Source organism: Homarus americanus, unplaced genomic scaffold (genome assembly GCF_018991925.1).
Source record: "Homarus americanus isolate GMGI-L3 unplaced genomic scaffold, GMGI_Hamer_2.0 scaffold1024, whole genome shotgun sequence".
Classification (NCBI taxonomy): domain Eukaryota; kingdom Metazoa; phylum Arthropoda; class Malacostraca; order Decapoda; family Nephropidae; genus Homarus; species Homarus americanus.
This window is the reverse complement of record NW_024715228.1, coordinates 3,311,062-3,455,240: the sequence shown is the minus strand read 5'-3', so window position 1 is coordinate 3,455,240 and position 144,179 is coordinate 3,311,062. Positions and strand designations below refer to the sequence as shown.

The 144,179-nt window shown below is 37.7% G+C and overlaps 6 protein-coding genes across 14 annotated transcripts in view; 2 read left to right on the top strand and 4 right to left on the bottom strand.

Annotated features, from left to right (window-relative positions):
• Positions 1-2,708, top strand: part of LOC121856094 — an 18,995-nt gene extending 16,287 nt beyond the window's left edge. For both annotated transcript variants that reach the window (XM_042351415.1, XM_042351407.1), the window contains exon 7: positions 1-2,708. This exon is cut by the window's left edge and continues 243 nt beyond it. The gene's annotated coding sequence lies outside the window, so the exon portion shown is untranslated.
• Positions 2,709-20,829: 18,121 nt separating this feature from the next.
• On the bottom strand, positions 20,830-43,686 carry LOC121856084 (GDP-mannose 4,6 dehydratase-like). 2 transcript variants are annotated; one of them, XM_042351391.1, is made up of 10 exons: positions 43,591-43,686; positions 34,968-35,070; positions 33,631-33,747; positions 31,432-31,557; positions 29,942-30,134; positions 28,724-28,956; positions 27,129-27,230; positions 24,248-24,361; positions 22,752-22,820; positions 20,830-22,504 (listed from the first exon to the last, which is right to left on the bottom strand). In XM_042351391.1, exons 2-10 carry the CDS (start codon positions 35,001-35,003, stop codon positions 22,442-22,444), a joined length of 1,053 nt encoding a protein of 350 aa, XP_042207325.1. In that variant the 5' UTR covers positions 35,004-35,070; positions 43,591-43,686; the 3' UTR covers positions 20,830-22,441. The 2 variants fall into 2 exon arrangements, with proteins under 2 accessions (XP_042207325.1, XP_042207318.1); XM_042351384.1 differs by lacking the exons at positions 34,968-35,070; positions 43,591-43,686 and adding an exon at positions 38,220-38,601 and having other exon boundaries at positions 20,831-22,504.
• A 4,620-nt stretch (positions 43,687-48,306) lies between these two features.
• On the top strand, positions 48,307-53,723 carry LOC121856076. The gene is made up of 5 exons (XM_042351372.1): positions 48,307-48,452; positions 50,627-50,756; positions 51,400-51,522; positions 52,636-52,697; positions 53,410-53,723. The coding sequence occupies exons 2-5, from the start codon at positions 50,642-50,644 to the stop codon at positions 53,455-53,457; spliced, it is 348 nt and encodes a 115-aa protein (XP_042207306.1). The 5' UTR covers positions 48,307-48,452; positions 50,627-50,641; the 3' UTR covers positions 53,458-53,723.
• Positions 53,724-60,695: 6,972 nt separating this feature from the next.
• LOC121856050 (gem-associated protein 6-like) lies at positions 60,696-67,311 on the bottom strand. 5 transcript variants are annotated; one of them, XM_042351337.1, is made up of 5 exons: positions 67,144-67,311; positions 62,949-63,111; positions 62,446-62,590; positions 61,309-61,413; positions 60,696-61,211 (listed from the first exon to the last, which is right to left on the bottom strand). In XM_042351337.1, the coding sequence occupies exons 2-5, from the start codon at positions 63,092-63,094 to the stop codon at positions 61,029-61,031; spliced, it is 579 nt and encodes a 192-aa protein (XP_042207271.1). In that variant the 5' UTR covers positions 63,095-63,111; positions 67,144-67,311; the 3' UTR covers positions 60,696-61,028. The 5 variants fall into 5 exon arrangements, with proteins under 5 accessions (XP_042207271.1, XP_042207295.1, XP_042207264.1 ...); XM_042351361.1 differs by lacking the exon at positions 67,144-67,311 and adding an exon at positions 66,928-67,092; XM_042351330.1 differs by lacking the exon at positions 67,144-67,311 and adding an exon at positions 66,877-67,091.
• Positions 67,312-77,276: 9,965 nt separating this feature from the next.
• On the bottom strand, positions 77,277-112,299 carry LOC121856045 (TBC domain-containing protein kinase-like protein). The gene is made up of 20 exons (XM_042351317.1): positions 112,249-112,299; positions 109,866-109,941; positions 108,589-108,830; positions 106,940-107,046; positions 106,316-106,473; positions 102,696-102,851; positions 101,750-101,855; positions 101,411-101,605; positions 98,950-99,059; positions 96,951-97,091; positions 93,605-93,754; positions 89,862-89,970; positions 88,260-88,421; positions 87,728-87,905; positions 87,331-87,537; positions 86,856-87,017; positions 84,920-85,068; positions 82,205-82,350; positions 79,925-80,090; positions 77,277-77,477 (listed from the first exon to the last, which is right to left on the bottom strand). Exons 3-20 carry the CDS (start codon positions 108,791-108,793, stop codon positions 77,376-77,378), a joined length of 2,709 nt encoding a protein of 902 aa, XP_042207251.1. The 5' UTR covers positions 108,794-108,830; positions 109,866-109,941; positions 112,249-112,299; the 3' UTR covers positions 77,277-77,375.
• A 2,931-nt stretch (positions 112,300-115,230) lies between these two features.
• Positions 115,231-142,781, bottom strand: LOC121856021 (vacuolar protein sorting-associated protein VTA1 homolog). Of its 3 annotated transcripts, none has more exons than XM_042351294.1 (8): positions 142,647-142,781; positions 136,741-136,844; positions 135,215-135,333; positions 133,192-133,364; positions 131,354-131,604; positions 128,581-128,650; positions 126,538-126,701; positions 115,231-115,519 (listed from the first exon to the last, which is right to left on the bottom strand). In XM_042351294.1, the coding sequence occupies exons 1-7, from the start codon at positions 142,759-142,761 to the stop codon at positions 126,550-126,552; spliced, it is 984 nt and encodes a 327-aa protein (XP_042207228.1). In that variant the 5' UTR covers positions 142,762-142,781; the 3' UTR covers positions 115,231-115,519; positions 126,538-126,549. The 3 variants fall into 3 exon arrangements, with proteins under 3 accessions (XP_042207228.1, XP_042207220.1, XP_042207210.1); XM_042351286.1 differs by having other exon boundaries at positions 126,542-126,701; XM_042351276.1 differs by lacking the exon at positions 115,231-115,519 and having other exon boundaries at positions 126,041-126,701.
• Between the last annotated feature and the right edge of the window lie 1,398 nt (positions 142,782-144,179).

The window sequence follows — 144,179 nt, the reverse complement described above, 5'->3', positions numbered from 1 at the left end:
TGTATGTGAGATGTGTGCGTGTTAACTGTAAGTCTGCATTTAGGTTTATCAGACATATTGCCAGATACTACACAGTATGTTGATGTTGACAGCTCTTGATTAATATTGGATAAAGAGACTTCCTGAAAATGAATCTCAGAGAAATTTTATGTTTGTCAGGTTATATGAAAAAAGGTAAGTAGCTTTATTTACACTTATTTACTGCACTACGTACATATATGCTCCATGACTGAGACAGCAATTAGTGTATAAAAAATCTAGTAGATACTGTACTGTGGTCTTCCTTCATCAGTTTTGGACAGCAATTGTTTATTTAACCCAACATCATTATTTTTTATACAACCTATATATCTCACAGAGTACAGTAGTGTTGTCAGTAGAAATATTAGTTTAGTAAGTGGACGAAAAAGTTATATCACATAAAGCCTTGTTTATATTCCACACCCGGGTATGGAAGATCACAACTCTATCACAAAATGCATAAATCAGTAGTTAGTGTATTTCACAACACAGTACTGTATACAGTACAATATATGTAAAAAAAAAATCCAGCATTAGTCATATGAGCATTTCTCTTTCGTACAATGGGTTTATCAATGAGTTGGAATGAGGAAACTTATATCCCCATTGAATAAAGTGCTTGGAGGCGACATTTGCTAGCTGTCACCTTCATATGACAACCAAGAGTGTAACAATGTAATGTGGACCCGTTAATGCATGAAGAACCTCATGGCTGGGTTCCGCAGTGTTGTACTATGTACCTATCTAGTCTTTTATTCACAGTATTGTATTGTGATGTACTGTATATCTTTCCTTTTATCTCTTCTCAGTTCTTATGTTGGAGAGGGATTCAATATTTACAAAATATTGTCATTTGTCTCATACATTCCTTCGTTTTTGTTCATCAGAGTGATAACCTGGCACACCTTTCATCGTCTGCCTTCCCTTATCTTACTCCGATGAAGAAAAATCATACTCGGTAAAAAATGTGGTACAGTATTGCTTCACTTTATCCGAACAGTAGAAATTTGTATACGTATAACACAGCTCCTGTTATGAACATTCCGTCACCTCACATATATAAACTATTTAGGCGGAAACTTGTTTGAGAATGTGAAAAGATTACATAGCTGCTCATAAACATGTACGTACTGTTACTACTGTATATGGGTTGTAGTACAGTAAAACCAGATGTATCGTGCTTTAATCTTGTTAAAGTTTATAGAGTACAGTACTGTCTTCTTCATTATTTCATAAAGAAAACAGGATTTATTGTTTAATCCCTTTTTATTGTTTATGTATGTATTTATTTACTGTTCTTATTTGAGTTCATTGGATTGACACACAAATTTTTTTTTCTTCGTGTACTATCTATGGATGCTGATGTTAGTTAAACTTACTGGCTATGGGAATAAGCAAATGATAAAGACAGGCCGAACAGAAATGGATGTATGATTGAGACGATTTCTAAGTGTTTAACCAATGACTGTGGTGTAGATTTTCACCTAGAAATCTAATAATTATTTACCATAGGAGGATATAAGGAAGAAATTATATGTGTGTAATAATCCTGTCCAGCTAAGAATCAATGACTCATTTCTCTGCTGTCATTGATAAATGTGGATTTTGTACAAAATGTTTGTAAATCGTGTAAATGTGTAATCCCTGCACAGTACAGTACAGTATTGCTTGTACAGATACTGTATTTAATACAAGCTTGAAGCATGTCATACCCCAGCATGGTACAGAAATGTGGTTGTGGGATGCTTGAATTAAAAGTTGAAGTGAGGCTATCAATCACTTTGGCTGTGTTTTTTGCATGATGCTCTTAGGAGCAACATATATGAATTACTGTATATGATTTTTGTTTATTTATTTATTTTTTAAGTTTTCATATTATTCTAAGGACCTTGACTTTGTAGCATATTGACCACTAGTGAATTCTTTGGAAGAACTGCCACTTTTGAGAAACAAATGACCATCTGTTATTATTATTGTTTTTATTATTATTATTATTATTATTATTATTATTATTATTATTATTATTATTATTATTATTATTATTATAATATTGGTACAGTATTTACTAAGAGTAAATAGAAAATGTACATTATTTGAATTGAACTTCTGTACCATGATACCATAAGTATTGTTCATATTTCTTGGTTAAAAAACTCAATACTATATGGTCTGTTGATCCCAAAAGGTATGATCATCATCACCAATGCCATATAAATGTTGTTTCTAGATCAGAGATGACTAGTCTCACATTATCATCACACCAGAGACAAGCATGTGTTTCTTTGGTGTCACTTTCTAATAAACTGGCTGGTGAGTCTTCAGCAAATTTCTTTTTTCTTTTTTCTTTTTTAATAAATGTTCATGGACTGGTGACCTACTGTATTTTGGATTCTGTGCCCATATTTTATAATGATGTGTATGGGTGAAATAATATTGGTAATGCATATGATCAATGGCAAGTCAGTTATCAAGAACAAAAATTGCTGAATGTTTAAGTACAGTGGTCCCTCGGTTAACGAACGCCTTGGCTAACGAAATTTCGGTTTACGAATAACCTTCCGTAAGAAACTTCATTTCGGTTAACGAACAAAAATTCGGTTAACAAAATTCTTACGAAAATGTTTCGACATGCTTTGGCTTGCTCACCAGCTGGAAGATTAGTCCGCCAATACAGAAATCGGTTATAAGGCTTACATTCGTTAAAATTGAGTAAATATCAAGAAGGTTGTACTATTCAATAATTTTCCAGGTTTTATATTAAATTTTTTAGTGATTTTAACACTTATTTAACCTAATTGCAGTACAGGGAACTAGTTTTTGGTGCGCCCATCAGCCACTTCACTCACTCACCAAGGCGTCAGTTTGTCTCTGTTCAGTGGAGGAAACATCTTGCTTGTGGGTCTCTTGAACACAGAGTATTTTCACATTTTTACAGTACAATTATTGGTCATTCTGAAATTTAGTTAACATATTGACAATATATAGTGCAGTGCAGTGTTGATTTAAAGAAAATAATCTTGAATTACACCTAGTGAACTTAAAATTTTATGGGTGAAATGACGGCATCAAGCATGGGGTTATTTCTCTTCCACCCCCACTTCCTTCTCTTCTCCCTTCTCCTCCACCCCCACTTCTAATTCCCATCATCATTATCATCAACCAGGAGCCTTCTACATACACACCTCAAAGTAAGTGTACTTTACTGCATTTTTTTTTACTTTGTATGTAATTTTCGGTGAGCTGGAACCAATTATCCAAAATCCCATTGAAACAATGGTTTGGTTTAACGAAATTTTCGGTTAACGAACGACCTTCTGGAACGAATTGTGTTAGTTAACTGAGGGACCACTGTACAGGTTGACAACCCTTTATCTGAAATTCCGAAAACCGAAAAGCTCTAAAAACCTAAAGTTTTTTGTGGGTCATTTTTGTTTTTTTGTTTTTTTTTTTTTTTCTTTTAACAGAGATTATTAGCCCACCCGGGCACAGATCACTGACCCACATCGGGGCCTGGGGGGCGAAAATGTAATGGTAATAATTATTATAATAATAATTATTCATAGTAAATAAAAATTTTAATAAAAATACACCAAAATAAAATAATAATGATTACAATAATAATAATAATAATAATAATAAAATATACTAATAAAATTAATAATAATAATAACAATAATACTGTAATAATAAAATAATAATACAGTAAAGAAATACAAGAATGAAAAAATGATCAAAAGTGAGAAACACGACCTAGACCTATGAATTATTATTATTATTATAATTTTTATTATATTTTAGACCCCAGGCCCCAATGTGGGTCAGTAATCTATGCCCGGGTGGGCTAATACACATAAAAAAAAAAATCATTCTGAAAACCGAAAAATTCCGAAAGCCGAAATGCCTCTGGCCCCAAGGATTTCGGATAAAGGAGTGTCAACCTGTATTATGAAACTAGATTCACCTTTTCTGCTCCATTATTTTGAAACAGTATGTGAGTTAGAAGTGTTACTTAGATAAATGTATTACGTAACAAACTCCATCACAGTCCATGTTACGTCATGCCCTTGAAAATATTGTACCATAGCTTGTGTGAACGGTTAAGTCTTTAATCCTCTGGAATTTTTTCCTGTAAGTGTTGCCTTAATCTATCACTGGTGATGATGAAAACTTTGCCTTCTCAACCGAACAACTTTTTCTCTCTAATAGAACTTGACGCACAGGCCATGAGCTTATGTCCATTTTACTGTATGTACTGTAAATATTACTGTATTGATCTAGCTATAATTATGTGTTCTATGATGTAGCCCACACTTGCTGCAATGAACAAGTGATGACTGTTAAGTATCTCATTTTTAGTTTATAAGAGCATTCCTTTTTACTTTTACAATACAGGACTGATAAAAGAACATTTGTTCAGACTTGTATACAAAATATGGTAATTAACCCCTACGTCCCGGTTGATGTTCCGGAACGCGCACCTTTTCGCGGCATTGTTTGAATGCCCAGAGCGGGTTATCAGGTTCCAGCGTGACTATTTGTGTGTCACACCACATGCAGGGTAGCGTGGGTAGGCTCGGCCACAGGGAAGCTTCTGGAATGAAAGTACAGGTGCCTACTTTTGTTTGTTTCATTTTTATTGTTTGTCCATTTTATGTTGTATCAAAGTAATACTGTACTGTATTGCTAAAAGTAGTGTAGTTGTATTGTAGTGTAGTATTACTGGAAAATAATGCAATTACTATGTGGAATTATTATTCCAATAATTATTTCTATGCATTACTTGCTCTCCCAAACACAAAGACAGCCAGACAACCTGACGACAGACTGTGTGTTTGTGTGTGTGTGGGTGGTCATAATAATAATGATAAACGGTTTATTGAAAAAGTTTGCAGCCCGAAGGCTGAAAGTATACATTGGACATAAATTACTTATTACATACATTGGTGGTTTAACAAAAGCCTTCATTAGAGAAAGGTGAAGGAACATACAGTGAACATTCAGATTACAGTAATGTTTACACACGTAGATAATGTGAGCTGAGGTGTTGAACAGCAGACACGTAGTGTAGTAACTCCCTCACAGATGGCGTTATGAGGGGCATCGCGTGGAGTACTAGTTCCCTCACAGGTGGTGTTATGAGGGGCTTGACGTGGTGTAGTAATTCCCTCACAGGTGGTGTTATGAGGGGCTTGATGTGGTGTAGTAATTCCCTCACAGGTGGTGTTATGAGGGGCTTGATGTGGTGTAGTAATTCCCTCACAGGTGGTGTTATGAGGGGCTTGACGTGGTGTAGTAATTCCCTCACAGGTGGTGTTATGAGGGGCTTGACGTGGTGTAGTAATTCCCTCACAGGTGGTGTTATGAGGGGCTTGACGTGGTGTAGTAATTCCCTCACAGGTGGTGTTATGAGGGGCTTGACGTGGTGTGTGTGTGTGTGTGTGTATGTGTGTATGTGTGTGTGTGTGTCTTGCCGAGCACTTTTTATGAAAAATAATGCAAATAAAATAATTCTAAATGAAATATTTATAGGAAATAAGTATTATGATCAGTAAATATATGCATAACTGGCCATCCCAGACACAAAGGGAAGAGGAAAATGGCCACGAAGTGCGTATGTGACCACGAGCGGACGCCGTCAAAACAACGGCGTCCCCTTATCTCCCTCGCTCCACGCTGCCATTTTTCCGCCACTGCGGCCCCAGGGAAGTTTCTAGAGCATTGTTCTTCAAACTTTTTTCATTGCCACCCAGTTTGATTTAATGCATTACCCTCACGACCCTACTGTAAGTCTCTTGTACAAATGTACAGTACTGTGTCTTCCTCCTTCCATCCAGCATGAACAAAAACACAAAATACAAGCCTTTTTGCCATTACATACATACATACATATATATCATGCATACAGTATGATTTCAAAATACTTGCATGTGGTGAAAGTCTGTGCTTGTGTAAATTTTGACTTGTAAAGTGATTACAAAGCATGTAAAACTGCTAAGCAAATTTTATCAAGTAAAACATGGAAATGTAATATGTAGTTACCTGTTCAGTGTGTCTGGTGGGCTTGCTTGTTGCTTGTTATCTTGGTCCAATCTGGCTTGCAGGAGGATAACGCCACACGAATATCAGCTGTAGGATTGAATCTGCTTCTTTCATTGTTTTTAGCTTTGTCAGGGTTGAGAAACCAGCTTTATACATGTAAGTAGTTGTAAAGGGTAGCAAAATCAAGACACTTTCCTTAAGTGCAGATATTCCTTGGAAACACTGATCCAGAATGATGACACAAGTGATTACTTGTGCTGATTCTTAATGAATTATCACGTGAGATGGAGAAGCTCTTTTTCCTGATCAGGTGTTAGGTTCAACCCTACAACAGACTCTGGCATCTCAAAGGCAAAGGGGTCTTTTACCCCGTGTTTTTCTCAAATCTTGTAACTTCTCTTCAGGAGAATACTGTTCAAAACTGGCTGACAAAGCATGTAAGTGTAGCTGTATATTGCATTTCATTTTCTTCAAGTTTTTTCACTGATGCTGTTTTCTTCAATGTGTTGCAACAGTGTTGGGAACATGTAATAAACAGGGTGATAAACTCCACGTCTGGCTTGCCACAACATTACTTCACTTCACTTTTTCTTACAACAAAACGATCTTAGGGTTGGGCATAACCATAATAATGATATGACTAAAGAAGGGACCATGTTCACGCTCCCGCAGTACAAATACAACTAAGGAAAAGTTTGTTTCTATGGCGTGTGAAGCTAGCTAGCTCTCTCTCTCTCTCTCTCTCTCTCTCTCTCTCTCTCTCTCTCTCTCTCTCTCTCTCTCTCTCTCTCTCTCTCTCTCTCTCCTCCTTTTTTATCACTATTTTTGTAAGTACAGAGCTACTATTATTGCTATAATAGGAATATAATAGTCCTAATAATTAATTGCTAATATGATAATGATAAGAATACTATAAATTAATATATTCTTCTTATTATATATGTACAGGTTGTTATCATTATTATTATCATCATTACAATATTGTATTTCAGTTATAATTTATTTATCTATTTATGAGAACCGGCGACCCAGTGAGCAGAACCTTGCGACCCAGTAATGGGTCGGGACCCGTACTTTGAAGAACCCTGTTCTAGAAGGTCAATATATAGTTTTCTTACTTCATTATTTTTGGAAAAGTTGATTTTTCTTGATTTACCCCGCGAGGGGGGTACGTCCACCGGCACCCTAACCTGGGGCGTAGGGGTTAAAGTGCTATCTCATGTAAATCAGTCCCATAGCTGAGAGTTCTGTGGGCAATTTATTTTGGATTTAGTATTTACAACTTCTGCATTGAAAGTTTTAAATTATTAATCTACAGATTTAATGAATACACTACTGTAACAGGGATCTTGTAAACATTCAGTTTTATATCACCTCTCAAATTTGTGAAAGCTCTTTCTAATAAAGGTCTCCTTGCAATTCAGTGCAAAGATGTATACTGCCCAGTTGATGCCATGTTGTTTTCATTTTCATATTGATCCATGATGGTTGTATATATCATCAATTCCCTGAGTTTAATCCTCTCTTTATCCATGTGGAGAATAATCACTTGTAAGTTACCTTTATCTGTCTGCTTCATGTATCCTACCAAATCCTACCTAAAAGGAAATACAGTTAGGTGTCTTCTCTCCCTACACCAACTACCTCATCACATGTTAACCTCAGTAGACTGTAGTCTACTGATTCATTTATATTTTATGAGGGCCACTTCAGTGTAACTTGCAATACTTAATAAAAAGCCTCACAATGGAAAACTTATTTTTTTCTGTTTCTAAACAAGTATTATATAGAAATACCCAGACCATTTGTTGATTAAATTTCAAAACATGTGGATGAAAAGTTTAATGTTATTAACGATTAATGATATATGGCATGGACATAGGATGATGACTTGCTCTCCTAACATTTTGTGATCAGGCTCTTCCTTGCCTGTGTGTTAGGTACTTCAGTAATTGGAAGAACCTCTTGTAAAATGTGGAAATGAGAAGGAGAAGCTCTTTTATGAGAGTAAAAGTAGAATACTGTAGCTGAGGTGAACATTTTATATGGAGCTTTTGGAGTAGCTGTAAGAGAAGGCACTGTAGATAAACATGTACAGTAGGGTCTCATCTTACGGTGGGTTATGTTCTTAAATGATATAATCTGTGTCGGGCAAACTTACCTAATGGGAAGAATACAGATGTGGAAGTAAGATAAAAGTCCTAACTTAACCTCAAGAGTGAATATGTATTGTACTGCCTGTATACACATGTACTGTACACAACTATGAACTAAACAAGCAATTGTGATTGTATATGTGAATGTAGATGCTGATATAGAACTACTGTACTGTATACAACTATACTATCACTCAAAATCAAATATAATATGGCAATTATCTGGTGATAACAAATTTATATAAGTTTTAATTATGTCACTTTCATTGATGATCCCTGAGGTGGCTTAAAAGGCTAATATGGGACCAGCATGGTCATCTGCAGGTGTTGTGTATGTGGAGGACTACACCCATTGTAGGAGGGGCAGCAGCATCATCTTTCCAGTGCTAATTCATAAGTATTAACACCTTCTCATGTAGTGCTTCAGCAAACATTACTGTGTGGAGTGATCATGTCCCAGGTGCAGGGACTGATTTGGCACTTTTCAAGTTTTGTCATAAGACTGTCCTTATACTTTACCTTTTCTGTTGCCTGCCAGCCTTACGTTGGACAAATTTTATCACCATTCAGAAAATCACTAATTATGTGTAAATTTATTTAACCATGTTTAATCAAATCAGTATCGGGTAAACCCATGTTGGACGAGACCTTACTGTGTTGTACTGTACATAGTTTATAGACAGAGGACAATTTATACTTAAATTTTTCTACATTTGTAAGTAATTTTAATGATGTGTACAGTGTAACACTAAATCTTGTGTGTTTTGTATTTGTTTTTCTAACTTTATTTTAAGACTGAAATAGAGAAGAATGTGTTTTGATAAAATAGAGTGTGTAAATTGTAAACTTTAAAGTATTTTATCAATTGTACTGTATACTGTATTTAGAATGCAGTACAGTACTTGAAACACCTTTGGACAAACAGACAGGAGTTTTATTTATTTTTCTTATTTTTTTTTTCTTTTTTGGGGGTAGGGGGGCTACCCTGTTATACAGTTTATTGTGTGCACATTTTGGTCAAATTTAGTGTAAGGATGTTGGTCTATCTGAATAACAGCTGCAGTGTTCTTGGTTTCATAATATGTTTAATAAATATACAGGCCAGTACAGTATCTCTAATTTCCATGTTTTTCATTTTCACTTTCAAAAGCTTGTTAGTCCAGTACAGTATTACTAAACCAATAATTATAATCATCTAGTTTTTATAAATCTCTGGCTACAAGAAGAAAAGCAGGTGCAATACTGTAGTCTCATGTGTGGACACAGAGAATAGATATTGAATACAGTACAGTACTTTTAATTAAAATATTTAAAATTTTTAGGGTTTTTTCATTACTCAAAATATGAATTAAGTTCATAGATTTGTAGCGGTCAACAGACAAAGAAGAAGTTCCTCTTTATGTTTGTTTTTTATAAAAGATCTATAAGGTCAAATAATCATAAAATTTTTGTTGGTCATTTTCAATAAAATTTAATGTATTCTCAAAAGACATTTACTACAGTATTTTATATTAACTCATAGGTTACTAGTTTTGTATTGTTGGTAAGTGTGTACCAGAGCACTGTGTGTACTGTACTGTACCATCTTATGAAATACTGTTATGTCTCTCATGTAGGCTCTTATACAGTAGTATACAGTATATTGGCAACACAACTTGGCTGGTCTAGGTCAGTACTGTACCTCTGTAGTAATATGCCATAAGTATCTGGTTCTCTAACATTTATTAGCCTCTAGTATACTGTATCTTTAAGTGTGAGTAATCCATGTTCTAGTGCTAAGCAAGATTAGACTTTCTCAAAGTAATGTTTGTCACAGATTTTCTAAGCTCAGTAATCCAGCAGACTTTAATATGAAATCTAAAAAAAAAATAAAAAAATACAATTTCAAAATAGAGTACAGTACTCCCATGAATTCTAATAACTGGGAAAACACTAAAAATCCACAACACCCAATATAAATTCTCGATGTCACTGCTCTGTTGTCTGACACTAAGGCTACAGGACCTTTGTAATAATACAGTATTTTCTCGATTTAACCAACTAATTTGAGCCACCCCTGTTCGTTTTCTATGATAAAATCTAACTGTTTCCTATGATGAAAAGTTATAATTTTATACGATGTAATTTTCCCATTTTCTATGATGAAATCTCATTTTATATGGCGAAATGTTCTTGTTTTCTTTGATGACATCATCCCATTTTCTTTTATGAAAGCTTCCCATGCCTATGATGAAATCATCTCATTTTCTATGATAATCTACCAGTTTTCTTTTATGAAAACCTCCCATTTTCTATGATCAAGGATTACATTTTTCTATGATGCAATCTTCCCATTTTCTATGATGAAATCTTCCTGCAGTGGCTACCCCAGGGGCGTGAACATCCCCAGGGGCCCTCCCAGATGCGGCGGTGGTGGCACCCCCAGGGGCCTGCATGGCTGTGGCATCCCAAGAAGCCCTCCCAGGGGCCCTCCTAGGAGCGGCGGCACCACCAGGGGTGGCGGCGCTCCCAGGGGATCACCCAAGAGCAGCAGCACCCCCAGGGGCTTTCTCAGTAGACACATATTGTGCCACGTTTTACAACCATTTCTGGAGCATTAATAGTATAAAAGTTGTAGAAAAATCATTAAAATACTCTATTGTGGCTTAAAAATAAAGATAATAAGAAATAACAAAAAATATGGGTGCGTGTGGGTGGGTGGAATGGGCGATGCACGTTTGTTTGTGTGGTGGTGGCAGCTGTGGCCCTCTCAGGGGCAGTGGCTCCCCCAGGGACGCTCCCAGGCGTGGTGGCGCCGCCAGGGGCCCTCTCAAGAGAGGCAGCATCCTCACGAGCCCTCCTAGTGGTGGCGGCGCCCCCAGAGGCCCACCCACAGGCGGCTGCGCAGTGGCCTTCCCAGGAGCAGTGGGGGTCCTCCAAGATGCGGTGGCGACCCCAGGGGCCCTCCCAATTGCAGTGGCGACCACAGGGGCCCTGTCAGGGTAGGTGACGCCCCAAGGGGCCCTCCCAGATGTGGCGGCGCCCCTAGAGGACTTCACAAGGGTGGTGCCATTCATGGGGGCCCTCCCAATGACGGATATGCCCCTATAGGGCCCTCCCAAAGATGGTAGTGACCCCAGAGGCCTTCCCAGGGGCAGCGGCGCTCTCAAGGGCCCTCCCAGGGGTGGCGTCTCCTCCAGGGGCCCTCTCAGGGATATCGGCACCCCTAGGGGCCCCCAGTGGCTGTGGCCCCACAAGAAGCCCTCCCAGGGGCCATGGCGCCCACAGGGGCCCTCCCAGGGGCAGTGGCGCCCCCAGGGGATCTCCTTAGGGACAGTGGCACCACCAAGGCCCCTCCCAGGGTCGTTGGCGCCACTAGGAGCCCTCCTAGATGCAGCTAGCGCCCCCAGGAGATATTCCAAGGGCGACAGTGCCCTCAGGGTCCCTCCCAGGGGCGGTGGCGCCCCTCGGTAACCTCTCAGGGGCGCCAGGGGTTGTTCCATGGGTGGCAGTGCTTCCAGGGGCTCTCGCAAGGCAGGTGGTGCCAGGGGCCATCCAAATACAGAAACGCCCCTAGAGGAGCTCACAGGGTAGGCGGTGGCGCCCCAAAGCCCCTCCTAAGGGTGGCGGCGCTCCCAGGAGCCCTCCCAGATTCGGCTGTGCCCCTAGGGGCCCTTACAGGGGTGGCAGTTCCTCCTAGGGGGCCCTCCCAAGGGCGTCGGCGCCCCCAGGGTCTTCCAACGGACGGTGGCACCCTCAGGGACCTACTCAGTGGTTGTGGCGCCCCCAGGGACCCTGCCGGGGGCGGTGGCAGACCCAAGGGCGGTGGCACCCCTAGGGGGCCCTCCCACAAGGGGGACGGTGCTTCCAGGGGCTGTGGCACTCTTAGGGTCCCTCTCAGGGGCGGCGGCTCCCTCAGGGGCTCTCCCAGGGGCTTATGCAGTAGACACACACATTGTGCCACATTTTACAACCATTTCTAGTTGTAGGGGGAGCGTTGAGCATTACTAGGGAATCAGCATTGCAGCTGGTCTTCGTTACTATGGGTTTTATTTACTGATTTGGCAATACCCTGTACAGTACTGTGCAATATTTTTTGTTGGTATTATTTTTATTTATTCCTCACATTTCCTGGTACTGTATGTTATTTTAAGAAGACTATGGTTGCAGGAGGAAAATACAAACAAAAGTTTTTTTCCTAATTGCTTCCTGCTAAAGTTGGGGGTGTATCTTATTTGGTACCTTTAATATCATTATTTATAGTTTTTATGCATTTAATACATTCGTTATATCAGATTCTGTTAAATCGAGAGTATACTGTGCATCCAGGACCTGTGATGAATGAAGGACAACAAGCTAAGTACTTGATTCACATTAGGAGTTAATAATTTGTGAACCTCAAGCTGCTTCTTCACTTGTTCCTACAATGAATGAATTGAATATTATCCTTAAGTCATCCCCCTCACACCCCTCTATTCATGTAATTGCCCTGCCAGACCAGAAACTGTATACTGTACTAGGGAGTTGCTGCCTATTCATCACCACTACCTATATCTACTAGATATATCACTAAATTAATCCCCCCCCCCCCACTGACTGATATAGTATATCATATTGATATCGTTTAGGGCATAGGAGTAGAGCAGGTAAAGTAATATCGCTACCCACTGAACTCTGATAAAAATTTCCCATCTGGTGTAGTGTGAAGGGAAGAGTCAACCTATCCTGGGTTATTTGTTAGATGCATGTGAGTTCTACAGATAAGAAATTGGAGTATTTGAGTTTAATTTGTGGCAGGAAAATAATAAATGTAAACCTATGTTATTGTAAATGAAGGATGGTTTGATGTATGTTGTTGTAAATGAAGGATGGTTTGATCTATGTTGTTGTAAATGAAGGATGGTTTGATCTATGTTGTTGTAAATGAAGGATGGTTTGATCTATGTTGTTGTAAATGAAGGATGGTTTGATCTGTTGTTGTAAATGAAGGATGGTTTGATCTATGTTGTTGTAAATGAAGGATGGTTTGATCTATGTTGTTGTAAATGAAGGATGGTTTGATCTATGTTGTTGTAAATGAAGGATGGTTTGATCTATGTTGTTGTATCTATGTTGTTGTAAATGAATGGATGGTTGTAAATGAAGGATGGTTTGATCTATGTTGTTGTAAATGAAGGATGGTTTGATCTAATGAAGGATGTAAATGAAGGATGGTTTGATCTATGTTGTTGTAAATGAAGGATGGTTGATCTATGTTGTTGTAAATGAAGGATGGTTTGATCTATGTTGTCTATGTTGTTGTAAATGAAGGATGGTTTGATCTATGTTGTTGTAAATGAAGGATGGTTTGATCTATGTTGTTGTAAATGAAGGATGGTTTGATCTATGTTGTTGTAAATGAAGGATGGTCTGATCTATGTTGTTGTAAATGAAGGATGGTTTGATCTATGTTGTTGTAAATGAAGGATGGTTTGATCTATGTTGTTGTAAATGAAGGATGGTCTGATCTATGTTGGCACTACTAAAGGGATGAATGATCCATGCTTCCTGATGGGAATTTCAAGAGTACCGGTAGCCTCACTGGGACATACAGTATGTATTTCACTGTTGCCTGTTAGAGCTTTGTTTCTTATATTGAAGAATGATTTTCCTTTATTCAAATTGTTTTTGTAAGTACAGCAGCTGAAATATACAGTGTAAATCTAGTCTAGCTGGCATCACATACACAACAAGTCATCTAGGTCAATACATATACTGTTAGTTTGATTGTAGGTGTTCCATTTTATGGCAGTTTGAAGTACGTAGATGACTCAATTACCCTCCCCTCCTCCCTAAGGATGTCATGAACTGAGTGAGTTGGTTCTGAAAGTCAACAAGCTAAGTACTGTGTAGATGACTACAGAGGACAGGTGATGTGCACACAGCTGATGTGATATCATAACTTTTTAACCATTAACTTTCAGTGGCAACATATGCTTTTACACCATAAATAAATGTAATTGCCTGTACAGTATAGTAGTTCTCTTTATGCAAAGTCTGGACTTTCTACGGGTACAGGAAATTGCCTTCAGGCTTTTGAAGTCCATTCTGGCACAAATGACTTTATTTGGTAACCTTTACATCGCCAATAGTATCATCCTAAATTGTCTATAGAAAATACTGTAGCCATTTCAATAATACTGATGTAGCTGACAAAGACACTAGTTTCTGTCTCCCTGCAATGGCTGGGATTTTTATCTGCTAATCTTTAAATTCAGTGTTTAACCAGCACTTTACAGCCTATCACAGCCAACTATTGTACAATGTCCAGGGAAACTCCATACTTATAGCAGCTTAGTTAGTGGGGATTGTGTCTCATCACAGTTAGCTGGAGAATTTTAGATCAGCCAACTTATTCTGTGACAAGTAGATTTTTTATCCGTAATAAAGCTATTGTAACAGTATTCATTCATTACTCCTATGACCTGAGAGTATACAGTAGAGTGAAGTGACACTGTACTTTGTCACCAGTGATGTGTTTTCTTGTTTCAGGGACCTTTGGATCACCAGGGAGACCTGTGAGAATCATGCCATGAAGTCATCTTTGGCCCAGGGAGTTTGATATCTTTAATGCCAGAGAAAAATGGCACACTGGATAACAGGGTTGCCAGGTTGATTTTATGGGACAATGCCAAACACCTCAAACTAAAAGGCCAAATCATAACTCGATACAATATTACCAATATGTATACTTTTCTTTCTTTTATATTTCAATAGAATACTTATAATACTTAATGGGAATTCCTCCAATGTATTTAGAAAAAATTATAACTCATAATCTGCTAAAAGGCATTCCGACTATATCATCAAAATCATCATTGTTGTCATCTTGCTGTGCATATGAAGTTGACGGCCTGTTTATTTCATCAGAACTTGCAGATGTTAAGTGTTGTCTTGTGACAACAAGCTCAGCATCTCCTGAGTAACTTTGAAATCCTTGCAACAGTTGTTATTGAAGTGTAATCGTTTTGATTTTTATGATAGCAGATAATAAACTGTATGACTGAGAGTTTACTTTGTACGTAGTTACTTTTCAAATTTGTAACATGAAAATATAAGTTCAACTACTGCATTTAATATATTTATTGCTAGTTCTTGAAATCAATTTTCATTAAAGTAACAAGTAATAATATATTGAACCATCATTGTACAGGTGCATCGGTGGCCAGTAATAAAGTCACAGTTTTGGCTAGGAAAAAAAGTCACAGGAAAAAAAGTCACAATTAATTTATGGTGGCCGTTAATAAAGGTAAGGTTGGGTTGGGTTGGGTTGGGTTGGGTTGACATATTAACCTTAAAAAATGTGAGAATTCGATAGTTAACTTTTCTTTTTTTCCTGTGACTTTTTTCTGTGACTTTTTTACCTGTGCCTTTTTTACCTGGATTCGGTGCATCAGGTGAACCTATATGCTAACACTCTATCCTGCCAATGATTCTTTACTTAAATATGTGAAATGCTGTAAGCAGTCTAGATATGATGTGACAGCTAATACCACCAGTAACTTCCTGAGCAAAATGAGACACTCTGGAAAGGACAGTTCTAGGAAACAGCTGACTCTGATCATAATAAACTCATGAAACCTTTAGAGTGATAAAGAGACAATGAGGGAGGCTCAGCAGTACTGACATCATTTGCAGCACAGCGGAGGTTGAAGAGGTTTGTGTTGTGTGAGACAGCAGTTACTTTTACTTTTATCCTCGTCACTGATCAGCTCGTTAGCCACATGGATGGTCAGTCACGTTTCTGCTACGCACTGTTGGCAAGTAGTAGCTCCAGAGTGTATCTGTACCTGCACCAGTGTTGGTCAAGTCTAGACTCTTTTTCTTTCTTTTTTTTCATTCTTGCCACTTATCAACTTACGAGCCGTTCGGGTGGTTGGTCTATCCAGTGTTAGTACAGGAGGAGACTGGGAAACCTGTGATGTTTGATAGTGTCACACTGTATAACACCCTTCTCAATGCTGTCACAACACTCTCTGGCAAATTGTTCCAAGAGTTTACAATTCTCACCCTAACAAAGTTTGTCCTCACAATTTTCTAGATCGGTGGCTTCAGGACAAGCCAACCCCCATTCCTTAGACAACCCTCCCAGGACTTCTTTCCCACCGTGCCTAGTCCTCACCACACGTAACCTAAACCCATACACTAACAACCCAACACCCATACCTATAAAACAGACAAACAACACAAGGAGTGATATTCGACTTCACCCTCACCATGAAGACAGCAAGAGCACAAAAGGCACACACAAGCATACACCCCTTTTGCTACTGCCTTCAACTCATTCAACCCAACGTAACCAGTTCATGAGGACGTAAGTTGGGATGAAGTTCTAATATTGGCCATAAAATATGCCCTACTCTTCATTGCATATAGCCTCAAAAAGTCCCTGAAATTGGTAAAATTTCAAAATTTTCCTAAACTGTATGGGTTTGCTTGGCTCACCTCCTGCTAACACCACTGGATGGAAATAAAATTATGTCTCTAGGTATCTTCAAGTCTTGCCCCACCCCCTTTCCAGAAACTTATATATGCCACTGGTGAAAGTATTTCGAATGGGGAAGCCCCTCACTCTTGAACAGGTTTACAACCTTATAAGACCTACTAACTTAGTTACTTGATTCACCTTCCTCTAACAATGGCCTGAGAACTTCAGTTCATTTTCAACATACACACCCAGTTGGGAAGCATCCCTGGCCTCTTACTCTCATACATGAAGCACTCATTCACCTTGCTGATGGAGCGTGAAAGGAGGTCATGAAAAAGAAAATCAGGAATGAAATTTAAAAAAAAAGACTCATTGGCCTATTGAAACCCTCTAGGAAAGAGCAGCATAGACCCACTCAGCCACTTGAAACTGAGAAGGCTGTTCGGGGATTTTTACCTAATTATGAGACAAGTCTCCCTATGTGTTACTATTAGTTATGTTCCACACACTATCATGCAGACATGCTGTATAATCGAGTTTATAACATTTACCATGCAGCATAAAGACAGACCTTTGAAATTGAGACTGTAATTTACTGTACCTGTGTTGAGGATGGTACAGACAGTCTTGGGTGGCAAAGTTCAAGTCTACCAATATTTGCTGGTCCATCACCACTCTTATTACACCTTATGACATCACATCAAGGTGCCCCTAACAGGAGGAACACAAGAGGAACACAAGAGGAACTATCACTGGGGTGTTAGACATGATTGCAGAACACAGGAAGTCGGAAATAATGAAAAAAATATGAAGTCGGAGACACACGGTACGTGTAAACAAGTGCAGTGGCGGAAATGAATTGTAGGCAGTGCACAGAGCCTTCTCATGGCAAGAATTTACACCACGCCACCGCCCACCAAATTAAAAACTTATGGGGTATTTCCCCTATATGTAATCGTCAGTGATGCGAATTGGGGGTAATGGGACATCGGTTTTTGGGATACAGTATACCAGTACTATGATAATTAAAAAAATAAATATACAGTACTTCATAATAGAACTTGGCCAACAGCACACATTATTTTGTCCTTTGCTTAAGTTAATCATTTGTATTGATATAAACTGATAAAAGCACTGCCACTTATGGAAGCTTTAAAGGTTATACAGGTATAGTATTTACAACGTAATGCAAATACTGTATAGTTCAGATTCATATATTTTTAAGTACTATAATGATAACGTTCATCTCTGATGTCCTTTGGCTTGGAACAAATGTTCTAATTTTTTTTTAAATCCATATTAGTTATGCACTTTTATTATTATTATGCTAGTTCAGAATACAAGAGAAATAATTAAAATTAAACTTTACTTTTAATATTGATTAGTCCAATGTAACTGTCAAAAATAATATGTAATAATATATGTATACAGTACTACCTATATATGCTTTCGGTGTTACAATTATTTCCTACAGTTTTATGAGGTTAAAAATTTAATCATCCTGATTTCAAATACGTATTCATTATTAAAAACTAAAAAGGCAATAGAAGTTGAATATGAGTTTCCATTGTGACTCTGTAAACATGAGAGTAGAATTGTTTCTTAATTCCTTCATGGATATTCCTGAGCCCTAGATGGTGTGACTGTGGCATACTTTTAATTTATCCTCTTTGCCAATGATCGGCTCATAAGCTGCTTGGGCGATTGGTCACGTTTCTGTTACGCACTGTTGGCAAGTACTGGAGTACTGGGCATGAACTGGCTCCTGAATGTAGCGGAAACTGCTCCAGTGTTGGTCAAGACTAGCCTTGAAAGAGCTCACACCCGGTGCCGTCAAAATATTCTCAGGCAGATTGTTCCAAGAGTTCACAATTCTCACTCCAAAAAAGTTTGCTGTATGGTGGCGTAACTGTGGCATGGCCTTACACAACTATGCATTCTACACTACTGTATTTTCCATAATTTCCAAGCACTCAACTATTTGAAAGTTAACTAAATACAGTACTGTAATGTATAATAAAACACAATTTTTATTTTATTTTCAGTTCTATTACAACCAATTGAATGTTGAATACAGGGTATTACATAGTTCTGTGCTCTTAATTATAACAGTTGCACCATAAAGCTTTACCTCCCACACACTAAAACCCTTGAGAGAAGAATGTTCCAGTTGCTAAACAGAGAAACAGGACCAAATTTCATCCAATACAACTAAGAACATTTTACAACAAATTAGGATTATCCGCTTTCATTAATGAATAATACTGTATATGCAAAAATTATCAAAATCTAAATCTTAAATTCATGAACTTTTTTCATCGTATTGTTCGTTTTATGTTTATTAATATTAATGTTTAACCCACAGCCCTCCCCTTAAAGTACACCCCCTGGTTAGCCAAAATTTATTTATAAAAAACCACCTCAATAGCTCCCAACAACCTTAAGAAAAAAGGAAATCACAAAGAAATTGCATTATCACATCATTTAAATGTCCTGTGGCATGACGAAATGTTTGCCCCAGCTGAGCCGAGCCCACCACGCTGTGCCACGTCTCCTATTGCCTCCTGTATGCTTGCTCTTTTATCTCCCTATCAGAATACATCCCCGCACCTTTTAATTTATTTTATAGTTTTGAATTATATTTTACTTATTTCTATATACATGTACAAGTATCTGTACTTTAGTTTTCCACAACTCTCTATTATTTTTTTAACAGAGACAACACACAGTCTTCTCCCTGCTGCCTGGTTCCCTTAGAGTTTGCCACTTGACATGCATGCACAAAATGCTTTCATTGTACTGTATCACTTTTATGGTTAATTTACTTGCTTTATTTGATTTGCTAGCAGTCTACTGCTCAGGTTATTACAGCCAAGTTGACAAAATGCTTACTGAGGGTGTGTATAGGAAGACGGAGGAGAGTGGGATAACGTGGAGAGATGCCAAACATATCAATATTAATAGCTAAATGGTTCTCCAACATCCCAGAACAAGTTTTGGGTGATTTATGGAGGGACAATCATACTCGTCTCAGCCCAAATAGGATGTTTCTTATTGGACAATAATAATCGTATAAGCCCTTCAGGGGTTAGGCCTGATTTAACAACCTATAGTTCCACATCACCAACCTAGATTAAAATTATTTGCACTACCTACTACACTATTAATAAAGGAACAAAATATTTCATTACATATTTCAAATTACTTCACAATTTCAGTAATCAACTACAATCACAGCTATAAAAATGCACAAAAAGAATCACTCATTATCAGACAAATCAGGTTACATTAGAGAACATGAAGAGAACCCAGCAGGCCTGACAGTTTGTTAAAAGCAGTGTGGATACAGCACATTGTACACTGAGCTGTGTTGGCAGTACTGTACTTGAATGTCTTTACTTCCCAAGTTTAAAATTAGGTGCCCATTTAGTTGGGGATGTCCAGGGTGAGTACCAATGACCCTAGGACAGGAGATAGGTGCTGTATCCACTTGGCTGAACCACCCCTAAGATTCCTAAATAGTACAAAATGAATACTGCACCTAACTCACAGTGAACATCATATGAGATTTACAGTAACTAGAAAGACAATAAAGAGTGTCTGATGAACTACAACACCTAATTTGTAAACCAATGAAAGATGTCATCACATTTCACAACAAATGTCAGGGAGAAATTATAGACTGCTTCCATCATGTGATCTCATGTATCTCATGTTTGCCAATTAGCTAATCAGGTAAAATAATAGATTAGCTAACTAGCCAATCAAATGCTATACTCTGTGAGATACTAAGTGTTATCTACCTTTAGGCATTAAGATGCAGCGCAGGCATCCCTCAATTATTTAGAAACAGAAAAAATAGCGTTTACGTTGAAGTCTCAAACAAGATGTTCCTTCCTCTGAACTGATAAACCAACTGACGCCAAGCTTGGTGTGTTGAGTGGCTGTTTGGCGCGCAAAAAACTAGTTTCCTGTACGTCAATTATGTTCAATAATTGTTAAAATGACTAAGAAATTTAATATAAAACTTTTAAAATGATTGAATATTGCAACCTTCTTGATATTTACTAAAATGGTAACGAATTTAAGCCCTAGAACCAATTACTGTATTGGCGGACTAATACTACAGCTGGTGAACAGCCAAATGCAAGCGAAAACATGTTGGGAAAAATTCGTAAGGAATTCGTTAACTGAAATTTTTTCGTTAACCGAAGTGAAGAATCTTATGGAAGGTAGTTTGTTAACCAAAATTTCGTTAACCGAGGCGTTCGTTAACCGAGGGATCAATGTATATTGTGAATCCTCACTAATTCAATTTGTCAGAGCTCTGGGTTGATTAAGCCAGCTCAAAATATCAATTTATCCCAACACATTGAAATTACTTCACAATTCTAGATCCTTGCCTTAACTCACCTCACTATTAGAGAGAAATTTGTGATTTTTACAGGACATGTGCTTTAATGTTCAATAATGGGAAGCCTAACATGACAAAACCTCACACTGTCTTAGGCATAATGCCAACACAAGATTCCATGGGGTGATGGGGTTCTTTGGGATTATTACAAGCAATGGTACTGCTACTGATGCCTCTGAGGGACACTGTATGAGCAATGTACCATTAATATAATAATGTTGCATTAATTTTTTTTATTATTATTACCTGTATAATAATGTATATTACTGTAATATAACAGATCTGTACTGTGTGTGTCCTACAATTTTCACATTGTTCTTCATACACTACAATATTCCACTTTGTTTACAAGCATACCTTGCTCCTTTTTAATCTCGTTTCATATGCATCGGTCAATTTTTCATTATAATTTTCACGTTTAAATCATTAAAGAACTGAATAGTACACAAGATGAGTGGAAGATTTTTTCTTTTTCAAAGGAACACATCTCCCATTACATAAAGAAAGTCACGTGAGTTATTTCAAGATTTCTGGACTAATTCAATATTTACTTCCAAAGTCACAAAATCTTTCGTAAATTCTACCTTGGGTGAAAATATAAAAGCATCCAAAAACATCAAATTCTGAATCTCAAATTAGTGAGGGTACTGCTACAGTACTGTAGCATTCAATAGTCAGCAAAACCTACACTAATAATCACATCCAGTACAAGCAAAAAGGTACAATATGTATCAAGAACATTGACTGGTGTAACTGTGGAATGAAAAACATGTGGTTAGGCCTCACACTGTGTAAGACGGACAGTGCCACAGCCTCTCAATAACTACTGAGCTATTCACTTACATTATATACTGTTTTAACATACCAGACATCAACCACAATATATTCTTGTTTGTATTGTATTCTTTTCAATTTCAGTAAATAAACTTGATATGTGTCCATATTATTATTACCAGTAGTTTATAATATAAATACTGTATTCCTTATCATTAAATAAGTCCTTAAAAATGTCTTATATGTCACCAAATGAAAAATTTGGGGCAATTCTTTTCATAGGAACATTTGATTAATGAAATTTCAATTCATGCTTTCTTTTCAGCAAGAGAATCCTTCATAAGTTGAGGAATTTTTGTACTGTACCTGTCTGCATGATGTAACACAGCAACAAATATAATACTTCACTCACAAAATACTGTAAAACTATTGACTTGCATTTACAACCTTTCACAAATAAAAACCCAAAACATAATCTTCACTCAAAAAGTGCATTTTGACAACACAACACAAGGTACATTACATAAACCTCTCGGTTGAAGCAGTGACAACACGCACATCCTGAGGAAGCAGCTGCACCATTGTACAACTTTAGGCACTAGGGTCTTTCTTCATAAGCTCTATATCTGCTTGTACCATGTCCTTGACAAGTGCCTGCATAGAAACCAGACATATTCTGTATCAGAGAGGATTACTTACATGATTATACATATTGGTATCATTGACAGTTTATAAAACAGAATGATGAAAGAAAGGCAATGAAGAAGGAGTGAATAAAAGAATGAAGACAAATAGGAAGAAATAAGGAGTAAAACGGACATGGTAAAGATACTTTTTTTATCTTATTTAATATTTATGACATGTTTGCCAACTTCTAAACACCATCATAAGATTTACTTACATCAAAGGTGAAGGTGGGTTTCCAACCAAACTTCTTGAAGGCTTTGGTGGGATCACCTTGTAGGAACTCCTGTGAAGGCAAGACACAATCAATATCTACCTCCCAATATAAATAATTAAGATAATAATCATGGATCATTCATTCACATGTGTAATACACAGAGATAGTAGAGAAATATAAGAGATGGAGGGATGGAATAGAATCAATGGGTATGGTAGAATGTGGCTAAAACAAAGGTACAGTAATGATTAGTGGTATGGATTAAGGACTCATGGCACAAAGTGGAAAATGCAAAAAAGTTGTCAATAAGAAGTGTTGGCAGATGTTCAATACCTGTTATGTGCAGTGAGTGTGGAAGGTGAACACACATGAGGTGCAGTGATATAAAGGGTAAATTGCAGGGGGTTGCCGGCTTTTAGTGTGCTGTACTGTGTATGCAGGTAATCATGTGACCTTAGCAAGGCTGAAGAAACTGAACATTGGGATATATTCGTGGACTGTATTAATATGTTCTGCTGCCTGGGTGACATGATCAGTGCTGGAGATGGTGTTGAAGCCTATTCAGGTGCAAGAATCAAGTGGCAGGAAGAAGTGCTGTTGCCTTTAATGATGGCAAGAGGGCCTTCCCTCTGAGTGAAAGGAAGAATGTATGCGGCGAGTGTGAGAAGTGTGATGTGGTATAGCAGTGAAACATAGGCAGTTAAAGAGGATGACATAAGTAGACTTGAGTGAGCTGTTATGAGAATGATGAGGTAGATATGTAAAGTGACACTAAAAGACAGGAGACCCTGTTCAGAGCTAAGAGGGCAGCTGAGTAATGAGAATATTGTACTGTATTGGCAAAGTCCTTTGTAGAGGATGGTTGAGACGGTTTGGGCATGTGGAGAGGATGAATGAGGCCAATTGGGTCAAGAGGTACATGAGCCTAAATGTGAAGGGGAGGAGAACCTGACAAGAGAGACTGCAAGAGACCATGCAGAAAGGAGAGCTGCCATCAGGTAACCACAGCTAATCCACGTAAGCGTGGAAAATGACGGTAAAACGATGATGATGAGGGTTGCATCCCTACTTTTACCATCAGACTCCAGTCTTATAGAACCAAATCTCATTCGCTATAACTTCCCAATCTATCTCATCATTCAACACATTTCTTAACTCAGATTTCTTATATTCCCTCCTAAAGGTGAATTTATTTCACTGAATTTATGTTCAGCATCTCCCCTCCCTTACAGTACTGTTTCCCTTTGACCCCTTTAGCTAAATCTTTACATTCTGTTCATCTTACTGCCAAGACAAAAGGATCACTTCAAGCATCATTAACCTCTTGCACATTTCATCCATTCAAGAACAAAGTCATTTAACTCTAGTAACGTACAGTATGTCCTAATAATGTGTGTCTGGTTACCTGGTAATCATGGTATGACTCCTTTCACTTATATTAGTAAACAATAAGGATTCATTCTGACATAACATGAGCAGAAAAAACTCCTACTTACCACTTCTGCTGGACGGTAATACTTGGGGTTGACAGTCACTCTGACAACATCGGTGCCCTTCTCCTTGCCTATCTCATCCACGCCCGAGCCTTCCCAGTAGATCTCTTGCCCTATCTGTAAAGAATCAATATACTGTACCTCTATATATGGTACATATTTTGTATTCCAATTAATTATAGTTACTTCAAGTCAGTCAAATAATACAACAAAGGAACTAAGATTCGGGTGTAAACAAACCTTCATTTTATTTACAAAATAAAAATTCAAACTTTTTACAGAAGTCATTCATTATATAACACAGTAGATGCACTCCAGAAAAGTACAGTACAGTACCTGTTAAGTGAACACTCACATACGGTGATAGTGAGGCATGCAGAAAAGGGTAAACAGAGGGAGAAAGACTAACATGTGACACTCCATTGTATTCAATTTAAAAAAAAAAACATTAATTAAACAAAACCAAAATACTTAGCTTTATATTCTGTACCCCTTGTAAACTGAACAGAACATTTTATTGTGTTTGGTGATCAATCCACATTCTCAATAACTTTACCAGTGATTCCACTAACTTATGATGGACTTGATGAAGTATATAACACTCACAGCTAGCTTTTATTTTATCTGCTATAACGTGTCTCTTGCTTGTTAACCCTTGTAGTTATCTAGAACTTCCGGTGTGCCTTCATAGCCCCTTGCTCGCCGCTTCCCACGCACGCCCCCAACGCCACACCGATGTACAGTACTGTATATAATAGTCTCTCACACTCCTCTGCCCCTCACTCCTTCCTAAATTGTCAACCTGTCAAGATCAACATCGTGGTGCAGTGAAACATCTATTTAATGGACTATCTGTAATATTGAGGAGCCAATAGTGAAACCTTCACATAACAGAACACTCTCTCTCTCTCTCTCTCTCTCTGCACTACTGTACTCACCTGCATCATTCTTGTGGACTTATTCTCTTAAGTCTAAAGGATGTGCCAGCCTTAGAGAAAACTTATGTGCAGACTGTGTCCTACTTGTGTACTTTTGCCATTGATCCTTGTTAACCCTCCGGTACTCTTGGCCATGATCAGAAATCTTACCTCCTCACAGTCTTTCGACACAGGTTGCGTCGGTAACAGGAACAGTTTTTCCATTTAGTAAACATTTGATAAAGCGGTCCAGGCCCAAATTACACCCTTAGAGATGCATCTGCCAGCCCACGAGGTTAGTGGGCATTTCTACTTACAGTAGAGGTGGTCTCAGTGTAAGATACAGATGAGCAGGAGGGGTTACACCAGCACAGGAGTGCTTAGCAACACAATTTGTGTTGAAAGACCATGAGAAGGTTAATTGAAACATGACACCTCAAGCAATACCTGGACTGTGATTCTAACTACCTTTATTACAAGTGCGACATACAAGAAGACCATCACAGCATCCGCTTATCACCCTCTATACATTTACTATTACCATTATAGTGAAACGTCTATATATTGAACTTCTCTCTCCATATGATCTATGAGATAGGGGTTTCTTATCAAACAGACCCTCGATATAATAGACTTTCATCTTTATTTAGTTCATTAGATGGAGATTTCACATCTAACGGACCCTCGATATAATGGACTTTCTTCTTCCAATAGGTTGCAGAGGCAGAATGTTCTTTGTACTCTGGGAAAAGTAAAAAATGTGCTGAGATAAACTATGTGTCAGTCAACGAAACAGTTTAGGTGTTTTGACATTGTAGATTTGTTTGCTAGCTGTAAAGCCCGAAGAATGTATTTTGAAAAAGTGGCTATACTCAAGTTCTATTTGTATAAAACAGTTTATTCGTCTATTGTTGCCATATTACTTTGTGATTTTTACATGTTACGAATTTCAAGTCTTCTGCAATTTATTTTTCTTTCATTAAAAAAATAAATTTTAAGGACATTGTTGGTGTCTTTGTATTAATTTATCTAAAGTCTTCACCTTATAAATGTGATAAACTTTTATTTATTTTTGGCAATGTGCCTAGTCCTGGCACCCGGGTTGGCTGGCTACACCCCTGCACTCATGTGCAAACCTAAAATTGCATTATTTTAATTTTTTACTTAATACGCAAACTTGTATATGAAAACCCTAAAGCGATAATTTAGATCATACACAATTTTGCGTATGAAAACCCCAAGAGTGTTAAACTGTTAACTGTTGGTTGTACCTCGCGACACTGCATTAGCACAAAATATTCCAACAAAATATATGAACAGTACCTTTTGTTATGGGTGTAGAGGCACTGCTCTCACTGGTCTTACAATTTCCACTCATGACAATTATCATTTCCATTACTTATCAGTTTACTAGTTACAGTATTTGGGAGGCAGATCTGTCCTTTGTTACTTTCTTATGACCACCATTGTCCAGTGTTAGTACAGGAGAAAACAGGAGTACTGTATCTGAAGAAAACCTGCCTTGTTTGGTAGTGAGCACCACATTGGTTAACACTCTTCACACATCCGTCCTGGACCAGGAATTGAACCCAGTACACAGTACTGTAGTGGAAGATACACTAGGTTTGGAGACATTTAAAGGGCATCACACTTGGTTAGAATCCACAATGCTTTCTGTGTACAGGTGATACTGGCCTGAGCCCAGAGAATATGCACGGCAGGAGACATCACACCATCAGCTAACAAACCCAGGCTAGGTCAGCTGATGAGATTTGGAGGGAATTGGGGAATTTTAAAATACTTTCGAAAATTAATGATTTCCAAAAAATTGATTTCTGAATTCCTGATACTGTACTCAAGTGTAATTAGAATATGAGTGCAATATGTCTGCACCTAATCATTCAATCTGTCACATCTAACATACAGTATCTCCAGTACGGAGCAACAATACTGAATCTTCAACTTACCTCATTAAAAGCGGCCTCTACAAACTCCTTGACAGAATGAACTTCCCCTGTGGCTAACACAAAGTCCTCAGGCTCATCCAATTGAAGCATCTGCCACATACCCTAAACACAGAAATTGCATTATAGATTAATAATAAAAAACAATATAAAGGAAAATCTAAATATCAATACAGTATACAATACTGGTATCCCCCGCTCTACGAATGTTTGCTCTAGGAATATTTGCTTATACATACGAATATTCAATTCTTACATCTCTTTCACATTATATGAAAGCTATTCATGCTTAAATGAATATGGTCCCTTAAGGTAATGTACAGTCCCCTTCACTAGTGCATTTACAGGGACTTGTCATATAAACATTCCACAACTCATTATCTTTGACATACAGTATGTATTTGTTTTAATAATGCTTAATTTTATTCCATATTATGTTACTACTGCTAGTTCCCTCTTTCGAATGTAAACAAACACAGGGCTTCCACACTGCACAAAACCTGACGAGCCCTTGTAAACACACTAGTGAAGGTGTTACCATATTCATAGAGTAGTAATTTTTTAATGTGTTAGGTACTAAATTACAAAAGTTAGGCACTAATTACAGTATAGATAGATAGATTTTTCACTGTTTGTGCACTGATAAAAATTTTTATGTGTAATATTGGGGATTTCTTATCAGTGGGGAACTAAAACCCATTTTCCCATATGTTGTTATTCGAACATATTCACTTAACGAATTGTTTTCAAGGAACCTAACCCCTTCATAAAGCGAGGGATACCTGTACTGTACTATACAACAGGCTGTGCAGATTAGCAGTGCCCAGGCTATGGGCTGGGCATGTGATTTTCATGTCCATGTGCATGGTAGCCCGAGGGATAAGCTAATATTTTGAGAGGAAAACTTAGGAGGGAATATGTCAGTTGCTACAACACCTCACCTTCCCTTACATGTTTAAACAGGGAGATCCATCAAAAGGGCCTCTTGTCATCAGTGTACCAGGATTAGTGAACTATATTAGGTGCAGGTAATTTATCTCTACATTAAGCCATCAACCCACCAATTCGTCAGTATCAAGTTGTCAACATTTCAAAAGAACCACTAAGCTGAGAAGCTGCTGTGTTGTGCACACCTTGTTGGCAGAGATGCTAACTGATCTTATTCTCATCATGTTTTTGTTTTTTTGTGTAACTGTTCACCAGGAATCTAAGCCTATTGAGTTACTGTATATTGTTGAAATGTTACACATTTATCAAAGAAAACAAAAGTGAACAAAACTTATGTTAAGAAAATGTGAATTCATGGTACCAGGCACGAAACAAAACAGCAGGTAGACTTGCAGCCACGACAAATGTTTTATTAATGTAATTTCTTATTAAAAACACAGAAAGGTTAAAAATATCCATATTTATGCATGTAAATAAGATAAGTATTGAAGGAATAGAACTTAATACTCACCTGAAGCGGCCGAGATTTTTTTTTTTGTGACAAGACCTTCATGCCAGGTGGCAATTATATCTCTATGAAAAAATATCCACAAATATTTCTGAATACAATCACTAAAATTAAACAAATATTTTTTTCATACACATCTTACCTCAACATAGTCCTTTGCATGTCCCCAGTCTCTCTGAGAATCCAGATTTCCAAGTTCAAATTTTTCCAAGTGTCCCAAATGAATCTTTGCTACAGATCGAGTGATCTTGCGTGTCACAAACGTTTCTCCTCTTCTCGGAGATTCATGGTTAAAGAGAATTCCATTACAGGCATACATACCATATGCTTCTCTATAGTTCACTACTATCCAATAAGCATACAGTTTGGCAGCACCTACAAATTAATAACAGGGTATTAATAAAACTAAAATGACAAAACAACAAATATAAACATGACAATGAATGGTATCTTTCTTTCTTAAAACTAGGTTCCTATGAGAAGAAACTTGTATGACATAAATCTGAGAACATTGTTGTCATGATATATTGTTTGTTTCATAATTACATCATCAAGCCAGCTAAAAGGGCACCTGGAAGTCCTACATATAATGCCCAGGTCCCACTCTCTACTAGTGTGCTGGGGATAGGAAGGGCATCCAACTATAAAACTTGATTCAGATTTGCATGATGGTCGCCAGGACACCATGCCATCTGGTAATCACGACAAATTCATGCAAGCGTGAAAAATTATCTTAGTACAGCACAGTGGAAATAGGATCATCAAGATCACTGAAGAGACCACATTGTGAAGAAAAAATATGTAAAGAACACCGAGCAGAGACTTGTTTACAGAAAACTACCACGCAGCAGCTGGACTGGACAATAACCCTGTACATGTACTCAGATCATGGACTGGAATATTACCTTAAATGGTTCGACTTATAAAGAAATTTCACTTACTCTGTAAAAAGACCCTTATGAAGAAGATATAACAAAATAACACATGCTAGCCTTAAGGCTTATAAAGGGGAAGTATGCATTTTCTGGCCATACAAAACCACAAAAAATCCTGCTCCTAAACAGAAACTTCTAAAACTTGGCAAAACTGAGGGACACAACAACTGAAAAGACTCCTGCTCGATTCACACATTTAACCCTTTATGGACATATCCACTGACAGATACAGTCAGAATAACCGGAAATTGGCGCCCACGTCCACATAGAGTGAAGAAGGTTGCCCAGGCATGAAACTTACCCAGATATATGACTCTAAAAAACTGAACCTATAAGTTTGGTCACTCACTTCATATTTCCATTCATTTACACATTAATGTTTAATCATTTTATGTCCTAAGAAAATGAAACACTTTATATCTCACCATAGGGGGACCTTGGGTAAAATGGAGTCGTCTCCTTCTGTGGAATTTCTTGAACTTTTCCATAGAGTTCAGATGTGGACGCTTGATAGAATTTTACTTTCTTGTCTAAGCCACAAGTTCTAATGGCATCAAGTAGGCGTAGTGTTCCCATAGCATCAACATTTCCTGTATATTCAGCCAAATCAAATGACACCTGTAATGGAAAAAACATAATGTAGAGCATTAAGTGTGCTTAAGGTGGGCCACATCTTTCCTGAAATGCTGTGTACAGGAACAATGTGTGTGTGTGTCAGACAAATCAGGCTATACTGTAGCTTGTTGGCAGAGATACTAATTAATCTGTTTTATTTTATATTTTCTTGGTAATTATCTTTTTTTTGTGGCTGTTGGCCAAGAATTATCACATTTGTCAAAGGAAACAAAGGTGAACAACAATTATGTTAAGAAAATATGAATTAATGGCACTAGACTGATCACAGTATCAAGTCGAGTTGCAGCCATAAGTATTTTTTCTTTTTGCTTTTAATCTATTTGTTATGCACGACAAAGGACAAAAGCAACGCACACTGACCTATCAAAGTTTCACCCATATAAGGTGTTTGTCATTTTCTCACACAAAATTAAATAACCTAAAGCAACAACAACAAGTTTTCATCCTTACATTAATTATCCTACTGAAAGCATAGTATTAATTATGTTTTAATATAATATACAGTAAGTTCCTTCACCCTTCCCCTAAGTATGCTCGGATTACAACCCCTCAAATGTGTTATACAGTATTGTACTTTGTATACCCAAATTTTGGCTTAAATTTATGGTTTTAAAAACTCAATCAAAACATGAGTATGTAGGGTAATAAATGCAATCAACCTTATATAAAGATATCAAGTATTTACTTTTCCTGAACTCTTAAACCTTATTCACTCTACAAAACCAATAAAACCTACAGGAATACTGCCTGTAACAGAAGCCCGATACATCCCTGACAGAGTTGCAGTTTTTGAAGACGGAAATTTTCCCAACCCGAACTCTCCCTATACAGATGCCTTTTACCAATACTGCACAGTACTTTTTTTAATATAATGTTCTCATTTTTGCCACTTATCCACTTACTGGCCATTTGGGCGGTCTATCCAGTGTTAGCACAGGAGGAAACTGGGGACCGGGAAACCTGTGGTGTTTGGTAGTGAGGGTCGCACTGGATAACACCATTCTCACGTGTGTCCGGGCCGAGGCTTGAACCCTTGACATATTGGTGCACGTCACCACTGTACTACCAACACAAGAATATTGTGGATATTTGTGAGTGTCTTATGTGAGTTTGTTAATTTGCTATACTGTTATTTTGAGTAGTACAGTATACTGTACAGTACATGTAGCTGAAAAAAAAGAAAAAAAAGCAAAACCTGCATACAGTATTTGGGATGAGAGGTAGGAAGGTAAGCCAATATATGCTCTCTTTAAACATTATACTAAACAAATACTCATACCTTAACATGGCTCTGAGCACCAAGGTTGTATATCTCATCAGGCTGTACACGTGAGATGATCTTGACCAAGCAGGTAGAGTCTGTCAAGTCACCATAGTGGAGAGTCATCCTGCCATTTCTGTGGATCTAAACAATATGTTATTTTCAGAGTAAGTTCTCTGCAAAAAATTATTTTGATCTGAGATATACACAAAAAATTTGGCCATTGCACAGTATCTAGGTAAATGTTACCGCCACAGTAAGATAAGCTAGAAGAGAGAGAAAGAGAGGGATAACCATAATAAGATAAACTAGGCGAGAGAGAGAGGGGGTGAGATAAGAGATATAGTGTTGACAACGAATTTGCTGACCAATCTGCTGAGGTGTTTCAATACGAAAACATATGGCCCTCGCCTCCGGGCTGAGATTGCCCTCGAGGGTAGTCTACTGATTTCTACAGGACAGACAACACGTTGGTTCAGACCACTAGACCCTAAAACGTGAGTGATCGTGAAGTATTAGAATCTGCTAAGAAACTCTAAATAACTTTAATAAGTATATTTGTGTACTGCAGTTTGATCATATTATACCAATTGTCTCCTGTATCAATAGTTATAACATGCGAGTTATATTTAAGATGTTAACAGGCTATGTACTGTATATTGATTGTATTATTCATAATATGTGTCCTGAGATAACAGCATTTGTTATATGAGAAATGTTCTTTAACAGGTTTTGACCGAATTATATGGTACGCGTCAACGTTGAGGGTTTATTTCTCCAGCAACAAACCAATAACGCTCCTATGAGCGTTAACAGTAAATATTCAACTTTTATGCAATGTAATTAATAACTGTTTGTTATACTGTACTCAATGTAATTATTTTACATCCTAACAACTAGACACATGCTGTCACTGTGGTAAGAGCAATATACATACATCCCTTAAACTAAGCGGGTTTAAACGATGCGGCTCTCACCCCTTCATGGATTGCACTACGGGTCTGACAACTTCCACTACTGGTCGCTAGGGGTCTCTTCGTGGGAGAGTTCCACTCTTCCTCGCCCCCACTGTTACCAGCACTTCCAACCCTCAAAGAGCTCTGTTGTTTACGTATCCCTACGGCCTTCCCCTACATTCTTACCATGCCTCGTAAACACTCTACTCCTGCTGGAGGATCTCAAGGCTCCACTGACACCCCTGCCAAGGTGAGGAAGGTGCTGACTATGGTGGAGAAAGTGGAGCTACTTGACAAGTTGAAGAGTGGTATGAGCTATGCTGCCTGTGGTCACCATTACGGCATGAACGATTCAGGCATTCATTTTCCCCTGCCCCATCTGCCTCCTCCCAGAGGCAGATGAGAATTAATTCTCATCCAAAACTTCATCACCTTCATCATCATTACCAACTAATCAACATCATCATCATTTATGACATAATCATCATAGCAGGGGGAGAGTTGGGCAGGGAGAGGCAACAATGTGACGGTAACAAATTCACATTTTGAATGGTGAATGTGCATATTTATTTTACCATATTTTTACTATTTTATTGTGAATTTGTTATTTTACATAAACCGTTCTATCAATTTTGTCATATTTTGAACATGTGGAATGGAGTTTCCTTCATTTTTTTGCAATTTTAGGTTCCCGTAGGCGAACATCGTGGTTTTGGGTGTTCGAGGGGTTTTCATTAATCTAACCCCCGCATTGTTTCAGGGATATATGTACTGTTTAAATCTGTAACCTATCTTAAAGGACACTCGCTTTGTTGGTTTCATCTCATAGTGTACTAATGTTTATTTTTCAAAGCAAAAAATAATTATGAAATACATAACCATTTTATCAACATTTATTTAAGAATATCTGGGAGGAAAAGATCACATCCAAATAAGGTGGCTGGGGATGGATACTGTACAGCACTACCATTCAGCATTACGTTAGCTTACAGTGAAACCTCCATATAACAGACTTCTCTCTCCATATAATCTGTTAAATGGGGGTTTCACATGTAATGGACCCTCAAAACACCAGACTTTCATCTCTATATATATAGTTCGTTAGACGGAGGTTTGACATATAACAGACCTTCAATATAGTAGACTTTCTTCCCCATATACTGTAGTCCGTTAAATAGAGATCTCACTGTAGGAACTTCTTAAAGCTCACATGGACAGGAATTTATCAATAAGCACCAATCAATCAATAAACCCGGATTACCTTGGCGTCCTCGTACAGGTGACGGATGCGGCCGGTGTTGAAGGAGGATGACCTCCTAATAATACCATGTACTTGGTACCCCTTACTCAGCAGTAGCTCAGCCAGGTATGACCCATCCTGTAATGTTATGACCAAAATAAAAATGTACAATCATTTAAATGAGAGATTTGCTTGCATCAGTGATTAAAAAAAGTAGAAAATCACTGATACACAAAAATGTACAAAAATGGAACAGCGAATCGGGGAGAAAAGTCAAAACTAAAATTTACAAAAGGAAAATACACAAAAAAAATTAGCTGGTTCAAAACTAAAGACAAATTAATAAAAAAAGATTAAAAATAAGTTGTACAAAATAACAACAGCAAAGAAAACAAAGAGAGTTATGTTCAGTGAAAGAATAAGTGCAACTAAAAGAATTAATTTTTTTAATACTGATCATTATATTACAGTACAATACTGTACTGTATAATGAAATGTGTATAAATAAGCAAGAAATGAAATACTGTACCTTTAGAACACACCATCACCTACGATGTTATGATGGTACAAGTACTGCTCCTTAACAACTAAGTTTTTTGAGTGAATAACGAGGTTGGTAATTACAGTACACAAGTCCATCAGCAATTAAATAGTACACTAATTTTAAGAGACAGGATTTGTATATACACTGTGCTGTACCTAGCTACAAGTCCTGTACAGTACTCCCTTACATGTAGTCAGAGAAGATATTATGGTGAAGCAAAGTATGAAAGGAAAAAGAGATGAGAAGTGTGGAGTCCCATTTTACAGCCAAAGAGCAGAAACAAGTTACAATACTGTACCTGTAAGCTCACCACCACAACATTTTGGGTATATCAATCACACTCATGGTGAGATGAGGAGGGAAGTGTGGTTGATGGAATACAGTACAGGTGCTCCTCTACTTACCAACTTTCAGATATCATCATTGAGGGAGTTACCTGCCAGATAAAACTATTTAAAGTGATGTGGATGAGACTGGATTATATTGTTAGAAAATGCCAGATAGAACATTGCCTAAGACGAAAAGAGTATGCCAGTTTTAAGGCTGTTCTGTAGAGCATGGCTGTGCTGTACATCCTTTTTTTTTTTTACAATATGTTTGTACCTACAAGAGTAAAGTTGGACTTACGAACAAGCTCCAGAAATGTGACTCGTTTGTAAGAAGAGGAGCGTTTGTATACCCAAAATGGGTTAACCCTCGTTGACACAGTGTGAGTTGTCTGTACAGTATTTAAAATATAACAAAAGCCACCTGGTTTAAAGATGCATTCTACAACATCATAAGTTTGTTATTATATCCTAATTAGCTATCTTACCTGACCAGTGGCACCAGTAACAAGAGCTACAGGCATGTTTCTTCACACAAGTGTACACAATCTTGAAAACGTCTTCTGGAAATCTTGTTTTCACTTATATGGGCTGTTTCAAGTTAATGGTAAAGTATGCTCATTACACACACACACACAACACAACTTCCTTCAAAACACACAAATTTCAAGATCCTAACATGACAACTGATGCTCATAATGCCTCAATGTAGCAAGTAAGCAGCTGATAATTTGTTATTACTGTCACCTATCTATCTAACCTTCTGATGCTCACAGTACCAAACAAACAAATAACTTCATCACATTCCAAACATTTACATAAACTACTGTACTGTATATTACAAAATAAAAGTGTGGAACTATCCTCCTGGTGTGATGTGTTATAAGTGTCAATGTACTGTACTGTAATGTACTGTGTATAAGCTCAAGGAGAAGGATGCCATTTAGTTAACTAGGTGCCACTCCACAACCACACATTCACAGATTGTGTTTACAGTATATCAAATCAACCAAAGTTATTTTCCTCTTAATATATGTGCTTGGAAACTATTAAAACACTGTAAGCAATAAAGCCTAAAGAATAATATGGAAAGTTTCTGCTTCATGATGAGTTTGTGTTCCATAAAAAAAGCCATTTGGCTATTACTTATACGGTCAGGCCTCTTAAAATGAAGCCTAATCCCACGTACAGTATTTTCACTTAATGTATAGTACAGTACATGTACATGAAAACAAAATATGCGATCTACAATTTTTTCTTTTATAAGATATTGTTGAGTTATGAAAGCAGTTGCCTTTTATGCCAAAAATTCTCAGGCTGGTGGTGACCCTAAACCCAGAGTAGAGTGCAGTAGAGTACAGGATTGTGGTAAACTCTGAGGTACTGAAATGAAGATACAATAACTGGTTATAATGAGTTTCAGTGATTAAAAAAAAAGATCACACAACTCCAGTACAATACTGTATTACCTCAGTCCATTTGTGCTCAAAAAAGATATATTTCATTAATGATTTAATTCACACATAGAGGCAATGACTTAAATGCTGATAACCAGTTATAAAGATGCTAAATACTGTACTGTACTGTACAGGGTACTTTCCTACATAGAAGATATATAAATCCTTTCTTACCTCATGAGAAGGCCAAAAATAGAACGAGGAAAATAGTTTTCATTATATTAATTTTAATTTTTTTCTGTCATAAGCACTAACCTAAAGCCACCAAAAAAGTTTATAATGCCATAAGATAATTTAGTAATTGTAAGTCTTTACAATAATTAGACAAGTTATGTGACCTTCTATAACACGATTTTTTCTTATGTTCTCTTTTGTAAGATCAATTCATATTAACTACAGTATTCACAGAGATTGTCCAATAAGTCCCTAACACTATGGATTGTGTACGAAAACATGGGGTTCTGGGAGTCCACTGTGAATGCATGGTTGGTACACCTCATTAGGCAAGAGTTGCTCTCAAGTTGATTCACCCATGTGGGCATTGGAAGCTGGTGCCAAGCAAGAAATTCTCTAACAATAGATAACTGACAAGAAATCAAACTGGCTGTTACCATCTGCTGTCAAGAATGTCCCTTATGCCAGTCAAGGCCATTAACCTCTCAAACATCCCCCAAGCTACTTCCTGTAATGAAATATCCATGACCAAGCAAATCCCATTTTCAAATAAAGGAATTAATGAAATTAAGGTCTATGCTGTACATATTAGTTGAATGTAGAAAAAGTCACAAATCTAACCAAATTTTATTTCAGCAATATAAAAAGTGTTTTCATATTGTACTTCCTAGTTTTTTCTGTGGGTTCATAGCCCAGGTTCCTTGATGGAGCCAAGCACTGTACTGTATTGTATATTAGACAGCTAATGCAAATGGTGCTCCTGAAAAATAAAAACACATGTAACTTAAATAAAAATTACATCAAACTTTGAGGATCACTAAAAACTTTTATGGATGAACCATAATGCTAATAGGTCTGAAAATACCATTTGAAGTTTATGGAACAGTTCTTTACCAGTGAGAAAGTGATCACTGTATACTGTAATCCAGCACTGTTACATTTGACTGGTGTAAGGTCTATTCTCCGCAGTTTGGCTAGCCACTATTCTCGTTATTTCTGACTTAAATCTTTGTTTTCTTTCATCGCAAAAAAGATGGTACAGTATGCAAGGAGAAAATTGCACAAAACTTCCCCGTTACTAACATAAACCACTGTGTTATGTTATTTTGTGTTTCCACTAATTATAAAATCAAGTGATGTGTTAGCTACAGTGCGTCATGTACAACGGGTCTATAGAAAAATTTCCTAAAGTTGACCTTTCTAACAAGTTGGTCATCTAAACTATTACCAAAATATTGGTACCTTAATCTACCATAAATAACGTAACCTAAATCTTTAGTTACTGTACCATTTTCAATCAAAAAAAAATTCTTTCTTTGAAAGGAACCATTAACTTTACTCCTTTGCACGAGGTAAGAAGGTAATTACTCCACAACATCGGCATGCAATAAAAACGTAACTAGAAGACCTAACCTAACCTAACCTGGTCACTAATTTTGTCAAGAAATAATTAACAAAGTAATCCTCCAAAACTGTACCAGAATATCACAGTCCTCAAGGATGAATCCAAAATATCAAAAGGAGGGGGGTCAAAAAGTTGTGGGTGAGGGAACATGGTGAGTGCAGCGAGCCCTCCAAGCTGGGGGTTTTGGGGGGGGGGCCGCTGTAAACCCCCCAATTTTTTTTTTAAATATGACCATTATCATGGGCATTTTGAAGCCATGTGCACTTGATATTAGGAGGTATTCTGAGGTCAATAGTAAATACTTTTTACTATACAAAAATGTCTAAGTACAATACTGCATTAAAGAAAAAGTATTGGAATTTTCTGATGAAAATGGGGAGTCTAGACCCCCAGCCCCCGGTCCTAGTTATGGGCTCGTAAGCTGGTGTCTGCAGAATAACAGCAAGTAAGAAAGCATTTATCTTGCATGGAGAAATGTCTTCCTATTTGTGGTTCAGGCACACAACTGTCAACAAGTATTACAGTACAGTAACTTTCTTTTCATGTAAAATTAATGTCAGCTTCACGAGTCCTAAGTTGGTATATCATGGGCGCTGGAGATCTGTAGAATATTCCATAACCTACAACATCAAAAGAGTGGTCCTGCTGGAGCCCATTAAATTTGACAGGGAGAGATTTAACATAACCATGCCTTGATTACTAACCTGACCTGTAATACCAGTCAACAGGGCTCGTTTAACTGGAGATTCTTCTGCCATGATGACTAGAGAACCGTTAACAATGATCTTCCAATATACCGCCGAAGGTAACACGACCTAACACTTGCTGGTGTGTTAGAGGGTACGTGGCACAGTGCTTGGTTGTCAAACATTTACTTTACACTACGTATATTTAAATTGAAAATCCTACCCTTTGTCATTAATTATAAGTAATTCAAAATAATCATAAATTACATATGGATTAATTTCACTCTTTCAAATATATTAACTTCTTTTAATATCCCACAAATGGCAAGTATGAGCGTTGTGGAAACACTGTCACTTGACGTTTAACTGTTTGTTTACTCCCGGCCAGGCAGGTGAAGGAGGGGTGGTCTGTGTAGAGCCTCACTATACACCCGCTTGTACTCCACTGTAACGACAATAACAAATAAAAGGAGTTAACTTCCTCAATTTTTTTAATGTTGATGGAATGGTGTAATTAGCACCTTGTTACGCAAGCGCAGTAATAACATTATAAAAATAACTAGGTACCTTCTTAACCCCTGATAATCCGCCAATCGAAAGTTTGGGACTGACCATATTGTCATTGTTTTTCGTTTCCCAATTTAGGGTGAACCTGATTTCTCTGTTATCACTGTTCCCTAGTTCTTCCCCTATTGTGATATCTCTCAACATGCAGGGCCGGTGCAAGATGATTTGGCGCCCTAGGCAAGCCTTTAGATGTGCGCCCCCTTGAAGTTTTGATAAGCTAATGTAGGTACAGTAACCCATTACTACATTGTTTTCATCTTGTGGCTTTATTACTTCACCCATGCAAATAACCAATTATTGTTATTACATTAAGTCAATAAATCCTTGACGTAAACTTCAGAGGTCAGGTAACCTTGCCTCATCCCGACAAAGACAGGGAAGGGGCGGCTCAGCCGCCCTGGCAGTAAGTGGCAGTAAGGGAGGGGAGGGGATGGGGGGTTGGGAGAAGGGTTCCTCAGATGTCAGCCTTCAGGTCACTGCTCGACAGTTCTCCAGGCCGCCAAAGATATGGACCCGGGTTAGTCCCTCCGGGGGGTTAACGAATAATATTAAAAAAGAAAACAGTCGGCTACCGTCTACCTGCCCTCGCCGACCTCCGACCCCCCCCCCTTCTAACATCCTGCTCCGACCCTCCACGGCTCCACCACAGTGTCCACCACAGTTTTCCCTTCATTTTTAATTTTATCCAAGTTTGCCCTGAATTTGTGGCGCCCCCAGATGTTGGCGCCCTAGGCGATCGCCTAGTTCGCCTAGTGGGTAGCGCCGGCCCTGTCAACATGGGTTTACAAAGGGAAAATCTTGTCTAACAAATCTGCTGACGCTTTTTAGGAAAGTCTTCGAGGTAGTAGATAATGACGAAAATTACGATGTTATTTACTTAGACTTTAGCAAAGCGTTTGACAGAGTACCGCATCAGAGGCTTCTGAGAAAAGCTAAGGCTCACGGTATCGAGGGGAAAGATTCAAATTGGATAAAATCATGGCTCACCGATAGAACACAGGGGGTCAGCGTAGATGGTGTTAAATCTGAGTGGGGCTGTGTAACCAGTGGGGTTCCCCAGGGGTCAGTACTGGGCCCACTCTTGTTCATAATCTACATAAACGATCTAGATACTGGGATCAGCAGTGACATAAGCAAGTTTGCGGATGACACCAAAATAGGGCGGCAGATTAATTCAGGGCAGGATGCAAATGCATTACGGGAGGATTTAAACAAACTACAGGAATGGTCAGAAAAATGGCAAATGAAATTCAACACCAGCAAGTGCAGCGTACTTAATATTAGAAGAACAAATACTGTCAATGTATACAGCCTTAACAACATCAACCTAGAGAAGTCGACTTGTGAAAGAGACTTAGGGGTACTTGTAAGCCCGGACCTACGGCCTAGAAAACAGTGCGTTAATGTTCGAAATAAGGCAAACAGAGTACAGTGTATTAGGTTTTATATCCAGAAGTGTAAGTAATAAGAGTGCAGAGGTCTTATTGCAACTATATCTTGAACTAGTCAGGCCGCACCTCGATTATGCGGTTCAGTTCTGGTGCCCTTATTATAGAATGGATATCAATTCATTGGAGTCGGTGCAGCTAAGAATGACGAAAATGATTCCGGGACTTAGAAACCTTCCATATCAGGATAGGTTAAAGAAACTAAACTTACATTCCCTAGAAAGACGAAGAGTGCGGGAGATATGATAGAAGTATTTAAGTGGGTGAAATGAATCAATAAAGGGGATATAGATAAAGTTCTTATAATATCCGAGCAGGATAGGACTCGTAGCATCGGAATTAAGTTGGATAAGTTTAGGTTTAGAAGGGAGATAGGAAGGAACTGGTCCACAAATGAGGTGGTGGACGAGTGGAACAAGCTTAGCAACTTTGTAGTAAGTGCTGGAACGCTGGAAAGTTTTAAAAGGCGGCTAGATAGATTCATGGATGATAGAGAGTGGTAGTAACTCTCGACAGGAACTGCCATGCACAGGCCAACCGGCCTATTGCAGACTCCTTATTTTCTTATGTTCTTATGACTAGTGTCCAACAAGGACAAATTATTTCAATTTAGCCACCACACCCTCCTTGTTTGTTTATGATGAGATCCAGTGATATTAATTATTGTTCATCTGCTACTTTAATTTAACTCATAATTCATTGTTCTGCTTTTCTATCATATCCACTAAAACTATCTAAAACGAAAATTTGTCTCCGTTAATCCCTTCGTTATTAATTTTCATCACTTTACTTTAGTTCCCATTCACACTTGCCTTTCCCTTATACTGTGCACTTTTCCAGTCTAATTCACTAATATTTACAGCTGTTCTCATTACTCACCAGAGCTGTTTATTCTCTTCCTCTCGCTGCGGGGTCGGTATCTCCATGAGGCCGAGTTTTCTTTTGGTTGGGAATCTCCACGGGGCCAGATTCACTAGTATTCGTTCTGTTCGACTACGTTTGTTGCAAATGAAGCAACAAGGAGCCAGTTTGTCACGCATTTTCCGTCATCAGAATGCATATCAACGTTATCGCCACCCAGGGTAGACTTAATTGAGGTGTATAAGCATCTCAAAGGGCACTACTCAGTCGAGTGCCCTTACCTGGAGCTGGTGGACGCTCGCCCCACAAGGGGTCACAGCTCATGGTTGATGAAGCCGCAAGCCCAGAAAACTGTGAGGGGTAACCTTTTCGGAGTGAGAGTTGTGAACTCTTGGAACAATCTGACAGAGAGTGTTGTGACGGCACCGTGTGGGGGCTCTTTCAAGACCAGATTTGACAAGCACTGGAGCAGGTTCAGATACATTCAGGAGCCGTGTTCATGCCCAGTACTTGCCAACCGTAAGTTACCCCCTCACTCTCCCACGGCGGAATTGTATAATACTCAGTTAACAATAAAGGAGAGTGGAGATAAAATAGCAAGGTTTATTTCCAAAAATACAAATCATGATTATGAAGAAAGTGAATATGACCAAAAATAGTATGGAAATAAACAGTTGACAAACTTATGTCGGAGTAATGAGTAATGCTGTCAGACTTGTTTTGGGGGTAATGGTTAAAACTAATTGGGAACCACTCTGTTATAATATCCTACACCAACACGTAGAAAAAATTATGTATGGCAGATGTTAAAGAGAAATTAACACGAGCCTTTAATAATCTTAGAGATCTGCTGCTAAGAAGGTTGCTGAAATAGTGGGTGTGGTCAGAAGAGTATTGTACACCATCAGCAGACAAGACGCGAGGCTGCTGCTAAAAAAGAGCAACTGAAGAAGAATTAAGACTGGCTAGAGCAACGAGAGTAATACTATAAATATTTAAAATAAAAGAATGAAATAATTAGGTCGAATAATTAGGAAAGAGCAGATAATGATTAATGTATTAAAAAGCAAAATCGAGGAAAAAAGAACCAAGGAAAGATCAAGATGGGATGACTGAATGAAACCAAAAATTGCCGCCCCAGAAGAGATGTAATATTTCACAAGTTGATGAAAATGTTTGTCAGTAATTTGTGTCAAGTGAGGATGTAGTGGATATCTCCCCTACAAATGCCGTTTGTTGCTGACTAGCCGACCCTCTTCGAATTCCCCCAGCTTACGCCTGTGGTCTAACGTCGGCAACCAGCGCCGCCTAACATTGCGGAGGTCAACTATCAAGCCACGCCTACCTCCGCTATATAAGACCTCACCTCGTGGTGACCCTGCTTCTTCTACCTACAGCCACCAGCAAGCAACACCTCCTCTGCTCCTGCCTGGCGGCTCTCGCTCTCGCCGGCGACTATGGCGCCCCACAAGCTGCGTGTCCTCCTCTGAGCACGCTCCCCAACCAGCTCTCTCTACATCACGCTTGTAACCACGCTGCCACTTCCCAGCACCAAGCTGCATTGTACATCCAATACAATATGTATACAGAGAGCACATTGTGAGTTTCCTTTCTCCATCCCATCCTGAGTGTGAACCAATATCTCAAAACCCCACAAAGAAATACGCATTACTGTTGACGCACCTACGTGTATGTGTATACTCGTGCATTATATTGATATACTAATTTTCAAAATACGTATATTCATATATATATATATATATATATATATATATATATATATATATATATATATATTTATACTCTGTATATATACAGTATGTCGTCATGGACCAGCAAACTTTACAACCAACTGAAGTGCCATGTATTGCTGGTACACACACACACACGATTACTTCCATACAAGACACCACGCACACATAGACACACACACACAGACACACACACACACACACACACACACACACACACACACACACACACACACACACGGGTTAGTGTAAACAGACAAGGTAAATATGTGAAGCAGTATATAATTATCCTCACTACAGGACCCAGGCGAACGTATATACTATGTGCCACGTTCACACTGAGTAGCACCTGATGATGACACGTTCACACTGAGTAACACCTGATGATGACACGTTCACACTGAGTAACACCTGATGATGACACGTTCACACTGAGTAACACCTGATGATGACACGTTCACACTGAGTACCACCTGATGATGACACGTTCACACTGAGTAACACCTGATGATGACACGTTCACACTGAGTAACACCTGATGATGACACGTTCACACTGAGTAACACCTGATGATGACACGTTCACACTGAGTAACACCTGATGATGACACGTTCACACTGAGTAGCACTGAACGTGACCACTTGTTATATAATTAATTATTTACTTCCAATATATAAATGTCTAAATTCTGTCCTGTGTGTGTGTGTGTGTGTGTGTGTGTTCACCACTCACACACCACCACACTAGAGATGGAACAATCACCGTCGTCGACTCGTGCTGTTACTCACACCCTCACTGCCAACACACTGGTAGGTTGGTTGACAGGTGTGTTGGGGGACGGGCCGCGACAAATGTACCGACAAGTGTTAAGCCAACACAACATGGAGCGAACACTTGTGATAAAGAATCCATCTGTGTCCGGATACAGTACCTCGTTATATTAAATAAAAAAGAGTAAAGCCAAAAAGAATTATCTTCACCATCCCTATGGCTTATTTCACGTGAAGATTAACCACCCTAATGCTATCCGCGGTGGGGGGTAGGTTAAGTTAGGTTAGCGTTCGAGTGGTTAGTCGTCGGGTGAAATAAGCTAAGGTGAATTTTCAAGTGATCCCCTTTATTATGCCATTTTTAATAACTACCTGGTAAAGAAACAAAAGCATAACAGTAACACGTGAGAATAGAGAGCAGGTGAAAGCTATTACTGTAATTCACACAAGTACTAACCTAATCTAACCTAACCTTGACAGAGGCAATATGAACGATGAAACTTCTAAGAAAAATTGCCATACTCAATTCTTAGTATTTCAAAGCGTTTACGACACAAGCTAAGGTAGTCTATGTTTAACACTCATGGGTCTCATGTACTTGAGAGCATTATCAGAGATGCTGCAATGGAACATCTACTACGAAACAACCTTGTAAAGGATTGCCAACACGGTTTTATGCCGGGGCGCTCCTGCTTAACACAATTGCTCAAGGTATTGGATATTTGGACCCATATTCTGGAACGGGATGGTGATATCGACAATATATATCTAGATTTTGCCAAGACTTTCGACAGAGTACACCATGTAAGGCTGAAAATCAAACTGGATGGGTGCGGAATTCAGGGAAAAGTCCTTGCGTGGATAGAAGACTTTCTACATGACCGCAAGCAGTGTGTGGTGATTAATGGCACGAAATCATCATCCGTACCTGTAACAAGTGTGGTACCACAGGGCAGTGTATTGAGCCCGCTGTTTGTTTGTATCATAAATGACATGCCTGACGTTGTTCACTCCTCTATACAAATGTTTGTGGATGACGCCAAGTTATTTCGGGAAATCAAGAACCAAGCGGACTGTGAAGAGCTGCCGAAGGATCTCTGTGAACTCCAAGAATGGTCAAAGAAATGGCTGCTGAGATTCAGTGTCATGAAGTGTAAGAGGCTGCACCTGGGGCGTATCAACGGTAAGGAGGCGTATCATATGTCCCAACGGGTTGAAGACACTTCTCTATTTGAGACTGAATGTGAGAAGGACCTAGGTGTGTATGTTGACAATGAGCTGGCGGACGCTCGACCCACGAGGGGTCGCAGCTCAAGGTTGAAGAAGCCGCAAGCCCAGAAAACTGCGAGGGCAAACTTTTTCGGAGTCAGAGTTGTGAATTCTTGGAACAATCTGCCAGAAAGTGTTGTGACGGCACCGAGTGTGAGCTCTTTCAACACCAGACTTGACCAACACTGGAGCAGGTTCGGGTACATTCAGGAGCCGGTGCATGACCAGTACTTGCCAACAGTGCGTAACAGAGACGTGACCGATTGCCCAAGCGACTAACGAGCCGATCAGTGGCGAAGAGGAAAAAAGTAAAAAAAAATGGAAAAAAAAGGGTCTCATGTATAACTAACTCACAAGTCGGAATGGGGGTCGGGGATGTTAAGATTTTTTCTTTTAAACACCAAAAAATGGACAAGAAAAACGCTTTTGCTGAAGTACTTAGGCAGTCACTACATATTTCAGTTTCCTAACTCAAAAAGTGTTTGAGATGTTACCCGGAAAACCAACCAACCAAAACGACAATCCTGATTTTTTTTTAATCTTTATCTTAACTGTGAATTAATTTTAACCTTTATTATGACTCCTAGCTTATCCTAAAATGAAGAAAAAGATGACCAACTAATCATAATAAATATATAATCTCGATCAATATCCCTCACTCTGATAATGAAAGTTATCCCAGAATACCTCCTCCTCCACTACCCAGGCGGAAATCACTGTATCATAGCTGAATCTTTTTCATAATGCTTATAATTAAAGTTTCATGCAGTAGAAGACACCATTATAAACGTGTCCGGTCACTGTTTCACCCCACCTGTATTCTATCCCGCTTCCAAGTAGTTCACTGAATTATTAGTTGACAGATGAGAAATGTCCGCGACACAGATCTACATGTGTACGTATACCTAGTACACCATCACCTGTGCACTCAAGGTGATATCGACTGAAGGGATAAAATTACACCTAATGACCTTAATAATTCTACTTTTTTTTTTATTCCATTAAGTTTAATATTCAACTTACTATAGAAGGGAACAAACGCCATAACTGTTGGATCTCATCGTAACTAACGAGGAGAGTATGTACAGTGTCCACTGTAGTCGCCCCCCGCCTTTTTTACGGGGAATAGCCCACCCGGGCACAGGTCATCGACCCACAACGGGGCCTGGGGCGAAAAAATATGAGTAAATAAGATTTGGCACAAGCTGTTACTTTTTCGTAGAAAATCTAAGCTAACTTAACCTACTTTACGTATAATTTGGCTATCTTCTGATCGTATATAACGACTTAAATGCAACAAAAAATAACCTATACGAATTATTTCCATAAGTTATAGCAATGAAAAGAACATCTGAACAAGTTATCCTTATTTGACAAGAACGTCATTTGGTTCATGCAGTTTTCATCCTTCAATATGGTCGAGTTAAAAAAAATCCTTTTGGCTGATGTGCAAATGTAATGAACGAAAAAATATAAGATAGTATTTTAAATCCTTGGGGCATCAGGCGAGGCTGTCATAACCAATTGTGTTTTTTACCTTTGATGAAAATTTTATAACCCGAGTACCTACCTATACACTGGAAACATTTGTCGAAAAGGATAGGCGTAATAGTCACAAGAGGTGAAGTACGGACGCTGCCTCAAGTTTCGAATGCTACTGTACCATGCATCCGGACTCAACTACCTCGTTTGTCGTGTTACAATCCCAATCCCGCGAACACTGTTCACCTCCAACGCAGTGGATCACCATGACGCAGCGTTCTGCGAAACTAAAATTATCATTTGGTTCCCCATGATTTCCGTGTGGAGCCATTTATTCAGGTACATATTTTTTCAGGGTTTTGTAATGGCTATGTGTGGCAGATTGTAGACAAGAACGAAGACATTCTACATCATCCTAATGACCCAGGTATTTGTAGGAAGACATGTATACTTGTACCTTTAGGGAGCGGATATGTTAGTCGCCAGGGGACTCTCGTTCTTGTAGCATAGTCATTGTTGCCTCAATCCATTTATTAGAGGCATGCTGGCTCCACTAGGAATTCCGATTGTGGGTTGTGCGGTGGTCGTTGCCCTCTCAAGACCACATACTTCGGTAAAAAAAAAAATTTTCTTACGCCATTTGTCCACTTCTTGGTTCCCTATTTTCCTATTAATCACTGCGCCGAATTATTTATACAAAACCTCCATTTTTATTAGACAATTTACTCATTATTTTGTTTGTTTTTCTTATGGTTTACTGAGGTCTGAAACTGTGTGCGTACAGCGAGTAGGCACGAAATTTACTTTTTGCAGTACAGGTATTCTGATTATCTCGTGCAATTTATAATGAAATAAAGAATGTCAGATAATACTGTATATTTATTAACACTAAAAACATTTTATAATGAAATTAATATTCCCAGGAAGGTGTAAACGAAAATATTTGTTCGAGGGAATAATGGTGAGCACTTGAGCAAGGTAGTGCCCTTTGACGTAATCTTCTTGTCTCTTAAAGTGTAGCGGCTCTTGTGATTGTCATGCATCTGTAACTCTTAATGATGACCTTTCTTTTCTCAGTGGCGTAAGGATCCTTGCGGTGAACTTATTAATTCTGTTACTTTATTTTATCTTTTTCACCTGGGCAATTTATCTGTTAAAAATAAAAGGTGCTTCATTAAGCTCCGTTCTGTCCCTGACTTTCTTTTCCTGTTTGTTAATGACTTCGTTTCATCTACTCTCTCTTATTTATTTATACGCCCACGACTATAGTCTCCATTGCAGAGGTAATTTATTCATAAAGAAATACCCAAAGACTTTTATTAACACAAGAACTATTACGCTAACTAATTTTAATAATCGTTGATATATTGTTGATTACCGCAGAATTTATATTGGTGGTACAGCGGTAAGACGCACATCAAATACGTGGTGGGTTCCAGTCTTGTCCCAGGTGCTATCCTTTTACTCTTTTACTTTTATCCTCTTCACCACTGATCGGCTCGTTAGCAGCTTGGGCAATTACTGTAATCTGTATCTTATTCAGCTATAAGACAGTTGACTTCCCTGTGGAAAAGCATATTATTATAGTATACTTAAGATGAATACTACCACTACCGTATGAATAGAAAGCAACACACACACACACACATATATATATACTGTGTATATACATATATATATATATATATATATATATATATATATATATATATATATATATATATATATATATATATATATATATATATATATATATATATATATATATATATATATATATATATATATATATATATATATATATATATATATATATATATATATATATATATATATATATATATATATATATATATATATATTAGCACAACCGATAAATAACTAGTGTTATAAAATGAAATGCGTGATAAACTCTCATAAGATATGTTCAAGGAACATTAGTTGAGCTGTAGAGCGAGTGGCTCTGGGGTTCAGTGTCCAGGCCCTGGGGTCACGCACCACCATGACAAGGCACAGACCATCCTGTATATAAGACCCGACATCTACTGCTGGAGGTACACTTCGTCCAGGTATCCTGTTTCTTCTGCATCACTTAGAACCCAGGTGAGCTGCCGCCCTTGCTTTTCTCGTGAGTCTTACCATACTATCACCCACTTCACCTTAATCACAGACTTTATATTGAGATGCCTTTTATAGCTCCTGTTTACATATTCTTACTTTACCCTCTTCTCCACTTGTTAGCTTACTAACTGGTCAGGCTGCCTTTTTACTTTTGTCCTCTTCACCACTGATCGGCTCGTTAGTTTGGGCGGTCGGTCACGTGTCTGTTAGGCACTGTTGACAAATATTGGGCATGCACTGGCTCTTAAATGTATCGGAACCTGCTCTAATGTTGGTCAAGTCTGGTCTTGAAAGAGCTCACACTCGGTACCGTTACAACACTTGCTGACAGATTGTTCCAAGAGTTCACAATTATCACTCCGAAAATGTTTACCCTCACTGTTTTCTGGACTTGTGTCTTCTTCAACCTTAAGCTGTTGACCCTTTGTGGGGCGGACGTCCGCCAGCTCCAGGTATGTAGTGCCCTCTGAGATGTTTGTACACTTAGATTAGGTCGCCCCTTGCCCGTCTTCAGTACTGTATAAGCTAGGTAGTTGCAGGCGTTCTAATCTCTGGGTAGCTGAGGTTTCGAAGAGCAGTCACCAGTCTGGTGGCCTTCCTTTGGACATTTTCATCAATTGACAGTTTCTAGCATATCTCGGAGACCAGACAGGGTGACAGTACTCCAGACGGGGAAGCACTTCACTCTTGATGATAGTGATGAGCGACTGACCATCCAGATATCTAAACGACCTTTTTAGACCTACTAGTTGCGTTGCTTGACTCACCTTTTCACAATGGCCCAAGAACTTGAGTTCCTTGTCGACATACACACCCAGGTCCTTTTCACATTCGGTCTCAATTATGCAGTTTCTTCGTCCTGTTGGGAAATGTGATACACCTCCTTACCGTTGGTGCGACTTAGGTGCATCCTTTTGCGCTTCGTGACATTGAATCTTAGCAGCCAATTTCTTCGTCCATTCTTGAAGCTCATAGAGATCCTTCTGTAGCTTTTCACAGTATATTTGGTTCTTAAATTCCCTAAATAACTTGGCATCGTTCGTAAACATTTATATGGAGGAGTGTATAGTTTCTGGCATGTCATCTATGAATTCAAACAAACAACAACCCGCTTGTCACAGGTACACATGACGATTTCGTGCCATTAATCACCACACTGCTTGCAGTCGCGAAGAAAGTCCCCGATCCACGCTAGGACATTTCTCCGAATTCCGCTCGCTTCCAATTTAATTCTCAGCCTTTCGTGAGATACACTGTCGAAAGCCTTGGCAAAATTTAGGTATACATTGCCGATATTTCCGCGTTGCTCTAGAATTTGAATCCAAACATCCATTACCTTCAGTAATTGTGTTAAGCAGGCATAAAATCGTGTTGGCAGCACTTTACAAGGATGTTTCGTATAGACGTTCCATCATAGCATCTTTTATGATGCTCTCGGTCAGTTCTCTGTTACCCACTGTTGGCAGGTACTGAATATATATGGAAAATAATTTGTAACATATCGACGATGAAATGAGTTCGGAATTTTTACATATACTGTATTTACATGCAATATTTTATCTTAAGGCGCTAGAATGTTGTTGCACACCCTCCAGCTAACCTTCCTCACTGTATGTATATTTTTCCTTTTACCGGCATCACCTTAGATAAGTCAGATTAATATTTTATGCCTTTTAAAAAGTTCTATCGCATATATTCATCGTATCTCAATAATCTTATGTTAAGTGAACTGTATTCATGTTATAAGCAGAATGAGGTGGACGGAATATGTAGCCTGGAGAGAGCAATCTAACCCGAATGAGCGTGTATCAATCACCAGGCATAAGAATATCGCTCAACCCTTTTGTTATTGAGGCATAATTCTTAGGTTTCATTTCTTGTATATTCACATACTTTTAAACATCCTTTGCTCAGACCTTCCATTGTTTGTTGGTCTTTTAATCCCAACAATGTTCAATATTTCATACATGTATTGTTCCATTTGTGTATGAATACAGGTATATGTGGTGTTGAGTTTGACCCAAGCTCACTGTCGCTGGAAGTAACCATTGTCTAAACGTGACCTTATACACCGGGAGGCAGTATTTACATTACTCACCTGGGGTTCTTGGGACTACCTACTCTTGGCTACTAATAGTTATTTTTTTTTTACACAGTATCGTTGCTTCGTCATGAAGATGTTGGTGCCTTTGTTGCTGACGTCGGCACTGCTGGTGGTGGCTGTTACTGCCAGTCGACGTGACTGTCCACCAGGCCCTTTTCCACCCAATTTCAAGACTAATATGAGTAAGGTTTACATTGGTGTACAGCATACTTCATTTGGGTTTTAGGAGAACTAACTACCTGTATTGTTTTTTAACATACCTGTAGTGGTGTTGGTGGATGTGTTTGTGTACTGCTGCGTATGTAGACACAAAATACCTGGTTTATTGTTGTCACAGATAAGTAACATCTATTTTCAATACAAGAGAAGTATTTAGTAATTATATAACATTACAAGTCATGCAGGTGCTCCTTATTCCCAGTGAAAATAAGATTTCAACCGTTTTCTTAGGTTATCCTTGGTTAAATTGACGTTCTGTACTGTTTGAGTACTTGCACTGACAATGTGAATTTGTAGGGATTCTAATGAATATCTATCTACAGTATGTCTGTCAACACCATCTCTTTCTACCAGTCTTATAAGTTTCCTGAAACACAAGCATTCATACTTATCATTTGGTCCTTCTAAGTCTGTTTTATACCTTGAGCTGCTTATTTATTTTAACGCCTTTTCAGTTTTATTTCCGATTTTCCCCATTTTCTAATTTACTCATTTCCCATATACTTACGTCTCTCTCTCTCTCTTGATATCTTTGTTTCCATATTTCGTTATTTCCCTAGCAAGTATTGAGTTACGGCAAGTGATCATTATCCTCTTGTTCCACAGAGAAGTGCCTGTGTGACGATGAAGGTATTGATGAGGAGGCCTGCAAGACCAAGGTGAACCAAATCAAGGATTCGTTCAAGACATGCGTAACATCAATCATCGACGAATTTGATTTAACAGTGGGCAAGTATTTATTTTTAAAAAGCTTTTAGGTCTTAAACACTTTTATTATACTGTAGTGTACATACACGTCCTATTAAGCCATCGGTTCCCAATTGGGGGTAAATTATCCGCAACAGCAGAGTTGGTACCCCTCGACTCAAAATATCTCTACCAACTGTGACTATTTTTCTTTGTTTCCTATACTGTTCTCCCAACTCTACCAACTATTTGGAACTCTTTGACTATCTCACTTCTTGCTATCCACACACCCCAACACCGAGATCCTCCACCAAGGGGATTTTAATGTACATCACAGAGAGTGACTTGGCTCTGCAAGGGATGACCCAGGTGGAGCTGAGGCACTCTTTTTCCCTACTTCATGCTCAATTTCTGCCCTCTTAGGGTCTTCTGATCACAATCTTATTTCTACTTAGTCAAACTGGGCACGACCACTTCCCCCACCCCCCTCTAAACGTCAACTATGGGACTATCGGAGGGCTAGCTGGCAATCTTGGTTAATGGTTAAAACTAAGTGGGAACCACTATATTAAGCCACATAGAGATATCACTTTATTATTGTTATATCATAAGTGTGCATTCGCTGATATAAATAAATATTCCCGTTTCATTTAAGACGTTGATTACATAACCAAAATATACATAAATTAAGTTAAGTTAAATTTGGTAAGGTGAGATTAGTTAGAATAGCAATGAAACTATTCGATTAATTGTGGATTGATCGTCCTTACAGAGTATATAAATCAGATTAAATTTTCAATGAAAGACATATTTACAATATTTTCCTGAAACACAAGTACCTTGTACAGAATACATGACTGTCTATGATGTACAGTCGGGGTCAACAGTTCACTCTCCGTGGTTAGTTAATTAGTTTAACAAATTTATTGACAAAGCTTGGAGTACAGTTTGCATATTCTGAGTAATTCTGACAGGTCTTGACACTGAGGGTGGCATAACTTCTCACTGCCGAAACTGAGTCACGGGAATAAGTCTATTTACCCCGACTGTCATATGGTGCTGGTGTGCTGTTTTATCTCGTTTGGAGTCGATGCTGCTTCATTTTAGGAGGGAACGAACTTTTGACCCGACTGTATATAACTGGTGTCTCAACAGAGTCTACCGGCAAGCCGATACCTAGCGCAGTCTTCCAGTGTGTGGCAAACAAGGAAGAAGAGGTAAGTGTGAATGTTTTTTGTTCCTCCACCAGTGTATCCATCACTGTCTCCTCTACACTCTCCACCATTCTCTCTTTGTCCTCATTACACCCATCTCCATGATGAGCGTCTTTCACTCTCTCAATTATTTCTTCCCACCACTCTAAAAATCTCTCCATTACTATGTCAAAATCAATTTCTGCATCGCTTTCTCTTATCCACCACTTTCTCCGTCTTCATGACTACGTGTACAATTCTCGGTCATCCTTACTTTATGATGTCTTTTATTTCCTGTTTTCATTCCTCATTTTCCTCTCTATCTTCATCACTCTGTCTTCGTTAGTCTGTCCTCACCACCCATTGTTTCCACCATGATCTGTCCCTCCATCACTGTGTGTGTCATCAGTCTTTGTCCTCACCCTGTCTCCAGGCCTTTCTTTGTGTTTATCATTATATATATATATATATATATATATATATATATATATATATATATATATATATATATATATATATATATATATATATATATATGTGTGTGTGTGTGTGTGTGTGCAAGTAAATCACTGTAGGTGCGCGTGATCAGGTACTGTATATGCTTGTAGTGGATTCCTCCCCTACTGACAACTTACATATTGAAAATGTCAAAATATGACTAAGTTTTTTTGATAGATTTGAATCATACACCTTCATCCTTATCAGTCAATAACAACTTTGTTTATTTCACCACCAGTTCGGAATCTGCCTGGACAAATTCAAGCAACATAAACGAGGGCAGTAATTACAACAGCTGCAGCAAAAACGGCCTCACAAACATTGAAAATATTGAGTAGACTAATTATGTTGTTCTGCTATAACAGCATTTCTGGGTTTTTGTTATCTTTAGCCATTGTTATCTTTAGCCATTGTTATCTTTAGCCATTGTTATCTTTTGTCATTGTTATCTTTAGGCATTCCTAATTTGGCTTTTTAAAAATTCTGGTCCAGCAAAATCATTGCAAAGTTAACTTTTTATTTTGGTGTATTAAAATTACAGTAATTAAAAAATATTGTCTTTTATTCTAACATACTGTACGTGGTTCTATATAGTAGAGACATACAGTCACACTGAACACCGGAATCTTTTCTTCAGAGGCCAGAATGAATAACGACTGTGCATGTGGGTGATGGGATATGCACCACTATGAGGACACTCCTTATTACAGTACTGTAATATGAATTAAGGGTCCCAAGGCCTGTGATGACTGTTTTCTCTCCTCTCACTGTGTTCCACCAGTCTTATGCTATTGTGATACAAACTTGAGACACAAGGTCTTTTTTGTGTACTCTGTAGGTGATATAACTACAGAGCCATGTCCGAAATACCTGCCAATCTCTTAGAAAAAAAAAATCCAGAAAACTTATCAAAATTGAAAGAAACGCTGGTAGTAATGTATGAATTACTGTGGTGTTAATCTCTCTGACCTAATATAGTGGTAAGAACAACTGTAGTGTCTTTATATGCCATTCGCTTCCACTATTTAGAAGATGTACAGAATAAATGTATGCAGGAAAGTACAATACAGTATGAGGATTCACACACATGCTCAGTAGGAATCCTTGAGGGCTTGAGCACCTGCCCTATTTGTCTCTATGCCAAAAGTGACATTTTGGCCAGGTGGAAAGTTTAAGTTTGTGCCTTCAGTCAGCCTGACACAATTACATTAATTTTGAAAAGGTTAATGTAAAAAAAATTATAGACAAAATAAGCCCTGTTGTTGTCAGATGTATTTACCAGTTTTCAATCATGATAAACTTCTGTTGCATATACCATATGTCACTTTCAATACTGACTTGGCAGCCGACACACACAGATGCACTACCCAACCAAGTTTCTACACCTGAAGCAGACAAACATCAGTCAGTGGCATGGTAAGCTTAAAGAACTCTGTGGACAAAGCAATAAGACACCCCCTCTCCTTCCTTAGCCATTTCACTGATGGTGACGCAGCTGAGCAATCAAGCAACCATTTCGCTACTATATGCCAGACGCTTCCCGGCTTGACACAACCAGTCTCCCTGCTTGATTTGTATTTCTCTCTCTAGTCTGTACTCACCCCTGAAGATGTGAATTACACGAAAGCGCTTGGGAACTTCGTGTTTTCTTCTTTCCTTGTGGTTATCAGCATATATATATATATATATATATATATATATATATATATATATATATATATATATATATATATATATATATATATATATATATATATATATATATATATATATATATATATATATATATATATATATATATATATATATATATATATATATATATATATATATATACAGTCAACCCTCACTTTACGCGGTTAATGTAACCCACAGGGTACCACGGAAAGTGAGAAACGCGTAAAGTGAATAACATAACATATGGGATTAAATGAAATAGAGACCAGCTGACCCCCAAACTCCACTTTTTCCGACACAATACCTATGTTCTAGTAAAAATAACATCTTAATTTTATGATGGTACATGCACTAATTAATACTTAAGAGAAATAGAGAAATACAGTCGCCAAGTTAATGTCCATTCAAATAATGGACACAACTCCCTCCCCCTCTTCTCACACTACACTGCTGGCTCTTCCCTCTGAGAAATTTTGGGGGTAAAACCAGGGAGAGTAATAAATAATACCTCAAACTAAAGTTAGGATAATATAATTGACATTGCTGGATTACTTGTAAGACCAGGAATATTTTGAATATAAATGTCATATATTTTTCACAAAAGATAACATATTTACTCAGAGCAATCATTACATCTAAAATTTGTATGTCTAATGCAAAATCTATGATGTTTATATTCAAAATGATCATCAAATTGTAAGAATTCCAGCAATGTAAATTATATTCTGGCCGGGTAATTTGTATGAATTTTATGAGCTAAAACAAATATCTTCAATTAATAAAAAAAAAAAAATATTCTTCACAACACTATCTGTCAATCAAAGTACCCCACCTAGCCTCCCCCCTCTTCCAAGCGCCAGATGGTCAGTCCGTCCCAACCCTCCCCCCAACCTCCCACCAACCCTCCCTTCAAGAGAAAGAGTGTGTGAAAAAACTAGATTTTAACATTTAATATTAAATAATACCTCAGATTAAAGCTAGGATAATATAATTGACATTGCTGGATTCCTTGTAAGACCAGGAATATTTTGAATATAAATGTCATATATTTTGCACAAAAGATAACATATTTACTCAGAGTGAACATTATATCTAAAAATTTTATATCTAATGCAAAATCTATGATGCTTATATTCAAAATGATCATCAAATTGTAAGAATTCCAGCAAAGTAAATAATATTCTGGCCTGGTAATTTGTATGAATTTTATGAGCTAAATAAAAAAAAATATACTTCACCAGCGTATATGAGTAGATGCACCGCGTAAAGTGGGAATTCCGGTTCTGGCAGGGTACCACGTAAATGTAGAAACTCGTATTACTGTATATATGAATAAAAATAAAATATAAAATCGGCTCTCGACTACACCACCCTCCAGGATATATTGAACAGTCTCCAAAATTGGGCCACCAACAACCATGTCACCATCAACCATACCAAGACCATGGGTATGCACATCAACCCCTCCTACAAACTTGTCCCACCTCCCTCCATTATTTTTGGGCTCCAACACATCCAGGTTGTGGACTCCACAGCGTCACTATAGATAACAAACTAAATTGGAAAACACACGTCAGTACAGTTGTCAAATCCTCCAGTTTCATCTCCACCTCCTCGGCCGACTCAAGTCCCTCGGGCGAAGAGCATGCCAACTCCAAACAATACATGAATGTATGTGTGACGTTATCATTGTTTTCTAATCCATCAGCCCCTGGGTTCTTGACATGTTTTAGATTGGCTGTAGAGTGATACCAGATCTCGGAAAACCACATTCTTCTTCCCTGAGGTTGTCCACGTGTTACCCCAGACCTATCAGCATACTACACAAAATTAAGTGTTTGTTTTAATTCATTGATCAGAAAATAAACAAAATTCAGTGAAACCTCTATTTAATGAACTACAGCTCCACTCCAACTTATGACAGGGTTAGGGACCCAAATCTAGGTCGTAAGTCAAAATGGTTATAAGTCGAAAATGCTTAGATAATACGTAGAAAATAAAAAATGGGTGTCTCTTTTTCTTCTCAAAACCACAAAACTCTCACTTTTAAGCTTGCCAGCCATTTTAAAGTGAATTACAAAAGAAAATTTTGTCTGTGTACTGACGTTGGGACTCAAAAATACATAATTTGACAAAATTTTGGTACGACTGAGGCAGGTCGTAAGTGCGGGTGGTCGTAAGTCGAGTAGGTTGTAAGTCAGGGAGGAGCTGTATATAGAAAGAAAATTCCTTTATATCAAGGGTCCATTAGGTGTGAAACCTCCATCTAATGAACTACTGTAAATAGAAATGAAAATCTGTTAGATGTGAAACCTCCATCAAATGGATTATATGGAAAAAGAATTCTGTTTCATGGAAGCTTCACTGTATCATTGTATACATACTTTAAGAAAAAAATACTGTTTCAGACATTGACAGTTCCCTAATAGTGAGTTGAATGGGTTTGTTTATGTGCTAGCAGCTCTGATGCCTCACAAGACTTTGTGATTCGTAGAGTTTATACACAAATATTCTGACTGAATAAATGACCTTTATTATCTATATTTATAATAATTTATGTTAATAAAATAGTATTATTGTGTTCACATAGCTTTTGAAATCAATATTGCTAGTACAGTATTATGGTACGTGGGTTAATTTGAATAATAATTAATTTCAAAAGATATGTGACCACAATAACACAGTACAGTACAGTCCTACAAGGGGGTAATCTATTAATAGAAATAAACTGATAATATCAGTCTATAAATACATAATCAAACAATAATCACAGAATTTTTAAACTCCCCTCTGTACAATACTACACTTGTCACTAAGCTTTGTGATGTGTGACAGCTGCTGGTACACAAACAACATTCAACTTGCTATTAGGGAATTGTCAATGTCTAAAAGCTCAGAGAAACAAGAACTCTATATTATTATCCCATAAGATGCACTCCTCTTCAGCAGGTCTTTAAAGTTGTTACAAGGTTAGTAATTACACAAGCCCGTCAACAATTAAAATTTTTGAGGTAGAGGGAGGATTTACTGGAGCATCAAGAGAGGTCAATTGAAATGACCTGCCTAGGCAGCTGACCACAGTGAATGTCAGGTCTTAAGCTTTCAGGTAAGATCTTATGATAGGTTACCAATCCTGGCACAATGATAACAAGAGGATCATCTAGGTATCATAACAGTAGCCCATAATGTGTGATATATTCATATTGAATATAACAGGAATACAGTGTTCCCTCGGTTAACGAGCGCAATTCGTTCCAGAAGGTTGCTCGTTAACCGAAACCATTGTTTCAATGGGTTTTGGGGTAATTGGTTCCAGCTCACCGAAAATTACATACAAACGAAAAATAAATGCAGTAAAGTACACTTACTTTGAGGTGTGCATGTAGAAGGCTCCTGGTTGATGATGACGATGATGGGAATTAGAATAGGGGTGGAGGAGAAGGGAGAAGAGAAGGCATTGGGGTGGAAAAGAAGTCACCCCATGCCGCTTTTTCACCCATAAAATTTTAGTTCACTTGGTGTAATTCAAGATTATTTCTTTAAATCAACACTGCACTGAGCTATATATTTAATTCAAGATTATTTTCTTTAAATAAACACTGCACTGTGCTATATATTATCAATATGTATATTATATTTCAAAATGACCAATAATTTGACTGGAAACAGAAAAAAGCATTTATGTTGAAGAGTCTCAAACAAGATGTTCCTTCCTCTGAACCTGTAAACAAACTGACGCCAAGCTTGGTGTGTTGAGTGGCTGTTTGGCGCACATAAAACTAGTTTCCTGTACTTCAATTATGTTCAATAATTGTTAAAATGACTAAAAAATTTAATATAAAACTTTTAAAATGATTGAATATTGCAACCTTCTTGATATTTACTAAAATGGTGGACTAATACGACAGCTAGTGAGCAAGCGAAAACATGTTGAGGGGCGCTCGTAAGGAATATGTTAATCAAGGGATTGCTCGTTAACCGAAATGAAGAATCTTATGGAAGGTAATTCGTTAACCGAAATTTCGTTAACCGAGGCACTCGTTAACCGAGGCGCTCATTAACCGAGGGATCACTGTCATCAAATATAATGGTTTCAATTGATTTATACAAATTCAGCCCATGGCAAGTACAGTACAGTAAAACCTCGATTAACCGACCCTCTATTAACCGTCGATCCAGCCCCCCAAAGAGGATTAGCCCACACGGGCACAGGTCACTGACCCACATCGGGGCCTGGGGGGGAGGAATAATGTAATAATAATAATAATGATGATGATGATGATGATGATGAACCATAAAGAAATGCAAAAATGAAAAAAAATCAAGAGTGAGAAACAAGATACCTGTATGTTGTGTTGTCAATAGTAAGATAAATAATTGAGACCCTGCAATTGTGTGTACTGTAAATGAGGCAGAAAGTCAGAGCAGCAACCTGGGACTTGGTCACAATTTTCGTGACGCCATATGTTCTTTGACTTTTCCATTTTTTATTCACGGTTTCTGTGCTGGTTCATATTTATTTACTAAAGTGGTTAATGTTTTAAAGCAAATTCTATTGAAATATGAATGACAAATGAACAAAAATGAATAGAGGGACTTAAATGAGGTAGGTTACGGAAAGGTACTTTGAAAATGTATATTTTATTTCCGTAGACTTTATTTACTATTAACCGACCTTTTGTATTATCCGTCGGCCCCTTCCCCCCATACGTGGGCGGTTAATCGAGGTTTTACTTCCTCCAAATGCAACGAGAAGACAGGTACGAAAGTAACGAAGTAAAAGTACATTAGCAAAGTCAAAAAGTTATTCTAATACAAAAAAAATTTAAGTACTGTACTATCCTTTTAAAACACTCAAATCTTCCAGAAAGTGAAGGTTATGTTCCGGGAGTCTTGAGTAAAACCCAATTTCTATTCTAAAGTAACCCTACACAAGGTAATCAACTGCATGAGCTTCCACAAACCATGTACAGTTGCCGCCAAATGACTGTACCATGGCCTGGGAATGTGTGGGGGCACAGGTATGAGATGTGGCAACTCAGTGCCATAGTCATGGACATGAAACCATGGATTACCCTGTTTGCTGGTTTCCCGTAGTTCAGTCCTAGTCACTTGGTCGTGGCTATGCAACAATGCTGCATAACAAAAACAAGTAAAGCATCCTTATGATAATTGTTCTTCAGCATCGATGTGTGGCCTGCATCACAAACAGGGGTTCATGCCCATTAATTCAGCCATGACAACAGCACTAATGTGCCACATCTCATTCCCGAGCCCTCAAACACTCCCAGGCTGTGGTACAGTTGCCAGCAAAAGTCCTCCCACAATTTGCTACACCGGACTGTGGGAGAACTTTTGCTGGCACCTGTACATTCATATGCAGGCAACTCTGTATACTATATAGTATAGAAATAACTTAAATGATCAATAAATGTACGTATATAAATACAAAAGGGATTTGCATATCTCATTTTCACAATGTTTGATGAAGTGCAACTTCAGAGTTAGATACTACTGCACTCCATAATAAATCCAATACAGTATCTTGACTTTTTTTTTAACTTCTTACAGTATGACTTTTTTATGGTTCCCACTCTCAACACTACGAGCACTGTTACCGGTACTAAATTTCTTCTCAGGGCCAATGACTGTGGTAAAATTTGACAATAAAAAAAAACTTACGAGTACACATACCTGGGAGAGAAGAGGGACGCTTGGGTGATGCCTTAATGAGATTAATTGTAATATGGCACTCACAGAGGCTATTTAAGATATGCATGGTGGTGCATCTTCATTAACATTCTTGTTATGCATGACATTTAAGATAGGAGTTAGTGATATCTGATATTTAGATCAGATATCTTTTATGAGGAAGGGTTATCATACCCTTCACTTCTGAACAGAACAAGTGTAATAGTTTTACTTTGTTTTAGTAATACTGTACAGCACAGCACTTGTAAGGAGTTAACTAATACTGTATGTACAGTAGCTAAAACAACTATCTGTGCATACTTTGTGGAAAACAATATGAGACCATGGACTATAAATTTTGGTATATGAGGGCTGTCACTAGTCACACGTAAAATTTTGGAGCATATCGACCCCCCACCTGCACAGATAGTTGTTTTAGCTACTGTACATGGCAGCAGCAGAGATAAAATCCTTTACAACACCATCACATCACTTCATATCCTTCCGAACATCTCTGCTTGTGCACTCTATACCTGTGGTGTCACTACTGGTGGTGTTGCCAGGAATGGGCATTTGTTGTACTAATTTCATCACTTTGTCCAGAACAACCTCATTGGTACACTGAACAGACTCAGGCTCATATGGCTGTGATATAACTGCCACTTGAAGCACCTGAAAAAATGAATCCTCAGTTTAAAAACTGCTCCACCTACATCCATTCCTTGAAAAGCACAATATTTCCAAGCCATAGATGAAAAGTAAACCTTACTTGTATCCCCATGTCCTCTCTCACAGTGTAAGGCACACGATTTTCTGCCAGCCAGACGCACAGAGACTCCCGCCTTGCTGTTAACTCTTGGTTACTGTAGTGAACCTGCATGAGACACCAAAAATACAAAAATGAAATGAAAAACATTAGGGCAGCAAGGATTTAGTCAAAATGGTAATTTCACATAACTGAATGAATTTGTTAATCCGCTCAAAAAGCAAGACCTTTAAAAGTCAAAACCAAGTCCATTTGCAATTAAATATTTAGCATTTATGAATCATCTGAAGATTAGCTCCCAGGTAGTATTGGAGTGGTTTTTTTAATTGTTGTTCCTTGTGTGTAATGAGGATGGCTGGCCCTAGGACCACTTAAGCGTGAATTTGTTCAAGGTGTAGAAGCTGTCGCCAACACAACAACCACACCCTAAGTTAACAAGCTATGTGACCCAGTGTCAAGGAATACCGGTAGTCCGAGAAGACTGGACAACTCGCCAACTGCACTGGCTAACCATTACCCCAAAATACGATCTACAAATTGATTAACATCCAGGTCTCCAATTACTGTTGGGTAGACACAGGCAAATGGCATAAAGAAACTTGCCCATAGTTTCACCCTGCAAGGGGAGTGAACCCGGGTCTGCTCGCTTGTGAGGCGAGCATGCTGACCATTACACCACAAGGGTTACACTTCAGGTGACTACTGTACCAAGGTTGACAGGTCACCTGAAGATCTGGCCCCCCCAGGTAACACCACACACACACCTGAATGGATCTTCAATATTGTAATACTGTATTGTCAACATAAGCACCAAATCTGCAATTAGCAAAAAATGGAAATTGTCTAGGCAAGATAATGCCGTCCCTCCTCTTCCTGGCATACAAACAGTGGTTCAGCTGAGATCCATCATTCATAGTGATGAGTGCAAGTGCATTCTTTTGTATCTTTTTAATCATACTACAGTACTGTATTTTAATAGACTCATTGTGCATTCTTCTGTGTGGGGGTGGATAATCTTGAGGTCTGAACAAAGGGATTAAGAGAATGTACAGCACCTACATATGAGTTGTGATAATGGATTCCACATTAATATGATGTGGTAAAAAAATGCATCTTAAAAGACTAAAATGTTTAGATTACCTGTTCCTTCTTAAAAAGGTTGCCAATGGTGGAAGCTAGGCCTTCAGGTGGGTTGCTGTTGATAACCTTAACGTTTTCCACATTATATCCTGACAAGATGATCACTTCTTTACCATCCTTGTCATCAAATTCCACTAGAATCACACTGTAAATACAGGGCAGGTTTGTTACAATATGTAACTGAATCATAGAGTGAATAAGGTTTTCTTAAAACCTTTATTAATTGACTATTAGAAGAGGTGCGCAATAACAGAAAACAAGTACATAACTTAAATTTCTGCTGAAGCAATTCTGAATATTGTATGTTCTTAAATAAACATGATGTGCTGGATACCTAAAGTAATCTGATGTGTGTAACATCAGCCCATTTGTTCACTCTTGATCATCACACAGGTGAATTGGAACAATGTTATTACCAACTTCAAGCTGGTTTATGACAATTATTATAAATCCAGTATTGTACAGTATTTGGGTTTCAATGAAACTATTTAATGCTTCTTAACCTCTCAGACACTGGGTCAATAGTATAGACCCAGCCAGTGTGTTGTGTGTGGTTGGTGGTGGTAACTGCTACTCGACAGTGGAGCATGGACTGGTGCCACAGAGGGTCATTGGTGAACACCTTATGATGATCATTGTCACCTGACATGATGAATTCTCAAATGCCTGAAAAATTAAGAAAAATAAATATTGGATGTATTTATGAAAATACAGTACAGTATTTCCTTCACTGCTGGTAAACATGGTATTGTACTGTATCAATACAGAATTATTAATATTTTTTTAGGAGAGGGACCATTCAAGGTTCCTTGGTTATCTCTGGTGAAGTTAAGTCTTATCATTAAAGTTATTTAAGTTACATCTAACCATCTTACAAAGTACTGTGTTGCATTGTTCCAGTAATCTCTTAACAAAACATAAAATAAACTTTTCTATAGTCCTCTACCCTGATAAAACTTAAAACACATTTATTACTACTGTACAGTACTTGTATTTTGAAAAAAAAAAGCCCATAGCACACCAAAAGTATTTGGTACTACAGGTACTGTATAGCATTTCTTAACACAACTTCCAAATTCCTAAGAAAAAATAAAACAAATTATCACTGTTGGTAATACAGCCACTTCATATAGTTAAATAAGTGTCTGTAAGTAATGATGGCAAAGAGTACAACAGAAAATAAAGAAAAATGAGGGGTTGATTCAAAATCCCATTTTACAGCAGTCAAGGACTGAGCAAATGTAAAGGTCAGAACACCAGGTCTCGGAGTTGTAACCTGTAATGAGGTTCTAAAGACTGAACAAATTAGATAAAGAGATTAGCCTTGACCTTCATCCTAGGGCCAAAAGGATATCCACTTGGGAAAAAGGTACTGTATATACCCTAAAGGAGAAGGCTTAGGAGTTTTGTTACAAACATAACACGACACTTCAATCATCACATTTGTTGATACCAAGGGCGGATCCAGCGGGAGGGTCCTGGGGGTCCGAACCCCCCCCCTCCTGTTCACCAAAAAATTACAATACTTTTCTTTAATGCAGTACAAGTACTCCCCGACTTACGACAGGGTTAGGGACCGACATCCAGGTCGTAAGTCGGAAATGATTAAATAACACATAGAAAATCTAAAATGGGGGTCTCTTTTTCTTCTCAGCACCACAAAACTCTCACTTTTAAGCTTGCCAGCCATTTTAAAGTGAATTACAGATGAAAATTTTGTCTGTGTACTGACTTGAGACTCAAAAATAAATAATTTGACCAAATTTTGGTACGACTGAGGCAGGTCGTAAGTGCGGGTGGACGTAAGTCGAGTGGGTCGTAAGTCGGGGAGTACCTGTATTGTACTCAGGCTTTTTTGTATAGTAAAAAGTGTTTACTATTGACTTCAGAATATCTCCTAATATCAAGTGCACATGGCTTCAAAATGGTCAGATATTGGTCAGATTTTAAAAAATTCTGGGGAGCTTTCAATGGCCCCCCAAACCCCCAACTGGGCGGGTTCACTGTGCTTGCCATGTTCCCCCACCCACAATTTCTTGGACCCCCCCTTGATATTCCTGTATCCGCTCCTGTGATACTGGTTATAAAGTCAATCCTGGTCATCTGCTTCATACCTAGTCCACCTCAACAAACCAATGGAAAGGGAGAGGGATCCTAACTTACACCTCTTACTAAACCAATCTAATGTTGGATTAATAAGAAGAATAGTAAAGATATAATAACCCTTAAATTCTCCTTGTCCCCGGCAATATCTAAGATGAAGAACCAGTAACTGCCCTTCACACTGATATCGTGGTAGAATGATAACTTGACAAACTGTGAACCTTAACTTTGCTGGATCAGTCCTAACACATGCAACCCTTCAGTGCATCCAGACAAAACAAGATAAATTATAAAATGTGGACAATAACCTTTATGACTTGTGGTCTTGATAGCACAGTACAGTATTGTCCCTAACCTATCATCAGGCTCAGTTCTCCGAAAAACATCCATCGTGTATAGTACCTAACTTACAGCATGAAGAACATCTTGTTCTCCCCCACTTTTTGACCCAAAGATGGAGCTCAAAGTGAAAAACAATTGCAAATGGACAAGCTGAACCAGATAAAGACATAGTCATTTACCCGGTATTGATCTAGCTATAAAGGAGAAAACAAAACAGTAAACTGAATCATCTTCTGAAACATACAGTACAGTATTGGAAAGAGAAGAAGAGAGATAAATCTGCTCTCAAGAAAGTTGGTTAATGGAAAAGGCATCCAGCCACAGTCCCACACCACAGGTTTTCTTCATTTACTCCATTTCCTTCCAGTAGTGTAGTGTAGTGTAGTGTAGTGTAGTGTAGTGTAGTGTAGTGTAGTGTAGTGCACTTAAATGACACCCATCAGAACAACTAGTATCTGTTTTGTCCAGTTTTTGCCTTCCCACTAAGACAATTGGGTCAGGTCAAGAGTTAAGTTAGGTTAGGTTTGGGGGAGAGTAAGGTAATATAAGTTAACCAGGAACTTGAATGCATATTTTCTCTAGAAGTTAATGCTTCCTTACCTGGTTCTTGTTCATAGTTGGATTCTGAGATTCTTACACAACGCCACATATGTTGGTCTTTGCAATGTTTACATTCAGTCTTGCTCTTAGTACTGAGGTTGGAAGAACACCATGCGATCGAAAAAATGCCACAGTGTCTTCTTCTTTTTCCCAAAAACTCGCAATCGGCTCCATATAATTGAAGTGACACCCATCGCAGACTACCATGGTCGAAACTGAAGTTACTGAACTTGAATTTCGAAATATGAGAGACCCAAAATAAAACTTGAATTTGATTGGGCCAAATATACCGCGAATTAAACCAAAAATCATTTTAATCAGTTTAAAAAAAAAAACGCTTTTGATTGGCCGCGTGACGTGTACGGGAACGCATGCACGTGATGATTTATGAAGGAGACACAGGAGACACAGTGTTGGAGGAGAGACAGACGATAATGGTGGAAGATTAATGGAAGAAAATAGAGAAAATTTTAGATAAGCTATCTCCGTTATTATACATTTTCCCTGGTAATGTAATAGATGAAAATGATCTAATAATTAGACGTCTTATTCGAATATGATAATAGATTAGTGGTAGGAATGAACGGTGTGTAAACGCAATAATACCATTATTATTTTTTTTCGAAAAACATCCCACGAAAAAAATCGAGAAAAAAACCGGTCAATTTCCGACGGAAATGATGGTCATATTCGGCCTAAACACACACACATACACTAGAAAAATATATTTTTGGCTTTCTAACAGAGTGGGAGGTGGAAGGGCAAATTTACCAATTCGTTTACTGGCAACAAGTGAAATAATACCTAAGGGTTATCCAGTCGTTTACTTAATAAATTACAGTAATCAAGAAATGATAGGTGCAGGTTTCATGGGGATCTAAATTCCTGAACAAAATGAAAAGGGAAAAACATGATCATTTCTTTACCATAGTATATTTCAAAGGCTAAAGCCCACGCTATGCCATTGTGAGAGGTACTATACACAGCCCATTAGTACTTGTACAGCTGAACCAGGGCCGGATTAAGCTTAATAGGGGCCTGAGGCACAGATCAATTTGGGGCCCCCTACCCTCAAGGTATATATAAATAACAAGAACAAAATATACCCAAATTTATCAATGATTTCATCAATATTAAGCTTCTGCAAAATAACACATTTAATGTTCATAAAAGACAGAAAATTGAGACTTTGCTAATGCCTCATGGTTAATCCGGCACTGAGCTGAACAGATGAATGGCTTTAAGTAGGCTTCTTGACACACGCGGGGATAGACTCACCACTGTGTTGTATCATGGCAGAAGGAGGAGCCACACTCTCGGGGATAGACTCACCACTGTGTTGTATCATGGCAGAAGGAGGAGCCACACTCTCGAGGATAGACTCACCACTGTGTTGTATCATGGGAGGAGGAGCCACACTCTCGGGGATAGACTCACCACTGTGTTGTATCATGGGAGAAGGAGGAGCCACACTCTCGGGGATAGACTCACCACTGTGTTGTATCATGGGAGAAGGAGGAGCCACACTCTCGGGGATAGACTCACCACTGTGTTGTATCATGGGAGAAGGAGGAGCCACACTCTCGGGGATAGACTCACCACTGTGTTGTATCATGGGAGAAGGAGGAGCCACACTCTCGGGGATAGACTCACCACTGTGTTGTATCATGGGAGGAGGAGGAGCCACACTCTCAGTCTCACTCAGAGCGTTGTTGTTGTGTACCACGTACCTAACACATTCGTGATTACACAGGCCTAAACATATTCTAACTTTGGTAAGAAGTAACATAATATATAATGTCTATATAATCAATAAAGGCAGCATATAAACATACACATATATAACACACTGCATGCCCAGTACTTGCCAATAGTGCGTAACAGAGACGTGACCGACTGCCCAAGCGGCTAACGAGCCGATCAGTGGTGAAGTTTTAGTTTAACAAATTTATTGACAAAGCTTGTAGTACAGTTTGCCTATTCTGAGTAATTCAGTCAAGTCTTGACACTGAGGGTGGCATAACTTCTCACTGCCACGTAGGACAGAGGTTCATACACAACATCATATTCATTCACAGTATATATATATATATATATATATATATATATATATATATATATATATATATATATATATATATATATATATATATATATATATATATATATATATATATATATATATATATATATATAATATAATATTAATTTCATTAGCCCATAAAGCGTATAATCAACAACCTCACCCTGCCAGGACTTGAACCCATGATCTTGTAGTGGAATTCTCCCCTACAAACGCTGTTTGTCGCTGCCTAGCCGACCCCACCAATTCCCCAGTGTATGCCTCGTGGTCTAGGTCAACCAGCGCCGCCATACACCACGGAGCGGGGGTCAACTGCTAAGCCACGCCTACCCCCGCTATTTAAGACCTGACCTCGTGGTGATCTGTCTCACTTTCTACCTACACCAACCAGCCAGCAACACCTCCGCCTGCCTGGCGGCCCTCGCTCCTCCGCCTGCCTGGCGGTGCTCTCTCCCGCTGGCGAGCATGGCGACCCACAAGCTGTCCTTCTCTGAGCGTCCTCACCAACCAGCTCTCTCTACATCACGCTTGTAACCATGCTGCCTTCCCAGCACCAAGCTGCATTGTACATCCAATACAACATGTATATAGAGAGCACATCGTGATTTCCTTTCTCCATTCCATCCTGAGTGTGAACAAACAATGGTGACTCCCGGAGATTCGCACTCACACAGGATGGAGGAGAAACTGATCACGCTCCCAGTCTTCAAGCAACATGGAAGACTGGCTTATCCACCCAGAAGCAGCTCTCATCGGCTCTACAGCTACTGTCTCTACACCGCAGGTTAGACACCCTAGAGCAGCTCTGCTACTCTAAGCAGACACCAGCTCCTCTTCCTGCCCTAAGCACCACGTCCTACCGACCCCAGCACACCCGTCCTGCCTCAGACGCCGACCCCGGCCCAGCAGTAACCCCTGCCGCCCTTGATGCGGCCTCTGTTCCTGAGTGCGGACACACACACCCCTCTTTTCTCCCCCAGGTACTCCCTGCTAATGTCCTGCACCCTGCTGCTGTCGTGGACCCAGCTGCTGTCACGAGCCCTCATCCGCTTCTGCTGACGCAGCCCCTGCTCCTGACCCAGGCCCACACACCCCAGCAGGCGCATCTGACGACTCTGTACCTGCCGTGAGGGAAGAACAAAATTCAACGCCTCCACACACCCTTTTTCTCCCTCTCTTCTCCCACAGATAGTGTGTATATAGACAGTTGTATCCAGCGACCGGCTCATCCACGCCATCGCCGTTGTCTCACATGAGGCACGCACCGCCCGTTCTGCCTCACATGTGCTATGCAACCCTGCAGACAACAAGTCTCCTACACAGCCTGGAGGGAAGGGGGAGTATTGTAGTGGAATTCTCCCCTACAAACGCTGTTTGTCGCTGCCTAGCCGACCCCACCAATTCCCCAGTGTATGCCTCGTGGTCTAGGTCAACCAGCGCCGCCATACACCACGGAGCGGGGGTCAACTGCTAAGCCACGCCTACCCCCGCTATTTAAGACCTGACCTCGTGGTGATCTGTCTCTCTTTCTACCTACACCAACCAGCCAGCAACACCTCCTCCGCCGCTGCCTGGCGGCCTCGCTCCTCCGCCTGCCTGGCGGTCCTCTCTCCCGCTGGCGAGCCGACAAGCTGTCCTTCTCTGAGCGTCCTCACCAACCAGCTCTCTCTACATCACGCTTGTAACCATGCTGCCTTCCCAGCACCAAGCTGCATTGTACATCCAATACAACATGTATATAGAGAGCACATTGTGAGTTTCCTTTCTCCATCCCATCCTGAGTGTGAACCAAACATCTCATACCCCACAATCTTATGTAATAACCTAAACCTATCCTTAATTTAATATTTTACATAATATAACATAAACATAATAAAAACTTAGCCTAATAACCTAATGTAACCTGAAAATAACCTTTCCTGACAAAACCGAGATATGCTAGGGACTGTCAGTTGGTTGAAAATGTTCAAAGGAGGGCCACCAGACTGGTGCCTGCACTTCGGCACGTCAACTACCCTGAGAGATTGGAGCGCCTGAACTTGCCTAGCTTATACGACAGACGGGCAAGGGGGGACCTAGTTGAGGTGTATAAGCATCTCAGGGGGCACTACTCAGTTGAGTGTCCATACTTGGAGCTGGCGGACGCTCGCCCCACAAGGGGTCACAGCTCAAGATTGAAGAAGCCGCAAGTCCCGAAAACCGTGAGAACAAACTTTTTCGAAGTGAGGGTTGTAAACTCTTGGAACAATCTACCAGAGAGTGTTGTGACGGCACCGAGTGTGAGCTCTTTCAAGACCAGACTTGACCAACACTGGAGCGGGTTCAGGTACATTCAGGAGCCGGTGCATGCCCAGTACTTGCCAACAGTGCGTGACAGAGACGTGACCGATCGCCCGGGCGGCTAGCGAGCCGATCAGTGGTGAAGAGGATAAAAGTAAAAAGTAAAAGTAACCTAACCAGTGGTTACTTCATGGTTAAATATTATTATTTTGCTTTTATCCTCTTCACCACTGATCAGCTCGTTAGCCACTTGGGCAGTCGGTCACGTCTCTGTCACGCACTATTGGCAAGTACTGGGCATAAACTGGCTCCAGAATGTATCTGAATCTGCTCCAGTGTTGGTCAAGTCTGGTCTTGAAAGAGCTCACACTCGGAGTCGTCACAACACTCTCTGGCAGATTGTTCCAAGAGTTCACAACTCTCACTCCAAAAAAGTTACCCCTCAGTTTTCTGGGCTTGCAGCTTCTTGGACAAGATCTGGGATAACATTAAGGTCAATTTAAATATGCATTAAGTACTATAGGATAAATGTTAAGTCAAGGTTTTGTTAAGTTAATGTCACATCAGGTTAGGTTACATCAATGATATGTTAAGAGAAGGTTATGTTAAGTTAATGTTATGTTAGGAGAAGACCAAGCAGATTCTTTCCCTTCTCCACACTTTTTCATTCATGCTTCTTAACACAAACACTTAACTCAGACTTCTTCCTTTTTGAACTTCGACTCTCTAATTTCTATGGGTACTCCTTAACTGAATAAAGTTATCTGGCATTAGGCTCAGAGGATTAATAGATTTCCCTGTTTCTGCTACAAATCTCTCATTAAAGACTTAATCTCCATCTTTCATTTGCTCTCCTTTAACATTTGGTCATCATTATCTTTACTTTCATTTTAAAATTCCTGTTCTCCACCTTCTTTCATTACTCCGTTTGCAAGTGACATTCATATGCCCATCTCTTTTCCTTAATCATCACCTCCAACTTCTTTTCTCATTCTTATTCCAATTCCTTTGTACCCACACTCCTTAGCTACACTATTAAACTGCTCACAATCCTTTACAACGCCTCTCATTTATCCCCCACTTCACTTCCTTTTGGCTTGCAGACAGCTCAAGGGTCTATTACTTGTAGGCTTAGCTCAAAGAAAGGGAATTGGCTTAATCTGAACAAATCTTAGGAGGGAGTTAATTTTGATATCCGGAGATTTACATTAATGCTGACTCGGACTAGCTTCCTGGTGATTATGGGGAAATCTAGAAGCTCTCATGGATAGTATTTTCAATTTCTAGGTCTCCAACGGGAACTTTAAAGGGGTCAGTTGGTCATCCAACAGAGGAACTTTTCTCAGTTTCTAGGGAAGTATGCTGTGGGGTATGAAATTGTTTGGTTCACACTCAGGATGGGATGGAGAAAGGAAACTCACAATGTGCTCTCTATATACATGTTGTATTGGATGTACAATGCAGCTTGGTGCTGGGAAGGCAGCATGGTTACAAGCGTGATGTAGAGAGAGCTGGTTGGTGAGGACGCTCAGAGAAGGACAGCTTGTGGGTCGCCATGCTCGCCGGTGGGAGAGGGGACCGCCAGGCAGGCGGAGGAGGAGCGAGGACCGCCAGGCAGGCGGAGGAGGTGTTGCTGGCTGGTTGGTGTAGGTAGAAGGAGAGGCAGATCACCACGAGGTCAGGTCTTAAATAGCGGGGGTAGGCGTGGCTTAGCAGTTGATCCCCGCTCCGTGGTGTATGGCGGCGCTGGTTGACCTAGACCACGAGGCATACACTGGGGAATTGGTGGGGTCGGCTAGGCAGCGACAAACAGCGTTTGTAGGGGAGAATTCCACTACAATGCATTCTTGTCCAGGAGAAAAGCGTCTTGCGATTAGTGTGAGCAGTAAGGACAAGTACAGTATGTTTGATCCCCGGGGAAGCCCGATAATGGTGCAATATTGGTGAATGTCCAAAAGATGTGTAGTCATGTATAGGAACTATGAAGGTAAGTGAATCTAGTTTTTAAGTTTCCTGAGTTTTCATATTAATGTGGAGTAGCTGGTGCCTCCCATTTTTGTGAGTTATGGAAGAATAGAGCAGGAGAAACATCTTGTGATTTGCATGTCCACAGTGGCATGTATAAAAAGCTAATCCCCTTCCAAGATAGATCTGTGAAGCCTTTATTGTCCTTTGTTCAAAGTTCTCCTTCTCTATTATGGCAGTGTACATTACTGTACTGGGATTTTCAGTGTCAGGGCAAACAGTGTTTAAAAACTGAAGTCCAAATTAAAGGGGTTTTACTGCATGGTCTATGCAGTTTATAAATGTTTACAAATGTATTAAAACAGTTAACTACTAAGTTAAGTCCTATCTACAGTTTCTTTAAAGCACTTCATATACTTTAAGACCAACAATTTCAAATACACAGCATCAGTTCTTTATAAAGTTGTTTGTGGTACTAAATATGATAAAAAGCCTGTACAGTACCATACAGTACATAAATTATGAAGGAAACAAAAAATAGCCACAATAAAAAAGAGGAAATAAAACATCAGAGGATTAAGGTTTACTTTTTATATTATCCTTCACAGTCTAGTTTTCTCTTACCCCCTCCCACCACTTATCACCTGACTAACCTTTAGGGCAGTTGCTTTGGTCTTTGTTACTTTATTATGACCTTTATTGTCCAGTGTTAAAACAAGAGGAAACTGGAGTATCTGGAGAAAACTGTGATGTTTGGTAGGTCACGTTAGATAACACTCTTCATATGTCTGTCCCAGGTCGAGGACTGAACCCAGAACATAGTTGTAAGAGATACGTCCTTTACCACTGTGCTACCAAGAGAAATTTAATATACATAACGTCTGAGATACAGTAATGGAAGTTGCACATAAATTACAGAAAAGAATTTTGCCCCGATAGAATAAAGGAAAAATAAAATCAATCAAATTCATTATCCAGTTTTAAAATGACTACAGGTACTCTGTTCTGCTCAAGCTAATGAGTCCTGTAGGATTCCGCAGGGACTATTGGAGTGTACCTCTGCTGCTGCTATGGCCAAAACCTCCACTGAACCTGAGGTGATTTAATGGTGTTGGTTATTACCGTCACACCAACTGATCAATGTACAGGGGGTCCCCGACTTACGAACATCCGACTTATGAACGTCCGCTGATACGAACGGAGTTAAACTTGAAATTTACAGTATTTTATTTACCTGATGACTTATTCTTTACTTTCATTTACTGTATTTTGTCATTCTATTTCTTCTTTTATCTTAAATTAAGTGATTTTAGATGTATATAAGGAATTAGGCTATGATATAGTTGGATTTTAAGCATTGTTCTGTAAGTACGGTATGCACATAACATGTGCTTCGACTTACGTGCAAATCCGACTTAAGAACGTCCTCAGGAACGTAACCCGTTAGGAACCCAGGGACCCCCTGTACAGTAGTACTGTATGTGGGATTTAACATTTTATCATTTAAGGCCATTAAAAGCACTTGCATCCATACCAAAAATTACATGGGAGGGTGGGGGTAGTACCCTGAGTCTAAGAACAATGAATACAACTTTTTTTTTCTCTCATAAGTTTGATTTATATAAACTGTAACAATCAAGAACTAACCCTAAGAACTTGGGGCTAAGTGTACACTGTAATCAGTTTTGTTTTCACCCAGTTTAAAGGTTTGTCATTATTCCTAATTCACAAGTTATATTCTTTTTTCTTTGATAATATCTAACATTGTTAAAATTATATCAACAAAGTGTGATGGATGATGGAATATTATGTTAATTGTTGTTTTGTAAAATAAACAAAATACCAGTCGCTTTTTATTTACAGGTATCCCTCATTATTCAAATGATAGCTATCTGAAAATTCTATTTAACTATCCAAAAGTGATTCATGTTCATCTGAAGGATGGTCAGAACGAAAACTGAAATCATGTGCCCCAGATGTTGCCCAGGAGTCAGCTAGATCACCTCCCTCACATAATGTAGTGTACAGTACAGTATACAATACTGTACAAGTACAGTATACAATACTATACAAGTACAGTATACAATACTGTACAAGTACAGTATACTGTACTGTGCTTTCTGTAGTGGCACTGACCATTGTTCCACTATTCTATACTGAAGTTTTTTTTAAGGGAAGAAATATATTTCAAAAGAAGTCTGAGGTGGTCAGGTGGTCTGCTTAATATCCTGTATGAAGCATTCCTTTTTGTTGACAATCAAAAGGTAAAATAAGTAGCTACTGTATGTAGTAAGTGGGTCATATGAATAAAAAATCTTACTTTACAAGGATTGACAAGGTTGGAATTGCCAGTAAATTGTTAAGCATCAATATTATAAATAAATACTGTAATGAATAGTAGTCATTATTTGCTGTGTCTAGTATTGAAATCCAAAATCATGCACAGTAGTCTACTATTGCTGCAACATCATTACTGTACCAAGTAATCTGCACTAGTAAACTTACATTTTTAAGCCCAATGCTACTGAAAAATATTACTAATTCCAGTGCAATAAAATTAATCTTTATTATTCTCAAGAATTAAAAATCAATTTTTCTTGTTGTTCATACTTCAAGTTCCAAGCATCAAAAATTATTTACACCAGAATTATCTCCTACAACCTCTTTTCAGTTTTATAACATAAAAAACTATCATAAAACAACTACTACAGTACATTAATAATGCTAAAAAATAAAAAAATGCAAACAAAGTTCTGTATTATTAGATTCTTGAAATTCAGTAAACTCAACAAAGTACTGTACAGTATACAGTATGTACCTAAAATAGATGAGAAATTCATAAAGACGTCTTATTAATACTACAGTAAAATATGTCTTTTACCAAAAATTTGAGCATTTTAAATATGAAATTTCACAATATAGAATAGTACCGTATTTTAATTTTCTAAATACCCCTGAATTACATGAGAGTAAAGGAGGAGAAATTGGACAATCACACAACTGGCTTAGTGATGGTGTGCATAGAGGTGTGAGTGATGAGTCTACAGTACAGTACTTGTCTTCATGTAAGGTTGACGAGTAAGTTACAGTACAGTATACTGTATGGTGATTGTACGAGAATGATGACACATTGACAACTTTTAGCAGACTTAATAACACTGAGTGTGATGCAGTAAGTTGGTGTACAGAAAATAATAATACTGTAGAACCAAACTGACACAAGTACATACAGGTAATATGTTTATTACATCCTTATATCCACTTTATACAATTATCAAATTTATGGATGTCTCTTGGTCCTGTACTTTTTGGTATATATATATATATATATATATATATATATATATATATATATATATATATATATATATATATATATATATATATATATATATATATATATATATATATATATATATATATATATATATATATATATATACAGTTGTACCCCACTTAACGCGGTCAATTGAACCCAGAGGGTCCCGCGTTAAGTGAAAACCACGTTAAGTGAATAACAGAACATATGGGATTAATTCCAATAGAACCCAGCCCGACCCCCAAACTCCACTTTTTGACGACAAATAACTATGTTGTAGTAAAAATAACATCTTAATTTTATGATGGTACATGCACACAATTAATACTTAAGAGAAATAGAGAAATACAGTCGCCAAGTTAATGTCCATTCAAATAATGGACTCAACTCCCTCCCCCTCTTCTCACACTACACTCACTGGCTCTTCCCTCTGAGAAATTTTTTGGGGAAAACCAGGTATAGTAATAAATAATTCCTCAAACTAAAGTTAGGATAATATAATTGACATTGCTGGATTCCTTGTAAGACCAGGAATATTTTGAATATAAATGTCATATATTTTTCACAAAAGATAACATAATTACCTAGAGAACAATTTTTATCTAAAAATTGTATGTTTAATGCAAAATATATGTTGTTTATATTCAAAATGATCACCAAATTATAAGAATTCCAGCAATGTAAATTATATTCTGGCCGGATAATTTGTATGAATTTTATGAGCTAAAACAAATATCTACAGTTAATAAAAAAAAAAAAATATTCTTCAACACTATCTGTCAATCAAAGTACCCCACCTTGCCTCCCCCCCTCTTCCAACCTCGCGGTCAGTCCCAACCCTCCCTCCACCTCCCACCAATCCTCCATTCAAGAGTTTTTAACATTTAGTATTAAATAATACCTCAGATTAAAGTTAGGATAATATAATTGACATTGCTGGATTCCTTGTAAGACCAGGAATATTTTGAATATAAATGTCATATATTTTGGACAAAAGATAACATAATTACCTAGAGAACAATTTTTATCTAAAAATTGTATGTTTAATGCAAAATATATGTTGTTTATATTCAAAATGATCACCAAATTATAAGAATTCCAGCAATGTAAATTATATTCTGACCGGGTAATTTGTATGAATTTTATGAGCTAAAACAAATATCTTCAGTTAAAAAAAAAAATAATTCTTCACCGGGTAACAGATGGTCGGTCGGTCGGTCGGTCCCTCCCTCCCCCCCACCCCCCACCCCCCACCAACCGTCCCAAGGAGATGTGTGGGATAACCACTAAATTTTAATAAATAATACCTCAAACTAAAGTTAGGATAATATAATTGACATTGCTGGATTCCTTGTAAGACCAGGAATATTTTGAATATAAATGTCATATATTTTGGACAAAAGATAACATAATTACCTAGAGAACAATTTTTATCTAAAAATTGTATGTTTAATGCAAAATATATGTTGTTTATATTCAAAATGATCACCAAATTATAAGAATTCCAGCAATGTAAATTATATTCTGGCTGGGTAATTTGTATGAATTTTATGAGCTAAAACAGGCAGTCAGGCAGGGTGGCGGGTGGTGCGAATCTAAAAATAGCTCTCGAGCCGGACACTCACCGCGTTGCTGTGGAAAAATCCGCGTTAAGTGAAAGTTCAGCTTTGGCAAGGCACCGCGTATATGCGAAAACGCGTTAAGTGAAAGCGCGTTAAGCGGGGTAATACTGTATATATATATATATATATATATATATATATATATATATATATATATATATATATATATATATATATATATATATATATATATATATATATATATATATATATATATATATATCCTCCCCGACTTACGACGGGGTTAGGGACCCAAATCCAGGTCGTAAGTCGAAAATGCCTAAATAATACATATAAAATCTAAAATGGGTGTCTCTTTTTCTTCTCAGCACCACAAAACTTTCACTTATAAGCTTGCCAGCCATTTCAAAGTGAATTACAAACGAAAATTTTGTGTGTGTACTGACGTTGGGACTAAAAAATACGTAATTTGACAAAATTTTGGTACAACTGAGGCAGGTCGTAAGTCGGGGAGGAGCTGTATATACTGTATACATGTGTGTAAAATAAAAACAAATTCAATAATGACACATGTACAGTCATTCCTATTTATTTCAAATTACGTACACAATTATATTTACAACATATCTTTACATTGAAAGGGAAGGTATGAAGCTCATGATCGTACAACCAAAGCTCCTGATGCACGGAAAACTTCCACACCTTGATGTAGTGTGCAAACTCTTGGAAACTCTTGAGCCAAGAGGGTCTCTGCAAACTAAAATAAACTCATTTCAAATTAAGAATAGATAGAAACAATTCTTTGGCTGAGTGCAAAAAGGGCCAATGTCAAAAAATGCCAATTTATACTTTGGCAGTTTTTGACTGGCCCTTTTTGCACTCAGCCAGAGAATTTGAAAAACTAAAGTATAAAATCCCATTTCAAGGATGGGGAAGAGACAAGTGATCTGTGGGATCACCTCACCACAACGCTCCCTGACACAGCCCACCTGCATTATAGTACCAAATTCCTCTCTAACACAATTAGAACAAATCTTGAGACTAAAACTTTTTATATTTATTTTACTAGCCATAAATATATGATCTCGTGCCTGCTGCCTAAATGTATATACAGTAATGGGAGTGTTTGTCCATGCAAGATCAGATGCAAGATTTAGATTCTATTAGGCGTATTTTTCCCGCACGGTTTAGAAATTAATGAAGTTTGATGGAACCGTTCACACAGAGCACATATGATAGGCACTCACCCCACGCCTGTACTTCCAAACTGTGGGGTGAAAAAACACGCCAAGCATTCTAGAATTCTTCACATGGCAATGGAGTACTGTATCTCAGACGAACACGGTTTTCCCGTTGCATCTCTGGAAGGGGGGGGCTGGAAGTGTCTGTGATTATTTTTGTCAGATGCTGGTTAACTGAAGCATGAAAAACACACCCGTGTGAATACATGCCTTTTCACATGCGTGAAATTTCCTACACGGGACAAACACGTTCATGTGAAGCAAGGCTTAGACTCTCAGAAAGTTTCCCAGCAACCAGAAACATTGCGGGGATGTGTGATAGTGCCCATTACGTATTAGGAAAAATTACAGGGATGGGGAATTTTTCTGGTTTGAGAGAGTCGTTTTGTTTCCCGGAAATCTTTTATCCATGAAAGAGCTCTGCAACAATTATTCCAGCCAACAGGGAGTTTACTGTATGTAATAGGGCAACTCCACCAAGGAAGTTAAGAGAGCTTCCATATCACTAGTCTCTCCTCCTGAGCCACAAACTGAGATATTATATGTCAAATCTATGTTTCATGGTCTTTTGGTCATTTAATAAGTAACCTGTAAGATATTAAACCAGCTAGGTAAGGCTTGGAGGAAGTAATGTATTAAAGAACCACCATAAAGCACCTCAGTAGGAAGTATTTACCTCAAGTGTAAAGACAGTTAGTAACTAAAAATACATGGACAAGTATAAGTTCAAGTAAGACAGTTAAATGATACTAGTGAAAAGTGTGCCAGACAGCCAGTGTGGACTGATGATGTACCAGTAGGTCTTGGGACCTCAGGTCTCGTTCTCAAACACCTGTGGTCTCAGATTTTTTTCTCAAGACCTTTTGACACCAAATTTATTGATCAATTTTCAGGCCAGTTATAAGAGAGTCATCAACCGGTTAAGTCTGGGTTCATGTACGGAGAGATACTTTCCCTCAGGGCTGTGAAAAGTTGACCATAAGTAAGGATTTGTTAGTTTACAATCAATTTTTTTAAGCAAGGTGACCCAAATTAATCTGGCACTGACCATCATAACTTTGTCTCTAGTGCTCTGGCAGTGTGTGTAATCAGCCATGAAAGGAAAATACAGTAATAAGACCCCATACATAACTGAACATAAGAAAATATGCTGGGTATGTTGAGGTTTCTTAAGTGTAATGAGCATTTTTCATGTTTTAAGTAAATATAAAAATAAAGTACTTGAACAAGATCAATTACCGGTAACTTAATGTAGTACTGTATATATAACCCCAATAAATGAAGAAGAAGAAGCAAAGTTTAAATACAGCACAGGTATTTAATTACTGTATTGATATTTATATACTGTAATGTAATTTATATATGGTGATTGGTTCTAATTGGTGATTATTTCCAAGTTTTTTTTTTTTTTTTAGATAATACTGGCCTTCCATCAACCAGGGATTTCAACCCCTCAAAAAATATGTTCTTGTTTTAACCAAGAGCCTGATTCTTTATTAAAATAGTTATCCTAAAAACTCAGCTTATGCCCAGGCATACACTGCACAGCTGACCCTCTTACAACACATTTTATTTATGTGTTTTGGCCTTACAATGTTTTGGGCAAAGGTCAGTTACCTTGCACTGGTAGGTGATGTCCGTGAGACCAAAACAGAAGCATTGGCTATATGATGGGTGATAGGTAGAGCACTTGCCTACTGAGAATGTTATTCAGTGAATAAATATTAATTCTTGGTAAAGCAATACATATCTTTGTGCATGAATAACAAGAGTTAAAAATTTCACCAAGAAATGAACTCTTCTTAGACAGTGAAACAATAAGTGCAAAGAGAGCCCTAATCTATCTATTATCAAACAGATTATAAAATAGAAAATGAATCTGGAGGCATTATAGTACTCAAGTGAATGCTATTCATTTATATATACTGTACATATGGTAGTCTCTAATAAGGAAGTTGCTTACCTTTACTACTTGCTCCCAGTTGTTGCGAGATCCCATAACACAAATTATTTTACCACGGTAGGAATTGAGTATATCAGTCTGGGAACTGGGGTTTAACAAGCCTTCAGATGTTATTGAGGACTCTGCAGGCAAGTTTATTGCATCTGTTAACATTCCACGGGCAAATCTGATAACAATATTAAGGAAATTCATAACATACAGTAAACATTGTTGACACAGTGTGCAAGAACATTACTTACACTACCTCCTGTATGCATTCCCTTAAAAATTAATTCTGACAACATTCATAATTATCATCATGCAAATATTACAGCCATTTTCCACACTTGTATTCTGTACTCAAACCAGATATATTCTTACAGAATCACTTGAACTGTCCAAGGAGAAGGTGGTGGTCTAAAATGTGCCCCTTGATATCTTGATAAGTACTGCTTGCTGGGCCATGGTGTGAGGTGAGGGTTAGGTTGTCAAATGTCTAAGAATTCTACTATTGATATATTGGCAGCCTTGAGTTTGATATGTGGTGGGAGACATTAACCATACAGTACATCCACGTTATCACCAATGAAGGTGAGGGATTCAGGATCATAGTTCTGTCATAACCACAGAAGGAAATAAACTCACTTCTATTAAATGATTGTTAGATTTGCCCCATGACACTTATCTTAGTGTGCCCACATCAATGACCTTGCATTTTATTCTTGTCTCCATCAATATACAGTGGTCCCTCAGTTAACGAACACAATTCGTTCCAGAAGGTCGTTCGTTAACCGAAAATTTCGTTAACCGAAACCATTGTTTCAGTGGGATTTTGGATAATTGGTTCCAGCTCACCGAAAATTACATACAAAGTAGAAAAACAATGCAGTAAAGTACACTTACTTTGAGGTGTGTATGTAGAAGGCTCCTGGTTGATGATGATGATGGGAATTAGAAGTGGGGGTGGAGGAGAAGGGAGAAGAGAAGGAAGTGGGGGTGGAAGAGAAGTCACCCCATGCTTCATGCCGCTATTTCACCCATAAAATTTTAAGTTCACTAGATGTAATTCAAGATTATTTTCTTTAAATCAACACTGCACTGCACTCTATATTGTCAATATGTTAAATAAATTTCAGAATGACCAATAATTGTACTGTAAAAACGTAAAAATACTCTGTGTTCAAGAGACCCACAAGCAAGATGTTTCCTCCACTGAACAGAGACACAAACTGAGGCCTTGGTGGGTGAGTGAAGTGGCTGATGGGCACACCAAAAACAAGTTCCCTGTACTGTAATTATGTTAAATAAGTGTTAAAATGACTAATAATTTTAATATAAAACTTGGAAAATTATTGAATAGTACAACCTTCTTGATATTTACTCCAATTTACAAATGTAAGCCCTAGAACCGATTTCTGTATTGGCGGACTAATCTTCCAGTTGGTGAGCAAACCAAAGCATGTTGAAACATTTTCGTAAGAATTTCGTTAACCGAATTTTTACTCGTTAACCGAAATGAAGATTCTTATGGAAGGTAATTCGTTAACCGAGGGACCACTGTATAGTCCACCAAACCTCCATCTTGTCCGTTACCCCTTTTCTAAGTATACATATAAATTTCATTCTTTTCATACCATGTACAGTATTCCAACCAAGAAACCTTTCAGTACAAATTTCTATTAGACTCTCTAATTCCACTACTTCCTGGCAGTCCATATTTCCCCAACAATCCACTCCACCTCCCTGTCACAGAATATTTCCTTTAAATATCTCTCACATGAAAATTTCAAAGGTATTTTTCATGCCTTGCCAGAACTTCTTTCTTTACACTTGATTTTTTCCTTCTCTGGCATAAATGTGATCACCATAACCTATTGTTCTTTCTCTACCTTTAAGGTGATCAATAATATTTACACAATATGCACATAACATCATTTAACAATACAGTACTGCCACACCTTTTTTCATGCCCTTTCTCCCCCTGAATATTTTTTACTCCCTTCACTTGTCCCCAGCTCACCTCTCCTTTGTCCCTCAACTGTGTTCTGTACAAAATCAGGATATTCAAGTTCCTTTCACCTGTCATAGTTCAGTTCAGTCTAAGCTTATTTAACCACTGAAATTCTTCTATTTTAGTAATGTACAACCTACATCTTAGTATTTTACTAGTGCTGCTTTCAATGTAATGTGTTCCTTGTAGGTGTAATGTGCTCCTTTCAAATGTACAAGGTGAAGACAAATATATAAATTAAAATTAATCCTAACAATAACCAAGAAACTAAAGTTGTTGGTAAAGGATACTCATCAGGTGATCGGATATCTACCACTAAAACTTTCGCTCGACCACTTCGACTTCTCTTGTGTGCCAAAAGCTCTAGTAAGTCAGCACCACAAGCTCGAGGGCATTTTTCTCTCTTAAGTTCAACCACTGGTACTGCATCCATCACCTGTAAGAAATGTTAGATTCATGAACACTGTTCAATTGTAAAATAAAAAATAAAAAAAAATAAAAAATAATTAGCAAATTAAAATTTTCCCCTCAGAAAAGTTCTCTAAATTTCTATAAAATAAAATTGAACACAAGAATACAATTTCAGAATCATTATCATACAAGGGTTAATTATCTCCAAAATGTAATTAACAGTAGATCTCATACCCAACCAATGTGAAATGGAAGCTCATTCCAGATATCCTATTTTGCATCTACCAGTAAGCCTGTAACCAAGCTGCTCCTATCAATATAAAAACCATTTTGGGATTAGGGTAGGGTTGCCATATCTGAACATTAAAGAAAGAGGACGTTCCCGAAGACATCATGCCCCCCCCCCCCCGCCTGGCACACACTTTGGCGCTATGTAACCTTGATGCAGCCGTAACCGTTTTATGTTCTGGAAAAGTACAACAAATCGTAAGCACTAGCTGTGGCACCAAGCGACAAACCCACAACAAAGACTAAGATCAAACACTGTCACTGTAGGTTAAAGACTGGCCAACAACCGGTCACCGTCATAGTCGTCGACACACGTAAATAATAAAGCGAAAGTGGCTAGATTATGGTTGAAAATTGCTAAAATGCCTTAAATGCAGGACAAGAAAAACAAATGCTACAGTGTAAAAAAAGCCATAAGAAAAAATTGGTATACTTTCAACATTTCATTTATGGCTGTAATAGCACTAAATACAAAAAAAAAAATTATAATAATGCGCGTGGCTGAAGAACAAGGAAAAGAAGTACATGGCACTACAGGTTACCCCAAAAACTGCAAGCAGCTAAGTTGACAACACCGTACAGGCGTTTACGTGACTTATCAGCTGACGAAAACTGAACAAGATCTCTACTGTTTCCACCTCCCCTCTCACAATCTCTCTCTCTCTCTCTCTCGTCATTACAGTTTCATGTTTCTTTCCGTGGAGAAAATGATGGAAGCTGAAATTCCGGACTTTTGAAGAATTTTAAAAATTCCTTCCGGATGAAGATTTCGAGACCTAAATGGAGGACATGTCCGGGAAAATACGGACGTATGGCAACCCTAGATTAGGGAAATAGACTAGTCCCTTATCTGCATGTTTTTGTCATTGTACAGGGTTTGGTGACATATTCCATGTTATGTCATTATATATGTAGTATCATATTAATATCTTGCACAAAAATTTTCATGACAAATTTGTGCAGCTATGGGACTATTGTACCTATAACCAGGAACACATGTTTTCAAATTGAAGTCAATATTAACCCAAAAGTCTTCTGAAGGCCACAAACATTGCTGCAAGATCATGAAAGTAAAGGAACTGCTTGAGAAAACTGATGGGGCACACCTGATTCAATAATTCACAGGGGCACACCTGATTCAATAATTCACAGAAGAGCAAATTATTTAAATGTGTGCAGTATGCTATTTCAATTTGTACACTCTAGTGAAAACAGACTGGCACTCCAAAGACTTTGAATGGATGTGCAAATTATTAAACTAACATGTCTTTTCCTAAGCCAAACTTCAGTAGTAATCATATATTGAAGACAATTATCATCTGCAATTATCACCGAACTGGATGTTTGTTTCCATTTTGGTCGAGGTTGCATGAGGTTATAGATGTGAAAATTCACAATTTATGAGACACAATGACAAAATGCAAGTTTTGTTTACATACTTTATACTGTATCTATTGATAGCATCTATTTTGTGCTCCCTTAAACATTCACTAAGGTTGTGACTTCAGCACTACAACATCAACTGGCTTTCATATGCAGGCAGCAGCAGTGTTTTTTTTAAAGTATTTTTACACCTCCAACACTTCCAATGCTCTCAACTGCAAGGTTACACTGCACAACATCAAGATCAGGTGTCAAAGTTTGCAAAATACGTGGAAAATACCTAAAGGAACCCGATAGACCTCTACATAATGAGCTTCAAGGCCCTAGTTGAAGATACTGCCAGCTGAGGGTGATTCAGTCACCATGACAATGTATGCATTTGGCCTGTCTATGCTCCAATATACATTAAATTATGAGACAACCAAGGTCCAACAAGTACCATACACTGATGACCTCACAGGAGCAGGAAAAGTTGAAGATATAAAAAAGTGGTGGGACCTAGTAGCATCATGTAACCAAGACAATAAGTGTTGATTATATAGTGGATGTAGTGTAGATGGTAGTGTAGTGAATGTAGTACTGATGATAGTGTATTTGATGTAGTGTAGATGACAGTGAAGGACCTAGAGTACATGAGGTGTGAAGTTGCATCAACTGACTTATTTAAATAACAATATAAAGACGACAGCCAAATTGACATCAGAACTGCACTGAGAATTTAGAGCAACTTAATGTGTTTTGTGAGTTCGATAAAAGAAAAATATATCATATGAACCATTGGGAATGTCATCCAAACCTCTGCACCATATACAGTACAGGTATCCCTTGCTTAACGATGAGTTCCTGAAAAACCTGACATTAAGTGAAATTATCGTTAAACTGTACTGTACAATATAATAAATACTGTACAACAAGAGGCTCACCAAATCTTGACAAGCCTCAGTAAGGTGAGGAGATGAATTAAGTTTGCTGGGATCTGGTCTGGGTCGTTCATGTTGTCGAAATGTCACAGATGGGGGAGTAGAGCAGAACACTTGAACTGATTCACGGACAACTCGTTCCATATCAATGTCTGTGGATACAACAGAACTCGGTAAATTAGAAAAGAATCTATAACCACAGGTAACCACAGATACAATTACTGTATCAAGAAAGAATATTTCAATTGAAGAGATCTTACAACTCGTGCAAGATACTGTTTTATTTTCTTCTGTTACATCAAGACAGAAGAAAAAAATTCTTTGAGCAATATTTTTCTAATCTGAGGAGGAGAGACAATTTTTCACACTACAGGTTAACCTCTCTTATCTGGCAACCTTAGGAACACGGCTGTGCTGCATCATAAACCTACACTACACTTAGTTTAATGCCCTGTAGTGTCATGGGTTTCTTTATATGCAAATTTGACACACATCAAAGATAATAAAATTCATAAATAAACAGAGAAATCTTGTTATACATTGTACAGATATACTGTACGTCATTTCACGCATATTGTATGTCGCTAAGAAATATAGGAAGAAATTTTCATTATATGTGTTTCACATACACATCGTCTGCATCAACCACTGTTCTATACCAAGTCTGTGTGTATCTTATTATTAGGCATAAATAGTGTTAAAACATCTAATATAATGCAAAAATAACAATAATAAGTAATAAAAATTCCCAGGTAAATGTAATTACTGTAAATGGAAAAGTGAATGCTTGATCCCCATTGCACAGCTGTTCATCAACTGACCACCACCAACATGCACCAGCTAGCCAGCATATCCATCGTTTTTCTTTTCTTTTTTTAGGGAGAACAGCCCACCCGGGCACAGGTCATCAACCCACAATGGGGCCGGGGGGAATAAGAGTAAAAAGAAATTAAAAATAGAAGAGAAAGGCTATATTAATCTACACCATGAAGATGCTGGAAAACCAGCTCTTTGAAGTGGGACAGATTATTATCATTCAATGATATTAAAAAAAAAGAAGCATATAATAACCAAAGGATACATAAAGGAATACATTAATATAACTTGTGGTAATGAATGATTTATTGAGAAGCGTGTATGTGTCATATTATTTCTCATGACCAATAGTAAACTGTTGTTCCTTAACTGCTCGTCTTGTTTAATAAATTCTAATTACCAGTACACTTTTAAAATACTGCAACACTCTTTTACTGTTTCTTGATTAAAGGTGTCTATATGCTATGAATTGGTGGTAAAATAATTATCAAATACCTATAAACACACAATACCAGCAGTTGGATGAGAGAACACGGCAGATGTTCTCTAGGTACTCTGGTTTCCTCCTGTACTAACACTGGACAATTCAGATCATGAAAAAAACAGAACAACTAGTAAGCTGACTACTGGTTGAAATGATAAACTGTACAGTATATACAACTCTTTCAGCTGCAGCCTAAATAGATGAATCACTATTGAACTTGAGTCGTTTATTTGAAGTGATGTTTTATTTTACAATTATAATTTTGTTTTATGGGATGATTATAGTAATTTGAATGTCAAGAAGTAATGGTAGAACTACTTGTACGTTCTGTTAATATGAGGTTTGCAGGAAAAATAATTTTTGTAACAATGCCGTTAATTGGGAGTATTTGGTCACTGGAATGCCAGATAAGAGAATGATCTGGCCTTCGCTTTCTTCATTAGATTTTAAATTTATTCCTTCGTTTTGCATTGAGTCTTCATCACAATTCAGTATCCTCTCTCTCATACTAAAGCTCCCAATACAGTTATTTAGTTCTTCCCAGTCTATAAGGTTCTCAACAATAATAGTATATATATATATTTTCTCTGAGTTCTATTCAACTCTACAAATTCTACATGTACTGTATACAGAACTTACCTGGCATATCAGAAAAAAGAAGAATACATTCATTGAAGCCAAATTGAAGAAGTCTATCTTTCAACTGTCGTAAAAGTGCCACTCCTATACATAATGGCAGAGATGCTTCGCCTAAAAGCAGGGTATCCCATAACAGGAAGATCTTTTGGAGTGGAAACACATCTGTACAGGAACAACACTGGACTGTATCATTGTTGTTACTTATATTTTATCTGAAAGTAATTTGTAAACAATAATATGAATGTTATTCTTTCTGCTTGGAACAAATAGGGGGTTATTTTTTTGTTGAAGCATTCTAAAGCTATGCATGGTTTCACAAACTAAAGACTGATGCTTATGTCATGAATGTTCAAGTGATTATGCGTATAATAGTAGAGCAACATAACAGCGTGGGTTCACTTGGTTCACTAAAGTTCGGAAAAAAAAATTACTTGAATACAAAATTTGTTATTCATTTTCTTGAAATGATACATACGTGTGTACATTGTGAGAAACCAAGGAATGGCATACAGCTCAGGTATGAAGCCAATGTTATCCAGATGGTTAAACAGTTGTGGGTCATGGAAGGCAATCATGTGGGAAAACTTTGCCAAGTATTCTTGTATCACAGCACTGTTGTCCCTCAAGAAGAACTTGTGTAGGTATTTGTCGATAAACTGAGACAAACAAGCATATGCCAAGGCTGATAAAATGAGAAACAAGACTGTTAGTAAACTTTCACAGTAAAAAGGTACCTGATTAATTTACTAATTTCAAGCATTACATCATGGTATGGCACAGAATTTATTCTTTATATTGTAGAAATTTTACATTTGAAAATGGATATAAGGGTATACCTCATTATCCCATTACTCAATTAAGAAAGTTTTAACCTTCATTGTTGAAGTTGAGATAAAGGAAAGGTGCACAGAGGGAGTCCAGTCCTTGCCAATACACTAAATGAGCATGTGAGACGACCCAGGCTTTCAGAACACGTGTAAATTTGGCATGACCTTGTGGTGATGACAGTAACTCATCATACTGGTGGCATCTGGGAATATCAACCTCAATCTGTTGAAAGACATAACAGTAAGTTTATATATCATCCAGTCTTTTAGTACAGTATAGTGTAGTTCTTATAATATGAGAAACAAATAAATGCACACAAAATTCTCATTATTTGATGGGTTGTCTGTATAGTATTTACATGCCAGTATTTTACAACACTAATCAATTTATATCTATCTCAACACATACAGTACATATACCTATTAGTATATATATATATATATATATATATATATATATATATATATATATATATATATATATATATATATATATATATATATATATATATATATATATATATATATATATATATATATATATATATGTACATATATATCAACTCATGCACTGTACTTGTCTGTCTGTTGGGGTTGGCGTTTCCTTGTCAATCTGTTGGTAAGTCTGTGCCACAGGACCATCGACCCCAAGAAGTGATGCCCAAACCAGTGCTCGGTAAAATGGAGGGGTGTCTTTTCTAGCTTCACGCAGGATACTCTCTGCCTTGAATGGGTATGACTGAGACAGAGAAACAAATTAAAATATTGTACAATGCAAACTTTTAAAATGTTTATTGAATATTTTGTAACCAAAGTATTTCATGGTCCGTTACATAAACTGCACTGCACATATAAATCTAAACACTACTCATATACATGTGACCAGGTTTTGTCATGAAAAAAAACATCCAATAATTGGTCAATTTATTGGAAAGAAATACTGCTTTATAATTATTCATATATTTGTTTGTACTGCACAACTGATGTGATGTGACAGCTGTAATACAGTAAATTGTGGCAAAACTGTCATACTGGATAACTTCAGTGGTACCCACAACTAAACCCTTTTTTATTTCTTTATAGATTTACAGAATTTTATGTTTACACAACACCCGTAGAGACACAGCAACCTGACAAAAATATTGGGGCCAATTTTAAGAAAAATATTACATACAGAAACCTTTTTAACTATTAGATAAGAGAGGGAAGGCTGTGGCTAGTTTAATCCACCATTGTACTTGATGAGTAAGTCTTTCATGGGTCCAATGTTAGTGCAAGAGGAAACTGGAGTGCCTGGAGATGACCTATGATGTTTGACAAGTGCCTGGAGATGACCTATGATGTTTGACAGAGTCCCAATGGATAAACGAACTTTTGCAACTGACTTAGGAATCAATCTCAGGATGCAGTGGTGAGGAAAAACCAAAACACTACAAGTCACCAATCAAACACAGTACAGTATCTGCAGGACACTTGCTGCCAGTGTGAATACAAGCAGTGAACTAATTGTATCAGTAAAACCCTGTACAGTATTTTATTATGGAGCGAGCACATGGTGATGTGATTGTTGGGATTTGCTGTTTCTTCAACCTCAAATGACAAACGTCCGCGTCCAATTTGAAAGGCTAATCGTACCTTTGGTTATACTGTACTTTGAAAGGCTAATCGTACCTTTGGTTATACTGTACTTTGAAAGGCTAATCGTACCTTTGGTTATACTGTACTTTGAAAGGCTAATCGTACCTTTGGTTATACTGTACTTTGAAAGGCTAATCGTACCTTTGGTTATACTGTACTTTGAAAGGCTAATCGTACCTTTGGTTATACTGTACTTTGAAAGGCTAATCGTACCTTTGGTTATACAAGTACAGGTTGAAACTCTGTGGTCTGGCACCCTTGGGACCTGATTGGTGCCAAACAAAAGAAATTGTAGGACCAAAGAGTTACAATCTGTACTATAGTTTGAAGAATGTAACAAGCAGCCTTTTGTCACTAGATATGAGGAAGCTACTACAGCATGAATCACCTATGGAGTCCTTAATCATAGAATAAAGTTTTCTACTCATTACTTTTTTATCAAAGAAATTAAAAAGTCAGCTGTCAATATTCTAAATCAAATATACTAAACACTAATAAGGTAAAATAAAATAAAAAGAATAATGATGCAAACTTTCCTGACCTGGAGTAATCTTTCAAATATGAGCAGACGGTGAAACTGGTACTCCACATCTCGTTCTCGTATTACTAGTGGAAGTTGACTTGTTTCCAGTTCATCTGTACCACATTCCCTGAGAAAATGCATTTTTAAAACATTATAAAGTATACACATACTTTATTACATGAAGATAATAAGAGAAATAAATGCAGTGCTTATTTTACAGGATATCAATGTACAGTGTTATGGTACTATAGTACAGTGGTCCCTCGTTTAACGAACACAATTCGTTCCAGAAGGTTGTTCATTAACTGAAAATTTCGTTAACCGAAACCATTGTTTCAATGGGATTTTGGGTAATTGGTTCCAGCTCACCGAAAATTACATACAAACTAAAAATAAATGCAGTAAAGTACACTTACTTTGAGGTGTGCATGTAGAAGGCCCCTGGTTGATAATGATGATGATGGGAATTAGAAGTGGGGGTGGAGGAGAAGGGAGAAGAGAAGGAAGTGGGGGTAGAAGAGAAGTCACCCCATGCTTCATGCCGCTATTTCACCCATAAAATTTTAAGTTCACTAGGTGTAATTCAAGATTATTTTCTTTAAATCAACACTGCACTGCACTATATATTGTCAACATGTAAAATAAATTTCAGAATGACCAATAATTGTACAGTGACCCCTCCATTAACGAACTCAATCCGTTCCAGAAGGTCGTTCGTTAACCGAAAAGTTCGTTAACTGAAACCATTGTTTCAATGGGTTTTTGGGTAATTGGTTCCAGCTCACCGAAAATTTCCTAAATTCAACAAAAATGGTAGTAAAGTTCACTTACTTTGAGGTGTGTATGTAGAAGGCTCCTGGACGATGATGATGATGATGGGATTTAGAATGGGGGTGGAGGAGAAGGAAGAGAAGGCATTGGGGTGGAAGAGAAGTCACCCCATGGCGCCATTTCACCCATAAAATTTTAGCTCTCTTGGTGTAATTCAAGATTATTTTCTTTAAATCAACACTGCACTGCATTATATATAGTCAATAAGTAAAATATATTTCAAAATGACCAATAATTTGCTTGGAAACACAGAAAAAAAGCGTTTAGTTGAAGAGAGTCTCAAGCAAGATGTTACCTCCAGTGAAAACGGAGAGAGACTAACTCCTGTTTGCTGTGTTTAGAGGCTGGATGCCGCCTATTAAACTAGTCACTTTACCTTCAATTATGTTCAATAATTGTTAAAATGACTAAAAAATTGAATATTAAACTTTTAAAATTATTGAATAGTATAAACTTCTTGATATTTACTAAAATAGTAAGGAATTTAAGCCCTAGAACCGATTAATGTATTGGCGGACTGATACTAAAGCTGGTTGCCCGGTCAGTGCAAGCGAAAACATGTTGAGGTCGGTTTGTAAGAACTTCGTTAACAGAATTTTTTTTCGTTAACCGAATTGAAGATCCTTATGAAAGGCAGTTCGTTAATCGAAATTACGTTAACCGAGGTGTTCGTTAAACGAGGGGTCACTGTACAGTAAAAACGTAAAAATAGTTTATGTTCAAGAGAGCCACAAGCAAGATGTTACCTCCACTAACCAGAGATACAAACTAACGCCTTGGTGGGTGAGTCAAGTGGCTGATTGGCGCACCAAAAACAAGTTCCCTGTACTGCAATTATGTTAGATAAGTGTTAAAATGACTAAAAAATTTAATATAAAACTTGGAAAATTATTGAATAGTACAACCTTCTTGATATTTACTCAAATGGGAACGAATTTAAGCCCTAGAACCGATTACTGTATTGGCGGACTAATATTCCAGCTGGTGAGCAAGCAAAAACATGTTGACATGATTTTCTAAGAATTTCATTAACCGAATTTTTGTTCGTTAACCGAATTGAAGATTCTTATGGAAGGTAATTCGTCAACCGAAATCTCGTTAACCGAGGCGTTCGTTAACCGAGGGATCACTGTATATGCAAAAAACCAAGTACAGGGTATTTATTGTTTGCAAGAGGTTTTTAATCATTAACATCTGGATGAAAATACCAAGCATAGGTTAGGTCTAGTTAAAAAACAAAAACATCCTGCCGCCTTTGACAGTTCAGAAAAATCTTCTTTCTCAAATATAAGGAAAATAGTTAATCAACTTGTAGCATACTGACTTGCCATGAAGATCACTATACTGTATGACAGTCTGTATTTTTACTCAATAATGAACTGCAGTCATCTCATTACAGTAATTCATCATCATCACTGTTTTCCATGATTATCTGAAGGTGGCTCTCCAAGCTGTATGGTTTCTTGAAGTTTCTCTCATTAAGTCCTGATCTCAGAAGTCATTTTTCACAACCTCTCCCCATGTCATTTTGGCCAACCCTGGCTCTCCTCCCTTCTACATCAAATTTCACTCCACATGCCCAAACCATATCTGCCTATCTAGATGAAACCTCACCAACGCTCTCAATATTCAGCCACAATCATAACTCTGAACACAGTTTCTTATCTCCCAACATCATATTACACATCCATCTTTAACTTGCCATGCTTCACTGCTATAAAACAACTCACTTCTTATGGCAACTATATACATTTCTTTTCTTTCACATGAAAAGAAAAACCCTCTCACCATCAATAAAGGCAATGGTTCCCTAAACTTCCTCCAGCCACTTTTGACTCTTGCAACTGAGCTAGCTTCAGCACTGATAAGTCATCCAGGTAGTAGAACTCATTCAAACAGTCCAAGGGATTTCCAATGTTGAGCAACATCTTACAGTCTGCCATTTACTCTACTGCATCTCTTGTGTACCCAACTTCCACACTCGCTGCACATTACTGAAATACTGCATTGTCCAACCCCTTCTTACAGACAACACGTGGCCATTTTCCACCACAGTCCTTCACCCAAGCCACTAATCATTACTTTTGTCTTTGCCACATTTAGTCTCAACCCTTTTGGCTTTATTCCATTCTTCCACTTCTTAAATTTCACTCCTATCTCTTCTACACAATCTGCCATCAACACTAGTCATCAATATACAATAACAGCCAGGGCAGACCAGTGATACACTTTGATAAACAGAAGGTGACTCAGAACAGATCTTTGATGGTCTCCTACTTTTCCTGAAATTCCTTAGCAATGTTTGCACAGTTTCAACAACAGCTGTATAAAGCTTGCCACATACAGTACCACTAAAGTATCATGTTAACTAACCCAACAAGTTTTACATCAATCAATATCTTTAGCCTGAAACTGAGGCCACATACTGTACTTTTTTACCAGACATATTTCCTGCACCATCCTAACCCTAACCAAGCAGCTTTGAGAGGTGTAAGACATAACCACCGTCAACCTTGTCACACTCAGCGAACTCCATTAAATATTCCATAAAGTTTACCTCATCATACATTTGTCTGTAACAATATTTAGGAAGGCTGCATGTTTTTCTCCTGAGACTAGTTATTCATGAATATATTTTGTACACTTACTGATTAAGGTCATTCAGAGACCTTTAATACTTGCATGCATCATTGTTAGGACCATGATGAAATGATCAGCAAAAAGATGAACAGACCCATTTCAGGGCCACAAGAGTATATTTGCATGTGACTGCATGGGGGGGGAAGCTCATAACCCCTGGGTCTGAGCCTACCTACCTGGCATGAATCCACACTGCATTTCATTAGCATCCACTCTCTCTTTTATCAATTTCTAAATCATTCTTTCCACAGCTTTCATAACTTAGAATGAGAAGAATTAAGCATGCTTACCCTTGAGTAATGAGAGGATAATACTTCTCAGGAGGAATGTGAGCTAGTCTGTTACGCAGATTATGTAGTGGCAAGATGATTGTGGTCGTTTCCAGCAGCTGACGACGGTGGATGCCTCCCCCAAACACCTCTCCCTCTACCACCATCACACTGAAACATCATTCCATTCACTGTTATAGGAGTCCTGATTGAATAATATAGGAGATAATGTCAAATATTAATTAGCATTACTGATCTCCTTTACTTTTCCCACACTTAAATAATATTCAAACTAAGGTATTAACTACGCCGTTACGCTTACTTCTGAGGTACAGAATAACATTGTTTTAAACCTCATCCCAAACAACAATTAAAGCAAACTATGAATGTCTTCAACATCAATCATAAACAGTAAAATGCCAAAAATTTCCTTATCCTCGAGACTGACATGGTGACGAAGTTAATAATCTTCTCAAGTAATGGTCAGGTTAAAGCATGCTTTAAATGGACCCTGGGACCATGACACTGTAAGAGCCCGTGTACATCATATCCACAAGTATGAAGGTAGATATGGCCACAGACACAGTAATAAAAATACACATAAGGTACAAAGAGCTGTTTTGTATTATTTTCATCATCATTTTATTACAGTACAGTACTTCCAGCTACCTTCCTCCTCAGACCAAGACTAATTACTCGTATATAATGTAATCCAAAACAATGTCATCAACAATTAGCTCCCTAGAAGTGTTCTCCAATTTTCTGACATTACAAATCCTACAAAGGGAATACAGGGTATTAAGTTCAGTACCCAGTCCTGAGCTCTGAACATTGGTCAGGCTGAACCTATGTACAGGTACTGTACTGTACTGAACTGTACTGTACCGTACTGTGCTGTACCTTAAAATGTGACTAATAAAAATTGAGTTATAATAAAGTAAGAGTGAAACAAATAATCTAAAAACTTGTGAAACCTTTAATGTGCTGGAAATTATACATACTGTATACAGCATACAGGGGGTCCTCATTACATGTTAGGGATGTGTTACCGAGAAAAGCGACTTATAATGAAATGTTTTATAATGGGTAATTTTTCTCGATAAGAATCAATGTAATTAGGGGTATAAGTGTCCCAACATATACAGTAATACCCCATGAAAGCTCTGGACTTTCAGCATATCAGTTTACAAGGGGTAATTATAATACACTATTGTATAGTACATGATGTAGAGATACATTCCTGACAACATTATTTCTTGCCTTTGAGTCATACATGATGGCTCAATTTTACCACTTGTACATTTAGACAACTGATCTGTGAATATACTAGGGCATATGGAGATGCATTATACACTACAATACTGTTTATTAAGTTCTGGTAAATACACAACAATATTATTGACTAAGTGCTGAAGACAAATCCTGTGGTAAGCACCAACCCTCTTGAGCAGTGACAACAAGGGTGCTTGAGAGATAGTGAGTGCTGGCAACATTGTTAGGGAGAGTGGGAATGATCAGCTGTTACCACTCTGTCAATAAGAGACTGGGAGTATAATACAACACAATAACTCCTCTAAGGTTGAGTGTGGGATTTTGGGGGGTAAATTTTTTTTTTATTATATGATAATGATTTATTAACCCAGCACTAAATGAACCTAAATAACATAGGAATTATGGTGAAATTGCACACTGTCGTTATGAAGGGATCACGAGCTGACGAGTATATGAGTGTTGTCCTCTCAGTCCAGCCAGCACTCTCTCCCTCCTCCTCCACCACCTCCTATCCCCAGCTACACACCCAGAATTAGATATGTAAATTTTTTCACTCAATTTCTTTACATGCAAACCTTCCATTGTATAAGAACTGAATAAGGGTTTCTAAACTTTAATTTTTTGGTGTTGGAACACATGTGTGATTTAAATGAGCGCGGTGAGGTATACAGTAGTCCAGCGAGTCATGGTGTGTTGCCAAACTGCCTGCTATTCTCAGGTACTCTCCATCTCTCACACAGAATATACCCCTACTCTCTCAACCTTTTTTTTTATATCTACAGTATATAGTATTCATTCATAAGGCACACTAGCACATTGAGATGACTTTTCTGCAAATTCTGTGGTTACTTACATATAACCAAATGGTATATAGCGTAGTCGAGTCAGAGGTGACTGATGTATTTTGGTGTTGTAGAATCTAAACTTAACATTTGTGAGGCACTTTTATTACTTATTATTGTTATTTTTGCATTATATTAGATGTTTTAACACTATTTATGCTTAATAATAAGATACACACAGACTTGGTATAAAACAGTGGATGATGCAGACGATGTGTATGTGAAACACATATAATGAAAATTTCTTCCTATATTTGTTAGCGACATACAATATGCGTGAAATGAAGTACAGTATATCTGTACAATGTATAACAAGAGCCCCCTGTACAGTGATCCCTCGGTTAACGAAATTTCGGTTAACGAATTACCTTCCAAAAGATTCTTCACTTCGGTTAACGAGCAAACCCTCGGTTAACGAGCAAACCCTCGGTTAACGAATTCCTTACGAATTTTTCCTAACATGTTTTTGCCTGCATTTGGCTGCCCACCAGCTGTAGTATTAGTCCGCCAATACAGTAATCGGTTCTAGGGCTTAAATTCCTTACCATTTTAGTAAATATCAAGAAGGTTGTACTATTCAGTAATTTTAAAAGTTTTATATTAAATTTTTTAGTAATTTTAACAATTATTGAACATAATTGAAGTACAGGAAACTATTTTTTTTTTTTTGCGCGCGAAACAGCCACTAAACACACCAAGCTTGGCGTCAGTTTGTTTACAGGTTCAGAGGAAGGAACATCTTGTTTGAGACTCTTCAACATAAACACTTTTTTCTGTGTTTCCAGTCAAATTATTGGTCATTATGAAATATATTTTACATATTGATAATATATAATGCAGTGCAGTGTTAATTTAAAGAAAATAATCTTGAATTACACCAAGTGAACTAAAATGTTATGGGTGAAATGGCAGCATGGGGTGACTTCTCATCCACCCCAATGCCTTCTCTTCTCCCTTCTCCTCCACCCCCATTCTAATTCCCATCATCATCATCATCAACCAGGGGCCTTCTACATGCACACCTCAAAGTAAGTGTACTTTACTGCATTTATTTTTAGTTTGTATATAATTTTCGGTGAGCTGGAACCAATTACCCCAAAACCCATTGAAACAATGGTTTCGGTTAACGAATTTTTCGGTTAACGAGCAACCTTCTGGAACGAATTGTGGTCGTTAACCGAGGGACCACTGTATACTGTACAGTATGTATGTACCCTGTATAAATAAATGTGAACAATAACCCTGAGCATTACCTTGGTAGGGTAAGTATGGCTGGTTTGATTCTGACAAGTTTTTGTTTCTTCAGTTCTTGTTCTACGTTGCCACCAGCCAGCTGCCACAGATGATACACCTCCCTCATAGGACGTTCACACAGTTGGTCTCTCCTTCCATTTCTGTCAATAAAATATAGGTATTGAATAAAGTACATAATACAGTGAGCCCTTGATTCCTACACATGTTGTTGGAGTGTGCTGTAAATATCAAACCTATGGAAATCAAAGTCAAAAGTCCAGTCAATATAACAATAACAAACCTACCTACTTCATAATAATTAAAGATAATACAGAGTTTTTGCCCTACTTACTCTATGTGTGTGTGTGTGTGTGTGTGTGTGTGTGTGTGTGTGTGTGTGTGTGTGTGCAATTTTTTCAATAAGAATTATAAATTGACCAGGAAACTATGTTGTGGTACTGTACTGTACTGTTCAGTATGTTGTGATACTGGGTACTGTGCTGTACTGTACAGTATGTTGTGATACTGGGTACTGTGCTGCACTGTACAGTATGTTGTGATACTGGGTACTGTGCTGTACTGTGCAATATGTTGTGATACTGGGTATTGTACTGTACAGTATGTTGTGATACTGGGTACTGTGCTGTACTGTACAGTATGTTGTGATACTGGGTATTGTACTGTACTGTGCAGTATGTTGTGATACTGGGTACTGTGCTGTACTGTGCAATATGTTGTGATACTGGGTATTGTACTGTACTGTACAGTATGTTGTGATACTGGGTACTGTACTGTACTGTTCAGTATGTTGTGATACTGGGTACTGTACTGTACTGTTCAGTATGTTGTGATACTGGGTACTGTGCTGTACTGTACAGTATGTTGTGATACTGGGTACTGTGCTGCACTGTACAGTATGTTGTGATACTGGGTACAGTGCTGTACTGTACAGTATGTTGTGATACTGGGTACTGTGCTGTACTGTACAGTATGTTGTGATACTGGGTACTGTGCTGTACTGTGCAATATGTTGTGATACTGGGTATTGTACTGTACTGTACAGTATGTTGTGATACTGGGTACTGTGCTGTACTGTACAGTATGTTGTGATACTGGGTACAGTGCTGTACTGTACAGTATGTTGTGATACTGGGTATACTGGGTACTGTGCTGCACTGTACAGTATGTTGTGATACTGGGTACTGTGCTGTACTGTACAGTATGTTGTGATACTGGGTACTGTGCTGCACTGTACAGTATGTTGTGATACTGGGTACAGTGCTGTACTGTACAGTATGTTGATACTGGGTACTGTGCTGTACTGTGCAGTATGTTGTGATACTGGGTACTGTGCTGTACTGTGCAATATGTTGTGATACTGGGTATTGTACTGTACTGTACAGTATGTTGTGATACTGGGTACTGTGCTGTACTGTACAGTATGTTGTGATACTGGGTATTGTACTGTACTGTACAGTATGTTGTGATACTGGGTATTGTACTGTACTGTACAGTATGTTGTGATACTGGGTACTGTGCTGTACTGTTTGTTTAGGTAATTAGTGTTAAAACATTTTACTTGCATACCCAGGTTGCATTTCCACTTATATTTTCCTTTATATCCTGTGATACCGCTGTGATGGCCTCTGTTTTTACATATCAAATCTTAAATGAAGAGATTAAATACTAGGTGGCTCCAGTATATGTGCTTAATACGCTATCAGTCTCCTTAGCCTCAAAGGGGACATGTAATGATGACCAGGCTTGTTCATAATGATGTGGTGAGTGTTGTTTATTGTGGTGTAGGTATAGTATTAGTGTTAAATTTTTTTTTTTTTTTTTTGGTGATACATGTGGTTGTTGGACTGGCTGGGGATGTATACCATTAAACCCCATATTATAATTATTCTGATTTATGATATTTCGACCTGTGACGGTTTTTAGGACTGTAACCCCATCATAAAAAGAGAGAAATCTGTACATACTCCTTTTTATAATGAACTGTATTTCAAACATTACCTCAGTCTTGGTTTCTCATCTGTTTGCGTCTGCTGAGCCGAATCATTATCAGGTACAAGCGGATAGTCAGTAAGGTGATCCCCTTCACTTTCTAACAATCCCAGCTTGGCCTAAAAGTAAAATATTCTTATAAATATTACATTATTTAACATCAAAACCATTGTACCGCTCATATATGGTAAAGGAACAATAACTTTTAACATCTACAAGGAATAAGTAATATGGTTTTAATACCTGTACTCATATGTACTTAACAAACAGTGAATAGATTTGTTTGTTACTCTGAGATGAATAATTAGTCTAATAAAGAAATTGGTAGCAGCACAGAACCCTGAGGAACGCTGGCATTAATAGTGACAGACAAAAGACCATCCAGAACTACAAGCACTTCTATGGTCAGATATAAAAGAAGAATTTATAGGGACTAAAAAGGAAAGGCCAAGAAAGGATAATTTTCCAAGTAAGAATTGGTGCCAAACTCTGTTAAATGCTTTAGAGTTGTCAAGGGCTTCTGTATGGTTTTCACCATTACAGCTTAATGATTGGGATACTGAACACGTAAGGAATTATAAAATATCAGCAGTTGAGCATCCAGTACAGTGGCCATAATGGTGAGTACTGTATCATTGTCAAGGTGTTTAATAATATAAATACTGGTTAACATCTAAAAAAATCTTGGCTATTGAAGTGCGGAAAAATTGGTCTAATTTCAAGTATTGGTTTATGTGTTAGCAGCTTTCCATGAGGGAGGTAAGGCTGCAGTACAGAAAGAGTCTGGAGAGTTTGGACAGAAGAGGAGAAAGTTCAATACACGAGCACTTTTGAGAACAAGTAAAGGTATCTCATCTGGGCCCTGGAGCCTTCTTAGTTTTCAAAGAATTCATAAATTTTATTTCATTCTGATGGTCAAAATTTATGTCAACACCAAATACAAATAAGGTATACTTGGAGAAGAGATGAAATAGAATATGAATAAACGTCTTTTAATCTGACAGTTAATGATAGGATCAGAAGACACAGAGAGGATATAAAAATAACAAGCAATACCTGGTGTTTCCTGGATTTACCATGAAAGGGAAATGTATTTACAAGATGAAATAAATAGGGACAAGAGAAATGAAGGTTGATTGGGAAGAGCCGAGGGGGGGAATAGTGATGAAGCAAAAGTGGATACCTGTAGTGAGTCCCAGAGACTTGATGGCCCTGCATAAACAGTATTAATAAGGTGGAATCACTAAAACATCTTTACCTCACCAATTGTAAAGTGAGATACCCATTTAAGGCAGGCTGGGTGGACTAAGGAATGATATGGGATTGAACTAGTGACATCTAAGAACAGGAGGTGAGTGTTGTATCAAACTCAGCTTTTGTAACCCATTAAGTAAGAGTACTGTATAGTAGACAGATAATGGAGGATTTAGATATGGCAGTAGAGCAAAAAGAATACAGCGGTGATGTAGAAAGAAGGTGAAGTATAACAATAAGCATGTTAATGACCGACACAATAGAGTATAAAGCTACAGTCACAAGGGATATGTTCCTTGGCAAGACTGTAACTAAGGTATCCATGATTGGGGAGGTGGGGACCCATTATAACATGGTGGAACAGGGGGTAATATCCTGGGCCATCTAAACATTACCCCAAGAAGACCTACAACTGAAGTACTGTACCAAGTCATGTAGAGTATACGGACACCATAATGTTGTATAGGATATACTGTAGAACCAACATGTAAAGCACAGCAAGAGATATCACTGTACAAAATCCCATATAATTGCCTGGTAAGAACCTAACAATAAATGTCAATCTATGTAATAATGAGCAAGAAATTGTCAGATAAATCAACTTACAGGAGAGATAATTATGACGCCTGTAGGCTGAGCAGCGAGTGTTTCCATAGGTGATGCAATTTACAATAATAATGGCAATAATAATATTATTAATAAAAAAATAACACTAATAAACTTTACTAATAAAAATTAAAACAATAATACAGTAATAATATAATGAAAATAATAATAGTGAATATAATACAGTAATAATAATAATACAGTATACCACAATTCACACAACAAAAAAGGAAGTGTGTTGTGCTGGGCATTCCTGTGCTTTGATTAGCTGAGCTAATGTATATAAACATTCTTTGACCATCGCAATGTGTAATGCTAGAGAGTCCATATCTAATAATAATTCTATTCTTATTTATATACATAGTACTTAACTGTAAAGTACTGTACTCTAGACTGATAAATTTAGCATTTATATATTCATTTCAGAGCACTGTACCTGTATAATACTGTATTTACAATAAAGTACTTTACTGTTACTCTACTTTTGGCTTTCTATGTAAAATTATTGTACAAAATTGAAAGTACCAGTAGAGTATACACATATTATAGTCATTGTTTAGAGGTTGTGGGTTCAGGAGAGAAACACAATACAGTACAGCACTCTACTTACCTTATACTGTGAAAAATCTATAAGACAGAGTGAAGGATCAATAACTGGAAAGTGGGGAGGAACAGGTATGAGAGAGGCTGACATGACAAATGGTTGGAAAAGCGAGTGGGAGAGGAGGTTACGAGGCACCGGTCTGTCCTCCGGATCCACTGTCAGACACAACTGCAGAAATCCTCTCATGTCCTCTGGCAGCCTCTGTGTTAAAAAGATGATGTAACAAAGAGTATGTCAAATATCTGTATAAATATAATATCTCTCCAAGCACATCTCAATAATTCAAAACAACTAGTCAAACCTTTGTACAGTACATTCAGAGGCCACCACAGTAAGTATACTTACGTTAATCTTTTCTACAGCGTCATGAGTCTGTGCCAAATGAAGGAGTGGATCACTTGCTAGAGAGAGTCTTAAAACCTCTGAAACTAATCGTTCAACTTTTTCGTGCCTGAAATCATAAGAAAACATTGACATTCCTTACAGGTTCTAGTAAAGCCTGGTATACCATAGCTTATACTGTAGTGATTTAGGGAAATTAAAATATTTCCAGCTAGCATGAATAATATTATTGTGTCTAACCATTTAATTACATCCAGAATAACACATAAACACAAAAAGTTACTTTGAAAAACCACCCCATACACTTGTAATGCCTCCCATAGTACTTTTATCTTCACCCTATCATATGTCCTTTTCTAAATCTACTATAAATTATTAAAACCATCTGTTAGTAATAAAAAAATAAAATAAAAAATATCAAAACCAAGGAAAAAAGGCATAGATAATTTTTGGGGGGTTTAAACAATGGTTTAAACCACTGGTTTAAATGAGCCAACCCTGTGCATCATACGGGTAGTTAGATTTTGTATTATAATAACAATTGTTACATTGTTGTCATTAGTATTTTGTGTCTATGTGTGTGTTGATACAGTATTTTGGGTGTCTGTCAGTGTACTGTATACCAGTGCCTTACTGTGGAAGGTGTGAGCCTGTGTTAATTAGGCACATTATGTACTCTAATTCAATGGACCGGGGACTGCCAAGACTGAAAACACACTACTTTCTCTCTTTCTTTGTCTTCATACTTGTGTGCACGTATGTGTGTTATATATCTATACAGTATACGTCTCAAAACTACACATATTTATTCTTTCATGCAGATATTTATACCTTTACAGTACAGTACAGTACAGGTATTCCTAAATTGTATCCCTCCCACTATGACTATAGTGTATATATCAATCTTACAATTACAAGAGAAATATTGTAATCATCGGCCACAACTTGCCTGCCAAACACCGAGCATCCCATAATAATCTCAGTCAGAATTATGCCAAGGGACCAAACATCCCAAGCTGGATTACCAGACACAGTAGCACCACCAGCACCTCCTTCTTGACTTCCTCCCTGGAGTAGGATTTCTGGTGCAGTGTACTGGATACTCCTAGGGATAGAGAAATTATATAAATAACCATTAATACAGTATTGCACAATATAGATCTTCATGTCTGGGACCCTTGAGACCAAGACCAGACAGGTCTTGAGGATTATCTGGCTTCCTGGGTCGGGTTCCAGGTCATCTATGTTACCCTCGACTTACAGTAAAATACAGTGGTCCCTCGGTTAACGAATGGTTCGGTTAACAAAATTTCGGTTAACAAATTACCTTCCTTAAGAACCTTCAATTCAGTTAACGAACAAAAATTTGATTAACGAAATCCTTACTAACATCACTTTTTGTTGTGAGCATCAGCTGATGGGCTAGTCTGCCAATTCAGTAATTAAGTAATCTGTTCTATGTTTACATTAATTTCCAGTGGAGTAAACATCAAGAAAATTGTGCTCTTTAATATTTGTGCATTTTTTATATTAAAATTATTGGTCATTCTAAAATTTAGCCATCCAAGCTCTGTCTACATAAAGTTTTTCAACTATTATTTTTGGCTCAACATATGTAACTTTATTCATTTATTGAAACACATTTACATGCACACACTGTCCTAAGGGCAAAGCTGTATTGTACATGTAATCAAAATAATGTACAAAATGAATACTAAAATTTTAGTCTAGTGCAAACTATTGCATGTTTACATTCAAATTAATCACTATGTATAAGAATTCCAGCAATGTAAATAATATTCTCCCCGGTCACTTCTACGAAATTTTATATTAAAAAAACCAAAAACTCAATCTAAAGGAAATAAATAAACAAATAAATACTTCACTAGACCTTCGGAGCCTAACTGTCAAACATGTCACTGTCACCCCTCCCTCCCTACCCCCCCTCCTCCTAGCAAAGGTTTGGTGGTTTTCAGTAGGCTTTAAGTTTTTATTTTATATAATATCACAGATTAAAGTTGGGAGAATATAATTTGCATTGCTGGAATCCTTGTAAGACAGTGAATAATTTGAATATAAACGTCATATATTTTGCACGAGATAAAAATTTTAATACATTAGTACATTTTATAATGTAAAGTTCTCTAACTGTATTTTTGGGTAGATTTACATAAATTTCTTCATTTATTTTCATAAATTTACATGCACACACCATACTAAAAGAAAAGTAAAAGAAATAAGTGACCTAAAGCAAACCTGTAGTGTACATGTACTAACGGTACTAACAATACTAAAATTGTTATGTCTAGTGCCGGGTAGATATTGGAAGCATAATGTGTTGTCTAATGGTAGCCCCTGCTGCTATATGGCATCACGAAAATTGTGACCAAGTCCCAGGTTGCTCATCTGACTTTCTGCCTCAATTAAACACAATTGCAGGGTCTCAATTGTTTCTCTTACTTGACAACACAACATACATATATTATTTCTCACTATTTCTTTTATTTCTTCATAGTTCTTTTTTATTATTATTATTATTTTTGTTATTATTATTATTGTTATCAATACGTATTATTTTATTTTACTTTTATTATAAATTTTATTTACTATGAATAATTATTACATTTTCACCCCCCAGGCCCTGATGTGGGTCAGTGACCTGTGCCCGGGTGGGCTAATCCCCTTAAAAAAAAAAAAAAAAAAAAAAAATTATAGCTTGTTTATTATATTCAAATTAATCACTATTAATAAGAATTCCAGCAATGTAAATAATATTCTCCCCGGTCACTTCTATGAAAATTTATAAGCAAAAAAACAAAAACTCAATCTCAAGGACATAAATAAACAAATAAATACTTCACTAGACCTCTCAGCACCAACTGTCAAACCGTATCACCTCACCTCCTGCTCCCTCCCTCCCTCTCCCCCAGCTAGGGTTTTAGGCTTACAGTGTTTATCTTATATAAAATCTCAGACTAAAGTTAGGAGAATATAAGTTGCATTGCTGGAATCCTTGCAAGACAGCGAATATTTTGAATATAAACGTCATATATTTTGCATAAGAGATAAAAATTAATCACCTGTATCACATTACAATAGTGATTTAAGAGTAAGAGTGTATATGTACGTGTATATATATATATATATATATATAGACAGTGATTTAAGGGGGATTTAGGTGAATTTTAGGAGTGTTTTTGACTTTATGCATTTTTGGCTTTACTTTGTACGTATACAGGTATATACTTTTCTGTGAGCTGGAACCAATTACACAATATCCCATTGAAACAATGGTTTCGGTTAACGAAATTTTCAGTTAACGAACGACCCTCTGGAACGAATTGAGTTCGTTAACCGAGGGACCACTGTACTGTATGTCAAGTTTTGCATCACACATACTGTACAAACTCAGGTTTATTTATTGATTCAATATTACATTATCATATGATCAGCCTCGCCTGGTGTGCAACTTATTTTGATTGATATAACATCTTCAATAATAGAAAAATAAATACAATACAGTACATAATTTATAATGACTTAAAAAAAAAGGATAAGCTGTATGACAAGGTATTCACTCAGGATGTATTCCTACAGAAAGCTCTCAGCAAATCTGCATACAACAGGATCATTATAACATACTGTATAGTATATGATGAGGAGATATATTCCTAACAACATTATTTATTACCTTGATGGCTCAATTTAGCTACTTGTACACTTAGACAACTGATTAATGAACAATCCGGGGTATATGCAGACACACAATACACTACAATAATAGGTATTGTTTATTAAGTGCTGATAAATGCACTGTACAATAATATTTACTACATGCTGAAGACGATGTTACTGTAAGCATGAAAGAGATGGAGAAGCTGGCAACATGGTGAGGGACATCAGTTGTCGGCACTTTGGAAACAAGCACCGGGAATTTAATGCAAAGCAATGACTCATCTGGGGTTAATTGTGGGATTCTTTTTAGGGAAAGTTAATAATTTTATGGTAATATTTTATCAATATGGCACCAAATGAACCTAAGTAATATTGAAAGTTATGGAAAGAGTGATAAAGAAATTTATAAGGGAAAGATTGGACATTAATAAAATGCTGTTTGGATTCATGCCATGCAAGGAGGCTACAAAGGTAATATCTATGATCAGGCAAATACAAGAGAAATACCTAGAGAAGAAGATAAAGTTTTACTTTGTACTTGTAGACTTAGAAAAGGCTTTTGGCAGAGTACCTCTATAGTAGTGCAGTGGACAAAGAGAAAGTTAGGGGTCTTGTTTGAGTTATGACATTGAATGATGGCTCAAGAACCTGAGAGTAAATGGCAAGGAAAGTCAGGAATTTGAGGAGAAAGTAGAGGCCCATCATGGGTCTATCTTGAGCCCTGGGAGTAAGAGGGTGAATGACCTGTGGTAGAAAGTGGAAGATGACCAGGTGATGCCTGTTAATAGGGTGTTGGCAGTAATCTAATTATATGCAGTGAGTGTGGAAGGTGCAGTGATGTGTAAATGCCAACATTATATAAATAAGACAAATGAATTATCTCAAGATGCATACCCTAGAGGAAAGGATACAGCAGTGGCTGCTTCTGTCATATAATGAAGACCATAGTTGTACAGTTTGGTTCGACCACATGGATCTATCAAGATGTTATCTGGGCTTAAATTACAGTTGACAGTTCCAAAGTTGTTAAGGTATACGAGGCCTTGAAGTACCTGCAAGACAAAGAGGTACACTTAACTAATAAAACTGTATAAATCTACAAACAATTTTGAAGATTAATGATTTTTTCAGCTACAAGTAGGAATGATAAAGCCTTCCAAACAAATGATAAGTCAGAACTGCAAAAGTGAATCTAAATGGAAAACCCCTATCCTCTCTCCTCAGCAAATTTCTGTATGTAAGAATGTAATGTAACTTCAACTATACAGTACAATGGAAGGTTATGGAAAACAGGTTTCAAATTATGAGATTCCAAGTTATAGACATACAGTATTTTCAGGAATGTACGAACAATGTTGTATGTAAACACCTGACAATCCATGAGAACAAGATCACAAAATCTTAAATTGTATGTCACACTATACCTTATGGCAGAACATAGTCATGAAATAAAATAACCTACTAACATCTGAGAGCATATTACAAACTACACAACTTTACTCCATCCTGTCAACCTACCTGATGAGCTAACTTGGCCAGGCCTCGGTAACTCCTAAACTCAGAGTATTTCTGCACAGCAGTCCTCAAGTTCAGTAGATAATACTCTTGTATCACCATTATTCTCTCTATAATAATGAAATGACAAGAAAATAATCTTTATACTTGTACATATAAGGAGGGTGATGCTGTATGTTACAGAACTTTTGGTGTCACAGGTACAGTAAAAATACACAGTGCAGTACTGTACAATTACATACATTTGGAATAGGCAAATTTGATCCTAAGAACTCCTTTTATTACTGAGGCAGTGAGGAGTGACCTGGAAATATGCATACAGTACCCAGAAAATCCTTAAGGAAGAGTAACTGGTAATAGCTGATGAGATTGCTTTTCATATAAAAAAGGGAAACAGGCATTCATCTTACTCTAGCTCCCAACTTCCTACACAGAATTTTTGTATTGTTTTAAAAGCTACATAAAATAATTCCTCAAACATAGGAATATGTTTCATGATTTAGGGACTCAAGATCTCCAGCAAGATTACATTATGGAATAAATACCAGAAATGTTAAACAAAGTGTCAGGTGATGCAATCAATATCTACCAAGAAACTCAAACACTCAACTGTCAAACCCATTACTGTACTGTACTGTACCAATAACTAAGTAACCCACAACTATTGACAAGTCACCAGCATACATGGAATATCCAAGTGTGTAACCTGGAACACTGAGGATGAGGGCATGGCACTACATCTCCACTCATTCTCTAACTCAACATCAAAGAAAGATTTAGACAAAGCTGATCAGGAGGGGAACTTGCTTAATAGAAGCCACTGGTGTAGAGAAACTTCAGACCTGTTTCTGTTATGAGATAACTTGCAACATCCAAGTGGTTATGCTCTTGAAGGTTTGTCCAAAACTGTAAAGCTATTTCCCCTCAACTTCCATTATAAATATGGGGATGTGTTTCTATATAAAACATTAATTTTTTACTAAACTACTGGTATATAGTAGAACTACTGTACCTATATTACTTCCATTTTTAAATGAAGAGAAATTTGAGACGCATTCTTGAAAAATTAACCAATAATTACATTTGATTTGGGAGTTTAGTTTCCAACTGTGCCTTTTTAGTCTCATAGGCATATAGTATGTATGCAAACTGTAGAATAACCATTAGAATCTAAAAATATTTTGTTGAATTGTATCTTTTCTGTATCACAAACACTGGAATCTAGCAACATACACTGCACTACAATAAATGACACCAGTAAACTGCAGATTTATTCATCACTTCATTCCTTAGCTTGGGCAAAAATCCGTAGGCTAATCAGTACATCATCAGTTGGTGGTTGGCACTAGTAGTAGTGGCTATACCTTCACTTAATTTACAGTAATAAGCAATATATCTTACCTTAACTGTTTCAGCCCATGCAAATAATTTTAATTTATTTGCAACTAGAATTGTAAAAGGGAATGCATGTAAAATATACAGAAAAAAGGCTGCAAAGTTTCAAATCAATTGGCCAAGAACTAAATGAGTAATTGTTAAGTGTTTGCAAAAAGAAAGAAAGTAAAAGAAGCACAGGAAAAAATGGCCTCTCCTTTGGGTGAGACATAATACAAGTCATCAAACTACTGCTTGAATAATTCAAAATAACTCACCATGTTTTCCCCTATGAATATCCACATAGGAGCACAAGTGCGGATGGTTGATAAGGTGTAATGCTCGAGCTCGACCATAGATTCTGATTGAATTTGGTGTGAGGGGCAACCCATTGCTGCCACATGACTCACTAGGGTGAGCTGAGGCAAAGAAAGTGGATGCACCAAGGTGTGCTAGACCCAACTTTGGACTAACTGGGTACATTGTAATACGTAAGGGTTCTTCTCAGAAACAACAGACTCTGCAGACAAACAAATCCGTATTAATAATAATAATACTGTACTGTAACAATAACATTAGCTGGTCTTTGTTTCTCAAATGTGCCAGTTCTTCTAAAGAATGTACTACGGTAGCACTCGAAACACTACAGAGTCAAAGACTTCAGAATAAAAAGAAACACTGTACTACAATAACAAATGACAAAAAGTGACAGTTCGATTTCTATCATTCATATACAGTACAGTACCAATAAGTTTTAATGCTTCCTAAACCCTGTAATTCTCCAGTACTTGAAGATGAAAGAATGTACTGCACAGTAGTTATAAAAGGTTTAAAATAAGTAGTTTTATGAAGGACTAGTATGTACTTCATCATACAGTAATTTAGTTGAATGTCATACAAATACTCTACAGTACTGTACTGTAGATGAAGCAGGTTTGAGACAAATGAGGTATAAGTCTTTATCAACTCAGTAAACTTGATCAACTCTGCATTTAATCAATCAATAAATCAAGGTGTTGTTAACATCATGGCTAAAGACCCACAACCAGAACCTTCCACTCCAAACATTTTTAAGAGTGTCATTACCAAGCTTCTGCTCCTTCTTCAGGATCCAAGTGAAATATCATTCATCCAGCACAGTCTCTGCCTTCCCTTGGTCACTCTACCCCTTATTTTAACCATTACTATCTCAACCATTATCCCCCTCCTCTCTACGTACTGTATACAGTATATATGGCCAAATTATCTTTGCGATGACTGAAAATTGAATGATCCAAGAAATGTAAATAATACCTGTAGTTTAAATGAGTTGCTCCCCTTAATTACCTACTGTGTGACATTTCATCTGCCATCTTCTACATACTGTATACCTGGGCATTAATTCTGTATACCGTAACAGTAGAATCTTAGATTAGGTTTGGTAGGTAGTTCAGTTTAATTAATTTTATGAATGATATACCTGAATTAACATTGATCCCTCTTAGTAATTATTGGCAACTGCTAACATTAATGAACAAACAAACTTATAAGAATATAAAATTAAGATCCATAGTACCTTTATGTAATCATGTAATCACTGAGATGAATACATTGTGGCGTTGGATCTTGGTTGGTGCCGACGCATCCATAAACTGTCGGAGAAAGAAATTGTAAAATTTTTATCACACAAGGTGTATTTTTCCATCACTTTTTTATGAATTTCAAGATGTAAGGAAACATTTATTGTCTGGTGAAATTTCCTGGGCAATATCTGAGAACAGCACTACCACCAGAACGAGTTGTTCTATTTTATTCTTTTTTTTCAGATATTATTATAGTACAGGGGTAGGTAATTAAAAAAAGACAACATTTACTAGAACTGAATAGAACCTGACCAAACAAACCAAAGAACCTAACCTAACTTTACCGGTAAAACTTTAGTTTCGGTCATCCCTGTATTTAGATATCCAAGCTATGTACCTAACCTAACCTAATGTAACCTAACCAAATCTAACCAACCTATTATCGCCAGGGGTTAGACCCTCCCCCTTTCTAGTGAGGGGGTTAAATTCCTAAGATTCCCCAGACGACTGAAATTTAAATAATACCACTTTATCTACCTAACTTTCCAGCCAGGGGCATACTAGAGTCCCTACATACTGAGAGTAGTGACATAGGCGGTCCCGTGTCTAAATAGAAAACGCGGCTACTGGACGCCATCTCGACGCCACCGAGCCCCTCCATTGACGTTGACCTGTGGAGTCACACAGATCATATTCCTGGTTGGAAGTGGACATAGTGTGTAATGCCGTGCTGCTGTGCCATCAGATGTACTAATAAATTGGAGAAGGGATTTAAACTGTATAGATTTCCTCCAAAAGCTGAAAGAAGGAAAATATGGGTAAACAAAGTTGGTTGTCCGGATTGGAAACCGTGTCCATCATCTTATTTGTGTCAGGTGTTTTATGGGTGTGCTGTCATACACTAGGTGAGCAGGTTCACTAGGTGAGAAGCTCATTCTTATTTTCCATAGAAATCAGTATAAAATATAAGAGTTACACAAGGAATATGGACAGATGAAGAATCCGCGTAGCCTATTAAAAGTTACGCGAGCAAATTCTAGTCACTTATTATGCTTATTTATTTCCCTTGTTTTATATAAGCTGTGTCCTTGTGTTATTCTTGCCTGACTGAAATATTACCTGCATCAGCCTTCTAATTGTCATAACATTTTGCAGGAACCCTTTGAGGGTGATCAATTTGAGAACAAGTGAGTAGTTGGCAAACGGAAGCTCAAAAGGACTACAGCACCAACTCTCTTCTCTCACCGCGGTGTTCCCAAGCGTAGGAAATCTCCCATTATGCGAAACCACCCTGGCTCTTCTACAGGAGAACATATGAAAAGTTATGTTCAATCTGATCACACATATTGTGACATGCAACCAAGTGATAAGACATTGAATGTCTGTAACTTTCTAATACAATATTACTTTTACTTTTATCCTCTTCACCACTGATCGGTTTGTTAGTCGCTGGGGCGATCGGTCACGTCTCTGATTACTTTTCCTTTTCTTTTATTAGAGAGTATTGACAAATATCCACAAATTTTAAATATTTGTAATCAATACTATCTATCTATCCATCTGACTGTCTATCTATCCGACCAGAAGGAATTGTCTGAATTGGTTGAAATTTTTTCTACACACTAATATATTAAACACATAAGTGGAACCGACAATGTATAGAACCTGACCTAACATACCCAACCTTTATCAGCATAAAATATTTACTATGATGATGAAAACATGTGGAAAAAATTAACAAAACCAAACAACTCTTCTGGTAGTAGTGCTGTTCTCAGACAGATACACCCCATATCGTCGTCAATCCACATCGTCACCGACCCGGTTCGTCACCAAAACCCCAACTCGTCACCACTAACAGTCGCTGGTATTAGTGACAAATTGTAGGTTATTATTTTACACAAATACAGACGACTCGAGATGTATTGTGTCATTATTATACATGAATATTAATTATTTAATAGAGAAAACGTTTAAAACATTGGTAAATAAACAAAATACAGAACAAATTAAGGTGATTTGGAACCAGCGCATAATCCACTGAGCAGTGAGATGATTGCAGGCATATTAACAATGTTTTTATATTTTATTTTCGTCTTTAATAAATTATCTTGGTGTTTTTAATTATTTTATATCCCAAGCAACAGTTATTTTCGTGTATATATTGATGGGAATTAACAGGGTTACGAAAGGGGTAGAGCAGTGGTAAATATATGGGCAGACCCCGATTAAAGTTTTGTTATACACTAATTTTATGTATTTTCACTATCATTACAGAATTAAACTGTAATTATTGATGACTGTATTAAATAATATGTCACTAGCTTTAAGGAGTAAGGATAATATGGAACAGTAATGAGGATGAATAACACTCACAGCTGAGAGTGGAGAGAAATGTTTATAATCCACATGGTTCGTGTAATGTCCATGACGTCATTTAGAGCTTGTATTTCTCAAACTATTTTATTGACTACGTGGAATTTCAATATTTTGCATGCATATTGTATATATATATATATTTGTTTTTCTTCATATAATCATACATATCCATGAATGTTTTTGTGTATGATAGCTTGTGTATGGTGACACAAGAATGACGTCACATACCCTAAACGACTCCATCCACTGTCCGGTAAACGCCCCCTTCTCATGTCGGGGGTACAGGGTACAGTATTAACAATAATGGTCACGTTAATATTGACGCTGGCATCTACAGGTGGATACACCTCCTTAACCTAACCTAACATTAACTTAATATAACCTACTCTTAATTTAAGTTAATATTAACTTAATATAACCTTTTTTTAAGGTAACATTAACTTAACATAACCATCTCTTAAGGTAACATTTACTTAATATAACCGTATAAGGTAACATTAACTTAATATTGTGGTGGATTTCTCCCCTTCAAACGCTGTTTGTCGCTGAGTAGCCGACCCCGCGAATTCCCCAGTGTATGCCTCGTGGTCTGGGTCAACCAGCGCCGCCTTACATGACGGTCAACTATTAAGCCACGCCTACCTCCGCTGTAAAAGACTTGATCTCGTGGTGACCTCTCTCTTCTTCTAGCTACAGCCGCAGCCAGCAACACCGCCTCCTCCGCCTGCCTGGCGGTCCTCTCTCCCGCCGGCGAGCTTGGCGACCCACAAGCTGTCCTTCTCTGAGCGTCCTCACCAACCAGCTCTCTCTACATCACGCTTGTAACCATGCTGCCTTCCCAGCACCAAGCTGCATTGTACATCCAATACAACATGTATATAGAGAGCACATTGTGAGTTTCCTTTCTCCAACCCATCCTGAGTGTGAACCAAACATCACATACCCCACAATATAACTTTCCCATAAGGTAATATTAACTTAATATAGCCTTCTCTTAACTTTTACTTTTTATTTTTATCCTCTTCAACACTGATCGGCTCCTTAGCTGCTTGGGCGTTCGGTCACGTCTCTGTTACGCACTGTTGGCAAGTACTGGGCATGAACTGGCTCCTGAATGTACCTGAACCTACTCCAGTGTTGGTCAAGTCTGGTCTTGAAAGAGCTCACACTCGGTGCCGTCACAACACTCACTCCAAAAAAGTTTACCCACACAGTTTTCTGGACTTGCAGCTTCTTCAACCTTGAGCTGTGATCCATTTGTGGAGCGGGCGTTCGTCAGCTCCAGGTAAGGACACTGGACAGAGTAGTGCCCTTTGAGATGCTTATACTTGTACACCTCAATTACGTCTCCCCTTCCCCGTTTGTAGTATAAGTTAGGCAAGTTCAAGCGCTCCAATCTCTCAGGGTAGTTGACGTGCCGAAGTGCAGGCACCAGTCTGGTGGCCCTCCTTTGAACATTTTCAACCAACTGACAGTCCCTAGCATATCTCGGGGACCAGACAGGGTGACAGTACTCCAGATGGGGAAGCACTTCACTCTTGAAGATCGTTATGAGGGACGGACTGTCTAGATATCTGAACGACCTTCTTATAAGACCCAATAATTTATTTGCCTAATTTACCTTCTTCTCGCAATGGCCCGAGAACTTCAGCTCATTGTCAACATACACACCTAGGTCCTTCTCACATTCAGTCTCAAATAGTGCAGTTTTCTCATCCCATTGGGACATATGATACGCCTTCTTTTCCGTTGGTACGCCCCAGGTGCATTCTCTTACACTTCGTGACACTGAATCTCAGCAGCCATTTCTTCGACCATTCTTGGAGCTCACAAGAGGTCCTTCTGCAGCTCTTCACAGTCCGCTTTGTTCTTGATTTCCCGAAATAACTTGGCGTCATCCGCAAACATTTGTATGGAGGAGTGTACGTCAGGTACAGATGATGATTTCGTGCCATTAACCACCACACACTGCTTGCGGTCATGTAGAGTCTTCTATCCACGCAAGGACTTTTCCCCAAATTCCATACCCTTCAAGATTGATTTTCAGCCTTACATGGGGTACTCTGTCAAAAGCCTTGGCAAAGTTTAGGTATATATTGTCGATATTACCACCCCGTTCCAGAATATGGGTCCAAATATCCAATACCTTGAGCAATTGTGTTAAGTAGGAGCGCCCAGGCATAAAACCGTATTGGCAATCCTTTACAAGGTTGTTTCGTAGATGTTCCATCGCGGCATCTATGATATATAATACTCTCAAGTACCTTACATACTATGCTGGTCAGGCTCACTGGTCTATAGTTGTTCGTGGAGTGACGATCACCGTTCTTGAAGATAGGACTCGCATAAGCCATTTTCCAATCACTGGGGACCTTTTGTTCATCTAGGTATTTACAAAACAGGATCTTCAAGGGCTCAGCAAGCTTGTTGCACAACTCTCTTAGCACTCTGGGATGCACCATGTCAGGTCCGGGACTCTTTTATTTCTTATACCCTACTCTGTGAACACAGTGAGGGTCAGTGCTGTGTCGAACCATCTGTCCTCAAACACATTAACTTAATATAACCTTCTCTTAAGGTCACATTTACGTAAAAGACTTAAGAATCTGGATAAAACAATGTGGACACCCCTGAACATATATTTGTCTAGAAGCAGAGGTCAGAAATAGGAGGGAGGGGTACCTGGGTCAACAGAGTAACATTTATCTGCATAACCAGAGCTAAAACTGAGCCTTGGGGTGTGGAGATCATGAAACCATGTGATGCCGTTGTAAAAAAATGGTGTCAGTTGCATACGGTGCCATTTCCCAAAATGGCTGACATTCCATTGTAGCGTACTGTCGTGGCAGGTTGTCAGGGTCTCTTATTTGGCCTCACAACGTACGTACATGAAATATATCCAACACTCAGGATTGAGGTAGAAATAGAAAATCACAGTGTTTCTCGCATATATATTGTTGCACAGCACAGTGTTAAAGAGATACTAAGTCGGGCGAAGCTTGCTCAGAGTTCCTGTAGGGCGAGGAGCTTTCTGAGAGATGTTGCTTGTTGGTGGCGGTAAGTAGAAAGAGGACGATGAAGGCCAGGTGAGGGCTTATATAACTGCGGTAGGCGTGGCTTGATGGAAGGCCCCCGCTTTGTTTGGCGTCGCTGGTTACCTGACCTTGACCACGAGGGATATGCCGGCAGATTCGCAGGGTGTCGGCCAGACAGCGACACACAGCGTTTGTAGGGGAGGCCTCCACTACACCATCAAAAGTCAGCATCTCTGGAATTATGCGACTCTAGGTGACGATTTTGGTGTCAATATGATTGTAGGGTCAATGAACCTGATAAAAATAAATTTAGATCAATTATACAAATACTAACTCAATTTTATGTAATGCAAAAAAATATCACCAATGTTTACGCAAAATCCTACGTTTTTTTTATTATACAAGTGCAATTTCACGTCACCTCTATTCTAATGTGTGATTCAATATGTACAGTCATTCTCTGGTGTAGGCATCTTCACCTGTTAACCTACTTTGCATTGAAAAGGATAAATACCCCGGTAATTACCCTGTTCTTAAATAAAACTTAAAACTGGTGAAAACTTGACAACAATATGAGCAGAATAAATACTGTAACAAGTTTAATACACTATGGCGAGTAGATGAGAACCATTAGCTTATCCACCTCACAGTGTCCCTAAGAGCTTTTGTGTGGCCACTTGTGCAGTGTCTCAAGCATTATTTTGCACATTTAAATCCATATTACATCACCATAGCTAATGACTGCATTCTCTTTATTCTCACTGCCACTAACTGATTATATAAGTTAGTGAAACGCCCATACAATGGACTTCTCTCTCCATATAAACCATTAGATGTGAGTTTTACATCCATTGGGCCCTCAATTTAATTTACTTTCATCTCTATATAGTTCACTGGATGGAGGTTTCACATCTTAAAAACCCTCGATATAACGACTTTCCTCTCCATATAGTCCGATAAATAGAGGTTTCACTATAGCAATAACTGAGAAACCTACCACACAAATTTTGCATTATGTCACCTCCCTCCCTAACCTTGGATGTACAGTACAGTATAGTCTCGATTTAAGCGGATTTGGTTTACGCGTTTGGTCATTTACGCGGCACCTTGCCAGACCGACAATTTTTATTTAGACGGTTCATTCCATCATTTACGCGGGAAGCGGCGCGGGCAGGGTGCGCATAAGGTCGCCCAGTCAACAAAACATTACCGAGTTCTTCACCCGCCACAGCCAGCCCACGTCAGTGATAGTGAGTGAGGATATGGACTTTGAGGGGTTTGACAAAGAGGCCCTGCAAGCCTCTGTGGTGGATAGTGATACAAGTGATACAGGTGAGGGCCAATAATCTGCCCTCTGCCTCAGAACCAACCCCAATCCCCGTGTACCCAGCCATCTCTTCTACTAGGTAAGTGTTAAAAAAAAATATTATTATTGATATTTCTATTAAATATTAATTGTGTGTGCATACCATCATAAAATTAAGATGTTATTTTTACTACGTTACATAACATAGTGTGTCTGGGTGAAGTATAATTTGTTTATTTATTGAAGATATTTGTTTTTAGCTCATAAAATTCATAGAAATTATCCGGCCAGAATGTAATTTACATTGCTGGAATTCTTATAAGATAGTGATTAATTTGAATATAATCAAGCTAAAATTTGCATTATACATACAAATTTTAGATCTAATTTAAGAATTTTATTAGAGCAAAAATTTCATCTTTTGTGCAAAATATATGACGTTTATATTCAAATTATTCGCAGTCTTGCAAGGAATCCAGCACTGTCAATTATATTATCCTAAACATAGTCTGAGGTATTATTTATTACTAAACCTAAAAACCAAGTGTTTTCACCCAAACATTTCTCAGGGAGGGAGGAGCCAGCGAGCGTGGGAAGAGGGGGTTGAGTCCATTAATTGAATGGACATTAACCAGCGACTGTATTTCTCTTAAATATTAATTGCGTGTGCATACCATCTTAAAATTAAGATGTCATTTTTACTACAATGTACTCTTGTCGGAAAAAGTGTAGTTTGGGGGTCGGCCCAGTCTCTATTTATATTAATCCCATATGTTTTGTTATTTCGTTTACGCATTTCTCGTTTTACGCGGACCTCCATGGGTTCAATTGACCGCGTAAATGAAGACTATGTACTGTACTGTATATGAATACGTACCAATTCTTAGGATGATGAGCATTTAGTATAATTTCTTTCTTCTTTCTACAACATTTAACCTTATAGCAGGTATGTTTTATTAAGAGCTCTCAGGGTTAGTGGTACTAAGCTTGCGTCATAATGTGTTTTATGTACAGGGTATATGATAATTTGGGTTTAGGATCCCAAGGTCCTTACCTACTCATGTTATTAATTTACATACAGCTAGCAAAATTGTCAAGTTTGCCACACTGTCAATCCAAAAGTGTACAGAGGTGAGTTTGAAAGGCCTTGCTGAAAAAAATTCAAAAGGAAAGTACATGTATTATGTATTTTATACGCAAACACTAGTACTGTACAGTGTAGTGTTGGGTTATCAGACCACAGCTTACAGTTCGGACCTGACCCGACATTAGGGAGGTCAAGTGTAAGGGTACCCCCAACAAATATGTAAGAGGCACCCAGTCAGAAGGATAAGCCACCTGCCGACTCTTCCTCCTATATACACAACAACCTACATCTCAGAAAAAGTCCAGACCTGACATTACATTAGCGAGGTCAAATGTAAGGGGACCCCTCGCCCTGCAAGTCAAGGAGCCACAAATCATTGTCACACGGCCTCACCAACTATGTTAACAGGCACGCAGTCAGCAGAAGATTTCTCCAATATATACAAACCCTTACAGCTCCGAAAAAGTCCAGACCTGACCTTACATTAGCGAGGTCAAATGTAAGGGTACCCCTCGCCGCCACCCAGTCAGCATTAGTGGTCATCTGCCGGCTCCTCTTCCAATATATAGGACCTGTAACGGGCCTCACCAGAGAGAGTCGTGTAACCAAGAAGGGCCAGCAACAACGTCCCCAGTCCCGCTCGAAAGAAGTCCACCACTAAGTGTAACGAGGTCTCAGCCAGGTCCATTGACAGAGTGCTGTCAACTCAACGTGTAACAGTAAGTGCTGGTTGTGTAGACGGTAGAAGTGCAGTGATCCCGAACCTCCCCATCGATCGACTTAGTGGAAGTACCCATTCTATTTGTGAGGTTAGGTTATACGAGAATACCATAGTCTATCATAAACTGTGTATGAACCCCCCCCCCCATTAATTCCCCCTATTGAACTAGTAAAATAAAGCTGTAACACGCATTGGTGTTTTATATACTACACTTGTACTGAGCCTGTGTTAATATACAGTGAGTTCTGCTATAACGCGTGTTTTGATAACGCGAATTTGCTCTAACGCGATTTATGAATTCGGAACAATATTTGTATAACGCGATCGCTTGTTTGCTATAACGCGATTTTTGCTTACTATTTCTCCAATTTTGTGGTATTAACTGTGAATATGGTAAAGAAGAATATCTCCAAAAAGCATTCTGATGATAGAATTCCCGGTGATTATCGTAAAAGAAAGGATATAACACTTGAAGAGAAGCTTGATGTTATCAACCTCAAAATCACCCTTCTCCCCCATCAAGTTACATTCATATTTTTTCAAGGTAAAGTGTTAAATTTACTGTATGATTTCATTATTAGATATGAATGTAACATTTATTTAGACTGTGCTATCCTTTGTGTTAGGCTAACTACTAAATTTTTTCGATTTCGAGTAAACTGCACCTAACCCTATTTTCTCCATAAGCCCTGTTATTTCTATTACGCGATTTTCTATAACACGATATTTTACAAGAACACAATTATCGCGTTATAGCAGAACTACCTGTACAGTGTTAGCATCACACCCTCGAGACACGCTACCATTTCCTCTCACTATATGACTCTATTACTATAAACTCTTACCTTACCTCTTCATATGAGATTTTGTCTCATTATAACAGGGTATAATTAATGAACAGTGATCAAATGGCCAGACAATATTTTTTTTTAGTGTTGAACTTTCCCTTTCTTCTTGTTTATCATGGTGACCTTATAAATAAAAAACAAAACTGAAAATCTATTCATGAAAACAAATTTATTAAGTAATTCCTTTGTTTATTAAAAATGCAATAATTATTTACTTATATATTTATCAAAAAACTCTAGTCTATTATTAGTAATATTATTCACAGTTATATTAACGATCCTAAACCATACATGTGCTTCAATTCAAGTCAAATTCCTTTAGAGATGGACTATGAGCAGGTTATGTAGTGACCCATTAATGACACATGCACATATGAGAGTTTTAATGACATTCCTTACACTTTACATCCAATGTCAATTCCATCAGACTACAGTACAGTATACACCAAGGATTGTGGCCAACTCATGTAAAGTATTTCATGCTTGGCGTTACTCATGTGTTGATACCCACATTCTAGTTTTAGACACCAAAATTCATTCACTGTCTCCTGTGGATGCCTAGGCATATTGCAAAATCAAACTACAGTACTGTACAGTTCAAACCTCTAGGCTCCTGTAACCATCAACTCTTGTACTAACAAAGTACATTTTGTTACATTATTTTATTTTTGGCACTCAACTTTGTTACTTTTAATAATTTTTATAAGTAAAAAAAAGTTTTCAAATTGTCTACAGTAATACTACCAATGATCAGAGACTACTGTGACATCTGTAGTGCCACTGTACAGTAGTTGTGCCTACTGCTCCAGCAAAACTATTGTCATTTTTTAAACTTTCACTGAAATGCCCATCTCTTTTCCTGAAACTAAATTTCTTATCAATATCAACTGCATGCATACTCACTATAACACAAATTATACATTTTACATTGCTGTCAAGTATACAATACTACTGGAAATGGTCAGTGTTAGATGTACCACTTCCCATACAGTTATCATTACGCTTCTTTTTGCTTACACCTCATAACAAAAACTTCAATCAAAAGGGCTAATTATGAATATGTAGAGGAAACTTGTGTTTTATATTGTATCTATCTTCGGTTCATCAATCATAACTTATCATATGTTTCGTAAGAAAACTGAACCTGGTATTCCAAAGTGCCTGTATACATCCTCTATTACTGTGAGTATAATGAAATATTTATGATGAATCAGAAACGTACAGTAATAGCCTACAATAGTACAAGATAAGCATGTAATTTTGTTAATTCCCCTACATCTTTACACATACAGGTGGTCCTCATTTATCACAAATTCATATACAGGTAAGGATTCCCTAATCCACCCCAAGATGAACAAAAACTGTAACACAAGGAACATAAAGATATCCATTGATGTTGGCCACTGTCCCCAGAGCAAACGTCAATTGATGTTGTCAGTTGTTTAAACCATTGAGGACAGTGACGGCAACGTGTGGTCATTAACCGCTGGACGGATCAATGTCGAAAAATAAAATAAATAAATATTACAAATATATGAATCTCACTAAACACTCCTGATTCAAGCCATCAAAGTTGAAGGGTCAGTGGAGTAAACAAAGAAACATTCTAATACCTTGTGAGAGCCTTGTGGGAAGTCACGACTCATAGAAGCTGTCCCAGCACTACCAGCATATTCCTTACCCTCATCACTCAAATTCCCCTAAGATTCACTAGAATCACTAGCCAATTCACTTATGTCACACCATTCTATGGGAAGGTTATCCTCGTCCTCGAATTAAATATAATGGCACTAACTGCCAGAAGACTCCACAAAGATGCTCAGCAAATACAAAGCATGGGAAAATTTAATTGGGCCCACAAAATATAATGCAACTGTTAAGGGATATGTCTAGTTTGCTAGGCACCCTCCATACTGCACCTATCATGGGATGTCAGCAAAGAGTTAAGGGTTATAACACAAAACTTTATTTAGTAATTTAAATGAAAAAAATAAAAAAATAAAAAAAATTAATATGAGACAATCTCATTTACTGAGGCCTCTACCTCCAAGCTTCAAACAAAGCTTTCTGAAAAAAAATTTTTGAACTAAACACAAAATTATATGAATGAAATATTAAATGTTAAACTCAGGGTTCTAGCAATATCCACAGGTTGTTCCCCATTAACACAAGTGTCTGTACAGTTGTCGACAAAATATTCTCAAGACGTCTGGTAGCACTACTGTACAGTACTCACGGACACATACAGATTGTCACAATGTTTCAGTCTCCTATCCCGTGTTGTATAAAACAAGGAGCACAAAAAGTGTCACTTATATGCATGATTTTTGGCCTTTAAGCATGTCGTCTGTGCTTTCTCAGATGCTACCACACACATTGAGAGTACTGATTTTGTTGGCAACTGTACATACAGTGTATTTCAACCCTTTGGGCATGATTAAGACAGCCTCCTAACTTTAGCCTAAGATTTGGTCTGATAGATGTGACCTTGACACGAGTACATGGGGCGTTTCCATATTTTCCTGGGGGTCATCTGTAAACTGAATTTCCCATTCCCTATATTCCCCATATGTTCTGAAGCTTGCCCAGTGTAAATTCATAGAATGCATTGTTCTTCAAGAACATAACCCTGACTGTACCCCCAAAAAGTGCCCACCAGGAATGCATTATTTCTTAAGGGAAAATTAGTTAAACATATTATATTGCAATATCATCCTTTTTCAATCAATCTTAGCCAGTAATTTGCAAGACACAATATTCAAACAAACGGTTACGATATACTGTGCATGAACACTTTAGTTATGGGGCAGAACCAAAAACTTTAAAAGCTGATGGAGGAACAGTACACCATAGTACTACCCACAATCTGTGAGCATATATTTTAAAATATAAAAACAATACAGTACTACTGTACATTATAAGCCCCCATCAAAATTGGATATTCTTGGGACCAAGTGTGCCAAACTTGATGATTTGGTAAACTTAAGAGTGATTTAAACCATAAGTGGACCATAATGAACACAAAATACCAGTCCTGGATGTATAACAATATGTACAGGCCCAGAGGCCATAACTATAAATTATATAGGTTGACCTCATTCATGCCTGGGGAAGGCAACAGAAGCAAACGTGTCATAAGTGACCATAGTAAAAGATCTAGTAAAAAGAACAGCCACAGTCCCTCTTTTAATGAAATATTTGCATTGTACAGTATTAAGTTTTCAAGCATACACTAATAGCAATTTTATAAGTACATGCACATAAACATTGAAAAACAGATCTTATGAATGAGGAAACTCAAATACTATTTTTTCTCCATAAGGAGAGGTTTTAGGTGAGTTATGGGAGTGTACAGAACTAAATGATTGCATGAGGTGGTGTAAGGCTGTCAGGGTCATCATTGGGTAGCAGCAGGTCACATTTGATGGAAAACAAGGCTGCTCCAGTGGGTTACCAGAGAACTGCTGCTACAAGCTGAAGTCATTGATCAAATGTGTCTGTGGCAGGGATACTGGAGGTGCTGGCATAACTGAAGGTTGGGGAAAATGAGCTTGAAAACTGAGTTAAGGTTGACTGTTTTGCTGTTCACTATAAAGCTCCCTGAAGACAAAAACACTTGATAACATCCTTCCGAATTGTGAACTTTGCTCCAGGTTGTGATCCATGTCAATACTTACCTGGGTCAAAAGGTTAATGAGTGCAAGGTATTGTCAGTTGGTTCTGTGGTACAGTACTATACGCTAATTTATTTATGCTCTTTATCTTAAGTTTTTATTGTTAGTAATTTTTTTGGCTTCTTCAAGGTTCTATATTTGAGGAAGAACTCTAAGGCCATTTTTGGGGAGCCATTATCAATGTAAAATAGACAGAATCAAGTCAGCAAGCACCGGGTACATTCTGCCATGCAAGATGTTTTTCTATGATGCATTATGCCTAGAAATGATAAAAAGTGCAAATTTTAGCTCAGTACTAACGAATCAGGTTGTTGCAAAGCCAGCATAAAAGACATGATACAAACAAGGTACCAGTGACCCTTTGGGCTCACATTAAGTATAAATTAAAAGGTTGGATTACAAATTAAAGTTGGAGGTTTGTCAGGGAAAGTTATGGAAGAACTGGATATACTATAATGTATATATAGCTACAAAAGCCTTCAAGCCCATAAACCTAAGAAAAATATCAACAAGGGGAATTTCTTTTATGAAGATAAGCAAAATCTTTTGAGATGATGACAGGCATATAAAAATTACCAAAATGTGAAAAAATTTCTGGAGCTGTTTTTGTAAATCCTCAACTGTGGGTTACATGTGTTGTGTCTGTCAGGTTCCCAGTGATCATCATTTAATTATATTTTAATATCTTTAATTTTTTGATCTGGTTGTTTTTGTTTGGTTATCTTGGAGAAAAAAAAAACGAAAAAAAAAACGTTCAGTCTCATAACAAAATGTGGCAAAAATGAAGGTGTTGTCTCTTATATCTCACAGTCACAAGTAATTTAGGACAGACTAGATGTGATCAACAAGCTGGTACCTCACACCCACACATTTCTGTGTTACGGATTTTCCACTGGTACAGGTTGTACCTCTCTAGTCCGGCATTCTGTGGTCCGGAAACTCCCGTGATCCGGAACGATTTTAGTTTGCCCATGGAGAAAATTAATTTGAGTCTGGTACTTTCAATGTTTGGCTAAATTTGGCCTTATTTACCCTACTTTTTTGGCGAATTACTACCTGTAATAAAGCAACATTCTAATAAATCAGCAAAAATAACACAGATAAAGTTAAATAAAAAACTAAAAACAACACAGAAAAGTTCTTATGTTCTACAGCTTTAGCTAGAGTTGAACCTGATGACTTAGCAACTTCGTCATCCGAGTAAAAACACACACAACAACATTGGCTGTCTTTATGTTTTCAACTTTACCAGAAACATTAATTTAAACATATATGAACAGTAAATAAATGTTGCTTTCATATTCTTATGTAGAGTAAGTAATGACGATATGTTTTCACATGTGCGCACTTAGATACACGCAGTTTCACTTTTTTCTTTACCATTAATGGTTAGCTACTTTTATTGTTCCATTTATTTACATTAAATAACATTACTTAAAACAACCATATTAATTTTTTTACATTAATTTTACTACAGCTACAACCAGGGTCTTATTTTCTTCAGTTTTATATGTAGAACCAGTCAGTCACTGGTTTTGTAAACAACAAAAACAATGCCGTCTCGTCTCCGTGTGTGTTTTAATATTCTACATATTATTAATGAATTGTATTGTTCATTTTGCACACATAAACATTAATTCAATCAAGAAGACATTCAGTAATAAACAATAATGAATCTTTTGTACAGAGAAATGACGCTGTTTACACAATTGTGCACGTCTCAACGTTGGCGGGCCGCTCAAACCCGTCGAAATTCGAGTTTCCGCCGTCAAAATTTTATATTGTGTAGTGTTTTTTTGTCCAAATAAAAATCGTTGAATTAAAAACTCGCGAAATTTGAGAACCTACTGTACAACATTTAACCCTTGAATATGTCTTCAAAGAGACCACGAAGCAGTGAAAGTGGTGCTAGTGCTTCCAAGTGTATGCAGAAGTCACTATCTATCCAGGAAAAGGGTGAATTTCCATGGTCCGGCACCGGTCAGGTCCCGAGGTTGCCGGACTAGAGAGGTACAACCTGTAATTTATAAGTTGTATATATCAGAGGATCACAAACATCGTTATTCAATATTTTACAGGAGTTGTCTATGTACAAATCATCTTTAAAATGTTGGTCATGTGCTTATCTTTCAAACTTTGGTCAGGCAAGTAAAAATTAATATATTTTATTTTTGGCTTAAAGTTATTAAAAACAAGATAACTGTTCTATTTGCAAAGTGCTTGTATATATAACACTAATTCACAGAACAAATATGAGAGATAAAGATTTGATCAATCATATTTTCATGATTCTTTCACCTTGTAAATATTTGAAAATTGCAAATTTGTTTTCTGATGAACATGAAACTAGTCATTTCATAAGAGAAGTTGGGCAAACTTAAAAGGTTTCACTGTACATCCCAGAATTTGACCAAGTACTATACTGTACTGTACTGTAATGAGCAATGCATTACTGTACTCAGAACTGAGTTATGAGTACAGTACTGTACACATGTAACAAGGTAACACCAGAGTTAACAGATGAGGTGATGATGATGAGGAGACTATGACTATGAAATCTATACCAATGCATGTGTTGAGAGAACATCTACAGTACAACGGCTCCCCAGTAAAACATGGCAGGACTGGAGAGTCGAGTTCCATTGTGTAAATAGACTTACTGAAATTCTTGTTCCTACAACATACTATATACCTCATAAATGTGTCTTTTACTTGAGATCTTCAGGTAATTCATGCAAAGGAAATTTTTCATTTTGTCATGATAAGATGAAGAGATTTATTGACTACATGGAATATTTGATCTAATAAAGGTGAAAATATGTTCAAGACACTATACATCACAGATTAAACACTACATGGAAAGAAAACAAAAACAGTATACAATATATCTACACAATTATATATATATATATATATATATATATATATATATATATATATATATATATATATATATATATATATATATATATATATATATATATATATATATATATATATATATATATATATATATATATATATATATATATATATATATATATATATATATATATATATATATATATATATATATATATATATATATATATATATATACATATATATATATATTATATATATATGCAATTTCTAAATACATATACTGTACCAGGTACTGTGCTGTACCACACTGGCAAGAAAAATAACATTAACTGTTTAGAGGGCAGTGACACACTTAGTAGTTATATTCTGACTAATACCAGACAATTTCATTCAGGTGAGAGAGATGCCTGCTGCCCTCTAAAGGGTTAAGGAAATAATTATCCCTCCATCTCAGAATGATTATTATGCTGTAGGATATATATCTGGTTAGAGGGGTCTTTAACTGAACATCTCATGCATATATTCTCTGGATTAATAGTTCTTTGGCCCATTATTTAATTCACCTCTAGTTAACATCTTTTTGTCTACACAGTAGCATCCCTAAATTTGTTATGCTGTGGAGTGACATGTTAAAAGCTTCTGACTCAAGCTTTTCATTCTAACAATAAAATCATCTCAATCCTCAAATGAAAACCTCATCAAATATAGTTCATACAAAAATTAAATCAAGTACGAAGATACCGCCAGTACCGACACAATTATTCAACTATCACGTCCCGTGGTAAGAAGAGTGAGTGCCTTCTGGAGGTTATTAATGGCAGTCTTAGAATCTTCATAGTCAAGAGCTGAAATAGCCCACTTGCAGTACTTCTGAGCTTTCCCAATCATGTCAGGACTTAGTGTCACACTGCCACCTGCAAAAGGACAATTCATGAAGTTCTAATGTCTAAAACTTTCATGTCTATCTTTAAAGTTTATGAAAAATACATTCAAAACCAATATTAAGTTTTTGCTATTTTTATCATAATTATCATTATGTACACATCAACATTTAAACCTCGGCAAGCTAAAGTGCTAACCATTCATACAAGGTAAGTTAGGCACATATAGCATTGATTCAATAAAAGAGAGTAAATATGACACATAAACAATTAAATACATCAATGAAAAATGTAAATAAAATAAAAACTACTTTGGAATACCATACAATATGACGTATCCATCTTAAGGCATTACAAATCTATTAATTATCTCAAAGCACAGCAGAGATTACTCCAAAGCAGTAGTATAGAAAGTAGAAGAAAACTATTTCTATGCTGTGCTGTGCTGTACTGCACTTTTGAGATCCTGAGCATTTCTAATGTTGGTTGACTCTTGCAGTGACAACTGGGCTGAGAGACTGCAGAAGGCATAAATACACTGGGCGCTTGTAATAAAAGTTTTGTGCATCACATTGACGACCACACAACATACCTGATGTAAAAAACTAAGGACTGACCCATAAATCCTGCTGTCAAGAGGATTCCTTACTCCCTTAGCCAGGCAGCTCTTGGTACTTCTGGCTGGCTGGAGAACTATGATATACCTGTACCTTCCTTTCCCCCATTTATCCTCACCCCAGGGAGAAGGAAGGGTACCTCTTAAAATTTATGAAAGAGAGATATCTTTTTAGGAGATGATAAAAGTGAAATCATCTCCTTATTCATGCATGAACCAGATCTTGTCCCATGTAGTAAGAAGGGGTAGAGTATACATATAAAACTCATGAATTCCATGTGGTACTGTGCAACCAAAAAACTACATAGTTGAAGTAAAGCCAGGCCAAGTACTGTACTAGACTGAACCCTTTAGTGAAGCTAAGTGAACATTAAAAATCCAGACAAATTATTTCTGAAATACAGTATACTTACAAGGTGGTGAAAGATATCATAACCCATAACAAAACTTCATCCCCCCCCCCCCTTTCCATCCCTCCTTTAACTTGCAGCAGGACACTAAGTTTATCTCAAAACTCTGAAGCAAGAAATCTAATCAATTAGAACAATACTATCCTGCAATAACTACAACGTTGTTTGTCTTTAATGATGAACTTACTTTACATTAAACATCCATTTAATTGGATTAACTGAGGGGTAGGAGGGTCTGGATTTTATAAATTTCCTTATTTTCCAGATTCTCCCCTTATTTGTAGGAGCTATGGTTAAACTGAGAACGATCCAATTTCTTGTGTTGTAGTTTTATTACATTTATGGAATATAGCTCAGTCACACGAGTGGAGGGTTCCTGTAAATCATGACATTAAATCCTAGCTGGTAAAAACATATACATAAGACAGTCAATCCACTACTGGATCAGTTATAAAAAGATTACTATATTGAAACTATCTTCAAACTTAAAGCGAGTACAGTACTTGAACGAATAATAGGATTGACCTAAACTTAAAAGCCAAGAATTTTCAAATTTGCCTATGGATTGGAACACACCAACAGCTAGTTACCCTTGAGGTCCACAGGAAACAACCAAATGTCCATCTTCACACTCTGCCTCACCTAAGTATAAAGATCATCCTACAGCACGAATCTCAACATTCAACCCTTTGGGGTCTGAACTGAAATTACCCGATGACCTCTTTAAAATATCTATGAACAAGGAGAAGCATCCTTAGGGGCTATATTTCCTACTCTGATCCAAAAAACAAAAGCTGAAAATATAAAATTAAATAGCTCTGTCAACTATCAACTCCTAAACTACTGATTAGATTAATAAAACACAAAACAGCCCCATTTACTGTACCTGTAGTTGGTGGTGCTGGTGAGTGATATACATTAGTTGGTGGGGGTTGTGCTGGCAAAGAATGAGGCACCTGCAACACAGGTTCAACATTAGTGGGTAAACTATAATACTGCATAAAAGCTTAATTAATTCAAGAATACACTACAGGGGGTCCCCGGGTTACAAACAGGTTCACGTTCCTGAGGACGTTCTTAAGTCGTAAATGTACGTAAGTTGGAACGCATGCTATGTGCATACCATACTTACAGAACAATGCTTAAAATCCCACTTGATCATAGCCTAAGTTTTTATATACATCTCAAATCACTTAATTTAAGAGAAAAGAAGAAATAGAATAAAAAAATACAGTAAATGAAAGTAAAAAATAAGTCATCAGGTAAATAAATTACTGTAAATTTCAAGATAAACCTCGTTAGTATCGGTGGGCGTTCATAAGTCAGGGACCCCGTGTACCTAAATCATGTGTGATCATTTTGACTAACAATATAACAATAATAAGTATCTTATCCTTAGTAAATGAAATGATCCAAAATTCACCAGCCAGAAACAATTGGCCACAGCCACTCAGTTTTGTAGTCACTTATGAACTAAAGTGTTTTTGGTAGGAAAACCACAGTTCCACTTGGATTAATAAAGCAAGAGACCATACTGGGGCATGGTGGTCACTGACTGAGGCCAGTACTGGGGCATGGTGGTCACTGACTGAGGCCAGTACTGGGGCATGGTGGTCACTGACTGAGGCCAGTACTGGGGCATAAGGGCATGACTGATCAAACTCTGGCTTTAAGCACATTTCTAGCCTTTCCCCCATCCCCTGTAAGCAGAACAGAGGACAACCACCTGCCACATATATCCCCTCATTTAAGAATGACTGCACATGGGAGGCAGGCAGTGTGATCAGTAAGATTAAATCATTACAGGGGGCCACCCCCCAACTTCGCCAATTTTTATTTCGTGGTCCTCTATTATTCACGGATGACACCCTGGATGTACCCAAGAATGTCTGTGGGTACAGTGATCCCTCGGTTAACGAGCGCCTCGGTTAACAAAATTTTGGTTTATGAATTACCTTCCATAAGATTCTTAACTGCGGTTAACGAGCATTCCCTCGATTAACGAATTCCTTACGAGCACCCCTCCACATGTTTTCGCTTGCACACTAGCTGTCATATTAGTCCGCCAATACAGTAATCGGTTCTAGGGCTTAAATTCCTTACTATTTTAGTAAATATTACGAAGTTTGTACTATTCAATAATTTTAAAAGTCTTATATTAAATTTTTTAGCCATTTTAACAATTATTTAACATAATTTAAGTACAGGAAAACTAGTTTTCAGCGCACCAAACAGCCTGTCAACACACCAAACAGGCGTCAGTCTCTGTGTCTTTTCAGTGGAGGTAACATCTTGCTTCAGACTCTCTTCAACATAAATGCTTTTTTTCTGTTTCCAGTCAAATTATTGGTCATTTTGAAATTTATTTTACATATTGACAATATATAATGCAGTGCAGTGTTGATTTAAAGAAAATAATCTTGAATTACACCAAGTGAACTAAAATTTTATGGGTGACTTCTCTACCACCCCAATGCCTTCTCGTCTCCCTTCTCCTCCACCCCCATTCTAATTCCCATCATCATCATCATCATCATCCAGGAGCCTTCTACATACACACCTCAAAGTAAGTGTACTTTACTATCTTTTTTGTTGACTTTAGGCAATTTTCGGTGAGCTGGAACCAATTACCCAAAAACCCATTGAAACAATGGTTTTGGTTTAACGAATTTTTCGGTTAACGAGCAAACTTCTAAAACGAATTGTGCTCGTTAACCGAGGGACCACTGTAGTTTTAAAGTTGCCGGTACTTTTGCAACTGGGACAGGAAGCCATTCGTTCTCGACAGTAATTTCCTTTACCTGTATTGCATATGTGTGTGTGTGTGTGTGTGTGTGTGTGTGTGTGTGTGGGTAGACACACACAACACATACAAATAAATAATACTGTAATGGGAAAATCCTCACAAATAATCAGAAACAAATTTATAAAAAATGTGAGTCTACCCTCAAGTCCGTGCTTTATTACTTTATTAATAAAGGATGGACTTGAGGGTAGACTGTCACATTTTTAATACATTTTTTGGATAATATTTTTTTCTATGCCAATCACTTGTTAGCTTGTAAGCTTTATTATATTTTTCCATTCTTTTGGATTTTTCAAGTGTACATCTGTCTCCTTAGACCAGACATCAACCAGTAACCCACCACCAATTTATATTGAGATCCTACATCCTACATAAATTAAGTGAATATATTATTTACTTGCTTTTCAGACACTGGTATACAAAATTTAGTCAGAACTCTTGGATCTGCAGAGCAGCTCAGACCTGTGAGCTAAGTGCACTAGCAACCCAATCCTGAAATTTCCTGAAGCAAATTTACCAAGAAACATTTACCCTCTTTCCTCACATGCCATTTGTGTAGTCTCACTCTTTGGGTCAAAGTATTTATGTGAAATACTCTTCAGCAAAATGAAATTCACAAAATCAAAGTAATGCTCTGGGATGATGAGTGACAGTCACTTAGAGACTTGTCAATCAGACTGAGAATTTATAATATAAGTACTGTAACAGAAGTACAGTACTGTAGAGTGGCTCACTAGTGAGATATACTATATACTACACTACTCCCTGTACTTATGGTAATGTTGTCAAAGCACCGTTAATGCTAACGTTGCATCCAAAGGGCTAAATAAAATAAATCAGCCATTATATGAACCTGTGGTTGAGAAAGTGGATCAGAGAAGTTATTAGAGCCCATCATTGCTGGAGGCCCAGCTGCAGGTGGTGGAGGTGAGGATGATGATACTGATGGTAGACCACTATAATCTGTGGATCCAGGCACAGATGGTAAACCAGGATGTGGCTGTGATGGATGAGACCATCCCATTGCCACACCTGATGATCCACCCACAGCACCTTCCTGGTCTCCCTCTCCTCCTCCATCTTCTTCACCTAAACCTTCATCATCTGAAAAATGAGAAATTGATCCTGAAATTCCATTTCATAGATGGAATGATTTGTGAATACATGAACTGTATATCCACTGAAGTTGCAGCACTTGGAAACCCTGGTGCACTATAACCATGATAGCTGAAGATTAAGACTTCTCTCCTCCAGCAACCCTACCCCTTGTAAAGTGATAAATCAAAAGCTGCTGTTACCCAAAAGGTTGCAAGGGATCATCACTGTACGTTGTACTGGTATGCTATACGTAATTTCACATATACTGTACATTGCTATCAAATATGGGAAGAAATTTTCATTATGCATCAATTGTTTCACATATACTGTACTGTACATGGTCTGCACATCCACTGTTTTATACTACTGTACTGGTTGTATATCCGAGCACAACACAGTGCTAAATGCACACAATATAAAAGTGTACAGTAATAGAAGGATATAAGATATAAGAAAAGAAAAAAATAAGAGTGTAGGGGTACATTGTGTGTGGGAGAATAGTGAGTTTAGAAATCACCATAACACACGGGCACTTGTTAGCTGTGAGAAGACTGTGCAAGTGACATTGTTACATAAGAAACCATAAAAGTTGTGGAAATATCATTTCAATGCTCTAATGCAACTTAGAAATAAAGAAAAAATATATAAATTAAGAAAAATTAAGAGTGGGAAGTGAATTGTGTGGGGGGTAGGATAGGTGGCTGGCTGGACAACTCCACCCTCGACCCTGTTAACATGACTGTATGCAATGTCGATATAATTCTCATATTATTTACGTTCATTTGGTGCCACGTTAATAAAACATTATCGTAAAATAATAAATTTTCCTGAAAAAATCCCACACCCAACCCCAGATGAGTTAATGCATTGTATTAAATTCCTGGTGCTTGCTTACAAGGCACAAACAGCTGATCATCCTCCCCCTCCCTCTGAGCAGTGTTGTAGGGGACACCCTACAAAACCTCAACACTACCTGGTACATTGTTGCCAATGCTCTCTTCTCTCATGCACCTCTGCTGTCACTGATCAAGATGGTTGGTGCTTACCACAACATCAGTCTTCAACACTTAGTAATATTGTTGTGTATTTACCAGAACTTAATAAACAGTATTGTAGTGTATAATGCATCTCCATATGCCCTAGTATATTCACAGATCAGTTGTCTAAATGTACAAGTAGTAAAATTGAGCCATCATGTATGACTCAAAGGCAACAAATAATGTTGTCAGGAATGTATCTCTACATCATGTACTATACAATAGTGTATTATAATTACCCCTTGTAAACTGATATGCTGAAAGTCCAGAGCTTTCATGGGGTATTACTGTATATGTTGGGACACATATACCCCTAATTACATTGATTCTTATCGAGAAAAATTACCCATTATAAAACATTTCATTATAAGTCGCTTTTCTCGGTAACACATCCCTAACATGTAATGAGGACCCCCTGTACCTGCATGGCCAGTCTAGCTCAAGCTCTTTGGAGGAATCTGATGACAGAATAGAATAGTGTATTTAGATGGAAATATAAAAATTCCCTTAATTTTTTTTAAACATATTAAACAATGGAATCATCCTTCAGGCTTACCTCCGCCCATTGGTCCAGGGATGGGTGTCTCGCCATTCTTGAGACAGTTGTGAATGTATGTAGCTTTCCATTTGGCATACTTCCTCTGAGAGGCAACTTCTTCTGATATCTCACCAAAAACTTCACAAACATCAAACAAGAGACCAGCTGTATAGAAGACTTTGACAACATTTCTGTTAAGAATATAAAAGGTGATTCGTGAACTTTTCACAGTTGGACTAAAAGTGTTCATCATTAAAGATCAAACTACAGTACAGCATCAATGATCAATATGAATAGTTCTATCATATCAGCAACAAACTAAAAATCTTGTTTCACTGCAATATCTTTACCAGTTGCAAAATCACAGTGGGAAGGAAATCATACATATTGTATATACATACAGGGTGGTTACTGTAGGATTCCTGGATCTTCAAGGCAGATCCCTTTGATCTTGCAGATCAATTGTCAAATGAGCTATACAGTAATACCCCGATTTACACAGTCAATTGAACCCGCGGAGTAGCGCGTAAAACGAGAAACACGTAAATGGAATAACATAACATATGGGATTAATTGAAATAGAGACTGGGCCGATTCCCAAACTCCATTTTTTCCGACATAATACCTACAAATAACATCTTAATTTTATGATGGTATGCACACACAATTAATATCTAAGAGAAATACAGTCGCCAGGTTAATGTCCATTCAAATAATGGACTCAATCCCCCCCCACCCCCCCCTCTTCCCACGCTCGCTGGCTCCTCCCTCTCTGAGAAATGTTTGGGAGAAAACACTAGATTTTAAGGTATAGTAATAAATAATACCTCAAACTAAAGTTAGGATAATATAATTGACATTGCTGGATTCCTTGCAAGGCCAGGAATATTTTGAATATAAATGTCATATAATTTGCAAAAAAGATAAAATTTTGGCTTTGTAATCAAAATTCTTAAATTAGATCTAAAATTTGTATGTCTAATACAAATTCCATGATGTTTATATTTAAAATAATCAAAATCTTATAAGAATTCCAGCAATGTAAATTATATTCTGGCTGGGTAATTTGTATGAATTTTATGAGCTAAAACAAATATCTTCAGTAAATAAACAAATTATTATTCACCCAGACACTATCTGTCAATCAAAATACCCCACCTCCGCTCCCCCCCCTCTTCCCACGCTCACTGGGTCCCTCCCTCCCTACCCCCCACCTTCCTTCCCTTACCAGAGAAATGTTTGGGAGAAAATAGTATATTTACATTTTTAGTAATAAATAATACCTCAGACTAAAGTTAGGATAATATAATTGATATTTCTGGATTCCTTGCAGGTCAGGGAATATTTTGAATGTAAACTTCATATATTTTGCACAAAAGATAAAATATTTACTTATTTTCATGATCTCTTTAAATTACATCTAAAATTTGTATGTCTAATGCAAATGTTATGATGTTTATATTTAAAACGATCACCACCTTGTAAGGATTCCAGCAATGTAAATTATATATTTTATGAGCCAAAAACATATATATCTTCAGTAAATAAACAAATTATACTTCACCTGCATAAATGAGTAAATTCACCGCGTAAATCGGGCATCCCGGTTCTGGCAAGGTACCGCGTAAATAACCAAAAGCGTAAACGAGAACCGTGTAAATCGAGGTTCAACTGTAGTCCATAAAGTAATGGAAAAGATTCATAACAAGGAAGAGCACACAAGTGTCCAAGTTATGATGTGTTAGTGAGTTTTAGTAGCTGTAATTAGTGAAAGAATTGATATGTGTATTTATCATTGCCAGTTTCTTCTCAGGCTTCCTTATTGAATTTCAAAGAAAAAAAAAATTATCATTGCCAGTTTCTTCTCAGGCTTCCTTATTGAATTTCAAAGAAAAATAAAAAATTATCATTGCCAGTTTCTTCTCAGGCTTCCTTATTGAATTTCAAAGAAAAATAAAAAATTATCATTGCCAGTTTCTTCTCAGGCTTCCTTATTGAATTTAAAAAAAAAAAAAAAAAAAAATGAGAGAAAAATACTCACTTGTTAAACCTAGCAGCACGATCCTCACCATCAGCCCACATGAAGAGCTTATGCCCTACATTCTCTACCAGGGCCTGACCTGCGATATCGTTTGTTACCGACTCATTATCAGCATGTTCCTGAAACATACCATCAAGTCTTTTAAACTAGGTACTACAACATTAACATCACATTCATCATTTTTAGGAATGTTCTATGTACAGTACTGTACTGTAGTGTACTCACATAATGGCAACATCCAAATATCCTGCCAGTACTTATCATCAAGATGCCCTTAGCAGGAGTAGCAAGATGGTATCCAAGTTAGAAAATATTTATCAACTTAAAAGTGGGGAAGTCTGCCACTTCACTTGGATGTGCCTACAAAGCAGACAAGTCCAGTATATACTGTACTGTACACACTCAAGAGATTACTAAGAAGATAACCACTACAGGTGCCCAATCAATCCCAATAACTGTAATTTGTTGTAAGTTTACCTTCCATACCAACCCTTATTTCCAGCAGCTCTACTACTGTACCTCATTGTACCAACCCTCTGGATGACCCTTCACCACCCTCTCCTTACACCAAATGCTTTGGGAAGTTCTGCTCTCACTCTACAGTGTTGACTTTACTAACTGCATTCTCATGTCGTAGTTTCAATGTGTGCACTGTTTCACTATGAGTAATAAATACAAATTTGGTGAACAGTATTAACTGGAATTTGTATGATTGAAGACCAAATAACCAGTCGACAGAGAAAGTGACGGGAGTGCAAATGGTTGCTCTGAGAAGAGGGTCTTGAACCTAACCACCTCTTTACAAGTAAACTTGTTTTAATTTTGTGCAGTTTTGCTTTGCATGCCATTTTTCAGGAATGCATGCAGAGCATGGGATCAGTGTACAGTAAGTATATTGCAGTAGTGCAAGATATGTGAAAATGCAGTATCTGCAAGTAAAAACACAAGCTTCTATCATGTACTGCAAATAAGTTGCCACCACTCCACCTCACTGACTGTATGCATACCATCTTACACTACACTCCTACTTAAATATAAATAAATCTCAGAAACTTTCTCACTAGGAATTATTTGCATGTATAAATATTAATGTAACAATTACTACGGCGCACTTTATGACAACATAAAATGTATGAACAACAAAAATATAATTATACTAGTTCTAAAGAGGATGACATCACCTGCCTTGAGCCTCACAGGTCATGTTACCTACCTAAGACATGGGACATTCAAATACCTTATGGAACCCAAAAATGTGTATCCCAAATATCCTTTTCTTTTAATAATAATTTCACATGATATTAAACAAAACACAGACAGCTTTTCTCTATGCATATCGATAATTTACTGTACCTAAAACTATCACACTGTATTTGACAATGAAGATGTTAAAATGACTGAATATTTAAACCCTATGCCCACTGTACATAGTTTACGTAGAAATGAACATTTCTCCAGTATTCGGAACAAAGCAAACTGATAAGTCATGATTAAAGTTAACTGCAAAAGAAAACTCTTATAATTACCTTCTTAAAAGTTTCAAGGTAGTCCATCAGACCTGTAAGCACGGCTCGAGCCTCTGGTGACTTACGGTCCAGTCTGAGAGCTGTTTGTAAAGCGTAGAGTCGTGCTGGAAATAAAATAAAATATTTAAGTCCTAAAAAACTAAATGTCCAAGATCCAAATATTCTGAGGAGCAAATTGTACTGTACCCAATTACATGAAGCTTTACTGTACATCACCATGTAACTATATTACAATAGAGGCCAGACTCCTATACTCTGTACTAACCTAACAGTCTAAGAAGTCAAACTTAGTACAGTCTCTCCTCAACTTACGACAGGGTTCCGTCCCGACGACCAGGTCGTAAGTCGAATTAGTCGTTGAAAAAGCGAAAATAATACATAGAAATTCTAAAATGAAATACAGTACAGTAAAAGTAATTAATAATGAAAAATGAATGAAGTGTTACTGTGCACTTACCTTTAATGTAGTCCGCTAAATGCACACGGGGCCTCAATAATTTTTTTAATTAAGCATGTAGACTATATTAATTGGATGAAGCAGAGGAGGAGACAGGGATGGGTGGGTCATCAAGTTCGCTTTCTTCAAACAGGCTAACATACTTGGTTGTTGAAGGTATTGGATCATCTTTAGGGATTGAAGAGGCAGCAGTGGTGGGGCATGAGGAGAAAGCAGTAGGGGACTTCTTAAAAAATATGTCCAATTTAGACTGCACAGTTTGCCTTCTCTTTTCATTGTAAATCTCCCTGTAGCATGCAAGTGCATCTTGGATCAGTCTGTCAACTTTTGCAAAACGCTCAACATTTTGATCCATTTCGTCAAACATTTGGATCCCCTTATTAATTGTAGCAAATGCCTCTGCCATTTGTTTCACTGAAAACTTTGTGGGGGGTGCAGGTTCTTCTTCTACATTTAGACTCTCTTCTTCCTCTGCAATTTTCTGTGCATCCAGTTCAATAAGATCCTCGTTACTTAGCTCTTCTGCTACACTTTCCACCAACTGCTCAACATCTTCATTATCAATTTCTAACTCCAGCTGTTGACCCATCTGCACAATCTTGTTACTAATCTCAGAAATTGCTTCATCTTCATTAAATCCTTTGAAACTGTTCACATATCTTTTCAGGACCTTCTTCCATATTCCATTCATGCACTGACCTGTAACCTCATCCCATGCTACAGCTACTTTCTTTGTACATTGCAAAATGTTGTAGTCCTTCCAAAACTCTCTGAGCGTTTTCTCACCTTCAATAGCAGCAATAGCTTGAGCGAAGGCCGTACGTAAATAATTCGCTTTAAAAGCAGCAATAGCACCTTGATCCATGGGTTGGATGATAGAGGGAGTGTTAGGTGGAAGGTAGACTACCTTAACAGGGTGCAGATCGTCCAAGTGTGGTGGGAGCATTATCTAAAATTAATAAAATCTTGAACGCAACCCCTTGTTGCAGACAATACTCCTTGGCTCGTGGAATGAAACAACTCAGGAACCAAACCTCAAACAGTGCTAGGGTCATCCATGCTTTCTTATTACTTCGATAAAACACTGGCAGTGTGTGCTTGCTGACATTTTTAAAAGCCCTTGGGTTCTCTGAATGATATATCATGAAGGGTTTTACCTTGAAACCAGCTGCATCCCCCCCCCCCCCAACAGAAGTGTGATTCGGTCCTTGAATGCCTTGAATCCCTGCACTGTTTTAGCCTCTTTGTGGATGTATGTCCGTTCTGGCATGTGCTTCCATAATAAGCCAGTTTCATCCACATTAAATATTTGCTCAGGCAAATAATTTCCCTCCATGATGACACGATCTAGCTCCTCCTTAAAAGCTTCGGCAGCACCCACATCAGCACTTGCTGCCTCTCCACTCACCTTTACACTGTGCAAACTGTAACATTTCTTAAACCTTTGGAACCACCCATGACTTGCTGTGAAGTTTTGGTCACACTCATCTCCTGCCTGCTCTTTCAGGATTTCGAAAAGTCTTCTTGCCTTAGACTGTATGGTTAGAAGGCTTAAGGGTACACTCTTTTGCAGCTGATCTTCCATCCACATCACAAGTAATTTTTCCATCTCATGAAGAGGTCCTTGTCTTTTTTTCATTATTATTGCTCCCTTTATAGGTGCTGATCCTTTCACTACCTCACGAATTCGTTCCTTGTCCTTCAAAATTTTTTATATCATCAAGTGAGAGAAGCCAAGGTCATGTGAAATGGTTGCTACTGTTTTTCCATTTTCATATTGCATTATTATTTTCATTTTCATCTCAAAAGTAATTGACTGTCTCTTTTCTTCTCAGCACCATGAGAACTCTCACTTTGACGCTTGCCAGTCATTTTAAAGGGAATAAGAAACGAAAATTTTGTCAGTACACAGCGCGATCACTAACAACAACAACGACGGCCAAACACCAACTGAGCGGGCTACAGCGTGGATGCTGTACACCATGAGGAGGCCCGGCCCATGCTGTCGTACGGGGTCACATTACGACAAGACGTTTTGGGACTTGAAAATACGTAATGTGAAAAATATTTTATACGACCACGGTGGTCATCTGCCTGGGTTGTCGTAAGTTGAGTATGTCGTAAGTCGAGGAGAGACTGTACTGCACTGTTCAGTACAGTATATGTACAGTAACTAAAACAACTATCTGTGCAGGTGGGGGGTCGATATGCTCCAAAATTTTACGTGTGACTAGTGACAGCCCTCATATACCAAAATTTATCGTCCATGGTCTCATATTGTTTCCCACAGAGTATGCACAGAGAGTTGTTTTAGCTACTGTACAACACAACTCAAACACATTGACAACAGGTCAAGAGTCATGTACGGCATTAAAATGAGAACACACCACACAAGAGTGAAGGACATGTGGTAGAACATGAATGGATAATAAATGTTATGGGTAATCATTTAAGAACATGGTGACCATCATCACCTGTGGGTCCCCCAAATTGGTTTACTGTACAGTACTGTACTATATTATCTCTACTGAACTTTTGTCTAAAAATAAATATCATCGTCATCACCATTGTTTTACAGCCATTTCCCATCTTTGTATCACTGCGTGGGTTAACTACAGTTACTTGATGGCAGCTCTCCATGCTGCACAATCTTTCGTCAGGTTCCTAACTCTAATGTCATACAACCTCTCCTCATGTCATTGTTGGCCTGCCCATGGCTCTCCTCCCCTCCACATTTAGGCTCATACACCTATTGACCCAATTGGTCTCATCCATTCTCTCAACATGCCTACACCATCACAGTCCGCATCTATGTAGAGCTTCACCAATACAGTCAGTCCTCGACTTACGATGGGGTTAGGGACCAACGACCAGGTCGAATTGGTCGTAAGTCGATAATGCGAAAATAATACATAGAAAATCTAAAATGGGTCTCTCTTTTTCTTCTCAGCACCACAAAACTCTCACTTTTAAGATTGCCAGCCATTTTAAAGGGAATTACAAACGAAAAAATTTTCAGTACACAGTGCGATCACTAACGTAGGGACTCGAAAATATACATGTCATTGTCACACAAATTCATAATGAACAAAAGATTAGGTAAGGAAATTATAAAAAAAATCTCATAAAATATTTTTTTTAATATTTATTAAGTGTTAGATAAAAAACTGTCATAATTAAAAAAATCATAATTATTCCTTATACTGTATGTCAAGGAGTGGTATGTAAAATTCCAACCATATCACCAACGTTCAATTGCTTCCTTACTAGCAGTCAAAATTCCATAAAACAACAGTCTTAGCTCCAATATTTCAGTGTCACATAACACATCCACCTCAACATTCTCTTTTCAGCTCAATTAAGTCTAATTATGTCATCCTCTCCAGCTGCCTATGTTTCACTGTCATTGAACACCACACTTCTCACACCAGCCACATACATTCTTCCTTTCACTCAGAGCAAAAGTTTTCTTGCTGTCAATAAAGATAGAAGCTCCCGAGACTTCCTCCAGTCACTTCTGACTTGTAACTGAGCCGGCTTCAGTACCCTCACTGATCATGTCAGCCAGGCAATAGAACTCATCCAGAGTTCAGGGACATATCCCAAATGATGAGTTTCTCCAGCCTTGCTGTGGGTACATGGTTACCTGCACAAACACAACATTTAAAGTCAGCAACATCCTGCAGTCTAACATCTACTCCACTGCACGTCTTGTGCACTGTGCCCAGCTTCCACACTCACTGCACATTATTGTTTGGGGTCGGTCAGTTGTTGGGAAGGTTGTGTCAACAGTTGAAGATATCTGGACAAACAGTGTTATCAAGTAGATGATGGTCACACAACTTCCTTATATCGGAAAAAAATAGGGAAAATATCAGAATACAAGAAGTGCGATTCCTTCACCTGATTTGGCTTATTCTTGAGGTAAAAAAATATTTCTTCTTCTAAAGATTTTTTCACTAGGTAGCTGGTTAACCCAGACACTTATCTTAATTATTAGGCAGTGGATATTTTGCCGTGACCGGCTAAGTTCCCACTAACACTATTTTACCGTGAGTGCGCTATGGGTTTTATTAGTTTCAGCTGCAACTCGGTATTATTTTAGGTTAGGTGAGATATGGAATGGTTACTGGGAAGCATTTCTCAACATTTGAAGTGTCACTTGGAGGTGTGTGTATTTATGCCATAACAAGAAAAATGGAAAATCAAAATTATGTAAACTGTCATTCCTTCATCTATTTTGAGATAATCTTGAAGTAAGAAAGAAGTGATTTGCTAAAAAAACAAAAAACAAAAAAAACAAAGAATTATATATATATATATATATATATATATATATATATATATATATATATATATATATATATATATATATATATATATATATATATATATATATATATATATATATATATATTATATATATATTAGTTGCTGGTTAACCCAGGATAATGTTCCAGACAATTACGAACAACTTTACTACATACTGTACACCTATAAAGGGTAAAGATGTATTAGAGGGTGACCACCAGAAGGAATTGTCTGAATTGGTTGAAATTTTTTCTACACACTAATATATTTAACACAAAAGTGGAAACGACAATGTATAGAACCTGACCTAACATACCCAACCTATGGGTATGTTAGGTCAGGTTCTATTAGGTTCTTTGCATTATTTTGTATATATTTTTTATAATGCTAATAACATTATATTAAACACAGAAATGGAAATGACAATGCATAGAACCTAATAAAACCTGACAATCTTTTATTTACTCTATCCCGCTTCACAATTCTCCCCCCGAAGACATTTTTTTGTTTATCTCGCTGACTCCCTCTTCAAGACACGTTTCCTGTAGATGATGGTGAACGCTTCCATGTATTCCTCCTTGCCATTACTGATGTATATCAACCTCATTATTAATGTAAGTCATTTAACACATAAATTAACACGACAATGCATAGAACCTAATAAAACCTGACCTAACATACCCATAGGTTGGGTATGTTAGGTCAGGTTCTATACATTGTCGGTTCCACTTTTGTGTTAAATATATTAGTGTGTAGAAAAAATTTCAACCAATTCAGACAATTCCTTCTGGTGGTCACCCTCTAATACATCTTTACCCCTATAAAGACTATGGCCTTATATACCAATGTAATCTTTAGCTAATGGAAATAAAACAAAAAAAATCTTGACTTTTAACAGGACAGGACCAGTAGTTGATGTTTCCAAAACCAGACATCTTCCACAGGTTTGTTTTATTTCGCTGTGGCTACTACACTAAAAGTAAAAATATAAAACGAGTACAGTACATCCATTCAGGAATTATTTGTCAGTTATTACCAAAATAATAAGTCATCTAAGTTTACGTCAGTCACACATACAGACAGGCTAACTCTTTATCTGAGTATATCACCACTTAGAAGAAAACTATTAATTACTCACACCAGTAGGCCACCACAGGTTCTCTCTTGTCATATTCGGTGGCTAGTCTAATGTAGTGCTGGACAGTTCTGAGGGAAGGTGGGCAGGGCGGTAGGTTAGGTCTAGCAGCAGACATGTTTGTTGTGGTACTGAGTGACGTCATCTAACAGCTCACCATATCTTTCACTTTTCTCATAAATTATCTTGATTGTAAATGAAAAATACCAAATTAACGAAAATAAAGTAAAGTATATTGTTCATATATTTTTTTCCATGATCGCATATCTTGAACAGGAAGCCGAATATATCATACATGGTATCCCTAAAATGTAAATTTTTCTGATTACTATAATTATTTTATAGTCTTTCTAGCGACCATAAACTTTAAGGTGCGTATGTTTATAATTTTCACTACTTTTTAGCTTTCATCTTTTTTTTATCCTCTTCGCCATTAAGCGGCGTGATAATGAGTGATTTTTTATAATTATTTCAAGAAAAACATGACGGAGTTAATTAACATCTACAACACAGTAAGAGATCCCTTTGGCAAATTAAAATTAAGGAATACAGTGAGTCAGTGATATTTCATTTAACGATCTTCCAATTTTTCTTTAATTTAATTTTACTTTTACTATTGCCTCTTCACCACTGATCGGCTCGTTAACCGCTTGGGCGATCGGTCACGTCTCTCTTATGCACTCTTGGCAAGTACTGAGCATGCACCGGTTTCGAAATTAAAAACGCGAGTAGGAGTATCAGACCTGAGGCTTGAATATGGTAGTTACGCAGATTCTGACTAAGATAAAGCTGAGGCATTGAACAGCTTCTTTTCCTAGGTGTCCACAAGACAGGATGAGATTAACCTTCCTGCGTTTGAGGACAGACGGTTCGACACAGCACTGACCCACATTGTGCTCACAGAAGAGGGTATTAGAGGCGTATCATATGTCCCAACGGGATGAAGAAACTGCACTAGTTGAGACTGTATGTGAGAAGGACCTAGGTGTGTATGTTGACAATGAGCTGAAGTTCTCGGGACATTGCGAGAAGAAGGTAAGTCAGGCAAATAAATTATTGGGTCTTATAAGAAGGTCGCTCAGATATCTAGACGGTCCGTCCCTCGTAACCATCTTCAAGAGTGAAGTGCTTCTCCATCTGGAGTACTGTCACCCCGTCTGGTCCCCGAGATATGCTAGGACTGTCAGTTGGCTGAAAATGTTCAAAGGAGGGCCACCAGACTGGTGCCTACACTTCGGCACCTCAGCTACCCTGAGAGATTGGAGCGCCTGAACTTGCCTAGCTTATACTACAGACGGGCAAGGGGGGGACCTAGTTGAAGTGTATAAGCATCTCAGGGGGCACTACTCAGTTGAGTGTCCTTACTTGGAGCTGGCGGACGCTCGCCCCACAAGGGGTCACAGCTCAAGATTGAAAAAGCCGCAAGTCCAGAAAACTGTGAGGGCAAACTTCTTCGGAGTGAGGGTTGTAATCTCTTGGAACAATCTACCAGAGAGTGTTGTGACGGCACCGAGTGTGAGCTCTTTCAAGAGAAGA

Coding starts and splice junctions, on each gene's coding strand:
- LOC121856084 (XM_042351384.1), bottom strand. CDS start 38,273: ATGGCAGAAGAATCTCCAGTTAAACGAGCCCTGTTGACTGGTATTACA. Junction 33,748..38,219: donor TGACTGGTATTACAGGTCAG/GTTAGTAATCAA, acceptor ATAACATTACAG/GATGGGTCATACCTGGCTGA. Junction 31,558..33,630: donor ACCTGTACGAGGACGCCAAG/GTAATCCGGGTT, acceptor CATATTGTTTAG/ATCCACAGAAATGGCAGGAT.
- LOC121856076 (XM_042351372.1), top strand. CDS start 50,642: ATGAAGATGTTGGTGCCTTTGTTGCTGACGTCGGCACTGCTGGTGGTG. Junction 50,757..51,399: donor CAATTTCAAGACTAATATGA/GTAAGGTTTACA, acceptor CTTGTTCCACAG/AGAAGTGCCTGTGTGACGAT. Junction 52,698..53,409: donor TGGCAAACAAGGAAGAAGAG/GTAAGTGTGAAT, acceptor TTTCACCACCAG/TTCGGAATCTGCCTGGACAA.
- LOC121856021 (XM_042351294.1), bottom strand. CDS start 142,761: ATGTCTGCTGCTAGACCTAACCTACCGCCCTGCCCACCTTCCCTCAGA. Junction 136,845..142,646: donor ACCTGTGGTGGCCTACTGGT/GTGAGTAATTAA, acceptor TTTTATTTCCAG/CACGACTCTACGCTTTACAA. Junction 133,365..135,214: donor CGTGCTGCTAGGTTTAACAA/GTGAGTATTTTT, acceptor TATTCTTAACAG/AAATGTTGTCAAAGTCTTCT.
- LOC121856050 (XM_042351337.1), bottom strand. CDS start 63,094: ATGTCAGGTGACAATGATCATCATAAGGTGTTCACCAATGACCCTCTG. Junction 62,591..62,948: donor ATTGACCCAGTGTCTGAGAG/GTTAAGAAGCAT, acceptor CTGTATTTACAG/TGTGATTCTAGTGGAATTTG. Junction 61,212..61,308: donor GAGAGGACATGGGGATACAA/GTAAGGTTTACT, acceptor TCATTTTTTCAG/GTGCTTCAAGTGGCAGTTAT.
- LOC121856045 (XM_042351317.1), bottom strand. CDS start 108,793: ATGTACCCAGTTAGTCCAAAGTTGGGTCTAGCACACCTTGGTGCATCC. Junction 99,060..101,410: donor TAGATTTTTCACAGTATAAG/GTAAGTAGAGTG, acceptor TTTTACTTTTAG/GCCAAGCTGGGATTGTTAGA. Junction 77,478..79,924: donor ACTGGGAGCAAGTAGTAAAG/GTAAGCAACTTC, acceptor AGTTTATTTTAG/TTTGCAGAGACCCTCTTGGC.